At 38.6% G+C, this 144,179-nt stretch overlaps 4 protein-coding genes across 8 annotated transcripts; 3 read left to right on the top strand and 1 right to left on the bottom strand.

The window, feature by feature from the left end:
• Positions 1–4,491: 4,491 nt before the first annotated feature.
• On the top strand, positions 4,492–43,169 carry MUC5AC (mucin 5AC, oligomeric mucus/gel-forming). The gene is made up of 49 exons (XM_039728312.1): positions 4,492–4,613; positions 6,489–6,560; positions 7,471–7,530; positions 8,506–8,767; positions 9,744–9,858; positions 10,307–10,397; positions 10,773–10,885; positions 11,367–11,583; positions 11,923–12,048; positions 13,062–13,179; positions 13,939–14,077; positions 15,395–15,505; positions 15,897–15,966; positions 16,528–16,665; positions 16,750–16,914; positions 17,631–17,725; positions 18,711–18,837; positions 19,375–19,630; positions 20,247–20,296; positions 20,905–21,005; positions 21,132–21,283; positions 21,799–21,937; positions 22,050–22,163; positions 22,450–22,629; positions 23,122–23,361; positions 23,943–24,099; positions 24,740–24,868; positions 25,204–25,345; positions 26,585–26,628; positions 26,723–26,929; positions 27,812–30,769; positions 30,894–31,117; positions 31,964–32,138; positions 32,301–32,551; positions 33,836–34,019; positions 34,385–34,583; positions 35,478–35,656; positions 35,884–35,953; positions 36,258–36,355; positions 36,713–36,744; positions 37,458–37,635; positions 38,303–38,407; positions 38,631–38,665; positions 39,021–39,143; positions 39,247–39,345; positions 39,999–40,127; positions 40,762–40,819; positions 41,428–41,533; positions 42,043–43,169. The coding sequence occupies exons 1-49, from the start codon at positions 4,541–4,543 to the stop codon at positions 42,272–42,274; spliced, it is 9,438 nt and encodes a 3,145-aa protein (XP_039584246.1). The 5' UTR covers positions 4,492–4,540; the 3' UTR covers positions 42,275–43,169.
• Positions 43,170–65,170: 22,001 nt separating this feature from the next.
• On the top strand, positions 65,171–94,247 carry LOC120511382 (mucin-2-like). The gene is made up of 31 exons (XM_039728311.1): positions 65,171–65,274; positions 68,455–68,499; positions 69,544–69,609; positions 70,004–70,265; positions 70,680–70,794; positions 71,412–71,502; positions 72,332–72,441; positions 72,657–72,873; positions 73,808–73,945; positions 74,391–74,508; positions 75,382–75,520; positions 76,555–76,665; positions 77,711–77,780; positions 78,198–78,335; positions 78,420–78,584; positions 79,091–79,185; positions 80,084–80,210; positions 80,935–81,190; positions 81,760–81,812; positions 82,196–82,296; positions 83,067–83,218; positions 83,641–83,779; positions 83,874–83,987; positions 84,505–84,684; positions 85,919–86,158; positions 86,808–86,964; positions 87,124–87,252; positions 87,605–87,731; positions 88,430–88,473; positions 88,567–88,761; positions 89,986–94,247. The coding sequence occupies exons 1-31, from the start codon at positions 65,202–65,204 to the stop codon at positions 94,245–94,247; spliced, it is 8,229 nt and encodes a 2,742-aa protein (XP_039584245.1). The 5' UTR covers positions 65,171–65,201.
• On the top strand, positions 94,236–106,527 carry LOC120511426 (mucin-5B-like). 3 transcript variants are annotated; one of them, XM_039728443.1, is made up of 11 exons: positions 94,236–94,424; positions 94,977–95,117; positions 95,323–95,543; positions 96,001–96,175; positions 97,327–97,370; positions 98,267–98,389; positions 98,489–98,587; positions 98,966–99,088; positions 99,417–99,462; positions 99,874–99,985; positions 101,584–106,527. In XM_039728443.1, the coding sequence occupies exons 1-11, from the start codon at positions 94,283–94,285 to the stop codon at positions 101,843–101,845; spliced, it is 1,488 nt and encodes a 495-aa protein (XP_039584377.1). In that variant the 5' UTR covers positions 94,236–94,282; the 3' UTR covers positions 101,846–106,527. The 3 variants fall into 3 exon arrangements, with proteins under 3 accessions (XP_039584377.1, XP_039584376.1, XP_039584375.1); XM_039728442.1 differs by having other exon boundaries at positions 94,980–95,117; positions 98,267–98,587; XM_039728441.1 differs by having other exon boundaries at positions 98,267–98,587.
• Positions 105,130–129,347, bottom strand: LOC120511427 (toll interacting protein). Of its 3 annotated transcripts, none has more exons than XM_039728445.1 (7): positions 129,132–129,347; positions 122,399–122,548; positions 120,267–120,449; positions 119,061–119,213; positions 118,044–118,134; positions 114,009–114,029; positions 105,130–108,600 (listed from the first exon to the last, which is right to left on the bottom strand). In XM_039728445.1, the coding sequence occupies exons 1-7, from the start codon at positions 129,162–129,164 to the stop codon at positions 108,386–108,388; spliced, it is 846 nt and encodes a 281-aa protein (XP_039584379.1). In that variant the 5' UTR covers positions 129,165–129,347; the 3' UTR covers positions 105,130–108,385. The 3 variants fall into 3 exon arrangements, with proteins under 3 accessions (XP_039584379.1, XP_039584381.1, XP_039584380.1); XM_039728447.1 differs by lacking the exon at positions 129,132–129,347 and adding an exon at positions 128,587–128,704; XM_039728446.1 differs by lacking the exon at positions 114,009–114,029 and having other exon boundaries at positions 108,220–108,600.
• Positions 129,348–144,179: the final 14,832 nt, after the last annotated feature.

The raw sequence follows: 144,179 nt of genomic DNA, 5'->3' as shown, positions 1-144,179 counted from the left end.
TCTTAGGTGCAACTTCATATTGATGCAATGACACTATTTCCTATTATGAATTCCTCTTGGCAGCTGCTAGCAGAGGGATCTCTGCAACACGCACCACTGCACAATGTCAATATGCCCTCCAGTATGTGTGTGTACATCAGTTTTTAGTCTATAATACCAATTGCAAATATTGGCATGCATGGTTGTGGTGTCTGTGTTTACAAACTGTAAAGAGGCTTAAGTGTTTATCCCCTTTATACACAGAGATATCCTGGACATGTTCAGACAACATGGAAACCCTGCTCTGGCCCCCATGTTCGTACTTCTCATGGAACAGGGTGCACATTGCTTTTCCTTTACTAACTCTGCCAGGATCTTTACTAGCTTTCTATAGGGGGAATATCTTAATACAGTACTCTAAGTTGTTCTCTGACAGATTTGCTTCCCAGAGGATAACAGTTAAATAAAATGAAAGATATTATACTCAGTATCTTTTACTTCCTAATCATATCAGTATTAACCAGCCTCTTATGTGGCAGCTAGTCAGTCTCCAGTGCCTGATTTAAAATGTTATGCTTTGCTTGGGTTCTTCTAAATGGCACTTCAAACTTTGAAATTAACAGATCAGAAACAGACCTTAATCAAATTACGTATGACTTGTTTCGAAGTAAAACATAGAGATTGCAATGGAGGTTAGAGCATTATGTATTGCTCCTCTACAATGCACACAATAAAAGACAGAATTAGAACTACTCATGTTAATGAAATGGCTTAAAAGATCAGTTATAATGGGATTTGATTTTCAATTAATGAGTTTTATCTAAGCATTTGGAAGTAAAGGAATTGATCAATGGCTCTGTGTTTGACTACAAAAGAACACACAAGGAGTTGGATCCCTGTTTTAGTCTTTAGCAACAGCTTTGCTTTAGATAGACTATATTGTGTCATACTATGAAATACTAACTGCAGCTGATTGAAATGTAGTTCATCTTCACATAAGTAAGAGAACACCTATAGTGTCAATGAACAACTTTTAAGCTGAAATTGATCAGTTACCTCACTTTTCCATGGCAACTTTAAGATAAAAATAATGCATTTGAATTTGAACAGGTCAAAATTCAGGGACAATGAGAATGGTACTTCAGCTCAATTCCATGCCAAGTCCCAGCATCACTCTGGAGCTTAAACATAGCTTCAGAATTGACCAAATGACAAGCCAGAGAAAAGCCAAGCACGCAGTGCCTTGTTAACTTGCATTTTAGCCCTCACACAGACGAAGTGCTGTAATTCTTGTCTATTACACATGCTTTCCTCCTTCCCTTGAAATGAATACTCCCTACTCCAGTACGGCACCAGGTGGATTAGACAACGTTTTGCATTCCCCTATGAGCTCATCATTCTGTCTTTTTTAACTATAAATGGAGACACTGATTTCAGTCATTACTGCACCCAAAAGTTAACCAACTTTGCTATCACATCTAATTTGCATTCTACAGTGGGTATCTATGAAGATAAGATATGACGGTCTCATTTTATTTTATGAAGAAGGAGACTCAGAAATCATGAGTAAGATGTGTAAATAACATCACCACCATGTAGCATTTGATCATGTAGGGTTAAAAAGAATAGATCTGAAAATGCTAACAACTCTTTTACTGTTCACTCAATATAATATTGCAGATGCTGAGAGTAGGAATACAATCCCGTGAAAAGGAAGAGAAACTAAAGAAATAAATTTCAGGGTTTTCAGATCAAATGCAATGGAAAAATCTTCTATCTTTTCAGTTAAAAAAAAATAAAAGTAGGTACATCAATGAATTCTTCTAATATATTAATATTTCCATTTATGCAGTCAATTGTATGGATTTGATCATAAGGAGATACAAAAATCAGACATGTTACTCCCAACTAATTTTTAAAATATACTCTCATGTATCACCTGTGTATGTCTATTGAGTGAATGAAAGTGAAACACAATTTAAAGAGGAATTATTTCTTTGAATAATACTACTAAATCAATGTATCATAAATATTTGAGATTATTTTTGCAAGTCTCATACATTTTAAAACATTTTATAACAATTTCTGAGAAAAAAATAGCACAAGATAAGCAATTTAATATGTCAAGAGTCGTATGTCATTCAAGTCTCATACATTTTAAAACATTTTATAACAATTTCTGAGAAAAAATAGCACAAGATAAGAAATTTAATATGGCAAGAGTCATATGTCATAGTCAATGAATTAACCACTTAGTAGTGTCAGGAGAGTTGATTCATTGCATATATGAGATTTGAAAATTTCAGTCAAAAATAAACATATAGGAAATCACTTCTGATTGTGCCTTCAAGCTCAATTAAAGGGGTTAAACTGAACTGTAAACCAGTTTCAGCCTAATTGTGATGACCAGACTGGGATGTCTCAGAGATCACAGTGCTTCCCTGAACATGCAGGAAATGTATATGAAACCACAGCATAGCAACTGTTGATATGAATTGATTTTTAGTGGTAAGTAATACAATGATTCATAAAGTATATATTTCTTCTTACTAATATAATCTCTTAATAAGCTTATGTGCGTTACCCATATGAGTTTACCATACTATTTTATCATTACTTTAATTACATACCGTTTAAATCCATTATTTTTTAAATTTTTTTTAGATCTTCATCCTGGAACTTTGATAATAACCATTAGAGACAATGATACTTCCTTAAATTTTCGCTGCATGTATTTCTGTATGTACAAGTATCTTGTAGGCATCTTCTGTTTAATGTTAAATAATGCTAAGTAAATTTTACAGACTTACACATCAATGAGGTTCCAAAGATATAACTCATGGCTGAAATGGAACAATTATTTTCCTCAAAACTTCCAACTCAATTTTCTTATGTCACCTTTATTTAAGTAGTTGTACTCTTACAATGTTCAGGACAACAAGCATATTTCTTGCTTTTGTTCACTGCTTATGTAAAAATTGTGCCTTTTATTTCCTTCTTAGTGTTGAAGTTACTTCTTCAAATCTAACAGAGAGTAGATTTTTATTAGATATTAGGAAGAAATTCCTTTCTGTGAGGTGAGTGAGATGCTGGAACAGTTGCCCAGAGAAGTTGTGGATGCTCCAATCCCTGAAAGTGTCCAGGTTTGATGGGGCTCTGAGCAAGCTGGTCTAGTAGAAAGAGTCCCTGTCCATGGCAGGGGGTTGGAACTGGGTGATCTTGAAGGTCCCTTCCTGAAGGTCCCTTCCAATACAAACCATTCTATGATTCTATGTTCCATGATAATTTTTCATAAAACATAATAGAAAATCATATTTGAGAGAATTTCAAATGGACATTTAGTCTATTCCCTTGCCCCAGAGCACTATCAACAGCACTTAGACCATTCTCATGTAGGTATTTTGCTAACCTAGTGATGGAAATTGGACAGTATTACTAGGCAACCTAAATAAGTATTTCACCACCTTTTCAATGCACCTCTAACATCCCTCCATAATAGCTAAAATTATTCCATTTTGAACATTGTTATGACTCCAAAGAATACGGAGACTACACCAGCACCTTCTTTGCAGGAACTGTTTGAACCCATGTGGGATTATGGGATCTGCTCTCTTAGTGAAAGACTATGTTTCTCTACACCTCAGGGTAAAACACTATAAAAGGTTAATATCCCAAAGTGATAAAGATGTAAACAACTATTTTAACATACCCAAAAAGCATTCTTCACTGCCTCATTGCTCCTAAGATAAGGAATATTACAGAAAATATTATTGCATACCTGTCCTTTAATATCTGTAGATATCACAAGGATTTTTTTTAAATCATAGGTGGAATCCAACTAATTTTTGATGGTGAAATCATGTTAGAAGGAAAACAGCTGAAATAACCCTAAAATTGCCCATATGAGAAGGGGAGTCCCTCAAGGAAAGGGCCATATTACTGACTTGCCAACACAGAAGGATTCTCATTGTATACACCTGTGTTGTACTTGGTCAGTGGGATAACAGCTGACCTTAAGTGGCATTTGATGTTGTCATTTTCACAAGCAAAGTAGCTACATAGGCAGGTGTGAACTCATTTAAAAAAATTTCTATCAGGTGGAACTTTATGGGAGCTTTTGAGAAGCTAATTATCATCACTTGCACTACGAAGAAAAAAAAGAAAAAAAAAAAAAAAAAAAAAGTTAAGTAATTCACCCAAACTTCCTGCTCAAAAGTCACCCAGAAATCTCTTAAATTGTGTTTATCCCACAAGAAACAAAAATTTGGGAAGACTACCCTAAGCAAAAATTCTTCTTGCTCACTTCATGACATTTCATCAAAAATATGGAGACAAGACTCCTCCTAGAGTGTAAATAGCTGAGGGAAAGTCAGAGCATCCTCTATTTACCTCTGCACCTGTAAAAGAAAACGAAAATGTCTGAAGCCCCACCTTTTAAGAGCCTTGTGAAACAATCTGGGAACTGAGCCAAATTCTGCTCTCTCACTATATAAGAGTTGGGAACAGACAGGTATTTCCTCAGAGGCAGGTTGTTCGGTAGGTTCTACCGGCCCTCCAGAAGATGGGTAAAGGTGGTGGGACACGAATACCACTGTGGATATCAATACTAGCCCTGGTCTTCATACAGATCAAAGGTAGGAAGATTCACTTGCTTGGCATTTTTACTGTTTTAAAGAATTTATAACTTGCTTTGGAGTTTGAAGCATTTTTTTCCCTTGGCTTTGTGAAGTTAATGAACCTATTACCTTCATGCAAGATTTTATTTTCTGCTTAAAAATACTTTCTTTCCTAAGAAGAGAAAATTAACTCTTTTGAAACTGTCATCCTATTTTTCTCCAGTTGAAATCTGGAACAGCTGCACTGCTTTGAGTGGAACTTTCTCTGAACTTATATATCTACAAAAATGCCTCAAGATTTGCATTTAGCTTTTAATATCCACTTTAAGGTGGTATAGCATTTCTAAATATACAAACCAAAAGGTGCAAAGGTACCTCTGGAAAGGAATAAATCAGCTAAGGAGTATGTCTGCATGAATTATTAAAGACTCTGTTTATCAGCTGATGATAGAGTATTGAAGAAAGGGAGGATTTTGCTTGAAAATCATCATGCAATAGGTTTTAAAATTTTATTTACTCTTGCTTATGAGGTTCCATAAATGCTTAGCATACAGGGTTGGTTTGCAATGGGCTGAAAATAAAGCGAACTGCTATAAATATTCTGAGGGCACTTAATAGTCACAGATGGATGGAAACCCCTTTTTTTTTTAATTTTATTTTTTTTCACCTGATAATTTCCCTTTAAGTTTAAGGTAAGAATGATCTTAGTTTTAAATGCATTTTGATCTCTAGTGCAGATTCTATTGTATGATTTCATATTTTTCCCGCTCCTAGGTAGTTCCATAGTAACTTATGTTAAGAAGTTGTAGTGTCAAAGAATAGCCTATGACAGGACTAGCTGTAGCATTAGCAAAACATGCAATGGCAGCAGGGATCTGCAGGGCGTGTGGCATGGGACAGAGCAGAGCCACACAGTACATGGAGAGAGAAGCAAAAAACTCTCTGAGGCTGGGCACTGAAGGAGCCCAGAAGCACTGAATGGTTCCTACCTGAGAAAGGGACACATCCTCTAACCCCAGCTCTTTGCCCAGGAGGGCACTTGCAGAGTTCCCCTCAGCTCTGCTTTGAGCCTTAGCCCCTCTAGTGGTCCTAACCACAGACTGCCCTTGTGAGGGGCAGCAGGGGGTGAACCTCCCCTTGCACTTTTCTCTGGCCAGAATAGACTTCACCTCAACCTGCCCTCTGATGAGCTCTCACTAAACAGTGCATTAAAAGCCCTGCTGGATAATGCATGTATTCTAGTTCTGATGCTGCACTGGAATGGAATAAAAAATGGTTTCTTTGCTTTGGGGTGAAATCAACAGGCACAAATGTATCTACTGGAAAGACCTTGCCTTCTGTGCGATGTGGCTTTTGCATTTATTTTCCTTCTGTGGCTTATTACAAAGAATGTCAAAGCCAAAGTTACTCTGTATTTTCTAGTTTCAAGCAAAGATCAGTCTTCTGACTCTAAAGTGAATTCTTTGTGTACAAAAGGGACTTATTTAAAAGCCATCTAGCTAGAAAAAAAAGTTTTACTGATGCTTAAAGCACAGAGTGATCATAAAAACTAAGACATGTAGGTCCTTTATCTGAAAAGCTTCTAAGAGAATCCAGGAGTGTACTGTGACAGAATAAGTACCTGCTCAAATCACCACAGGTATGTTTTTGATGGCTTTCCTGCAGTAATTTATTACCCAAAAAGTTAAAAAAGGAAATGGCTGAAGGAGTGATGTTTGGCCATCATTGCATGTAGCATGGGTCCTGATGCATTTCTGGCCTCCTGTACATAAACATATCTTTGATTTTTCATATACTGAGTCTTTCACGTTTAAACAGATATAATTGAGACATTATGAGGGGATTCAAGAAAATTAGACATTCACATTTCCTTTACTATTCTTCTTGATGCAGTTCAAGCCCAGGGTGGTGAACAACCAACAAAGTCAGAGTATGTTTCTCCATCTCTCCTGCAGCGACAAAAATGTAGGTACTTTTATGCTGATCTCTTTCTAAGGTTTTGTTCCAAATAGAGATGCTAAATAGTACGATTATGAGAATATTTGGATTCCTAGCTACACACATACAATAAAAGAGAAGCCCTCTGTACAATATATCCAGTTCTCAGACAATCTCTGACTGCTCTAAGCTTGGGAATTTCCTCTGAGATCTGGCCCAGTGGATCTGCTCTACTGATATGATACAGTTATCTAATCTTTGACTTCACGAAAGGTACATAACTTATATCTAAAAGTGTATTTTCAGAAGAGGTGTGTGTTTACATACATATCACCAAGGTACTTGATAGTAGGTAATAAAAGGCACATTTTTTTACACTGTGTCAAGATGACTGCATCACTCACAAGAGAATAAGAAAGCTGTAACTACCTTAAACATTAGAATAATTATGTACTACAAGATCATGCATGACACATAACTGGACAGTGCAAAATAAGGGTGGCAGGATCCAAAGCTGACTGGTGTATAAGTGATGACAGGCTGAAATAATTGATCATTAAATCTGCCCTGCAAAATATGTCCACAGGTTATTTTAAAATACCTGTTGTAATCCATGTTACAATACAGTGCTCTGAGGATCATATTGCTGCTTTTGAGTTCAGAGTATCAGGGTCAGCATCAGATGGGAGTCTTGAACAAGTGATGAAAGAAAGAACTACAGTCTGTGCAATTTAGCTGTTAGTGAAATTTATAGAAAGACAGAATACAAAGCATTATGTAAAAACCACTAATAAGACCTTGTGGAAAGTTTCCACTAGAGTATAACTGCTAGTAGGACATATTATTCACTAAAAAGATTAGGCAATCTCTACCCATGTTTTAGGACTTCAGAAAAGATTAAACCTGGCCATTTTTTCTCCTTTCTTTTTACTACCAGCTTTCAAATCCCAAGGAGTGACAATCATTCCACCTTTTCAAAACGCACTGAAAGTAAAGGGTAAGTTAAACAAATGTCTTGGCTCAGATATCCGTGCCCTTGTTAATGACAAAGAGCATGGAGTGACTGAAAAAAAAATCAATAAATTGTGTAAGAACCTTTAGCATCATAAACCAAAAAATTAACAGAGGATTAATTTATCAGGTAATACAGATAATCTAAATGTGAATCTATATCTTCTGACTCATTGTTGTATGATGGAGCTGTAAGAAAATTTTTAATGTATATATTTAAACATGCGTATGTATTGTACGTGCTTTTCCATGGTATTATATATATTTCCAGTGAAGAGAGGAAAATACTAGTGTGCTGAAAACTGTTGAGGCACCTTATCCAGGGAATAGGGTACAATTCAAGCAGGCTGGGTGTAAATGTGGAAAGGGATTGGGAAGATAATCAGGGATCTTGGAGAGTATGCTTGCAAGGAAAGGAAGACTGAAAAGAAAGAAGAGATTTCTATAATGCGCTGGGGGAGGAGTAGGGAGGTGGAACCCCTTCAAGGTGAAGTGTAATTTTGGCACAAGAACACCCAGGCATACATGGGACAGGAATAGATTTTGGAAGATGTTCACCAAAGTCCTCCAGCCATTTAGAGGCTGTGGGTATGAGTGGCATTCCCAACTAGGAGTATCAGCTAGTTTTAAACTAGCTTTAAAATGGTTTTATGGTGAAATTTTACATACATACATTTAGGAAAGGATTCATGGGATAGGGAAGTCATCAGAACTGGAGCACTGGATCTAGTGACCCCAGAGGTCTCTTTTGATCCTAAGCCCTATATCCCTATGTAAAACTGATTAAGCACAAAAAGCAACTGAAATAAATAAATAATGACAAATAAATAGCTTGACAAAACAGAAAAAGATGAGCTGTTTGGAAAGAGGATGGTGAAAGAAGCAGGAGGGATAAAACATCTGCAGGGAGCGTATTACAAAAATCTACAGAAAATTCTTATTGCTTGTTTTGAATCCACAGCTGGCAACCCCTCTCACAATGGCCGTGTGTGCAGCACATGGGGTAACTTCCACTTCAAGACCTTTGATGGGGACATCTTTTACTTCCCTGGGGTCTGCAATTACATCTTTGCATCCAACTGCAAGTCTTCCTATGAGGACTTCAACATCCAGATTAGGCGTGCAATGGTGGAAAATGCTACTGTGATCACTCATGTCATCATGAAGCTGGAAGGAGTTGTGATCGAACTGACCCCCAGCTCTGTCCTGCTCGACAACAAACTGTATGTTCCTACCTTGTTCTGGGCTCTTTGAGCAAATATCCCTTTCCCTCATTGCTCATTGCTCCCAAGCAGTGGGAGGGCTCAGGTCCTTCCTGAAGTAGTAACAAAAACAAAGGAGGGCTTGACAGCAAGCTAAGTGTCACTTGTGCAGATTATCCCTGTGGCTATTTGGTTCAGATGAGCTGTATCCAATATACTGTCCCACTGCTACAATAGTCTATGTATGTAAGCAATTAAGTCTATAAGCTGCATTCTTTACACCCTTGAAGTTAGTAGTTTCTATTAATCTTAGCATGGCAGAATCTCTGTGAGGAATATTTGACAGCTTTTGTTCTTGCACTGAGCAGTGTGCAGTAAAGCAGTGACTGCTCTTCACCTTGTACCTGAATTAATTTAAAATTATCTGTTTGCTATCTATGTGGCAATTGTAGCACTGACTTTTGCATAGGGTGTGAAACCTACCCAAAAGGTCAGGTAAATATTTGGGCAGCTATCCCACAGTGAGCTGTCTGCTATGGCAGCTATATACAATGAGCTAGTCTAAAGGTTATCTCAGGTACAGCTTCCTGAATGGCACTCATGTCACAGAAAGCCTGGAGTCTCTCCCTTTATTAGCAAATGCTTCAAGGAGTAAATAGCAATATCCTGAAGGATACTGACTGCAAAACAGAGCCTCCCAGCACTTTTTTGAACAATACAACCACAGACATAAGCTAACACTTTACCCAGAAAAATACCCTTAATGGAGAAAGCCAAAAGGAACACCAGGAGGCTGATCCTTTTGCATGATGAGAGACAATTGGATAGGAAATAGACAAAATATTAAAACCCTGTGTTGTCTGTAGTAGTTCTTTCTCTAATTTCTTCACAGATAACATGTTGAAAATTCTCAAAGAGAATGAGAAAGGATATCATTGTGGACATTCAATGGATATTCTGTCCCTACCTCTGCTGATTTATGATGATCTTTCCCCAGGGTCCAGATGCCCTACAGCCATATGGGAGTCTTTATAGAGAGAAGTAACAACTATTTGAAAGTTTCTGCCAAATTGGGACTGATCTTCCTTTGGAATGGACAAGATGCCCTCCTGGTAAGAAAACCTCCAAAACACAGCAGAAAGTCTGTATTTTGAAAATAGTCTGCTTACACCTTTGCAGTATTATAGCCAGGCAAACATTAGTTACTTCTGGATTTGTGTCCATTTTTAGTCTTCTCTCAATTTCCTGTTTTTTTTCCCCATCAAGCTCAGCTCAGAATCAATAGATGCCAAATTATAATGTTCCTGCCTCACCATAAAATATTCCTGAGATTCCAGACCTGGCAAAGTATTGATGTTCACAACCCAGGGCTAGGATAAGAGCGAGCTTTTCTTGGTCATCACTGACCATTCCAATGGTGCCTACGTTGTTATCACACAGCATAGTCTCTAAAACAAACATATCTCAAATTTTGAGTACACAAGAAGTACTGACATAACCATCAAGACTGCCTTTTCTTCCTGTCTCCTTCCTCCTTTTTTTTTTTTCTTTTTTTTTTAGGTGGAACTAGATAAGAAATATGCAAATCAAACTTGTGGACTTTGTGGGGACTTCAATGGAATTCCAGTCAGCAATGAATTTATTTCAGGGAGTAAGTAATAAAAAGCATTATTAAGTACTGGTGCTTTTTTTTTTTAATTCTTAGAATATACTTTAATATAGGTTGCGGGTGGAAAACTGGGGATACTTCATGTATACCTGTGATGTCAGTTTTGCAATGCCAGGATTTTGAGATGTAATTAGACTGCTTCTATATCACTGTTAGATATTTTAAGACCTGCCACATTAAAATTTCTGGTTGTTTTCAATAGTTAGGATCCAGTTTTTATATATACTGCTCATATTTTCCCTTTCATATTATAGTGATATTATTTGGTAATCACTGTTCATGTCATAGCAGGTAGTGTCACAAAAGAAAATAACTCCATGCAAAATTTAGTAAGTAATTTGAACTGTTTTTTTACAGAGACAAGACTGACCCCCATACAGTTTGGTAATAGGCAGAAGATGGATGGACCCACAGAGCAGTGTGATGATCCTATTCCTCCTACTTCTCCGATGAACTGCTCAAGAGAATTTGTAAGAACCTCTCTCTCAAAATTTGTTTCCTCACTATGAATACCTTCTCTGTCTTTGGAAAAAAACTTTTTAGAAGGGGGAAAAAATAGAGCATGAATATGACTCAGCTATAGGTCTCAAAAGAAAAATATTCTTAATTTCATGTTGTATTCCATGCTAGAATGAATGCCAAAAATTTTCATTCCCCTTCTACAAGAAGACTGCATATTCTCCACAAAGAGAAAATTACTGAGGATGTCTTAATATAAAGAAATTATATAATTCTTGGGAAGTGACCTGAGGTGACAGTAACTAAAGCTATGAAAGCTACAAGAGTTATTCTATGTGGTTTTGGCCTAATGATTTATTTGTCCTTAAATATCAACTTATGGATACTGTTGGAAGGGTTTCTGGACCAGATCAATCTTTGATTTGTTCTTGTTCATGCCTTAATTATTTTCATATGTTCTCAACACTTTATCTTCTCTCTTTTCCTTCCTAGGCCTCCATCTGTGAGACAGTATTAACCAGCAAAGCATTTACAAGTTGTAACGTGCTTGTGAATGTCCAGGACTACATTGAAACTTGCATACAAGACCTGTGCCACTGTGACAGCTCTATGGCTGACTTCTGCATGTGCAACACCTTTGCTGAGTACTCCCGGCAGTGTGCTCATGCAGGTGGACAGCCCCAGAACTGGAGAACCTCAGACCTGTGCCGTGAGTATCAGGAAGGGACCTCCACCTAGGTTTTACACATCTAGTAAACCTCACATGTGTGAGGTTTTTTTCCTGAAGAAGATAGTTTAAAAGTGCATGCAATTATAATGAAACCAGTTTTTACCTGGTCATACACTAGACTTTGGGAATATGGACATTAGGGGATTTTGCCTAGGGAGTTTTCAATATGAATCAGAAAATCTAACATGTTTCAGCCTCTGCTTGGATCAGGATACCCTATCATATCTTGGCAGAAGACAACCTAAACTGAAAAAAAAAAAGCTTTCTCAAACTTCTAAATGAAAAGACAGCTTTATAATACTGTCTTTCTACTTTTAGCCAAATCATGTCCATTCAACATGCAATACCATGAGTGTGGCTCTCCCTGCTCTGACACGTGCAGCAACCCAGAGCGATCTGCACTTTGTGAAGATCACTGTACAGATGGCTGCGTCTGTCCTCCAGGCAAGTTCATTTCCTGCCCTTTTCTCACGCCAACCCCTCTGGAATACTCACCTGTACACATTTAACAACTTTCGTACTCTGGGTCATTCCTATCACATCATCAGTGTTATTATTGTGGAAGTAATAGCTACATTTCTCCCCTGGATGCACTATTTCTATTCAAATTACTAAATATGGCCTTTTAAACAACAAATGTGCTTTATATATTTTTTAAAAAATGTATGTATATAAAATGACTGAACTAAGAACAAGATAATTTGCTCCTAACAACAGCATAGTCTTCTGTTCTCAGCATTCAAATTCCGTTCACAGAAAGTATAAAATGTTTAAGCAGATTTTGCATGCAATCATAACTCCTTTGCTTTTAGCAAAGCTGCATCTGGTTCCACAAATGACCAAATCCTTCTTGTCAAGTGTTGTGTCTAAACAACAAGGAGCTGACAGAGTGCTAGGCAGTGTGTTAGATCTGATGCTTCAGAGAATTACACACAAGAACTGCGTATCAGTACAAGACAGATGTGTTCTTTGTGCATACTTCTGGGTCTAAATTTTTGTTGCTGTTGTGACTGTATATCACAGGAGCTTCACCCCTTGCAGCTGTTCTGCCCATCCCCATGATGTCTCACAGAATTAACCATCACTTGTGTCATAGCACTGACTTGTCTAAGGCAATCCTCTGTCTCTGGGCATAGAAATATTTACTCTACAGATATGTCACTGGGCAGTCTTACAAATGGTTCATATATTTCAGCTCATTACCTAATAGTTTTTATCCTAATTCCATTCTAATGAAATCCATAACAGAAGGGTACTTTCCTAGAGGTCCCTTTTGATCGTGCTAAGATTTTAAATAGACTTCAATGGAATATAGCCCTTCAATGTCTACATAGCTTGCATCCTATTATTTTAAAGTACAGCAGAAATGGGACGTAGTCTCAGGCATCTGCTAGATATGTGTTCAAAGGCAGGTTCTGCAGTGCACAGGATAAATAACACACCCTTTCTTTTCCTAGGAATGGTATTTGATGATGTTAATGGTGCCGGCTGCATTCCCCGCAGAGAATGCCACTGTACCTATGAAGGTGAAACTTATGCTCCTGGTGCCTCCTTCTCATCTAAATGCAGATCATGGTAACATATTTTCTCACTTTTTGGTTTTTTGGGTTTTGGGTGGGGTTTTTTTGTGCGTGAGCTGAATATTTACTGATGTCCCCTTAAAAAACAAATTAGCAACTACTTACCAATTGAAGTTCCATAATTACATTGCTTTAAAGGTTGCTTTCATGTCTGTTTTCCCTTCAAACTTGGAACAAAAATTTGAGTTTTTGAACAGTTGCTTCAATTTCAAGAAATACCAATGAAAGAAGATAATCAAATACCAGAGGTGTTTAAAAATGTGAATTAGTGTTATACCTTCGCAGCATACAGTGTAATGCTAAGGTGCTCATATAAAGATTATGGAGACCATGACATTTGGGGGCATGTTACATTTAGAGTGGGAGATCACATTTGAGAGGCATGTTTAACAAGTATATATTTTTTTATTATCCCTATAATTACTGAAGTATTTCTTCATACGTGTATACAACTGTACCTACCTATTTATTTCTTTTCCAAGAAATACTTAAAATAGTTGACATGGATTACAAGTTCACCCGGACTGAATTCTGTCCAAAGATTGGAAATCAACAACAATATATATAGAAAATTATCACTTTAATATAAATGTGCCTGCCCCATATTTGTCTGAGACTTCAAAACAATACTGGTTTCTTTGGCACTATGATCAGTGTTTCAAAAGGAAAATTAGGGCATCATCTGTCCTTACTGCCTTTTTATTTTGTTTACACTTGCATTACCCAATGTCACTGAATGCCTCCTTCATTTCAGTACCTGTGTTGGAGGTGAATGGTCTTGTGTCACTCAGTCATGCCCTGGGACTTGCAGTATTGAAGGAGGTTCCCACATTTCAACATTTGATGAGAAATACTACTCCTTCTTTGGAGACTGTAGTTATGTCCTAACCAAGGTAAAAATGAGTCACAATCCTTGCTAAGGGAAAATGGTTTTATTGTATATAATGTTTTTTGATGAAAACTTCTGGCAATCACATCAGTTTTCTGAGTCATTGAGGGTTAATGTGGTTATAGGGTTAACACCCCTAAATGGATTTCAGGGGCTTTTCTGTTAACGTTATACTAAATAATATTGTAGTGTTTTTGTGTTCTTTGGTAATGTTTTAGGATTTGCACTGAGTTTTATGTTAGATTTCATAAGCCTAGGTGTATTCATTGTTTATTTTTATTGAATGACTAAGGTAAACTATTTTCATAAGGACTTCATATTAAACAAAATCTTCTTGACATGATCAATCTGAATGTTACTAAGAAAAAGAATCATAAAATCTTAAATTAGCTAGAATGAGATGATTTAGAAATAGATTAACTTAAATCACTGAAACTTTTGGATAAGATTCACAAGCACTGCCTTAATGCACAATGGCAGGATAGGTCAGACTTGCACATTAAACTCCTCCTTTTGGCACCAACACATAAAATTAGATTCTCAGGGTTTCTGGAGGCGGAGGAAAACCCCTAAATTTGTACACAAAAGTTCAAAAAGCCCCAGAATTTACTACTGAATTTCTAGATGGCTATAATTCTGCATCTCAGCTGTCCTCAATTTAGTCTTTAATATGCCAAAAAAGTGATACAACACATTCAGAATTAAAGCCTTCTGAGTCTTTCTCTGTTGTGTTTTGGCCATTAGGAACACTTTGAAGACTGCTCACAGAACACAGTTCTATGAAAATCAGAACTGAGTCAAAATCTGAACCTTTATGTAGTAACTTCCTGAATAATAATTTCATTTTCCATGAGAGAATATTTAAATCCATATTTCCTACCTTTTAAAAGAATGTCCAAATCATCAGAGTCTTGAATAATCTATTCAGTGCAGAAGACATTGGAAGCAATCTTTTCTCTCCCTGATAAACTTCATAACCAGTGGGCAAGAAAGGCACACCTCCTTCTGCTTTAGCATACTAAACAGGTATTACCTACACATTAGGAACTTGTCTTACTAATGCATGAGGAAGTTTTAATTTTCAAATTAATATGTCTAACTCACCCCTGAAAGCCAGCAGCAATGCGGTGTGCCGACTGCATGAATGCCGACTTACTTGGTGATTCCAGACATACGTGTTAGACCATAAGAGGAAGAAAAAATGAAATAAACAATATTTTTTAAAGACTAAATTTACTAAGAATTGCATTTGAATTTTTTGGAGATAACTATTTCAAGATAGCAAATCCTTTTAACAATACCTTTGGTTTTTTTCTTCAAGCTCTGTGACAGCAATGAATTCACAGTGTTGGGGGATATCCACAAGTGTGGCCTGACTGACACTGAGACATGCCTCAAGGGAGTCGCCATCAGCCTAAATGGGGGACAAACGGTGAGCAGCAAATGCACACACTGACATCCTGCAGAGATGTTCTCTAAGGTTAACAGACAAGGCAAATGACACCTAACAGCACAGACAAGAAATTTGCACTGCCTTTTTGTTTTACCAAATTTGAACATTATTAAAAGAAAAATTAAGAATAAAGTACATTAGAAGAGAAGATCTTAGTAGCTTTCTGTTACTTAGATAACTTCTGGTTTTTGCTTTCTTTGACAGTCAGTGGAACACAGTAATAAAGATTAAGGAAATAGTACAGGCATCACAACCTCATCATAGTCTCCCTCTATTATTTTTCCCTTTATCTTGAGTAGTATTGGATAGGAAACATTTGGAAAGTATTTAATTTATCTGCTTGATAATAATTATCTTTTCTTGTGGACAGAACATTGTGATCCAGCCTTCTGGGAGTGTATTTGTGAATATGATCTACACACAGTTACCATTCTCAGCAGGTAAGTTCCTTTGAAAAACTTGTATTTCTCATTTTTATCTTAAAATGTTATTACACGAGTTAAACTAAAGATAAATTCTACCTCTGGTTACACTGCAGAAAACCCAGAGCACTGCCATAGTGCTCCCATTTTTATGTAATAGGATTTGCCTATTCAACATTAATAACTTCAGCAAGATCATGGTTTATATTTAGCAATATGTAATTAGTTCAAGCAAATTGTATTATTGAACACTTTCAGATCCAAACATTGTCATAGAGAGGAAAGAAAAATTCTGACATGCATCTGGACTACCAAAAGCATGTGTTCTTCCCTCATTTTAAAACACCTGACAGAAAGTGGAGGTTTTGTATATATTTGTTGCTTAGATGTTTAGGTTGGACTGTTTTGGTGCAGGATTGGAAATCCTGTAAGGATCATTTTCCCCCCAGTTCTTCAGAAGCTAGGATCATATCAAACACAGCTGTAGAATTCCTCTACAATATTGTTCCTATAACGAACAATTATTTTCAACTACTCATCTCGAATGAAATTATAACTATTTTGTTCTTATATCCCTAGCAAATGTCACCATCTTCAGGCCTTCATCTTTCTTCATAATTCTGCAAACAACTTTTGGTCTGCAGCTACAGGTTCAACTTGTGCCTTTAATGCAAGTTTTTATAGACTTGGACCCATCACATAAAGGGCAGACCTGTGGTGAGTGACCTTGTCCTAACAACTGCCTTCACCAGCACCTGTCATCCTCTAGGAGACTTGCACAGACCATCTGCTTCCTTCTAGGTCTCTGTGGAAACTTCAATGATGTACAGACAGATGATTTCAAAACCACCAGTGGCGTGATAGAGGGCACTTCAGCTGCCTTTGGCAATACTTGGAAAACTCGGGCTGATTGTCCTGATGCCAAAAATACCTTTGAGGACCCCTGTACTGTCAGCATACAAAATGGTAAGCTCAGCAATCTTTTCTATTCTCCTTTAAGATGCAAAGACGGAATAAGCTGATCAACCACCAAGCATTTAGCCAAAATAACAGAACTATTTGCACATGCAGACAACTTTCCTCAGTTGACACTAGAAATCTTCAATTAATAAATAATAACTAGTAAAATATTTGGGATCTTCAGATATATTCCTTTGGATGAAGACAGCAAGTCAACTTAATTAAGGGAAACTGGAATCATACAGGGATTCATTCCTAGAAAGGACTGATTGTCACAGCTATGCCCAGCCCCTCTGAAGGTTGTAGCCCTTCCACTCTCAAGCTGAGAACCAAACTTACAGTTCAGAGACTAAAATAATTCAAGCTGCATTTCAGCCAACAAAATATATAATTCTTGAGTATTCACAAGCTACTCTTATGTCTTCTGAGATGAACTAACATAGTTTTAATTTACAGTGTGAACCTTTCTTTTTAAAATTCAGCTAGGGGTATCTTTAGTCTATTCCATGACAATTATAATGAATTAGAGAACATTCAGTTTATGAAGAGTTCGTACTCCTGCCTAGAGGAAGTGAAAGCCTGTGTACCTCAGCAAATGCAGAGCTTAATTATATTGTAATGTTAAGCTTCTGCAATTTCCCTGGAGGTGGTATAGTTATGTTGAGACAAGAGTTTTGCAAATGCACTGCCACAGAAATCCTTACCATGTTTTCAATTCACAGACCAGTATGCTCAGCACTGGTGTGGACAGCTCTCTGATACTACAGGACCTTTTGCTGAATGTCACTCAACAGTGAATCCAGAAATTTACCAAAAGGTATTTGGCTCTAACTCTATCCATCCAATACAGGAAAAAAATCTTCAGATTTCTGATACTAACACCTCAGAGAATAACTTGCCAGTTGTGAGGAGATGCATTCATGATAGTTCTTTACAAGCTAAGGGTTCATTCTTATCTACACAATATGAAATTTGCTCCTTTGTGAAACTACCTTTCTTTCTATTCCCTGGAGGATAAACATGTGTTTTCCTCCTGCATCTATTTTTAGGCACAAACTTAAAGACTAAGTTAGGAGTTTGGATTTGCTGTCAAAAGATAAAAATTGTCCCTTCTGAGAGATCTAATGAAAGCTTTAGCCAGAATCTTAGCTGACACTTTAACTCCTCTGAACTGCTCTCAGAAGGTTTTTGCATACAAGCAAGGATAAGGCAAGCAATGTGCATAAAAAACGAACAATGAGAATTAGACAAGATGTGAACGAAAATGTTCCAGGAATTTTAGGTGAGGAAACCCTGTACCAGAGTCCCTGGGTACTTTAATTAACCTTCCTGTTATTGGAAATTTGTAAGATTATGCTCAATAAATATCATCTGGAATTAACAATACTGTATTATCCCTGCCCAGCATAGCAACACATCAAATAACTTGTATTCTTTGTTCCTCTGCTGCAGAGAGCCCAGGCTCTTAAGAAAAAGCTCCAAAAGCTGGGTGTCATCAAATAATCTCCATTTATTCTAAATATATATGGCACAGTGGCAACAAATTTGGAGTAGTTGTAAAACTGCCAATGTGAAAAAATAAAAAGAAAAATAGTGAACCTTTAATTACTCTTTTTTTTCCATAAATAATTTCTTTTGAAAGAGCTCAGTGAAAATCAGGCATATACACTTATTCATGTGTAGTCCACTTATATATGTGGATTACACTCACTTTAATTTCTAATGAACATAACACACTTAAACAACTGCAGAGTTCCGTGGTTTTGACATGACATTCTGGTGATCACATCTTCTGTTCCTAGACCTGTATGTTTGACACGTGTAACTGTGAGAAAAGTGAGGACTGCATGTGTGCTGCCCTTTCCAGCTATGTCAGAGCCTGTGCTGCTAAAGGAGTTGTTCTCACTGGATGGAGGAGCAAAGCCTGCAGTAAGTTTTACATCCCTTTGCCTTTTGAAAATGATCAGCCAGAAGGCCCCACACAGCAACTCTCAGGGATTTCACAGTAAATTGTGTCAAACTGTGTTTAAGTATAGTATTGACTTTCAAGAAGCTGAGTAGGAAAGGAATGCCATAAAAGACAAACAGCAAACAAGGAGAAATATTAAAAATAGGCCTTGTTAGATTACTTGCTCAGAACCATCAGAAAAAACCTGAAGAGTAATACCCTTAAAACAGGAATAAAGTAAGTAGGGTGTTTCTCAACTTTGACAATAAGTATAAAAACAGCATAGAGGAAGAAACCTACTGTGTCCTAATATAATTGAACTTTGTTCTTTTTTAAAAAACATTTGACACATTTATAAGAGAAAATTTTGCTCTGTTACTACAAAAAATTACGCTAATGGGCATAAAGCATATGTACATACAATGCCATGTTTGTCATACATACTTTATCTCAAATACTTTATACCTATATTGATTCTTGAATGAACAACAAATGTAACTGACCTTCTTACTCTCAAGCAAAATACACCACCTTGTGTCCGAAGTCCTTGAAGTACACCTACAATGTTGATTCCTGTCAACCCACCTGCCGCTCTCTGAGTGAGCCTGATGTCACATGCAGCATCAAGTTTGTCCCAGTTGATGGCTGTACCTGCGTAAATGGAACCTACATGGATGACAGTGGCAAATGTGTGCCTGCTTCTAGCTGTCCTTGTTATTACAAAGGAACACCTTTGTCTTCTGGAGAAGTTGTTCATGATAATGGTGTTGTCTGGTAAGAGATTGGTAAAAAAAAAAAAAGGGAAGAGATTGATTTGATTTCCTAACATTTATATAGTTTCATAACTGCCTATAACCAAACTAATTTCTATAGCAAAAAATTTCAATTAAAAAATCACAGCCTCTTAAATTCTTAGGGCTACCCATGTTTGGAAGATTGTACATAAACTACTACAGAAATTCAACAAACAGTCCTGTTGTGGGTCAGTCTTTGCTAACAGCCAAACTCCCACCCTGTCCTTTTCTCTCTGCCTCCCTTCCTCCCTTGCCTCCACACATATTTTTCTAATCCATGACTGTAAAAGGCTTGTTCCATGGTGAAAGATGCCTGATAATCCTGTTAAAGATTATTCCCATTATGATGAGAATCTGAATTATTCTGAAGGACAGCTTTAAACCGGGCATATAGACAGAGAAAACATTATATAGAATCAACTTGTGTTTTGTTCTACTCTAATATAGAATATTAATATTTTTTAAATGTGCACACTATTTGATGAAGGATGCATTTTATTTTATCACACAGTAATTTTTCATTATTTCAAGTTCATTGGGAAATAGGCTGAAACTTAACAAGATGTTTAAAAATATCCATTCCCTTCTTTTTATAGCACTTGTGCCTATGGAAAGCTGAGCTGCATTGGAGAGAAGCCTGAACCAGGTAATATATCACTTAAGGTTTTCTTTAATTCTTCCTTTCCGTCTTCACTCTTTATTTCTTTCTTCTGTTGTCATAATGATGCTAATTGTACAAGTCTGAAATCAACCAAGAAAATGAATTGAGGTCTTCTGTAACGTAGAGGACATTCTCAAAATATAAAGAAACACTGTCTTACCTTTCAGGTGGCTGAAACAATTTAGAACCCCCTGGGTTACCCAGGGTAAAAGGATACTTGGTCACCTCACTCAATGTGAGAGGAAAACTATTCACATTTTAATTAAAATACAAAAGCAAAAAACCCCCGAAGCAACAAAAAAAAAAAAAAAAAGCCCGAGCAAGTATACAAGGATATTTGTTATCCTGCTTTGTTCTGCTTTTCTGAAAGGAAGTGCTTCATGAAGCTAAATAAAAATTAATTTTATAGAGTAGTCCAAGCATAATCACAAAAAACCACTATGTCAAAACAATATTTGGTTTCTCTCTCTTGCTACATGCATCACATTAAGGTACACACAATTCAAAAGGAGTATTTCATTTTTTTCTTGGAAACACAAAGATATAAATGCATGGTTGGTCTCATGTTTCTCATGGCTTTTACTCTCTTTCAGTCTGTGTTCCTCCCATGGTTTATGTCGACTGTGGCAATGTCACTGCAAATGTGGTAGGAGCAGGATGCCAGAAGAGTTGTCAGACTCTAGATATGGAGTGTGTAAGTAGACTCTTTATACCGAGCTGAAAGCATATTAATCAAGCTATCTCTTACAATCACCAGCTGCAGCTGGACTCTTCCACCAGTGGAATGTTTCAAGACATGTTTTCTTTATGGTCCTTACAGTACAAAACTCACTGTGTCTCTGGCTGCGTATGTCCTCATGATCAAGTGTTGGATGGCAAAGGTGGCTGTATTGCTCCAGAAGACTGTCCATGTATTCACAATGGGAATTCCTACAGTCCAGGAGAATCAATCAGAGTTGGCTGTAACAACTGGTAAGAGCATATTGAAAAATAATATTTTGGAAATAAAAAAATAGAACAGCTTAAGATCTAAGCAAATAACATCATTTCACTCTAGCAGTATCAAAATTTCTAGGAAGGAATCCTGCATAAAACAATCCACTTAGTACCAAAAAAGCAAGCTCTGTCTATTTTTCTCAATGGCACAGCCCAGAAACTGCAAGTTGTCAGAAAAACACCGTGGTTTTGATGTTGTCATGTTCATTCAAGTCAAAAAAATCTTTCTTCCAAGGAAATCCTTCCACTTTAATAGATCCAAGAGGATCTGGAAATGTGAATGTCTTCTGATGCAGTTGATTCATTACACTAAGTAACACAGTCTTTGAATAAATTCCAATAGTTCTCGAGCTATATTGCATTTTTTCAGAATAAGCAAGCCTTATTTTTTCATTAGACTCTTAACACACATTAAAATACAGAAATGTACCTATATTTATATTGTGTATTTGTCTAGTTTTTACATTTGGAGTGCTTTTTGTCTTGTTTAGCACATGTAGAAACAGAAAATGGCAATGCTCTGAGGATCCCTGCCTGGAAACATGTTCTGTTTATGGAGATGGGCATTATACCACCTTTGATGGCAAACGCTTTGATTTTGAAGGAGACTGTGAATATGTTCTGGTCCAGGTAACAGAGTCCTGCCTAGATTTTTTCTCTAAATGCTCTAAAATGCTCTCTTGCATTTTAATGATGAATATGTAATATATAGTAAACAGTGAATATCATTCTCCTGTTTCAGAACTACTGTGGTCAACAAGCTATGAACCAGGGAACCTTCAGAGTCATCACTGAGAACATTCCATGTGGCACTACAGGAACTACCTGCTCTAAGTCCATTAAAGTTTTCCTGGGTGTAAGTATTTTCTTTAAGTTGTGCCAAAAGGATGGAACAAGCTGTCCCAGATATACTGCATATAAGAAGTGGCCTCCAACATAATGAAAATGGCACTGGACTTGTTTTTTGCTCTCTGCTCTAGAAAGCAAAGGAGGGAAATCTACAAAGAAACTTCTTAAGCTGAGGTTGTTGAATAGGATCCTCTTGATGATAATATTATTATTTCAAGAAGTTACTGTCAATATACAACTACAAAATAGTGACTTTTTAAATTGGCCTCTAACTTTTTCTTCTCCTTTCTTAGAACTATGAGCTGGTACTCAGTGATGGACACTCTGATGTCATCCAGAGGACACCTGGAGGGAAAATGCCATTCCAAATCCGTTCCATGGGCATCTACCTGGTGGTTGATACTACTGTTGGTCTGATACTCATGTGGGACAAGAAAACCAGTATATTCATCAAACTTAGTCCCAGCTTTCAGGTATACTTTAAAAGTGAAAACATGAATAAAATGAATTCTATAACATAGTCATATTATCTCTCAAAGAAAGAGGGTGGAAATTTAGGCTGTAAACCAGAAGAGCAGAAATCACATATTATCCTTGTTGTGTTGATTTAAATTGTGTACTATTCATTATCCTTAAATTACATTATTCAGCAATGGCATAACAGTAACTTTATCAGTAGCTTTCTTCATGAAAACCCCTCACTGAAGAGGCATATTTAGGATCAGGTAAAACTAAATAGCTCAATACTTAGAACAAAACCCATCAGTCTACTTCTTTCTAACAACTAGCTAGAGACATCTCTTCCTGAAAAGTATTTTATGAAAATGTCCAACACGGTTACTAAATAGGCATTAATAATCTTATATAAGATGGTTATATGAGAGTCATCCTGAGGTCTGTTACTCACAGATACTAAGAAATTGCTCCTTACTGATCTGTCATTTTGTTTGTTTACCCTAATGCAGGGCCATATCTGCGGACTTTGTGGAAACTATGATGGCAATGGAAATAATGACTTCACGACTCGCAGTCAGTCTGTGGTAGGAAATGTGCTGGAGTTTGCCAATAGCTGGAAAGTATCTTCTAGTTGCCCAAATGCCAATCGTACGCAGGATCCATGCACTGCAAACCCATACAGGAAAGCCTGGGCACAGAAGCAATGCAGCATCATCACCAGTGAAGTGTTTGCAAAGTGTCACTCACAGGTATGACAAAAATTAAATTCTTGACAAAATTATTGCATCCATTTTTATGTGGAATAGATTAAAAAATACTCTAAAATACATTTTGTCATGCTTGACAAAGTGAAGTTAGACCAAGTTCCTGTATAGAAAGACAGCACAGAAATACTTTCACTTTCATTTTCCCAGCTTTTCTCTTCAGCAAGTACACTAAAGAAATTTATTGTTTTGGTTGGTTATCTTGTTTGTTTTAACTGAAGGAGCAACAGTAGATAAATCTCAAGATTTGTTTATTTGCTAAGGGCATAATTTTCTACTAATATAAATATCAGCCACCTGATATGTATGACTCTCTACCAGCTTATAGTAATTACCAGTATTTTACAAATGTCTTCGACACCAAACAGTTCTTAATATTGCAGCTTACTAGCAATAGCTTTATTCTACATTTTCCTCTTGATTTTTCAAAGCATTCTCTTTATTTCTTCCTTTCTTAGCTTTCTCTCATACAGACCTATGAGTTTCAGATATCTTATTCAGCTATTTTACGACATTGCAAAGAGGACAAGGGCATGAAAACTTGATTTATTTTTTTTTTTTATCAGGTTGAACCAAATGAATATTACCAAGCATGTGTGGATGATGCTTGTGCCTGTGACACTGGAGGAGACTGTGAATGTTTCTGCACAGCAGTAGCTGCCTACGCTCAAGCATGTAATGAGCTAGACATCTGCATATCATGGAGAACCCCATCCATTTGTCGTGAGTTTCAACCCACTACTTTGTTAAGGGGTTCAGAGGGAAAGAAAACAGAAGGGGGGGGGGGGGGAGAGGGGGGGGGGGGGGGAAGGAAACAAAGTAGAACAAGAAAGGAAGGATAAAATTGTATTTCTAAGAGGTGCAGCTGTATGCTTAAAAAACCAACAAAACCAAAAAAAAATCCCCAAAAAACTAAAAAACCCCAATGAAGCAGTTAGATTGTCTTCTAGTGATCCACCTATCTTAGTAAAATGAAACCACAGGTAATAATTTTACAAGCAGTGTGATTAGTGTCTAATTAACTTGACAATCATGATACACTACTGGTGAAATATGATATTTCATTACACTGCCACATGTCTACATAAGGTTCCTTGTCAATAAAAATTAGTGCATGCTAGCTAAGATCAGTGATTCAGTCAACTGATTTTTCATATTTAATGTGTAACTATTCTATGATGAATATATTTATTGGTGTTAAAAGATTTTAGAAATATAACAATTGTGTTGCATTAGCAATAAGATGACATGTTGTTCACCACCTATGAGATTATGCTGATCCCATTGGATTTTTACCTAGAAAAATGGCAACAGTATAGAGCTAAAACATCACAGATATTTTTTCTGGCATTTCTTCTTCTAGCTCTCTTCTGTGATTACTATAACCCACAAGGGGAATGTGAATGGCACTACAAGCCATGTGGAGCACCTTGTATGAAGACCTGCAATAATCCAAGTGGGAAATGCCTTCATGAAATGAGGGGTTTGGAAGGTAAACATAATTATGTGTATCTCATTCTACTTGAAAGGTTAAAATGCAGTATGGTGAACAAAATTTGTATTACTCAGTGGATGATGTGTTTGCCCTAGAAATTATAAGAAGAGATTTTCTAATTAGTATTGTATTCCTTAATGGATTATCTACTTGTTTGGAATGAAGATGAGGACAAAATACTCCAAAGCGTAATATGCAATCAAAAGAATAGCAGTAAGAGGATCTGACATTCCACTTACCATGTGGGACATTTTGGGAAAAGCAGATATGAGTGTAGACTTATTTAGACTTGTGAAAGGCCTGCTGTCAACTTGACTCTCTTTTTATTGCAGGTTGCTATCCACAATGTCCAAAGAATAAGCCCTATTTTGATGAGGAAACCATGACCTGTGTTTCTTATTGTGGTTGTTATGAAGATGGAAAAAATTACAAACCAGGAATGGAGATGCCTTCAAAGCAGAACTGTGAATCATGGTAGGATTAGAAAAGAATGTTTAAAATTGTGGAACAAAATTCATCACACATTAAATTTGTTAATTACCAACAGCAACTAGGCCAGTCAGAGGCTGATGAACAATGTCTAATTTTCTTCCCTTCCCAGGAAATTAAATGATACCATAGTGAAACATTTTGTCATCGAGAGATGAATTTACTACTTATTTTATATATCTATTAAAGTTCTTCAAAGTTATTATCACTATTAAATGAAGTGAAAACAAGCTAAAATAATTGTAGTTAGGGAATAGTCTGAGAATTCTTAAAAATATATACCTAAACTCATCATGTGATATTTGTTAGAAGTGAGCAGCTAACTCATCTACATTTTTTTGAGCTTGTTTCTGTTACTGCACTGGTACTTGCATAGTGGCAACAATCAGCACGTATTCTCTCACATTACCGGTGACAAATGCTGCTAAGCCTTCTGTAAGGCTTAAGTACAGAGTTAGCAGATCCAATTGTGAAGCAGTTGTCTTAAGATACCTTTCAAGTAGCTACACTCCAATGTGGTAGAGCAGTGCAATCTGAATAGCAAAAATCCTAACCAAAGCCCACTGGAGCTCAAGCAACGTCCCTGGCAGGTTTTGCACTTCATAGATGCCTTGGACTATATCATCTAGGTCATTAACAGCACTAAACCTAATCCATTAAATACATATCTAAATTTCAGTTTATTCAGTGTATTGATGTTCTTAGGCCCTGTAAATAAATACATCAAGATTCAGTTCTTCACAGATAAATTGCCCTTAAAACCAGAATTCTTCTTGCATATTTTGGAAGCCTTATGGAAATGCACTGTGTAGATTGCCTCAACATCCATGGTAGTAATCCTTTGTATATATCCTTTTAAATGCAAATTATACATTTACTGTGGTTTTCCCCTCCAAAAAAATAGACTTATTGGGGAGATAAGAATGTTTCAAATCATCCATCTCATGTCTTTTGTTCTGTTCCCAAAAGCACTGGTAGAGAATGCTGCATGTTCTATATGTTGGCACAAAGAAGAGCTACCTTTCTTGCCAGAGAACTTGTAGCCTGAATATAAATACCTAGCCTGAATTTGTATAGCAGAACTGACTATCTAACTCACACAAGATAGGGTCATTTTACATTAAAACACACAATGAATAGCAAAGAATTGATGGAAGAAAAATTATAACAAAAAAAAAGTCATGAACCAGTATGTCCACATTAATCTGTTTTTCTCTTTTTCAGCGAATGTACAATTCATGGCAAAAAATGCAGATATGATGAACATGGTATGTTGATGAAGTCATTTTGATGTGAATAAGATGCATTTAGGGTACTCTTTGTATCAGGTAGTAAGGAATAACATCCTGTTTTAATCTACAGAATGTGTCTGCATTTATGAGGGGCAGAAGTACAACTACAAGGATGTGGTCTACAACACTACAGATGGCACAGGATGGTGTATTGTTGCAACCTGCGGTCCCAATGGAACACTTGAAAGGTTTATGCATGAATGTCTAACCTCAACATCACCCACAACAGCAACGACATTTCATTTCAGCTCTACACCACCTACCACTACTTCCACAGGTACTTCCTTTGTAGCCACTAAGATTATAGTCTCTTGTTTAGTGAGAAAAATATATTTTACAGTACTAAGTGGATTGCTCAGATATTGGCATTGAGATATTAAAATTTTGGTTCTTAGAATTCCTGTACAGCATTTTTCAGGTTGGGAATCTCAAGTTACTCTGGGCATATGTTGCTATATGAAATCAGTATTCAGTATAAAATACCTAAGTTCTGAAATTACAGAAAATATCAGCATTGCTAGAATTCAGTAGCTATTTTCCATCTATTTCATAATGAGAGTTGACCTGCAAAAGCTCTCCAACCAATAAATGGTTTCTTCAGGTCAGAGTTAAGATACAAAATGTAGGAATGTTTGAAATGGAGGAATAAGGACTGCTCTGCACTGAGTGAGGAGCCAAGATTTGGAAGAAAAAAGTAGCAATGAATCTTGATGCATACTATGAAAGTTACTCTTTCCACTGATTTCAATACATTCCAGAGAGACTAGTACATCCTGAAAACAAGATAGAACCAAGGCAAATACACTGAACCAAATGCAAAGCAAGTGAGACTTGGGGTTTTTCCAGAGTATATAAATTAGACCTGAGCCTTATTTCAGCACCTTGTAACACATAATTTGTATTCTCTTGGGAAGTGACAGTTCCAAGCATGTCACTACATTAAATTGCTGTGTGATTAATTTTCTGTTCTACAATATACTAAAATAAAGTGATGCACTGCAGGAGCATAATGCAAGACAAATGATATTAGGAAAATTGTTAGCCCATTTAAAACAAAAAAAAAAAACTTTACAAAATTTTATATCTAACAAAAAAATAGTATCTGCAGGAATTCATTCTTAATTTCATGGTCTCTTCCTTTCCCATTTCTCCTTCACAGTGTCACCAACTACATCAGTATGTGTTCATGAAATCTGTAAGTGGTCTGAATGGTATGATGGGAGTCTACAAACGCCTGGCTATGACGGGGGAGATTTTGAAACTTTTGATGATTTACGAGCAAAAGGTTATGAAGTTTGTCAAGCTCCAAAGGCTGTTGAATGCAGAGCAGAAAAATTCCCTGATATACCACTGAAAGACCTTGGCCAAAAAGTAGAATGCAGTACAACAAAAGGGCTTCTATGTTACAACAAGGATCAAATTTCAACAATGTGCAACAACTATGAAATCAGAATCCTCTGCTGTGTTTTTGTACCATGCTCTACCACAACGCCTTTCAGCACATCAACCCCAGTCACAACTCCACCTCTGACAGAAACATCTACAGAAACAACATATTCAGTTACTACTGAAAGTACAACATTGATACCTTCACCTACTGAAGAAACAACTAGAACAACAACACCTGTAAGCACGCCTCCTTCAACAATTCATCTTTGTTTCAAAGAAAAATGTTACTGGTCAAGATGGTATGATGTCAGTTATCCAGGGTCAGGTTATAATGATGGAGATTTTGATACGATAGAAAACATTGAAAATAATGGATACAAAGTCTGCAACTATAGAAAGGAAGTGGAATGTAGAGCAGTTCGGTTCCCTAATACACCATATCCTCTACTAGAGCAACACATAACATGCAACACAGAAGAAGGGTTAAAATGCTACAATAAAGATCAACTGCCACCTATCTGCTATAATTATGAATTAAGATTTAAATGCTGTATGAATATAACAGTGCCATGTGAAACAACACCTGAAATTCAGACCACAACAACACAACCAATTATTATTCCATCAGTTACAATGCCCACACAAGAACCAACGACACTAAGTTTGCAAACAAAACACAAGACAACAACTGAATACACAGTTGAACCGAAAACAGAATACATACACACCAGAATAACATCAAAACCAACGCCACAAACCCAAAAAGAAACTACTACTACCGAAGTGACAACCAGCACAACAACAAAAACTACAACAACGTCCTCCACCACCCCCTGTGAACCCGAAGTCTGCACCTGGAGCGAATGGTTCGACGTCGACTTCCCCTCCTCGGGGCCCAACCAGGGAGACTTTGAAACCTACCAGCACATCCGCGCTGCCGGCAAGAGAATCTGCCGGAAGCCAAAGCAGATCGAGTGCCAGGCAGAGGACTACCCCGACGTGGCCATCCAACACGTGGGACAGGTCGTGCAGTGCGACGTCCACTTTGGACTGGTGTGCAAGAACGAGGACCAGACGGGCAAATTCAAGATGTGCCTCAACTACAAGATCCGCGTGCTCTGCTGCACCCCCAACCTCAACTGCTCAATCCCCGTGATAACAACCAGCCCCACCACCAGCACCCCGACCACATTGGTCCCATCCCCCACCACCACCACAGTCACCACCTCTACCTCCACGCCCTACACCTCCACCACCACCAGTCCCACCTCCACAGAAATCAGCACTTCCACCAGCACCACCATCCCCACGCCGACGACGTCTACAACAACGTCCTCCACCACCCCCTGTGAACCCGAAGTCTGCACCTGGAGCGAATGGTTCGACGTCGACTTCCCCTCCTCGGGGCCCAACCAGGGAGACTTTGAAACCTACCAGCACATCCGTGCTGCCGGCAAGAGAATCTGCCGGCAGCCAAAACAGATCGAGAGCCAGGCCGAGGACTACCCCGACGTGGCCATCCAACACGGGGGACACGTCGTGCAGTGCGCCGTCCACTTTGGACTGGTGGGCAAGAACGAGGACCAGACGGGCAAATTCAAGATGTGCCTCAACTACAAGATCCGTGTGCTCTGCTGCCCCCCCACCCTCAACTGCTCAATCCCCGTGATAACAACCAGCCCCCCCGCCAGCACCCCGACCACATCGGTCCCGTCCTCCACCACCACCAGTCCCACCTCCACAGAAATCAGCACTTCCACCAGCACCAGCATCCCCACGCCGACGACGTCTACAACAACGTCCCCCACCACCCCCTGTGAACCCGAAGTCTGCACCTGGAGCGAATGGTTCGACGTCGACTTCCCCTCCTCGGGGCCCAACCAGGGAGACTTTGAAACCTACCAGCACATCCGTGCTGCCGGCAAGAGAATCTGCCGGCAGCCAAAACAGATCGAGAGCCAGGCCGAGGACTACCCCGACGTGGCCATCCAACACGGGGGACACGTCGTGCAGTGCGCCGTCCACTTTGGACTGGTGTGCGAGAACGAGGACCAGACAGGCAAATTCAAGATGGCCCTCAACTACAAGATCCGTGTGCTCTGCTGCCCCCCCACCCTCAACTGCTCAATCCCCGTGATAACAACCAGCCCCCCCGCCAGCACCCCGACCACATCGGTCCCGTCCTCCACCACCACCAGTCCCACCTCCACAGAAATCAGCACTTCCACCAGCACCAGCATCCCCACGCCGACGACGTCTACAACAACGTCCCCCACCACCCCCTGTGAACCCGAAGTCTGCACCTGGAGCGAATGGTTCGACGTCGACTTCCCCTCCTCGGGGCCCAACCAGGGAGACTTTGAAACCTACCAGCACATCCGTGCTGCCGGCAAGAGAATCTGCCGGCAGCCAAAACAGATCGAGAGCCAGGCCGAGGACTACCCCGACGTGGCCATCCAACACGGGGGACACGTCGTGCAGTGCGCCGTCCACTTTGGACTGGTGTGCGAGAACGAGGACCAGACAGGCAAATTCAAGATGCGCCTCAACTACAAGACCCGCGTGCTCTGCTGCATCCCCAACCTCAACTGCCCCTTCTCCACTCTCTCGACTGCCACCAGCACTTCCACCAGTACTACCCTAAGTGGACCGTTCTTTACAACAACTGCTCCTATTATTTCCACTACCCCATGTTTCTGCAAGATTGGTGATTCTATTTTTTCACCTGGTTAGTGTGCCGTATTTTGGGCCCTTTTTATTTGTTTTCCTTTTGTTTTTCTATGGGATTTTTTGCTGATTTCTTTTTCTTTATTATCCTTTCTTTTCTTTGTTTGTCTTTCTTTGTTTTGCAGGTGACTTGATTTACAACAGAGTTGATAGTGAAGGCTGTCGTTTTTATGCCATCTGTAGCCCGACATGTAATATTGAACGACACAGTGTACATTGTCCTGTCACTACTTTGCCAGCTACCACATCCTCCGAGTGGTCTACAGTAACAACACCAGTTCCTCTGCCTTCTACCTCTACACGTCCTCCTTTTCATGGTTGTGTTTCCACTATTTACCCTCCTTTACAAGTATGTAATTTCAGTGCTATTTTTTGACTGTTAAAATAATATAGTTTATTGGGTCTTTCCTGATTGGCAAAGTTTGGAGTCTTTAAACCTTATATATGCTGATTGTCTTAATTATTTTGCTGATGATGGGCAATGTAAATATTTGATTTTTCCTTTTTCTGAATTTCTGTTTTTTTATACTGCTAAAGAAAGTGACAAAATTATTTTCTTGTTACTTTATTTTTAGTAAAACTCTTTGGTGCATTGCATATGTAAGGTATCTTCTCACTGACATAATAGAAGGTGTTTTCTCAGGTATCTTATTTTTTCACTAAAGGGAAATATTTAAGATCCAGTAAAGGCTTGTATCTGTTTCTATTCTGCTCCCCTTTTATGTATACTCCTTTCATCTTTTTTTATTCTTATGTTCTCTGGTGACCTTGAAGAATGCTATACACAGAATAGAGGAAAGCAGTTCCTGTAACCCAATACATGTCCCAAGATCCAGAAGAGTTCCTCGTGCAGAAGAAACAAGTGTAGTTAAGCTTTCCACCTCCTTTTAGCATTAAAAATGCTAATCCTGTACAATATCGATAACTTTTTTTCTCTCAGTGTAAATTTTCGTTTTAATCTTTTTTTAGTTTCAGAAAAGTAAGTGTGGTTTATTCACCATAACGTGGTCAGAATTTTTAATACCTCTAGTTGCCATTAAAAATCATAAATACCACAAGATGAAGAGAAGTAACACATACTTTCTTTTCCAACACTACCATTACTGGAAACGTCATAGCAGAAATCTAAAAAGAGGAGCAAAATTTATATCTGTTTACAGAGTTTTGTGAAAAAAGTTTTTTCTTCATTTTGCAGCCTGGAGAAAGATTCAAATTATCCAACTGTACAGAAGTCGTCTGCAATGGAGACAACAATATAGATGTAGTACCAACTTACTGCCCACCTGTAAAGGAAATTACCTGTGCAAACAAATATCCACCAATGCTGGTACCTGATGAAAATGGATGCTGTTACCGATATGAGTGTCAATGTAAGCATCAATAGATTCAGGAATAACATTAAAAAAAAAAAGCTAAGCTTTACACAGATTGTATGGGCATTTTCATTTCTTAGGGTTGCAGGATCTTCAGTTTTAAAAATTTTCTTCTACCTAAATTCTCATCTTAATCTTCCAAATATTTTCTCTGTACAGGTGTGTGTAGTGGATGGGGTGATCCTCATTACATTACTTTTGATGGAACCTATTATACCTTCCTTGAAAACTGCACTTACGTCCTGGTGAAGCAGATTGTCCCCAGATATGACAACTTCCGTGTTTACATCGACAATTATTACTGTGATGCAAAAGATGGACTCTCCTGCCCTAAATCCATTATTATTTTCTACAAATCTGCAGAAGTGGTGCTGACTCGTCAACTCATGAATGGTGTGATGACCAATGTGGTAAATATTTTTTTTCTATTTTTGCAAGAAAGAAATAGTGTCTATGAGCCTTATGGATGCTATTTGGAGATACAGTCTATTAGAATATTACATCATGGAGGTGATCAGGGCAGAGAGTATCACTAGGGGGGAAAAAAAGGATTGCACTGGATGCCAAGAACAAAATTCATATTTCATGAAAACTGGTACATTGTGCCATACAGTTATGTAAACAAGCACACTTTGAAGAAACACAAGTGCAAATTGCAAGCAGGAGTCTTCTCCTGGGGGGAAAATGGAAATGTATCCTGTATCCTCTAGATGTCTGCTTTCTCTCCATATGGAACTTCAGCACCAAACAGCCCTGACACAATTCCCCCTTCGATTTCCTACAGTGAAGAGAGGTAAAGCTGAAGAAAAAGGGTGTAACTTAGACTGTCACCTCACCTTCATGATCCAAAGCAGTGTTGGCAAACCAATGAAAATGAAAAGATAGTCCCACTCTTACACTGGAGAATCTATTAGTTGATCAGAGAATCTATAGAAAGAGAGAAAATTTTGTCTGAATAGGCACTCTTGCCTTACAGTGCCATGGCAAATTCTCAGTCAGAAACACACGCTGGTTTCCTGTGAAAGAAGACAGTAACTGACAATTTTAACTCATGCTTTAGCCTGATTCAGTGAGAAGAGAGTTGCAGAATAACTTCTGACAAAAAACTATGAGGCAAAAAAGTTTACCTTTATTAACTCCTATAAGATACTGGGCTACAAATTGAAAAGTTTAACAAATAAATATGATCACAACTACATAAAACTGGCACTAAGGGCATCTGACTTCATTTTGTATTCAGACAACTCTTCCAATGTCAATTAATATGAAATATAGAGATGGTGTGATTATCTGGCAAAGTTATTACATAATAATGGCAAGGATATTTCTGTAGCTAAAGAAAACTACCACACATTTTCATATGAAAAATATTTCTTAGGCACATAATCATGAGGGATACAATGAAATACTTGGATTTATATCATAGAATACTGTGTATTAACATACAATCATCACAAACACAGTATGTAGAGGCCACTTAGATTATTATCACATTTTAGCAACGTAGCAATACAAGCCAAGATATCAATGCAAATATATGTTGTCATTAGGATGCCAATGGGCACTGGATGGGATGAACAACAATATGGAGATTATGAAGATTAGAAAATATATTATTTAAAACAATCAGGCAGAAGCACTGCTTATTCTGATGTGGTGTTTTGTTTTGTTTTGGTTTTTTTTAACCCATTCAGATGTACTTCAACAAAAAGATTGTTGAACCAGGCTTCAAAAAAGATGGCATTTCTTTCTCCACTCTTGGCATCAATATGATTGTTGAAATAGAAGAAATTGGTGCTGTCATCACCTTTAGTGGTCTGATTTTCTCTGTCAAGCTCCCATACAGCAAATTTGGCAACAACACCGAAGGACAATGTGGTAAGAAGGCTGCACAGATTGGAGGGGGTCCTCTTTCCCTACCCCTACCTTGGTTATGCTCACCCACTCGGGCTATGCAGTCTTACAATTGACAGAGATTTTTAAACAACAGTAAATGGAAATGAGTACAGTTTTGCTCTTCAGTTTCTGTAGGATGTCAAAAGCTCAATATTTCTTTGGGGCTGGGGTTTTACATCTGTTTGTTTTTCCATAACCTGAAGTTCATATAACAAGAGAAAGTTCTCCCTATGAAGAAAGGCAAAATATGCATTTCATGAACACATCAGACCTAAACATATCAGCCCAGGAATGTATTGTGCATCTCTGATGTGGCTCAGGAGACTTACCCAGCTTGTCTCTTCCAGGAACATGTACAAACAATAAAGCAGATGAATGCCGCTTACCAAGTGGTAAGATCATTTCCTCCTGTCCCCAAATGGCTCATCACTGGATTGTTGATAACAACAAGTCATGCCATGGAGTACCAATACCACCAGCTATAACCACACCTCCACCAAAGCCGCAATGTCAAACACCTCCGCTCTGCAAACTTATCTTGAGCGAGTAAGAAAACAAATTCATTTTTTTCTAGACACAACTGTCTCAGTATCTTACAAGAAGAATAACAGCTATAGCTTCAGCATGTGATAATAACTGAAAATGTCAGCTTAATGACAATATATATATATATAGTAAAAGGCCTTTGCAAAAGAAACAGGTCTGCCTTAATGATTGGCATGCCAAAGATAACAGCAAGGAGAGGTAAAGTCAGAAAATCAGGGATGCAGCAAGAATTAAAATCAACACTCCATGGATGCAATACTTCCAGAGTTTGTTCATTAAGTATTAAGCAAAGACTGAACTCTAAATTTGAAGTGGGTCTTCAGTACAAATCATAGAGAAGCCAGTTACCAAACAGGTGAAGGGAGAAAATGCAAACAGCTGAGAAATGTCCTTCTGTCTTTGTACATTTTACCTAAAATATGCCATTCCAAAAGCACAAAGGCTTGTTTCCTGAACTATGTCCTATACCTGTGTAGGCTGACAAGATTACTTATAAAAGCCCTCTTATACATGCTTTCTGTAGCATCTAGTAAGTTTGGAGCTATTTTATCTGTCAATTTTCTATTGCTAATTTTTTCATTCCTTTTTTCTCAATCTAGTGCAGTTGCCTTTTACACTATATTTCTGGAGTCAAGCCACTAAAAAGTTGTGTACACATACAGAAATAGTATGACCATTAGCATCTTTAGAAAAAAAAAAGGCACTCCAGATTTCTTAATCTCTCCTGAATCTATCTCCCATCTTACTGGCCATTCCTAGGGTCTTGTTTCTCATAATACCTTCCTTTCTGAAGCAGAGTCACATGCTATTAACTGGAAAGTGTTGTCTGACAGGAACAGACTTTGTATAATGGCTCATTAATATAGAAGGGGTTGCTTTCTTTACTGTCTGCAGGGTTTTTGCAGAATGTCATACTGTGATACCACCAGAACCATTTTTCAAAGGCTGTGTTTTTGATGGATGTCGCATAGATGATGAATTCATGCAGTGTTCCAGTTTGGAGATATATGCTACGGAGTGTGCTGCTAGAGGTGTCTGCATTGACTGGAGAGGAATGACCAACAATACATGTTGTAAGTATTGCAGGACTCAAAATGTGTGTGATAAATGGTAGAAATTAGTGTTTTATTCACTAATCACGTCATATCTGAAACTTTGTTACTGTCTACAAAAACCCAGTGGGGTTCTTTCTCACAGAAGCTGCAGATTAAGAAGGCAAAGCTGTAGTAATTTTTTTCTGAAAAAAATGCATCTGCTATCAATTTTTAATCTTTTTTTTTTTTGGTCTTTTTCCATACAGCATTCAGCTGCCCATCAAGCATGGTATACAAGCCGTGTGGGCCCATTAATCCAGTTACCTGTGACCAAAGGTATGGAAAAACAAAAATAGCACACCCTGAAGCACCTGCTTATATTTTTCTTATCTATCTACTTTCCTCAGAAATTTATTTCACAATGAAATATGTTGTGAGTTTCACTAACTTATTCAAGATATTGATAATATAAACAAATATTATTTATAAATACCAATCAGCTCTAGGAACAGATGCTTCCTGTTGCCCTTCAGAAAGTGTACATTTTTTGTCTCTCTTGCATCTGACATGACACACTGCTCTGCCCTCTGCCTCACCACAAAAGTGTTGTGTTCAAGCACATACACTCTTCCCATTCCAGCTATGATCGTCCTGGCTATGGAGTAACTGAAGGCTGTTTCTGTCCTGAAGGAATGACACTCCTGCATGCAGAGAGCAACATCTGTGTCTCTGAATGCTGTAAGTCATCTGTAGCTAATCTGGGGAATAAGTAGAGATAGGGATTGTTAGTCAGGAGGCCTGAGTTCTATGGTCATCTTCTACATGGCCAGATCATTGCACATCAGCTTCCCTGAGTGTCCCCAGTTATAAATTGAGTAATAGTCAATATTTCCCTTTTTCCCCATCATCATTCCTTATGTGAGACCCACTAGATGATAGAATTCTACAGTTCAGCAAAATTAGTCTGCATGTTCATTTTCTTGTTAGCTATATCTTCGCAATAATTTATTTGAAACTGCATGTATGTACTCCTTTGTCAGTTTCCAGTGGTGTAAATATCCATTCGTTTCTCTCTTTTTTTCTTTTTCTTTCTAGTCTGTAGAGAACCAAATGGAATGTCCAGATGGGTGAGTATTGCAATGAGTGTGGCTTAATGAGCACAGATAAGTGAAACAAGATAATATTTAGTGTTCCACTAAACCAAACCTTTGTCACAAATGACTGTTCACTTTCAGTCTTAAAAATAATGAGTACTAGAGCACCCCTAAGTAATTTAACAATAAGTGATAAAATATTCTTTCAATAACCTCACATACAGGGCAAAAAAAAACTTTAAAAAAAGAGTGAGAAAGAGAGATGGTAGTAGTGGAAGTTAGGCATTATGCTTATCTTATTTCCACAAATTTAGCTTGCTAAAATTACTAAAAATTAAGGGAGAGTTTACCTGTTGCTTATCATATTCACACCTTGCATTCTTAGTTCCTCAGCTGCACAGAAATCAGCAACCTAATGAGAAAATGAACATGTCATATGATCATTTCTTATTCAAAAATGGATGTGAGGCTCAATCACTTCTCCTTTAGAACTCCTGTAACCCTCATACTAATATTATTAACAAATAGAAAGTAATAGCTTTGTAAACTCAGAACCTTTAGTGGCCTACAATGTCTTCCCCAAATAAGCAGTTTGAGGGTCTCCTATAAAATCTAAAATATGAAAAAATTATATAATCAGTTATCACTGTATACACGAATACGTCAGCTAGAAGCAAATAAAATTAAATATAAAATTAAACAAAAATAATTTTTTCCTTTCCTTTGTGTTTTTCTTTTTTATTTAGCCAGGAGAAAAATGGACAAAAGACTGCCGGGAATGTGTCTGTGACAAAAATACTCTTAAGGTGAAGTGTACAAAGCACGAATGTTCTCTGACACAGCAAGTATTTTGTGAAGAACCAGGTTACATGCCTGTTCAGATACCAATACCAGAAGATCCATGCTGTACTAGGACTGAGTGCTGTGAGTACTGTCTTTGATCTTTATCATGGGCAATATGCTATATTAATTTTAGGAAACTACAGCAATCATTTCACATTTTTTAGTATTTTGCATTGATGCCTCACCCTGCTTTTTAGAGCCTTCTTGCAGAGCATACAGTAAATGCCTGAAGATAACAAATGTAAAGATTAAAGGATTTTATATAGTTAGGCATAGAAAAGTAACTGAAAATCTTCTATAATTTAACATTGAAAGCATTTAATACTGCCACTATCTGAAACAATATTCAAAAACCATTTTAAAAAATTTCAATTTCAAAGACAAGTATTAGGAAAATTAACTTAAAAAAATAGTCCTGGCTATTTAAAAATTGTTCAGGAAAGTTCCAGAACCAGTTATCAGACCAGAGAGTCATCAGATTTCCCCACCGGTACAAATTTCTCTTTGAAATTATCTCTTTCCAGCAATTACTACTCTGTTGTTCTCAATGTTTTGTTTCACAAAGATTACGGGAAAGCCTGATCACGTTGAAAATACCTTGGCACATAGAATGGATTATTCATTAAACTATCTTGTGTAAACACCATATCTACCCCATGGGAAGACTTCAGAAGTTCATGTAAAACAAAATTGCTTTAATTCAGAAACTTTGAGCAAATTATTTTCTATATTCTCTTACATGAAACAGACTGCAACACAAGCCTCTGCACTGACATCACACCCCAGTGCTTAGAGGGACAGGAAATAATCACTATAATGCCACCTGGAAACTGCTGTCCTATCTTTGAATGCAGTAAGTATTGTGCATCCTCCTCATGTGCTATTTTTTCTGAATAACAAAAACCTTATAAGAGAGATGTAAGTTATCTGTGGTATCATATTGGGTCTTGTCATGAATGAGTATTTTAAGGCCACTGCCACAGGCTTAAGAAATGGGCCTACAAAGCTATGAAACAGAAGTTTTTTCATGCATTTCTGGCTCCTAAAACTTACACCTCCTTCTTCCTTCTTTACAGGACAGGGCTGTATAGTCAACGAAACCTATTATGCAGTAAGTACACAGAGTTACTCACTATAAAAACATACCCTCACATAGTTTGCAGTGCAGTGTTTTTGAGACACACATCATAGTCCATATTTTGTAGGAAGGCCTGAGATAAAACATTATTAATTATTCCACTGAGGTTAACACCCTCTGTTACAAACAAAATCATGTTCTGCTCTCCTTTCTACATTAGCAGAATTTGATTCCAAAATTGATATTACCAAACCAGAAACTCTGCTTAAATAAAACAACCAAAATTGTATTTATGGATAGCTTAGCCTATACATAGTTCATGTATATGTGTATGCACAGAACAACTTGTTTTAACTGACTAATAATGGGTTTTTCCAACTTGCCCTAGCCTGGAGCTGCCATTCCATCAGGCCCCTGTGAAGAATGTACCTGCTCTGCATCCTCTCCCTCAAGGCCTGACCACCTTAGGGTCACATGCCAGCCTATTATCTGTGACACATACTGCCCACTGGTGAGTGCTGCTAGAAACACTTACTCCCCTCAGCTCAAATAACCACCAGTTCAGGTCAGTGACCCAACTTAATGCCATTGTCTCTCTATTTCTTTCAAAACAGGGCTACAAATACACCGTGGAACCCGGACAGTGCTGTGGCACGTGCAAGGCAGCAGCTTGTGTAGTGACTGTGGGAGACAACATTACACATGTGCTCCATGTAATTACCTCTGGTTTACCTCACTTTTGGGAAACTCTGCTAGTCTTTCCATTCTTTCCTCTCCTTGTATTTGCCACAGTTATTTCCTCCATCTTTTCTCATATTAGACAAATGCTTACTCAGGCAGGGGCTGGACAATCTCCACTCAGACTAAACAATACCTTACACCATAAAACACCAGCTCTAAGGCTTCTGGAAGCAACTGTGCTATGATACTGAACAACAGCTTTCAGAAATCAACATAGGAATATACATAGGTGAAAGCAAAGGGCTTTTGTTTGCCTCCAGTTCTGAAATTGTAGCACCCATTTTGCTCACAGGATAATTTTATCTGTGGAGGCATTTTGACACATCCATAAATTCTAATGACAAAACTACTGAAATGCAAATCTTTCTTTCCAAATGAGTCCATGTACTTACCCTATTCACACAAAAAGCACCTCTACATCCATATAAAAATAGTCTCTTCAACTGGTTAATGAAAAACACTTAATAGCGGTATGATAATATGGCAAATAATTATCAGCTGGAATTCAAGGAAGTTGTTCAGAATAATCACACTACTATACGCAGCAAAAATAAGACATTGGGGGGCTTTTGTTTCATTTTGATATAGGAAGATTTTAATTTGAATTCACTTTGACTACTTTCAGGAAGGAGAACACTGGAATCCACCTGATGATAACTGCACTGTTTACACATGTGAAAAACATGCTGACCAGTTCATTCAAGTCATCAAAGAGGCAAGCTGTCCTGCCTTTAACTATGATGAGTGTGATCCAGTAAGTACTGTTCTACCCATTCTCATTTTTGGAAAGGTTGCAGTGCCTAACACCAGTGATAGAAGGATCATAGTGTCCAATGAAAATAACTAGCAGAAGCACCATGCAGGAAGTAGCTCTCCTTTTATCCTCTCTGAACCTGGTCCCAGTCAAATTTTATCTCAGAAAAGCAACTCAAAATAAAAATGAGTGTCACAAAAATCCTGACTGAGGATCAGACATTAGCGAAAAGCATGATATTTTGGATTCATTAAAGTGTCAAGTGACTTAGAAGCAAAAATCAGCCTCTGCCAAGTCACTTATTTCATTCATTGTGTTACCCTGTCTGTTATAATCCCTTACCTTTACTGACTTTGGTCACAATATTTTGACTTACGTGTGCTAGGAGCTTTATTGCTTGCTGAAATTATACTACTAAACGGAGGGTTTTCCTCCATTTCAACTTTCAAATCGCTATTTTAATATTAATAAGAGTTATGTGCCCTTAATATTTAGCCTTGCTTGAAATTAGATTCCGTGGCAATACAAAAATATACACAGTCTCTGGTGCCAGAGAAAATCAGGAAGCAGGGAAAGTCTGCTTTAGCATGCAGATATGAAACCCGAGTTATCTTTTTGTGTTTTCCAACTTCAGGATGATATCAGGTTATCTGATGATGGCTGCTGTTTAGTGTGCCGAAGAGTACCAAAACGTAAGTAATAACAATTTTGTTAAAAGTATTGATTATATGTGCCTGGCTAGGTATATTAGCCCATTTTGCACAATGGGTGCATAGACAGAAGAGGTGAACTGACCACTGACCGTGGTTCACTGGGTTCACTGCTTCACTGGGGTGAGAAAGGAAACAGGTGGAAAAGAAAGGAACAGGACATTTCTACTGTGCATTTTAGGTCCTAGTGAAACAGATGATGAACTCTCCCATCCCCTTCTGTTAAATGCTGGCTTTTTTTGTGGGAGGGTGAGGACTATGACTACTCTCCAATTTCCATAGATACATTCTCTTTAAGGAGGAAAGTGAAACCAATTCTGAGAGATGGGTGCACATTGAGCAGTTGCCACAGTATTGCTCTTAATTTCTGCATTCTGAATCAAGTTGCCTAAGAAAAAGGGAAATGATAACACAAACAGCAAGTCTTCATTTGGCCCTCAGCAATTAAAAGAAAAATACATTGTGCCTTAGTTTTCTATTTCAGCCCTGTCCACCTTAGTTTTCAGTTACAAACTGTTTATCATATACAGCCATCTATTCATATGCATACGTATTTTAACCTGTTTTCCTTTGCTTTGTGATGACCTCAGTTTGCATGAAGTACAATATGACTACTGTCATCAACTACAATGGCTGTGTATCTCCTGCACCTGTTGAGATCACATACTGTGAAGGCAGCTGTGATGCTTACTCACGGTAAGTGGCATAAAAGATAATTGTGGCCTCTTGTCTTCTACTCTTTACACCAGTTAAATCAAGCAAATCACAAGTGTTTTTCTGATGTGTCCAACATCCACTCCATCATCAACTGTTTCCATTCTGCTAATTAACATGACATTGTGTGAGCTTGATTTCCTTGAGATTCAGTGTTCAACAGCCTGTTCAGCATCATAGTGAATAGACCCAAATTTTAATTTTGCCCATTTAAAACTGAGGTTATTTGTTTCTCATTATTATCTCACTGGACTGGCTTGCTGTGTGATCTGGAATAAATGTTGACTTTTTCTGTGCCTTAATGAAGACTTAGTCATAAAATTTTACAATGAGGAGCAATTTATCTGTTTTTCACCACAATACTGTAAGAATGCTAATATTGAGCAATAGTCCCACATGCAAGTGCATGACTTCTGGTTTTGTAATGGATGGCAGGGGCAGTGTTATTTCTCACATAAATTTTGAATCTTTCTCATTGGTTTTTCCATCAGATATTCTCAAACGACAAACACAATGGTGCACAAATGCTCGTGTTGTCAGGAAATCCAGACCAGCAAGAGGAAGGTGACACTGATGTGCAGTGATGGAACCTCCCTTGATCACTCCTACACCTACGTGGAGAAATGCAGCTGTGTGGGTGCTGAGTGCATTACCCAAGGCAACACCCAACAGGAGACACAGCAGACAAAAACCTCTCAGGAGCAAGCAAATGTCAAAAATTAGAACTAGAGAGAAGTCCTCAAACAAGGGCTGAGCATAAGACTAAATAAAGAAACTTCAAAAAATACAAAAGTGTCAAGAGCAGCTAAAATTTTGGATGAACAGATGATGTTTTCTGCATAAACCCTCAGTATGTCTGTCTACAGAATTTCAGCTTTTGTTATCAATGTATCTCCCATTGGTTTTTACATCTTTTCTTTTACACCTTGAGAGGTGTAAATTCATCTTGACATTTTCTGTTCATTTGTCTTCAGTGACATGCTGGACTTTTAATAACATTTTCATTCCAGTTCACCAGGAAAAATCAAAAGGCAAATCCAGAAAACAAGTCAAACCCAGGGAAAACTGTACCCCTCTGCTTCTATATGTTTCTTGTTTTTTGTTGAGGAAAACTTAGAGAGCAGAAAGCCATATATTTTCAAAATGATAAACTTCAATATTTTGAACAATTTATAACAGACATATTTCCCTACAGGTTTTTGTAAGGAAAAGGAAAAATCCTATTGTAAGAAGCTGCTGCACACTACTTTTTGTTTACATAACACCATCAGCATAGTAGCTGTATGAAAATATGGATTTTTAATTTTGTTTTGTGGTTAAATGTTTACAGAAGAAATATATATATATTTGCCAACAGAGGCATATGAAGGAATTTTTTTAAACAAAAGTATAATAATAATAATAATAATAATTGTAAATTCTTTCCTAGGAAGCTTTAAAAAGTTGGAACACTACTATTTATTACCTTTTTTTTTTTTTGAAAACTGATTTATTAGGTAATTTTCTTTCAGAATTAATGTTATCCCGTTTCTTATTCTCAGTCATGTTGTCTGGGTATGGTATATTTTCTTTTGGTTTTGAATATTATTTTATTTTTGTTCCTTAAGACACGAAAAAAGCAATTATGATTAATAAATTTTGAGCATTTTACAGCATGTCTGCTTTGACTTTTCAGTGAATCCCTTGCAGGAGAGTTGCTGGGTCCATAAAACATAGTTCCAGGTCAAAAGTCAATGTGGTACCTAACACCCTATAGAGCTTTGACACTGCTTTCAATGAAAAACACTCAAACCCAAACATTTGGAAGTGTTCCAAGCACATCACCTCAGCTGCTATAATTTAGTGAACTCTCAGAAATCAAGCACCCCTCTGAGTCTGCGCATGTTTTGTAGCCCTGAAAGTTCTTCACCTGGCTGCCATAAACTAGCCAGAGTGTTTCAAACCAGTCTGTCTCATGGTTCAGAGACCACTGCAACATAAATAAGTCTCTGAAATTGCACTGTTGTAAATCTATGTGGCTGTTGTGAGAGGAACGCTCTCGTATTTACAAACAATTTGCTGGGTGAAGGTTGGGTGTTCAGGTCTTTGAAATGGGTCCCAGAGTCTCTCCTGCCTTTGGGCAGTGGGTTTGTGGCAGAGCCCAGGCAGTTCTGCTCCTGGAACAGACAAGGGTCTGCACAGCCCGAGTTCCTGAATTCTAGGGTAAAATGGGAGGTTCAAGGTGGGATATGTGGTAGTGGTTCTGGAAGGCTGAACCTTCCTGGTGCCTCAGCCAGTGGGGAAAGGGAGAGGGGAACATGCAGCTGGGAGCTGAGGATGAAGGAGGGTGACCCCTCTGAAACCTCCAGGGAGAAAACGCCACAGGTGTGTGTTGTGGTAGACTCTCTCCCTTTATTCAAATAAAATTGCAGGACTCCTTGGTCTCCTTTTTGGGCATAAACTTCTGGAATTTGTGGAATTTTTCTTACACTACTTAGCTTTAGTAACAGGGCACTTTGAACCAGCCACCACAGCTCTGACTGTACATTGTATAGTGCCAGGCAACATCCTAGGAATAACTGCTCTAGGATTTGTAAGGGCAACAGTAAAAAGCTGAAGTTGTTTTACTAAACTTTTCTCCTACCCTACAGTTTGGATGGCTCAGCAGAGGGTGTAACAGGGTGCCCTGCAGCAGTTCGGCTGCTCTCACACCTGTTTTTCTTTTACAGGACAGTAACCACCCCTGTAGCTCCCCCTTCAGAGGCGGGCACTGAGTTTTCCGTGGGAAACACTAACACCACCAGTCTTCCTGCTGGCAGAAATCCCGAGCTCCGTCCCAGCTTCCTGTTGACAGTTTTTCCACGCCTTGGGCTCTTTTTGCTGCCCAGCCAGGCCCCCAGGTGGCACACTGCTCTGCTCCTCCCTTCCCAACTAGCCCGCCCGGCTTCCCAATGCAGAACTGCTGCCGAATTCACGACTAGTTCCGTGTGTCACAGAGTTTCTGGACTTGCAGGCTAGGAAATGATTCTTCTCCTGTTCGTTCTACAGAAGGGAAATAAAGTCTATTATAGAGAATCAATTATTATGCACTTTGTTGGTCTACAACAGCTCCTTGCTCACCACTGAGCTACTGAAATGGCAGAATTTCCTGCGTGTTGCTTCAAGATCCTTAGTTGTTTTCCCATACAAAGCCTGTATTTCAGCATCCCAGAAGGTATCCTGTTTCATGGAGATCCCTGTGTGTAATAAGTCTGTACCACCAGCCATTTCACACACTGAAAGAGAAAAAAATAATACAATGAGGAAGAAGAGAAGGGGAGACATGTGGCACATGGAAAGACAGGTGATAATGGCAGGGACAGCAGAGTTTGGTGGCATAAGAAAGAAAGAAAAAACAGAAGCAAGAGCACTGACAGACCAGTCCTGGCATGGGGAGACAGGAAGCAAGGGAACATGAGCCAAGATAAATCATGGAGGCACACCAAGGCTGTGGCTGAGGAAGTACTGGAGACCCTGCCTTGGAGAAGGAAGGATTTCTATCACAGATGCAGTCCCAGTGCTGGGAAAGAGCAAATGGGAACCCTCAGTTCAAAAGGAGGACAGGGAACAACATGTTTTGGGCATTAAAGACAAAATGAAAGATCTTGAAAGAAGACATGCAGTACATATAAACCACAGCACTGCAATGGATGTAGTAGAGCAGACTTACATTCTTCCTAAATTTTCCTTTACACAGGACCTATCTTTGCTCTGAGTTGGCACAGGCACATATTGGGTAATAGCTCCAAAGTAAACCTTCCTAAAAGCTAGGATAAACTATGCCACTTATCTTTGTCAAAAGAATTACCACTTTTTAAAACCATAGATAAATAATAGAGTCAATAAATGATTGGGTGGGAGAAAATGATTGGCTTGGCAGGTCTTTTCTGACAGGTCAGAATACCTGCAGGTCACCCTGAGCCGTGCTGGTGTCGATGGTTGATGTTTGTTACACCTCTGGCAACACCAGAGGGCTCTGGGCTCACAGCTTACAGACGTGGATGAGCAGGTTTGCTGTCAGAAGAGTTTCTTTCCAGGCACTTCAAAGTGAGCCACATAACTATTCCTTGCTTTCAGATCCTGAGGATGAGTTTTGCCCTTAACATACTCTGAACCGACAAGCATCCATTCCACATAACGTAACAAGATTTGTTCATACATCACTTAATTTTTTTTTTCTTATCTGATCATCGATGGAACACAAATAAGTTGCAGCAGAGAAATCATTCACTTAGAGGTTATTCCAGCTGAGAAACCCCACCAGTATTCAAAGTTTTAGTGTCTAAACTCAATATTGAATTAATGGGCATTCATACCTTCACTCTCAACTCAGGTCTCTTGTTTTGTGGCTCAAGTTTTTCATGACCAGCTTACTGTTATTCCTTGTTCCCACTATTAAAACTCTGGAGTGTAAATAATAAATTACTAGTAATCACTTTTCAATTATAGATTGTAATTATCAGCAACATATAAACTATAACCTGAAATTATATGTCTATTCAAATTCCAGCTTTGAATGCACTTCCAGTAATTCATTTGCCTCTTAAAGCAAGACAGTGTTTAAACCACATCATTTTCTGAAAACATCTATTGAAAGACTTCAGGTTGTTTGTGGCATAGCTCAGGAGCTGGGCTGATAACAGAGAACTGAAGAATGGAAGCCATACAAAAAGCAAGCCACTCTCTGGCAACTAGCCAGATTAAGACAGAGTTTTATAATAGAAAAGGAGACTAGTTCTATTCAAACATTACTAATGTAATAATAAAACAATTATAAATGCACAGGAAGTACATTTTTGCAGAGGATGCAGTGTCATGACTGTCCAATTTTCCTTTGCTCCTTACAGCTTAAAAAATTATCTTCCTTCTTGATCCTCTGATTTCTTTTAGCATTCATTATAACTCCTATTTATAACTAAAATTTGATTATGAGTAACCAGCAAATGTTTCCACTATTAAAACAATTGGGTTTGGGTTTTCTTAAATCGACAGAAACTTATTCTGCCTGCCTCTAACTGCCCTCCTCCTGTTATGACCATGCATAGAAAAATAAAATCCCACTTTTGCCTCCTTCTGATTTAAGAAAGCAAAGGCTGTCCAGGCAGTCAAAAATGGAACTCTTAAATAGAGTAATTGTGGATATGTCATACACTTAGTCTCACAAAATGAAAATGTGTAAAGTCTTAGTAGTCAGTCCTGAAACTAAACCATTGTTTCTGTATTCCAGTCTAGCTACAAGGATTCACTGGGATTCACTGAAAAAAAAAAAGCAGAAAAACTAAGAGCCAGAAATACTTGAGAGGAGCATGATTCCAAGGCAAATTTGAAATTGGCTTTTGTTTCAGACAATGTCAGATGTGAACTCTGCAGCTGTTCCCTCACTCAGTGAGAAGTCAGTCAAAAACTCTCATTCCAGTTTAACTGACCTCTGGAGAGGTGGGAGGCCAAAACTGAGCTTTCTGTATCACTCAATGCCACAGCTACTGAAGCACATGGCTGCCAACTGCAACACAGCCATAACAGGAAAATCTGCAGAAAAGACATGATAAACACCTTCATGAAATGACCTCCTGCCACAACAGAACTGAATTTCTTATTCACATTAATTGCTGGTTGCTCTGTATTCTGGAGAATGAGATTATTCTACCAGATGTAGTTTTATCACTTGCTCTATCAATGCTTTTGTGCTTTATGACCTCATTCTAATGGTAATTAAGGTCCATTATTCAGATACCTGCTATTTTACAGGAAATTAGTATTGCAATTGCACTAAATTTGGTCAGCTGAAGATAATGCAAAATATTACCTCACATACTTCATGGAGAGTAGTTTTACAGCATTCATAATAAAGAAGTTGTCACAGTACACTTGATCTAATTTTTACATTTAGCAAGGAAGCTATGGGAACAATGTTTTCCATCCCTCAGTAGTACTGTACAGGATTTTACTGAACAGTATTCCAATAAACAGTATTTCAATCCCAGCTGAGATTCCATTGTAAGTAAATTTTTAACCTAAATTATTTTAGATTTCCAATATTATTTGGGTTTTTACAAAATGAAATAAAGTTTGTTAGTCACTGTGTGCTGGTTTTGGCTGGAGTAGAATTGATTTTTTTCATAGTAACCAGTATGGGCTGTGTTCCTCTGTGACACAACTGCACTATAAAATAGATTTTAATCATCAGTTGCTTATTTGGCACAAGGAAGGCTTCAGCTGATTAAAAGATTGTGTGATCTTCTCTGCCACTTCTTATCTCTCCAGGCTCAGAGTAAACTGCAGAGAAAGGGCAAAGAACACTTTGAGTCCACTCAGCTCCTGCAAACTTCACAAAGCTCATGAGCTCTTTGGCCTCAGTACCAAAGAAGCACTTTCCAGAACCAAAGAAGCACTCTTGAAGCAGAATTTCACATGGAACAGCCACAAGCCCATCAAGGGCAGCCTGCACTCCAAGACACATGGGAAAAACTTGTCAGCATTACACTGAGGTAACTACACTGGACATGATTCTAGCAGGATCTCAATTTACCTCACAGGAGAATATAAATATGCACAGTGACTAATCTCTGAGACTTTCAGGAAACCACAAAAATGCTTAGACACCCTATTTTACACTTCATCCACCCAACTGAAAAGATCCCTGTGCATCCCAGATCCCTCAGGAAGGACACCTCACTTTCTCTTCCTCAGGAAGCACACCTGAGGAAAATACAATGGTTAAAAATTACCAGAGACACAGAGAATCTATTCTAGCTTGGTTCATTCATTCTGGTATGATCATGCTGGTGTTATTACATTATTTCTCCAGTACATGTGATGAGATCACCAGGGCTTCATCTGCTGGAAATGACACACAAAGCATGAGAATCACAATCCTTTTGCATTTGTGATAGTGAAGATAAAGAGGCAGCCATTTTTCTAAAGGCAGGTTTATTTATTTCTCTTAGTTGTCAATTCATTTTAGGCTAAGTGAGAATAATCTGACCTGTTGATGTGGCCAAGCTAAGGATTCAGAAATAATATGCCCATAATAAGTCATCCACCGGTAAATTGCTTAAATTCTGGCAACTATGGTTTTTAAAACCTTATATCAAAGATATAATTAATGTAATACATTACTAATTATCTCTCATACACAATTCAGTCACAAATACCATTAAATAATAAATAATCTAACTACATTGTGCCCCATGCAGGTCTTTGAAAGCTCCTTTTACAAGGACTCAGTGTAATCAATATGGGATAAAACAAATTTATCTGAATGTGCCACAACCAGTTCATCCATGGTGTAAGAGTTTTTGGGAGGGAAGAAAGAGAACAACCACTCTTCTGAGAGCTTTTCCATGGCTATGACAAACTGTTGTAGATGCTGCAAAACATTGGCAGTACAGGAGCTGTGAGAGGCCAGGAAGAAGGAGGTCATGTCCTTCCCAGGGCCTGACCCAAAACTCCCCAAGCTCCAGGAGTGTCCTCCTGAGAAATGCTGAGGAGAACATAAGGAGGAGACCCCTTTCACCATGGGAATACAAAATAATAATAATGATAATGAAAATTATGATGATAATGATAATAATAATAATAACTATACATAAGGAGGAGGACCCCTTTCACCACGGGACTTTCAGGTGCAGCCTATTAACCCTTCAGGGCCCTGCTGGATGTGGGCACCAATAGCAGGAGAAGCCTTGCTCCTGGCAAAGCCCCTAAGGATGGTGTCCACCCCAATAGGAGGTGTTGTCTGACTCCCAGAGAAAGGAGTTGCCAAGTGTGATTTCTGTCAGTGCACCCTCGTGCAGAGGGGGACTGTCACCACCCTGTGCCACACACACGGGGCACCAATGGATGCAATTCCATTGGATGGCAACTCACCAGCATCCCCACTCCTCCAGGGGAAGGACAGCAAGGACAGCTACTTCCTTGTAGCTAGACCTGTAGCATGGTGCTCCTGCCTCTTTGGGAAACCCCTTCTGAGAGGACTTGGCAGCTCTGCTGCATTTCTGCTACTGGGACAGCAACCAAGATTGTGTCTGAAAGGGCTGGGACTTTGGTTTTACCTTTCTTTTAATAGACCCTTCCTTCTTTTTTCCAGACGGGAATTTGGATTACAACAAGCCCATCCCCTACTGCAAACAGGCACTTGCAAGTGAAATCACAAGTTTTCCACCTCAAAATAATTTAGTGGAGCACAGGTTAATCTGCCTCGGTGAGGTAACCTGTTGACTCCTGCCCAAGATTATATGTAAAGGGTTGAAAAGTGCTGCTGGGCAAACTGGTCCCCAACACCCCTGAGGCCCCAGGAGGGGTGCCCTGGCCCTGCTGCAGCCCTGGGGTCAGCCCCTGCAGACAGGGCACAGCAATGCCCTTGCTCCATCCCATTTCCCCTGTGGCAAAGCACACTCCACACAGTATTTATACAGCTGGGATACACACAGTATTTATACACAGTGAACAAAGCAAGCTGCTCCACCGTTCTCCATACAGTCAAGTCTCTAACGTCACTGGGATTTGGTATGGATTTATCTTACAAGGTTAAAAGAGAAGAAAGAGAAAAATGTATCTGGCTCATTTTTGAAAGTGTGTCCTTTTTCCAGCCCTTTTATTTTTATCAGCAGGTTTTGCTGATATACCCTGGTTGCCTGGCTGCATTGGTACTGAGCTTTACAGCCCCTTGTGTCCTGGCAGATGCTCTCTTGGTCTCTGCTGGGAGCACATCCCTGCTCTGCTTGCAGGATCTTCAGGCAAACCTGAGGATTCTGTTAGTTTAGATGATGGGCTGAGTCAGGACCATACAGGGAAGGCTCAAAGCTGTACGTATTCCTCCCCACAGTGCCAAACTGTTCTGGCACTGCTGAGAATCTGATGTGTCATACCAATGAACTCAGGCATCCTGACTGCAAAAGTAACGACTGTCAAGATCAAACATGTCACTTACAAGGAAACAACAAAACATACAAGGACAGCCTGTTTTCCACCTTACTGAAAGAACAATTCTATCCCTGCTTGCATTCCTTGAGGCTACGTCTGTCTTGTTATTTATTCTTTGTTTCATTCTTAATGTCCATTGTATCATGTATCTTAATGCATATTTGTACTTGTGATTATATTGCCTTGCTTCTGTTAAATGATACAGGCTACTGACTTTAATTCTGATTATTGACATACACCTTTTTAAAGTTGTGAAATACATATTTTAAACTTTTTTTTAAAATCAGTGTATGTTTTTGTTTTAAATTAAATTCATAAGCTTTCACTTTTCTCAAGAAATTTTGTTATTAGTCTACAGGAAATACAAAGAGCTGCTTTCAGAATTACATAGGAAATTTCATAGCTGTACATTTGATTCATTGAGCAGTAGCATAGAAGATCATCAGTCTATCTTGTCAACCATAAGCTTCTATAAAACACAATAGCAAACAGAGCGTTTTGCTTAAGGCAAGAAGTTATTTTGTTCCTTTTTCCCAAAAGGTTCTGTGTCATCTAGGATGTGACTCAGATACTTCAGCTGTGTTAGGCAATCTGCATTGGTATGTATATAAGCTCTCACACAGAGTACTTTCTGCAGTTTGTGGCCAAGGGTCCCCAAAGGGAAAGGATCTACAGGGAAAGGGCAGATTTGTTGTCTACTGTTGTTTTTATTTCAAAGAGGTTTTTTCCTCTTATTATCAGTGGAGCTACTTGTACCCTTACTGCTCTGAAGTCTGTCCAGCCCTCTCTCTTCAAATCAAAGTCAGATGTAATACAAGGTTTATAGGCAGTGGAAATGTTTTATTGGCTCAGCTGGCATAATTAGAAAAATTAGGCGAGCTTTTTGGCACAGCAGACCTCCAGTCAGCTTAGAGAGTTATTTCTTAGGTATGTCTACCTCAGGAAGTGGTGCAATCCAGCCAAATCCTACTCTCCCAGACCCTTCAGCTGAAGCCAGAAGACTAGATTTGCACAGCCAGGACAAAATTTGGATCACAATCAGCTCCAAAAAACAAACCCATTAGCATCATTGATACTTGAAGAAAAATCCTGCATTATTTTAGAAATATGTTTGAAGTCTGGCTTTCTCCCAGGACTTCTGTTCCACCATAAACACTCTAGACAATCAGTATTACTACTTTGAGACATATATGTTGCTATTTTTTTGCTTCCTGTAGTTTTGCATGTACTTTTCACTACACCGCATGTATGGCTGATATGCCAACAACCATGTTAAACTCTAAACAAGCACCTGTAAGCAGCAAGGGGCCTGGGTCTCCAGGGATTGTTCACAGCAGAAAAGATTGGTCCCTCTGCTGTTTACATGGGTGTGTTTGGGGCTGTGATGGTTGCTTGTTGGCAGGAGTTTTCAGGGTCCTCCACTTCTATCCAAGCATGTAATGTCATTAGCTGCTGATGGTGGACAAAGTTCTTCTAACTGGAAAAACTGCTTTGCCCATGAGTTCTGCAAAGGTTGAGAGTAGTTGTCATTTTATCTCAGATAATAAATCTCCTATTCATTTTGACAAAGGCTTGGGTGTTTAACAGCGTCACACAAACTGAATCTATACAGAGCAAACAGTCAGACAGAGACTGCCATTGTGGATAAGTTGTATTACCTTCAGCCTGGTGCCTAAAAATGTCCTTGAAGCATGGTCTTGACTCTGCCCCAACACAATGCACATGCTGACAGATCAGAGCCTTGTAAAATAATTGTTGGTAGATAAAGTAAATCCTCATCAAAAATGTACTCTCTGATGAAAAGATCAATAGAAGTAATCAAGTAATCTGTTTGGGAGCCATGTGAAAGCTGTAGAAACAGAACAAGGCTTGGGAGTTTTAGCTGAAGTATTTCTGCAAAAATAATGCAACAGCATAAGTAACGTTTCTTTAGAGGAAGGAATGAGTAAAAAGGAAATGGCAATCCTCGTCTGTTTACTCTCTCTGCCTCTTTGTTTTTCTTTTTTTTCTCCCTCCCTTATCTGGTGTATTTTTTTGTAGTTTTCTGATTGCATTTCATTAAGAACATTTCCATTTCATGGCTGTTGAGTACTGGTTCTTAGGTGTCGACTCAGCAACATTCTTGAGAATTTATAAAATTCTAAACTCATGAATATCTGTGTTGAAACAACTGGGATTACTGATGTCTGTAAAGTCAGATTCTATTTAAAACCCAATTCCATTCCACATACTTTTTCAGAAAGGTAATTTAAGGGCATAGGCTTTTCAGAACAAACTAACTGCATGCTTTGGCATTAGCTTTACCCTGACAGCTAAGACCTCCGCTCACATGGACCAGGATTTTCCTGTGCTAGGCACTGTAATGTCCTATGCTCTGAATCAATTCTTTGAAATATGCACCTGCATGCTTTGCCAAACTAGATTAGAGTTTAATTTTGTTTACGTCTCTCTGCATTGTCCTATTTTTTATTTATTCAGATATTTATTAAGCCATGGTGGTTCTTGCAGAAGAAGAGCATAGAATTACTCTCTGCTGTACTGTACAAACAAGAAACGTGAGAATTCTTAGAGATAAAAGGTAACATAAAGACACGGAAGAGAGGAGAGAGGGAACAGTAATAAGCATCTAATGTTACCTGTGCTGTTTATGAAGCTTAAAGGAAACAGACAACTTCTTGAAATCAGGATTTTGCTAGTTATTTCTGTAGTGTGTTCGCTGCTCTGCTAGTTTTCAGTTTTCAGTAGTCACAGTTTTCATGGAATGAACAGTAGTCACCAAACAGAGGGAGGGATCAAAGTTGACTAGTGACAGAGATTTTTCTTAACCTCCAGCAAGCAATGTCATGTAAAGGAGACTCTGAGACACAAGGATGTCCGTGCACCACCTCCAAGACAAATAAAATTCAGAAGCATGACGTCCTTTTCATGGCTCGCCCAGAACAGCACAGAAAGGAATTCTTTATACCAAGTTGTTTAACACTTTTAGTCGCATAGGCCAGTCAGTATCTTTAATTGTGTTTGATTTACATTGTCTCCAGGATCTGGAGGTCCAAATAGTGACATATCCCATTCATTTTTTCATTTGCTACCTTTTCATTTGCTACCTTTCATTTGCTATCTCAGCTTCCTTACTCATCCACATGTGCCCACTTCCCTCTGACACCTTTCTACTTTCTGCCTCCTCATTCATTCCAGCTATTCTCCATGTATGATCCACAAGGCCTACATTCTTCTTCTCCCCTCTCTCCCAGGCAGTGCTGCACTTTTCATCTCTCCTTTGCTTCTCTGAGAAGAAGCTGACACACTCATAATTCCGTAACATCAGCAGCAAGGGCCAAAACAAAAAGGTGCAGTGAAAACTCATGTGCTAGCAACAGCTGAGCTGCAAGAGGAAGTCACAAGGAGCATGAAATTGGCCAGTCTGAAGGAGCTTTTAAAGCAAGTTGAAGGTCTTCCAAGTTCCATTCTGTTTGCTTTTTCTCTACTGACTGCAGCTATGATCCATATGCCCCTCTTAACAAACAAAACAATAACAACAACAACAATAAAACCAACAACAAGAAATCAATCCATGGAGACAGTGGTCTCAAAGGAATCACATCAAGCTCCCCTGAGCACAGGTTTGTGCAGTATTCAAGGGTGTTCATCAGAATTATCACTTTGTGCCTGCTCAGCTCTTTCCTTCATATTCTGTGGCCATAGCCACAGATGGGGTATTGGTTTGGATGGACATTTTCTCTCATGTACTTGTGGACATGCTTATGCTAAATAGTCAGGGTAGAAGGAGTCTCATCTGGCTAAAACCAACATCAACTTACTTGCTGTTCTTGTGTTACGCTAGTGTTGGGGTAAAAAAAAAAACCTTCAAACTTATTAGCAAAGCAAACATGTTTATCAGAAAGGTTTGATTCTGTTTCCCAGTGTCTAGTTTACTTTCCTGCTGAATTACAGAAAGGTCAAGAGTTTGATTTGGCATCCATTAAATGCTTTACTGCACAATAGAAATACCAGGATCTCTCTGAGCTAAGTGTAACACCCTAGGATGGCATCAGCAGTCATGTTAACAACTTGATTTCTGGTCAGTTCTAATGGAAAAATGTTTGGCTTTTCAAGTGCAGTTGACAAGGCATGATTTTCACACATAAGCAGGTCCCCACCAAATTCCATGGTGATGCTTTGTTGATTTTTTTAAATGTTGATTTGTTAAATGATATATCCAGCAATTTATCCTCTTTCTACATTCTCACTGAAGTATTTCCACCTCCTTCTTCATAAAAGCCTTGACAGAAGTGGATCAAAAGTCTATAAAGGGTCAACGTAAGAAATTACATTTTTAGAAAAGAAATTTCAAGGAATTAAAATTTTGAAAAAGTCATACCATTTGGAAAGAGGGTCTTTGCATGGAAAATGTTGTGTAATCTCATCTGGCAGTGCTATGAAGTAAAGATATAAGAAACACTCAGGAGCAATTAAAAAATTGAGTCAGTTGTGTTCAAGCCAATGTATAACTGCTTGTTCAAGATATTAGCTCATAGCAGTAGATATGCAGTCAGTGATTATACACTGCCTTGTGCACTGCCTTGGGATAGGAAGCACTTTGCTCACTTAGTAAGGCAGCATGGGAAAGGATACAATCATTATCAAAGTATGCATTATTAAAGGATTAATAAAATTTATATGAGCTCCCATAGAAGTCTCATCATTGATTTCAGTGGGAGGTGAATAATGTTCTATGAAAATTAAATTCTTATCCAGGTCTGAAAAATAGAGGATAGAAGAGAGCTAGGAGGTTAATCACTAAAATATAACTGCAAATTTTTATGTTTTAGCAAATTAGCATAATTTAAGAAAAATATAAATTTGCATAGAACTTTGTAATGACTTTCATTGTTTGGATTTCTGGACTGCAGAAAAAAATACCCAAAGACACTTCTTCTCCCAAGGCATTCTTCATTAAATCAATTCAGATAATCTTCCTGCCTGTAAACCCATGGGAATAACTTTCCCACATTAACTTTCAAGGGCCTTTGAATAAAAAATAGTCTGAGGAAAATTATTTTTAAAATAAATTTTGATGTAGAACTGACTAATTCACATGCATAAATATAGTAATGTTCCTTTCACTTTATGAGCAAATATTAGCTATAATAGTGACTAATTAGTGGGTACACCCAAAAGAACAACCATGAGAGTTTCTTGACATTCTATTCAATTCTCCTTGGTTTCAAAATATAACATGCCAAAGGTTTTGCTCCATTCAGAACTTTCATGTGGATTTGATCCACAAATACCCTAGTAAATAATTCTAGAGCCAGATGTCTTTTTGGGTACAGCTAATGTCTCTTATGTACAGAATGAGCTCATTCAGTTCTTTCATGACTGGTCAAACTGGAAATTCTTTCCCAAAGTCTTACTTGTCTTTGATCTTAATATGTACAGGATTTTGTTAGGAACTAAGTAGCACTAAATGCAAAAACCCACTGGATTGTCCAGGTGTGTGTACAGCAAGGTCTGTGGCTGAGACCACCTTACCCCTTGCAATTAAGGTGGGTTTATTTTAATCCAGCACTATGTTCTATTACGTACAAGAGTCCCAAGAGGTGAAACACTTCTCTTCTATGAGTGAGCAAGAGAGCATTAGTTACCTTGCTCAGATTAGGACAGCATCAAAGCTACTTTAATTTGCTCCTAGTGTCAAGGTATAACGAAGTCACTGCAGGCAGAAGAGCCCATTCCTACCCTCAGCACACCAGGATATGGGGGAAAGGGTTTGCATTTAAAATTATCCATTTTCAATAATTAGGTTTTTTACTCAAGGAGCAACCAGCATTGATTTTCTGTCAGAATAGGATAGAAATGTAGAATTTGTTAGTTTCTTCTTGAGACATTTATAATAAAAATATTTAGCCAGGGATAGAGATGGAAATAACACAGAGAAATTTTGCATTCTATATGATGAAGCTGATAGAAAATCCAAGGACTCCTGACTCTCAGCAGACTGCCATATCCACCTCCGTGAGAAACAAAAGTCCTACCAGATTCCTGCTAGAGATCACACCATTACTTTGAATCTGAATTAGAGCAAATTTATTTTGATACTTTTTCTGTTAACATTTCTTGCATTATACATCAAGATGCTTACTGTAAATTGTGTCCTATCCACATCCAGACTCAGACTTTAACAGAAATGCCCAGTTTTTGTTTCTTAAATGTTTCAAATGAGTTGGAAGTGGTTTGAAACAGTTCAACTGCTTTACCTACCCCATCAAGAGATGAGTTGTAAAGGATGACAAGTTGCTTAAATCACTTCATCTTAATGCAAGGCACAGGGTATATTAATTAAAATTTTATGCTCTACATAGACACTGAGCTACACTATCTCATTGCAGCTATGGGTGGTATACAATATGGGTATGGGACAGCCTAAGAAAAATGAAATTAAAATATTTGTATAATCCTTTTTCCATTATGATAGAAATTTCAAGCACTTCTATATGCAATGCAGTTTAATAAGCTACCTTGATATTACTCATGATTTAGATGATCAAAAGAATAGAGTTAAGAGGTTTAAATACTTATTTCAGCTACTATAAACTGACTGCCTGAGATCCATCGACATTCTGCTTTGACTGGCCCCTAAATACCATATGCAGAATAGCAATTAATTTAAGCCAAGTGTGAGTTGTTTTGCATGTTCTTTCTGTTTGTAAAAAACAAAACTTAAAATTGCAACTCACCTCAGCAGTAAAATAATAACAACAATCAATACAGATGTATTGCTCTGGAAACCACTTATTGCAACTAAAATTAGTCAAGCAGTGCGGTCAAAGAAACACCAAGATTCTTACTTTGAATTGTATCCTGTCCATGTTTAAACACAAACATAGGCAGAAATAACCAGATTGTGTTTACTAAGTACTTTAAATGAGTTGTAAGTGGTTTGAAAATCAGTTCAACTGCTTTATTTACCCCAGCAGTGGCAGGCAGCAGTCTGCTGTCCCGTAATTCCTGCTTGGTCTTAAAATAAAGGGTGATGCCATGATCTGTGGAAAGCAGAAGCTTGCTTACCCCTGTTCCTGCTCTGCCCCTCTCATTGTGTTTTCTGGCTGCAGAGCACCCTCAGAGAGCAGGTGCTGTACTCAGCCCCAGGCCAGGCTCTCTTCCCAGTGTCTGGTACTCACCAGGGTTTGACAGATGAAATGAGAAATGGAGAGCATTTTACCAGTCACAGCCACAAGGGTCACAGTCCCTCTCCTTCATGGAAGTGGCAGCTCTTGTGATGTCCTATGTACATGGCAATGCCTAGGGATTTGGAAAATCCTACTTTTAGGAAGCATTTTAGGGAAAATGACTATATGTAGGAAAAGGAATTAAACTAGAACACTGATTCCCTGTTCCTGAGCAGGCAGAAGCACATTTAGCAATCTCGTGGTGGCTATTAACAACTAAAGAGGATCTCTGAAATTTAAATAGGAATGAGTTAGGAAAACAAAGATGGAAACAGAATTAGTAGTAAAAGGCTGGTACTGCAGCATTAGATGTGTTAGAAGATGAGTACTTGTATGACCTAGAAGCTCCCTCCAATAAATTTCAAGCCACAAATATGTCTTCTATAAAACATACTATTTTAATGTACCCAAGAATTTGGAGGAATAATAAATCATAAACCACTTTTTTTTTTTTTTCCCCCAAAACTATAGAAAAATAATTAAATTCACAGTGGATAATCTTGTACAAAAGGGTGATGACATTTTGAAGCCAGGACATCCACTGACAAGGAGGGACAGAATCATAAGCTTGGCTACTCAGACAGAAGGTCAGCTGAGCCTCTAAACTCAGTTTGCAGATAAGAGTTAAATTAGAGCCTGCACCTGTAATCTTCAGACTGAATTAAAAATTGCCTGCCAATATGGGCACAATGTTAGTCTATTAAGCTTTGAGGATATGTGCAGCACGATGAGTGTGCTCAGATTTGAAGTTTTACAAAGAACATGTGCAGAAGTGACTCATCAAGTGTCACTGAGAAAGCCTCACAAGGAAAAGTACACCAAAATATGTTCAACAGCAGATTCTGAAATAGGCAAAGAAATAAATATACAAACTCAAGACTGGTTTGGGAAACTAAAAAGTCATTAAAATGAGGGGGTATATGCAGTTATTGGGACAGAAGAAATAACTATGACAAGCTTGTGAAGAAGAAAAACAAAAGAAAAAATTGAACTGTATTGAAGTCTCCCACCAAGGATTCAAAAGGTCAGATTTGGCTCATATATGTTATGAGTATACAACAGAATAAGCACTTTATGAAAAAAAAATCTTTATTTCTTTATGAAACAAAGAAAAGACAAGGCAAACCCACAATAGTGCCAAACAGATAACAAAATGCCAAACAGATAAGAAAGCATTGGTGGTGATTCTAGTCCAGAAAGGTGAACTCAGCACTATGCACAAGAGGAAAACAAAGCTGAAATCCTGCCAGATGAACCAAATGAGAGCTATAAACATCATCCTAACACTGTGAGAACCAAACAAATACTGAAGGTGAAAAACCCAGCAGGTTTAACGCAATGGATATACCTGATATACAATGGAAAAGTTGTGCTTTCAGCTGAATTAAGTGCCCTGATGTGCTGGCTTGTATGCCACGTGCCAAGAGACTCCTCAGCACAGGCTTCCCACAGGGCCACAGCCTTCTTTGGACATCTACCTGCCCTGGTGTGGGGTCCGTGGGCTGCAGGTGGATTTCTGCTCCTCCATGGACCTCCATGGGCTAGAGGGGCACACTCTGGGCTGCACCATGGCCTGCAGGGGAATCTCTGCTCCAGCACTTTCTCCCCCTCCTTCTGCAGTGACCTTGGTGCCTGCAGAGCTGTTTCACATATTCTCACTCCTCTGGCTGCAATGCTTCTGTGGAGTAATTTATTTCCACTTCCTAAATACATTGTCCCAGAGTCATTTCCAGCATCATGGAATAGCTCAGTTTTGGCCAGCAGTGCTGGCTGGAGCTGGCTGGCATTGGCTCTATGGAATGTGGGGAATCAGCCCTATAGTCCCCCTGCTGTGAAAACCTTGCCACACCAAACCAATACAACAGTGAATTTAAGGACATTCAACATGGTAAAAGTGATTCACCACATCTCTGGGCAGAGAATGCATCAAAATAGCTCTGAGGAGAAGGATTGGGGTGTTGGCAGATGAGAAGCTTGATGTTCCAGATGTCAAACCAATGGCATCCTAGGCTGTATCAAAAGCAGTCTGGCCAGCAGCTCGAGGGAGGGGATTCATCTGGAGCACTGCATCCAGCTCTGGAGCATAAGAAGAACTTGGACCTGTTGGAATGAGTCAAAAGAAGGGCTACAAAGATGATCAGGGAGCTGGAGCACCTCTCCTGTCAGGAAAGACTGAGAGGGTTTTTCAGCCTGAAAAACAGAAGGTGCTGGAGAGACCTTAGAGAAGCCTTTCAGTCTCTAAAATGTGCCTACAAGAAAGCTGGAGAGGGACTTGTACTAGGGCAGAAAGAGACAGGAGAACGGGAAATGGCTTCAAAGTGAAAGGGGGCAGGTTTAGATTAGATATTGGGAAGAAATTCTTTACCATGAGGGTGGTGAAACACTGGGACTGGTTGCTGAGAGAATCTGTGGATGTGCATCCCTGTAAGTGTTCAGGCCAGGTTGGATGGGGCTTTGAGCAACGTGGCCTAGTGGAAGGTGTTCCACAGCACGAGGTTAGAACTAGACAAGCTATAATACAAACCCACACACTTAAGGTGTCACTCTGTAATTAAGGTACATGGGCTAATACTGCTGAAAAATTATTTCTAACCTTCACTGCTCTTAGCTCTCACCTTTTTTTTCCCATTTAGACAATCTTAGAAAGTTTTCTTCCACTTTCCACAGTACCTTGCATAATCAGTTCTAAAATTACTATAGCAAAGTAAAAAGTGATAACAGTATATAACACAGAGCTCATCTGCCATGCACTGCTAGAGTTTAACTCTCTCTCCACATGATTTTCAGCCTTGTTTTCTCTGGAGAAACCTCTATGATGTGGGCCATGTTATACTAAAAAAACCCAGACTGTATAATTTATTCTAAGAACCAGGGAAAGGAGCCCGTGGCCAGCGAGCATCCAGCATTTTCTTCCACAGTGGCAGTGCACATATTTATTGTGGGGAAGTTAACAGAGCGTTGAAAGAAAGGGTGGAGAGTGAATCCCTGGGAAGGGCTGGAAAGTAAAACCCTGGGGAGTAACCTGTAGACTGATGGAAGGAAAGAATGACTGAGGCTATCAGAGACAGGTGAGAAAACTTCAGCAGGACAAGCTGAGGACAGCAACTAAACCTCTACAGAGCTTGGGGAAAGGGTGTGCCGGATCCTCTGCTTAAGTTAATACCAGCTTCGTTGACGTTAATTGCAGGCTGTCATTATGTTACGTTACTTTCCACTCCACAATGGGCTCTTCTCTGAGCAATCCAATTCTTTCATTTTGCCAGTTGACATGGCAAGCAATGGCTTCACAGATCTGAGGCACAATGCCTGGGCACAAACCCAAGCCAGACACAAAACCCGCTGTCCCAGCTGCCTCTGATTTATCTCACTTGTGAGGAGGTACAAGTTCTTATCTCTACAGGAGCTGTAATGTGAACACAAAAGGCTTGATTTGTGTTCAGATGATCTGGGTTTTTCCTAAGAGCCTTACTACTACCACTACCTAAATTCTGAATGCTTACCTTTGCCACCCTCATGTTATATGATCTACTTTCAGGTTGTAATTATGGTATTTATAGTATATATGATACTGAAGTTTTATCTGGCATTTGCAATTTTAGATTAAACCAGTACAGTCAATGTCACAAGTTTTGCTCCTACTTCTGTGCGAGAAAGCAAGAAAAAAAGGTAAAATTGGAGATGTTATATCCATCCTCAGAATTATTTGATTGATTTTTACAAGAGGTACTTTTAGTGATTAATCCATTGGTACAGATTTTTGAAACGAGACCAAAATGAGAGAAGAGTATTTGTCAGCCATATCCTTGGCTGTTGCAGTCAACTTCCAATGACTTCCAATAATTTTCCAATAACTGGTGTCTGTCATCTCTACAGATCTATCCTGAAATAATTGCCATAGAATTAATACTGAGATGTCAAGACAAGCTTTTGGTTTTTACACATGTTAAAACTGAGAAAAACAGAAAAAAATGCACTAAATAAATAAATAATGCCTTTGACATTTCCTTGAAAATTTCCTCTTGGAAATGAAAGTACTTTGTTTTAGTGCCAGCCAAAACCAAAAACTGTGGTCCCTTGGCATATTCCTGATACAAGTTAACAGAAAAACAGCTGCTAATTTTCTGTTATTAAAGCACTTCAAAACTTGGTTCTGGAGTTTCTTTCCCCCATACAACAGAAGGTGAGAGCTTGCTCCTATGTAAACTCTTTTCACTGTTATCTGGGAAACTGAGAAGTCCTTGAACAACTGTTTTTTAATCTCTGTGAAACACTTGAAGCAGTTCTTGTAACCAATGAACATGTTTGCTTAAATCCTTGTAATTTTTGTGATACTTTCATCTACAGATGTAATTCCCCTAGCAACTGTTAAAAAACAAAAAAAAACCAACTTATAGCTTTCAAAATTTCATAAGCCACCTAACAGAGTGACCTGAATTTGGGTTGGACTCAATGATATTGAAGGTCTCTTCCAACCTAGTCACGATGTGAATTCTGTGAATTTCTTCTGCACCTGTTAATGTTATTAACAATTTCATCCACTCCTTGGGGTGAAGAGGGAGGAAGAGAGAGGCTGTAAGGTTGAATAAGCTGAATACTGGAACATGTCTGACCATCCCTAGAGATCAAAAATCTCAGACTCAGACTGAGCAGTAGCAATCAAACCAACTCCAGAACATAGAAAGGTTTGAGCAAAATTCCTGGAGAATATCTTTTGAAGAACACCTTTGAGTAGAACTGGGACAGCCTTCTGAACAACAACTGTGCACTGCTAAATGCTTTGTGGAATAACATATTGAAGTCTGACATGCATTGCTTTGGTCAAAAAGAGTTATTAGAGCTAAAATTAAAAACTATCTTAGAAAAAGAGAGGAAGTGTTTGATATTAGCATTCTGCCTAGCAACAGTTCCGTTAAAAGAGACAGGGCAAAAGAGAAAGCAGCCCTGACACCACTGACACTCCTAATCATCCTAGGTATGGACATCTTCATCACCTTTACCAGATGAGTATGAAAAGCATTGATTGCCCCTCAGAAAGCTCATCCCTTTATCAGTATTGCCTTGCTCTTACACAGCCAGTGGAAAACAAGAAACTCTCTCCGCATGTTTCAAAGCAGCACAGGAAGATCCTGACTTTCTGTTAATTCCCTCGTGCAGAGGTGGGTGTAACTGAGAAGGGAGGCAAGCTCTGCTCCTCCTAACCATCACAAACAGCCTACTGCTAAAGGCACATGCACGATGGTTGCTGAAAGCCAAGTTTGTTGGGTGGCTTGTCTAATTGTGTAAGTGAGACTAGAGTATATTTGTTTAATACAGCTAGCTGGTCACGTAAACAAGAAACCATTTGCTTTCTTTATGTACAGATGAATTTATATTCATTATGAGTACTGGCACAGAATAAAACAATGTTCTATGGGCAGGAAATGCAGTATTTTCTTTTCTCCTGGTTTGCTGAAGCATAAAGATACAGATTTAGAGTGTGTAAACAGCTTACTAGTGATTAGGAAGATGTAACTTTATTAAACATCCTGGACGTTTTGAGAGAGAACATGTTTTATACTAGAGCAGGCCAAAATGTTGCCATAGCACGCTTCCACTGATTTCAATCCAGAAATCAAATCCAGATAACACTCCATAAAAAACCCTATTTTTAATTCATTTATAGCACTAACTATGTGAGGCTCTGATCTCTTTAGGGCTAAACAGAAGTGGAAATAGGGGTTCAACTGGAAGAAATGGAAAGAGAATTACATCATTCATTTCAGTAACTCCTGAATGGAATATTGCATTATACACCCCTATTCTTTTACGGAAATATTTTAAAATGTATAATTGCAGGGTAGGATTTTGGTAAGAACCCAAGGTTCTTACGTTATGGCTGTGATCCCATTTTACATTAGAACACCTTCCCGAAGTTGTGTTCTTCCCCTGCTTCAGCAGAAATGATAAACACAAGCAGACATTGTTGAACTGCATCTTACAGACATGTAGAAGGTAAAACGGTCCCATTTTACCCAAAGAAATTCCTTTCTGCCTCTCCACATATCCTAGTTTTTGTGGTTTTTTTATCTTTACTCCTGAGGCTCCCCCACCCCAATTTATATCTCCCAGATCCTTCTGGCTAAATCCCCCACTGAGCAGCATCCTTCGTTCCATTCTTTATGATGGAGATTTTTTTAATCCATCAGCTACCTGCACTCTGGAAAACTGTGAGGAGGCTAAAGCTGAGGTGAATTGAGGAAAAATGATGTATATACCAAGTGCTGGACTGGAAATTGTTTTTGCCAAACCTAGCAGTTTGACAGAATTGTTTCAGTAACTTTGAATAGTTTTGTCCATCTTTTACTATTAAAGTAAGATCCATTGACCTAGGAAATAGACAGAAATCTGCCTGGAGTAACTCATCCAACCTCCAATGCCAAGCTAAAAAAGATAAAGTGACAAGAAGTAGAAATACTGTCTGCACTTATTGTAGTATGCATTTGTTCCTGCTTTTGAAATGATTGCCCAGTAAAACTGCAAAAAGGCAATGCTCAGGGAAAAAAAAAGGTGTGTTAAACCTTTACTGGCAAGCCTTATACCCTTGATTCATTGCCTGTTTCACTAATTTGTAGTTCTCATAGCTCTGTGGATGTGAACGGAATTAAACAAGAATGATTCTGAAACAATGTAATCATGATCACAGACTATAATCAATCTTTTTAGTCCTAGAAAGCTGCCACGAGACTGGCTGGCTGGCTGGCTCCTGATGTTTTCTATGAGAAGACAAAACCAGAGAACTGAAAAGTAGATTTTAAGGTTTAAGGCCACCTCTAACAAATGCAGGATAGGTGTGAGTGAGTCTTTCTCATCTGGGTGCCTGATGCCTGTGAGTGCCACACACGGGGGTTTCCATGGCACACACTCAGAGTGGCCACATGAGACTGCAGCACCCTTCAAGGTTATTATTCTGTTCTTTTTACAAGAAGATTAGCTGCCCCAATAAGCATAGAGGGACTTCTCGATGCTGGGTCCCCACATATTAAATATTCCACAAATTTCAGAAATCAGTGGGGTTTTTTTGCCAAGAAGTTTCCTGGCATCAATTGTATTACTGAAAAACTTGGAACAGATACTTGCCATCCATCTGCATAACTGTAAAGCAACACCAAATTAAATTTGTTCCAGGACCTGTTATTTGTGGAGGAGGAGTTGCATTTTATTTGCAATCACTTCTTTAGTGGATAGAATCTTAAAATGTACATACGTAAATGTATTTACTCCTCCCAAAATGCAAATAGTGGCCAGTTCTGAGGAAGGAAGAGCATCCTCTGTTTACCTGTTCAATAGCTAAAATCCCCCAAACCTCACCTTTCTACACTCTCTGAATCAATCTGGGACTGAAGCCAAAGTCACCTGCTATATAAGAGCGACAAAGCACAGGTGAACTGCAGTCCTGATCAAGTTTAGACCCAACATCCTTGTGCCAAACTCCACTCAAGATGGGGTTTGGCAGGGGGATATTGCTACCAGAATGGGCTTTCCTGTTAGCAGTTTGCTGTATCCATCAAATAGGTAAGAAATTTTCTTTTTTTAATTGGGAAAAGAAACAATACTCTGTTTAGACCTAGTAATATATTTTAAACATCTATACTAATTGATTCATATAAGAGATGGCTGACAAAATTTCTTTATATATTTTCATTTTAAATGTCTATCTATTAACTGGACCAATTTAATATTGCCTCAAACTTCTGTATATAACTACATATGGAAAGTAGCCTTGAAGATCAAATCCAAAAAAACCTCTTATTCATGTCTTAAAATGTCAGATTTTTAGTGTCCCATATGCCTTAAAAAAGCATTTTATTCCTGTTGCATTTTGTATTATAATTCCTTATGAATGTTATGGTTCTTATGAAATATAAACCACTGCATTTTCCAGTAGCTAGATCAGACCACTGGTCAATCTTTTTCAATATTTTGTCACCTACCAGGGGCTAACACCAGGTTTTTCAACATTTTTTGCAACTTCTTTTGCAAAAGAAACCAGGAGGGAATATTCATATGGCAGGGATTTTCAGTAACTAATTGTGCAGTAACTAATTTATAATACCCTATGCAAAATACTTATATAAATTACAGATATTGAGTATGAGCAGGACAGGGACACAACAATCTGTTATTTTGGATGGGTTTTTTTACCTGTCAGTATTATAGTCATCAGTGCTGGTCTTGGCAGTTTTTATTATTATGAGGAGCCCTGTTAAGTTGATGGGACCAATTAAATTTGAGCTACTTGCAGGAGGTACAAGCTTGGAAGTCAGTCCTGTTCATGTACAGTAATTTCTGGCCTGTCAGCTGACATTTTAAGATCTGCAGATTGCCTAGGTAAATTTATCTTGCATATCATTTTCAAAATATTGAGAAGTGCAAATATAATTTAAGGCTGCTTTATAGTTTGTGAAATAAACACTAAATCACTGGCCAGCTGATCTATATTGTGCTTGAAAACACACCGATCTCATAGAGTACAAACTTCTGTTTGGAGTTACGCAGTGTCGGTCAGAAGTGTTTTCAGCCCTTCATGGAACAAGAAAGTTATTTCTCCTGTGCAGTGCTAATCTGATAACCTGCTTTGACAAATGAGTGGTGATTAGACAGTGCCCAGCAAGCACCTCTTTATTTGAAACACACCTTGTGGGAAATATTTTCCGATATCCGGACTAAAGAATAATGGTCCCATCCCATGCCATCTCCTCAAACATTGTGTAACTGCCTTTATATTTTGTGTCAAATATTAACTTTTATAAACTGGTGACAACAATAATTACCAGATGGACATAGACTTTCCAGGATGCATCCAAAAATTCGTAATCATTAGGTTAGTTTCCACATTATCAAAGAGTAAATTTCTTACAAACGAGAGAAACTTATTTTTATCACAGTAAACAACGTGGCATTGTGTAATTGCTAAACAAACCACTGCAGGTAGAATTTCCTTGGGAATGATGTATTTGCTAAGTAAACAAAGGCTCCTGCTGTTTCCTTGAGAAAAATTAACAGAACAAAATACATATATAGATCTATTTTGCTGTGTTACAAAGGTTCCTGCACTAGAATAAACAAACCTTCTGTGATTCTATGCCTGCCGAGATTCCTATGGATATGTTATGTGAAAGCAAACTTCAGCCTATTATGTAGAGTTAAAGAGGTATTTCTCTTACCTGATCTGTATCAATTTTTTCACCAATTATATTTTCATAAATTATAATCAGTATAAATTATAATGATGTGAAAACATTTACTTAATATTATTATCTATGATACTCAAAGATGGGCAGGAAATGGAAAATGGTTGAACTCTGTCCCACGTTAGTTCTTTGCAAATCACTAGCAGTCTAGCACAAAGTAAAATGAGAAAAGAATTAAAAGCTTTGAGCTGAAAGAAACTGCATACACTGCAGCAACTTCTAGCTATGGAGGGGTTGCCCAGAACCCTCTGCTGCAATGCCAGTAATCTCTTGGGGCTCTCTTTGTGAACTCTTCTCACCTATTGTATAAGGAAAAGGGGGTCTAACTTAGGGAAAACTCCATAGGCAGTTCTGCTTTGACTGAGAAATTCACTAGACACCTACAGTGCTCATTCACATAATCCAGGTAAGGATTCAGATATTAGTCATTTCATCACTTTAATCCTGTGAGGATTTAGACTTGGCAGGTTAAAGGTACCTATTAGTCAATCTGCTACAAGCACAGTTATCACATCCTCAGTGCATTCAGTCCTTCACAAAATAAAGTGGCAACCCTTCAATTTTTACAGGAAATGCCTGATATATTTACTTATAAAATACAAGATCTTAGAATGTCAACCCAGGAGGTCAGGGTCAGTCTTTTTCTAGGAATCAAAGCATTCCAGAGAATATTTGTCAGCTCTCAAAGGTCTTTGCTTCAGGTGTTGTAGCAAGAACCCTTGGTCAAATAGCTTTGTAGCACGATGCTTAAAGTTTTCTGCAGAGGCGAGTTTGAATGGTCTTTGAGTGAGTAGATGGGTAGAACAGGAAACCTGGTTCATGAGATTACTTCTGGGTTACTGCTCAGGCTGTGGCCCTTGTACTGTCCCTCAGAGGTTCCTGCTTGTACCCAGCTGTAGAGCAAACCTAGATCCATATTGGACGCTTCCCATCTGCTCCCTGAGAAAAGGCCCTATGCTTAGGCACTAAAGAAACTCATAAATATCTGCAGCCATTATTGGATGAAGCTTGAAGCCCCTTAATTCTTTTAACCACTTCCATGCTTTTTCTTGTAACCTGGCTTCTACACAACAATTTTAATAAATGACTCACCTGCATTTTGTGAATTCCTCCTGTATTGTCTCACATATTACTGAGATCTAGTGCAGCAGTGAAATAAGGGGTGTTATCCCATTATAAGAATATCTTTCAGTGAGTTTTGAGAGAAACAAAGAAAGCAGATATGTGTTATTTGGATTACAATATGTTGTAAAGCATATTACAAAATACATTTGTTATTTGGGTTAGAAGATTTGAGTATTTGTAATAGAATGTCTCTTTCTATAATAACATTTTAGCTTTCTTGAGGAGCCTGTTTCATTTTCTCTGATAAGATAAAGGAGACTCTCCCCTGTGTTTTACAGGGTTGTATCTGGGTCCTTTGATCTTAGCTAAATGCTTTGCTTTAAAAGTTCAGGTACAGAATATTATTCTTAATATGCTTTTCACAATTTTTTCACAGGAGGTCAAACTGGAAGTCAGTTGTCTGGGAGTCTTCTACAGAATGGTACATTTATTTATACTGTATATTTGTATTTATTTGCTACATCCATACTGAATAATAAAAATGCCTTAAAAAAACCCCCTGCTTAGCATATTGCCAGTTGTGCCAGATGAAAAGAAATGTTTATTAATATCTCTCTCTAAGATGAACAATATATTTACTAGACACCAGTTGTTTTATTTGCTACATCCATACTGAATAATAAAAATGCCTTAAAAAAACCCCTGCTTAGCATATTGCCAGTGGTGCCAGATGAAAAGAAATGTTTATTAACATCTCTCTCTAAGATGAGCAATATATTTACTAGACACCAGTTGCTAAATTCACACACACATATTACACAGTATGGCTATATTTGTATAATAATAGTTAACTAAGAAAACAGATGTGTTTGTAGAGGCTGTATGCATATCTGCATGAACATGTACATGTAAAACCAAAGTGATGCTTGGTTCCTTTTAAAAAAAGGAAGTGAGACCACTTGGGCCTGCTGTGAAATCAGTGGCTGATGCTGAAACCAAGAAGGCAACCCATCCTCGCTGACTTTTACCATGTAATGATTTGTGTCTGTCCTGTACAACCAATGTGGGGCCATTTGGAAGAGTTTTCAGCCCCTTAATAGAAAAATATAAAACAGAGAAAAGGTGATAATTAAGGTTTTTATTCCCTCCTTAGAAAGAAGAGGTGTAATGAGAAGGCAGCTTTGCTTTTGTAGTAGTAAGAGGCTAATTTAGTACAGCTTAGCCCTTTGTATTGTTCTATGTCTCTGAAGAATTCTAATATTCTAATAAAGCACAATTTCATAAAAAGGTCAAGGTTAATGTGTAGCAAATGCAGAACATCACAGCTGAAAGCAATTTTCTTATGACTTAAGTATTCTGAGTTCAAATTTTACTGTCTAATTTTAACCTGTGTAAAATAAAACAGGCTTAACATTGTTTCCTTGGGTCTGGCATATTAACTCTCTAGTCCTTCCTGTGTGTATCCTACATGCAAATTTAGGTATTGTAATGCTAATTTTTGATTTCTTTCTTATTTCTTTTCTAGCTTCAATCAAAATCTCAGATAACTTCAACGTCTTCTCACCACTGCTAACAAATCTAGCAATAACACGTAAGTAAAGGAAACTAAGGTATTCAGTAAGTGTTCAGTTTTAATGGGTATAGACAGGAGACTTTAATATAGGTGGGGAAAGGTACTGATAAAGGAAGCCATGGATAATTCAGAAGAGAAACATGGTGATTAGAAATAAACTGTTGTCTTAGCTGAAGTGAAGGTGACTAATTGAGCTCTAGCTGAACATAACTGTAACCATTTGCAGGGTATGTGTAAGAGATATGAGTGATGAATGCATACACAGCTGTATAGTGGTTAGATAGAAAACAGCAAATGGAGCTAGGCAGGCAAAAAACACTTAGTGAGAAAATGAAGCTTTGGACAAGTTGATTTTCCCCAAGTGGAGTCTGGGGATTCAAAGTAATTTTTAACAGCCAGTCTTAATTCACAGCTGCTAATCCTGCTCACAATGGCCGTGTGTGCAGCACATGGGGCAACTTCCACTTCAAGACCTTCGACGGGGACATATTCACCTTCCCTGGGCTCTGTAATTACGTTTTTGCCTCCCACTGCAACGCTCCCTATGAGGATTTCAACATCCAGATTAGGCGTGAAGTGGTGGCAAACACTCCAACAATCAACCACATCACCATGAAAATCGAAGGTGTTGTTGCTGAACTAACAAAAGATGCTGTCATGGTCGATGGCAACAGGTAAGTTCACTCATAACACTTCTTAGTTATCCACAGGCTTTTTGTCCCCAATCTTTGCCAAGTATTTTGGTGTCTTTGCGGGGAGGGAGAACAATTATGTATTCTTTAATAGATCTGACAATTTTACCAACATAAATAATGAATAAAATGCTATTAATTCATGTCATAGAAAATAAATCCTTCCGTTAAGGATTGCCTCAAAAATAAAATTTGGATTAAATGTTCTGAGAAGCTGAATCCAAATTTACTTCCATATTTGATAACGCTGGACCATCTTATTCTGTAATTGCTTTTCTTTCCCAAAAATACACTATTTTTGCATTCCTACAGATGGTGGACACCACAAGACTTTCCCTTCTTCTTATCAAACATTTGGGTCAGAAGCTAACTAGCATTCTTTCTGCCTTTTCCCAGAGTTCAGCTGCCATATAGTCAATCTGGTATTACGATAGAGAAGAGCAGCATTTATGTGAAAGTTGGCAGCAAAATCGGTGTTGTGTTATTGTGGAATGAAAAGGACAGCATTCTGGTAAGAACTGCTCCTGGACCTGTTTACCCCTTCAGAGAACAGAGCTAATCTTTGATTAGGCCTGGCTCTACCTGTTATGGGGATTGCTATTGCCTTATTATCTCACACTGTTGAGCAATTCTTTCTTAGTAAAGAGAGACTTGCATCCAGGTAGTCCTAAAGAAAATTACATGGATTTATACCTAGTGGATGGCAAGCATTTGCTTAAAACAGGATGAAAAAATCACTTTCATTGTATCATTAGCTATTGGTATTATTATAGAGCCTAATTACCCCTTCAAATATATTTTTTAGCAGAATTTCACTCTCCTATGCCTTCATTTTTTTTCTGTGGATTTGATTTTCTTTCTGAAGAATCAATATACAGTGGCTAAGGATAGTATAGGTAGTACAGTGAAATTTGAAGTGTGTGTCAATAGTATCAATAGCTTGGACTCTGCAGTCAAATCTAAGCTGTCTTTATTCTATCATGCATGCTTGAATTAAATTGCTAAGTAAAATTCCACAGATCTGACAAGATATACTGAGAGACAGCAGATGCAACTGTTTTCTCTGGTCTTGAATATACTTTAGAATATTTATACTAACTTCTGTCAACTTGCTATTCATCATTTTAGCTGGAATTGAATGAGAAATATGCCAATCAGACATGTGGACTTTGTGGTGACTTCAATGGCTTTCCCATATACAATGAGTTCATTTCAAACAGTAAGTGTTTTAAATTTAAAAAAAAAAGGTTTATAGGATCTCAAACAGGCTGACATCATCAGCATTCCTCTTTCCCATCCTGTCAAATGGTTTACCCATAAGATATGATTCAATCTCCATTTAAAAATATGTAGTAGAGAGATCAGATTATGTAAATTAATGCTTTGAGTGTAAATATGGTACTGATGCTAACAAATGATTGCATCTCTTTCTTGCCACTGTTGTAAACCATGCTGGTAAAACTAATCAGGTAACTCCATAAAAATGAGCAGATTTTCACTAATAAGACAATTAAATATAGAATATATTCAATAAAACAAAAGGCAATTATATTTTCTAGACAGTACATTTCTAGTTTCATTTTTGTCTCAAAATCCGTATATCCACATTTTCCTGTTGATTTGTATAGTCTTTGTAAGATCTTATCTTTTTAACTATTCCCAGCTTGAACATTTTCCTAAACCTTGTCTTACAACAATCTCCGTTCTCCAAATTCCCATTTAGATTTTTTTTTTCCTCTGCCCTGAATGGGCTCAATATGATCTGAAAACAGTTTGTTATTTTTCTGGGAAAAATCTTAGTGTAATAAAATCTAGATGTAATAGGCTGAGAATTGTTTTCCAATGTTTGCTTTTTCCAGGGTGCTGTACAAGGTAAGTTGAGGTAGTGATGTAGTGCTTCTTTTGGAAGAGGCGATGATCACATTTAGCTTAAGGGAGCTGACTGTCTTGGCCAGCCTTGGCCCAAATTCTTGAGAGAAAAAAAAGATAACAGGCAATTGTTTTGAACAAAAACCTCTGATCTTCATTATTAAACTTCTTTTCTACAGATATTAAGATGACAGCCTTGCAGTTTGGGAATATGCAGAAAATGGATGGGCCAACAGAACACTGTGAAGACTCCACTTCTATCCCGACATATAACTGCTCTGATAATCTTGTAAGGATCTTTTGACTTTCCTTTTGTTTTTCTTTCAAATTTATCCATTCCCTTCTACAACTTCATACAGGCCAATAGCAAAAGCTCTCAGGCAACAACAACTTAAAGAGAGCTATAAAATTATGTTACATAATAATTACAAAAAAATAACAATACCAACCCCCCAACTTCTTTCTATTTACTGAGATTTGTCTACTTTTTTTTTTCCTCCAAAGGATGACATTTGTGAGAAAACATTGACCAGCTCTGCGTTTGCAGACTGTAATGACCTAGTTGATGTTGAAGACTACATCAAGATTTGCCAAAATGACTTGTGCCGCTCTGCAGAATCTGAAAACAGCACATGCATCTGTGACACCTTCGCTGAGTACTCCCGGCAGTGTGCTCATGCTGGTGGGCAGCCCCTGGACTGGAGAACTTCAAAACTGTGCCGTGAGTATCACTGGAGACAGCCCTGCTTCATGCTCAGTAACTAACAAACAAGCTCTCAAATAATGCTGAGGATGCAGGAGGAGTTACAGCCTGTTCACGACTGAATCCTTTAGAAAATTCTGATGTATAAGTTCCAGCATGAAGACTTCAGCAAAAGAGCTAAGGATTTTAATGCAAACTGAATTAAACACTACCAAAACACTATCATGGGTACTCTAATGAGAACCAAAGTGTAATTTAATGAACCGGTACAGTAAAGGAAGCAAATAAAGGAAAAACAAGAAGGAAGATTGAGGCATGCTTACTTGCTTGCTTGTATTCCTGATTCTTTTCCTCGTGATGGCGCTAGCACTTGGTGTTCTCAGTTAACTGATTGGATCTTCACAGGTGTATGTCTAACTAATCACCTATTTATCTCCTCTTGCTTGATAGTGATGAGTTTGTATTGATTTAGACATATACTTGATTATGGGGTAGCTGTTGATAGTGTCACCAGCATTTGCTCCAAAACAAAAGCCCATGAGGTGCTATTTGTCCTTCTGATGGTATCTCAAAATGCAAATATACTAAAGCTTTAGGAACTTAAGTCTTCCGTTTCACTAGCAGTACAGGTGTTCATAGGGAAGGGAGCCTGTAGAAACAGACCTTGCTGGCTTTCTGAGGTTGTTACCTTGCTGTCCCCAGAAATCAGTCATTGAGCCAGTTCAGCACCAGAGTCATAGAATGCACATCTCAACTGTAAAATAGGGATTTAGGTGGTTAAAGTTGCAATTTTTGAGAGCTAGTGGTCAATTGCAGTTTGATGTGTTTTTTTTTTATGTTGTTTGTTTGGTTTTTTTATCTAGTTTACAAACTTAAATGGATATAAATATTTACATGTATAGAGAACTAGAAATGCTTTTGACTAAAAAAAATCTCTTCCTTTAAATTTCAGCCAAGAAGTGTCCTTACAACATGCAGTACCAGGAGTGCAACTCCCCCTGTACTGATACATGCACGAATCCTGAACGATCTCTGTTTTGTGAAGAACACTGTATTGATGGCTGTTTCTGCCCCCCAGGCAAGTCCTTAAGTACTCACATCTCTGATCTCAAGGAACAAGAGCTTACCTGTAGGTTCTATGGGATTTAAGCCTCGTGTAGTTGTATTTTTCACAGCTGCAAGTGACAAGTGTTTGTCAAGTGTCAGCTGAGAAAAGATGTGTGAATTAATTGCCAACACATGTGCAATATTCAGAAAGCAGGAAACAAGAACAGCAACGAGATCAAGACTAATCTTTCAACCAGCCACCTATGCTACAAGTCCCTCTTTCAGAGCAGGTGGAATTTAAGAATACAAAGGTTGAATCCTTCCCTCAGCAGTCTGACACAGTCCTGCTGTCCTCAGCATTGCTGTGTCCACTCACAACAATTGCAGATCTCTTGTTAAGAAAATATTTAGGATTCATAACAAATAAAATGGTGTATAGGAAATGTGTCTTTAATTGATCAAGGTTTTGTCTTTTTTTTTTAATTTAGGGACTGTATTTGATGACATCAACAACTCTGGCTGCATTCCCCAGCAGGAGTGCTCCTGTATTTACAATGGCAAAACCTATGCTACGGGAGCTTCTTTTTCAGAGCCATGCCAGACCTGGTAACCTATGTTACTTTTTTAACTCACTATTTCCTCTCATATATTCGATGGGTTTAATAGTTTATTATATGCAATTGCATCACTGGTAATTGATGTGTGTATTTAACTGACTGCTACATTTCCAAAGCACCCCTAAAGAACATTATTTGTTTTATTTAGCAACAGCCATCACTAGCTTTGCACTCTATCTCATGGTGATCAAAGCAAGGATTTACAATGTTTAGATTTCTCATCAATCAATTAAAATGCTTCCTCTTTGTTTATTTTGTTCAAACATTTGGAATTCTCTGAGGGGAATGAAGTTATAGTCATTAATGTATTTGCAAATATTTATTTTCTCTGGAGAAAGCAAGGGATGACACAATACAAGCTCGATTTCACAATTATTAATCCTGTACCTGTGCTCTACCACATCAGCTTTGAAAATAGACACAGTCTGCATCAGGAGCAGATGTGGAGTTACCTTTTTTATTAGTCCATGATACATTTGTATTACAAAAAAAAAAAAACCAAAAACAAAAAAACCCCCAAAAAAACCCAACAAAACAACAAAACCACCCAGAAGATATTTTAACTTGTCGTTGTACTTTATGTTACCTGAAAAAAGCCACACAATTATTTATCCAAATCTGTTTTGGAGAGTTCACCTATCCAAAGAAGGAAACCAATTAGATAAGAAATGAGAATGGTTACCAGAGAAATTGATTTTAATACGTTGCATCACAAGTTCGCCGCACTTGGAAACTCTTAAACCTGTGTGTCAAACCACAGCTTGAAGGGAAAAGCAATAGCAAAGCAGCTGCACCTAACAGCACTGTACGTCCTCTTGTTCTGGACCACTCTTACTGATTTTACCTAACTCTATTCTTCCAGCACCTGTAATGGAGGCCAGTGGAGCTGCCAAGACAAGTCATGCCCAGGAACGTGCTCTGTCGTGGGAGGCTCCCACATTTCCACATATGATAAGAAGCACTATGATCACCACGGAGACTGCATCTACGTCCTCTCTAAGGTGGGACTCAGAGGGTACTTCTAGGTCATAAAGCCTTATAGATTTATAGAAAGAAAACACTTACTAAACTTAACACTTCGGAATACAGACATCAAATTCCCTGCAACTTAGCCAGATGTTTGCTAGCTGCCATTTCACTGACAATCATCAGGTAATTATTAGGATGTCATGTAACCGTGTGTGCTGCTCACTGGAAAATTTCCAGTTCTGTGAGAGAGTAATTGAAGAGCACTGTCTTTTTAAGAATTTGCCTAGTGTGCAACCTTCAGTACAGCTAATCTAGCTCTCTTACTGGGTTGCATAATTTTTGCCATGTTACTCCAAGGTATTTGGACAAATGGTACAACTCTAAAAATTACAGTAACTGTTCTTAAAAATAAAGATTACAAACCAGCCTTTTTTTTTATTTTTGTGGAGTTTAAATACAGAAAAACACTTCAAGTTAATTGCATTCCACTTAGCTTTTAAATGTTTTTGTTTTAAATGTTTTTAAACATTTAAAAATAACTCAAAATAAACAGGAAATTTGGAAATTAATTATAATTAAAATATTTAATTACAGATGTGTAGGTGAAATATTTTGATCTTTTTGGGGCTTTTTCTGTTTGTTGTTTGCTTTCCTTTTTCCCCATCTGCACCATTCAGTATATGGAAATAAAATGTTGTATGTTACTGTTCACCTAAAACATATTTTATCAGAAATTTTTGTCTAGCATTGATACCAGCTACAGAGAGTTACAATAGAATTGAATCAAACATTGGAAGTTGTCATGGATAAAACCACCAAATATGAATATGGATCTCCATCTTGACATCCATATGGATACAATCAATAAAATCCTGATTCTACATTTCTTGTTCCTAATAATTCAAACAGGGAAAAATTGAATCTTCAGCCAAAGAAGCTCTGGAATTTGCTACAGTCTGTATCTTCTCCAGAAAAATAAATACTTCTTCAGAACTGAGAGAAAATTTTATAGGGAAAACTTCTGTAATTAGTCTTCTGTGAAATAACCTGACTTTTTTTTTTTCAGGACTGTAAAGATGAAAAATTTACCATCCTGGCAGAACTACGCAAGTGTGGCCTGACCGACACCGAGACCTGCCTGAAGTCAGTGACCCTCAACATGAATAAAGGACAAACTGTAAGCATGCAAAATAAGCACAATAAAAATGCAGGGAGGGAAGAAACTAGGGCTTAATCAGTGAGGCAGCTGCATTTCTCTGTCAGGTTTTCAGCATATGTATGATGAGTAGATGATATTTTTAATCAAGTGAAAAGAAGTGGATTTTGTTAGGAAAATCAGATCAGCCATAAATTTGGCTTTGTGGATTTCATTAAGAAACACATTGTACTCACAAAGCAGAAAAAAGCTATTTTCTCTGCCAATTAGATGAGAAAAGACCATGAGCTTCAAGGTTAGTAATTATGATTACAACAGTTTGTGAGGTAATTAATCACTAAGATGTGTTCAAAGAAAACAAGATAATGTAATCCCCTAAAAAGCTGAAAAAGTCCCTTTAAAAGTAATTCTTTTCTGGCAGGGAAAATTAGTAAAGTGTACGAAGTAGAAATAAATGGGAAGTGAAATCACAAAGATCTACCTTTTTATTGAATATTGGTTTAATTAATATCACTGGGGTCCTCTTCATTATTACTCTTTAGGCTATAGTTATTTTTCACACATGGTTGGCAGCCCAGAAGGCCAGCCTGGGCTCCCCATCATAAGAAGAACATGGACCTGTGGGAACAGGTCCAGAGGAGGCCACAAAGACTAACACAGGGCTGGAGCACTTTTCCTGTCAGGAAAGGCTGAGAGAGTTGGGGTTGTTCAGCCTGGAGAAGGGAAAGCTCTGGAGAGACTTTTAGTCCTTAAAATGAGCCTACAACCTAGGGCACAAGGTCATGTGACAAAGGGGAATAGCTTCAAACTGAAAGGGGCATGTTTAGATTAGATATTGGGAAGAAATTCCTTACCATGAGGGTGGTGAAACACTGGGACTAGTTGCTGAGAGATTCTGTGGGTGTGCCATCCCTGTAAGTGTTCAGGCCAGGTTGGATGGGGCTTTGAGCAACCTGGCCTAGTGGAAGGTGTCCCACAGCAGGGGGTTTGGAATTGGATGACCTTTAACAGTCCCTCCCAAGCCAAACCATTAGAGGATTCACATTTTGCTCCTCTTCCTTGTCAGATCGTGGAGGTCAAACCTGATGGCGGTGTGTTTGTGAACTCCATCTACACCCAGCTGCCCATGTCAGCAGGTAGTTTTTCCCTCTAACAGTAAATTACACGAATGCTTTTGAAGTAAAGTGGGATGTTTGGTGTCATGCTGGACAAACACAGGCAAGGGTTCAAACAGTAGCAAACAGAATTTACAGTCTCCTGATTTGATTACTCTCAGATTTACTTCCTTCTCACTGCATAAAAGTGAAGGCAGAAGACATCTCTTTACCTCTTTTACATCTTTTTTTGTTACTACCCCTGTGCTCACACTTGCTTAGAAATAAATTTTATTTTTGTTTCAATAACTAAGGATTCCATGTGATATCTCTGACCTCCAGATCTTTATTTCACTTCTGAATTTGCAAAAAATACAATAGAAATTAAAAAAGAACAGTATTGTGTTTTCAGCATTTGGCCTTGTTCAGAAAGTGACCATTTTGTTTCTCATTGTGTAGCTAATGTCACCATGTTCAGACCTTCCTCATTCTTCATGATCATGGACACAAGCTTTGGGGTCCAGGTTGAGGTGCAGTTCACACCCGTGATGCAAGTGTTTGTGCGTCTGGATGCTTCTTTCAAAAACCACACTTGTGGTGAGTGAATGAAATAAAGGACTCCTTGATCAATGTCTTTTTTTGTAGTCAGAGCAGTGTAAACTTTTCACTCCTTTTCAACAGGTCTCTGTGGAAATTTCAATAACATCCAAACTGATGACTTCAAGGTCATAAGTGGAATAATTGAAGGAACAGCATCAGCATTTGCTAACACATGGAAAACTCAGGCTTCATGCCCTAATATCCAGCAGAGTTTTGAGAATCCTTGTGCACTCAGCATTGATAATGGTGAGTGCTTCTTAGAATTTCTTCTGGCTTGTTTTTTTCTTTTTGCTAATCTCTAAGGAAAACACATCTGTTGGAAAGCAAAGATAAAAAAATAAAAACTTAAATATTTGATAAAAACTTACATCTGAAATCAGAAACAAATATTCAAAATGAACGCACTGAAGATAACCAACAATGTAAAAAAAGAGTGACAGAAGCATAAGTGAAGCAAACTGCAAGGTCAGTGAAAATAGAGTAGATGTCCAAGCTGACAGCTTGGTGTCAGAGACGTGGATTACAGGAGCATCTTTGGAAACCTTTAATTCATCTCCTTCAGCAAGTCCTCTGCTTTGGTTTTAGGAACCACGACCCACAAGCTGAGTGGGAAAAAAAAAAGAAAAAAGACAGGAGAAGAAGAGATTTAATGGAAATGCCAGAACTGTCTGCTTAGGCCAGGGCAAGCATGGGTTTGTGACTGATGAAGTACAAAGAGTAATATGCATTTTTATTGTGTCTTCATTTCACAGAAAAATACGCTCAGCATTGGTGTGGACTGCTCACTGACAGCACAGGACCTTTTGCTGCTTGTCACTATGCAGTGAATCCTGCTGTTTACCACACGGTACTTTGCCCGACTGCTTTTCCCTTTGGAAACAATAGAAATAGGAGCTGTTCCAGACGTGTCTTAGGCAATGCCTGTATCCCCGTTGCTGTACTGCAGTACTTCCTTCTTTCAGCATGTGTTTCTCTTTGTGTTGCAACATTGCTTTATTTTGGTTGTCAGTCTTGGCTTCGAGATCCTGACTTGTTTGCCGATGAAAAGGCGGCTATTTACTCCCGGGTGGTTTTACACATAAGCCAGATAGTGTATTTAAAGGCTTGTCAAATGCTTGTTTGCATATCAGTCAATTGTTACCTTATCAGCCTGGCATCTCATTAATAACTGCTTGGAACAGAAAGCCCATTACCTAATTACCATCACTCTACTATCAACGTGTTGCAAACCACTCTTCTCACTAGGAGTCACCCAGGTGTTGACGCTGGTGAAATGGGGCGTCTGGACTGCACGTTGTGAAAGAGCCATTAATAACTGCTTGGAACAGAAAGCCCATTACCATTGTGAAAGAGATTTGGGTGCTGTTGTGCAGCATATCCACTAAAAAGGTTCAGAGGACCAAGAAGCTGCAAAATGTATAACAGACTTTAAGACCACTATTTCCTAATTATAACTGTAGTAATTGACTGGATTTTCATTACCTGCATTTTCCCCTGCCAGGAACCTTAGACAAAGACTAGAAAGTGATAAAGCTGTGTTACTGTTGTCTATGAGTGAGCATATCTGAAGAAAGATTAAGGAATTAGACTTGAAAGATAAAGTTCACTATTTTTTAAAGATTACTGTTGTCTATGAGTGAGCATATCTGAAGAAAGATTAAGGAATTAGACTTTAAAGTTCACTGTTTTTTTAAAGACTGACAATATTACCAGTGCTGGGACCTTATTTTTCTCTCCATTCTTAGAACTGCATGTTTGACACATGTAACTGTGAAAACAGTGAGGACTGTCTGTGTGCAGCTCTCTCTGCCTATATGAGAGCTTGTGCTGAAAAAGGAATCCAGCTGCAGGGATGGAGGACTGATGTCTGCAGTAAGTGCTCTCCATATTTCCTAAGAACACACATCAGTAAAAAATGCTGCTCAGAGATTATTTTCTACTCATTTCTAGACAAATCAGTAAGTGATGAGGAAGGGATTTTGTTAAGTGCACTCCTGGAAGTAATTCTCTGCTGTCCCCTTAAAATCAATCCATTGCTGGCAAGAGTGAATATGAATAGAAGGGAGATGTGGTTTGATTATGAAAGGGGCTGTTTTTATGGAAGTGCCTCCACCTGTTTCTGTGCAACTTAGAGTTTCACTGCAGCTTTACAAGAATCACACGTTATTGCAGAGATAATGTGTTGTATTAGAATAACAGCACTAGTAATACCAACCAGAACACTTGCAAATTCATGTCTTTGATGCTGGGTTCTGCGCACCCAGTATGTCTGTTTTCAGCATAGCAGATGACATTCAGGAAGATATCTTGTCTCATTCCTCAAGAAGTTTAGGCATCTTGGCAATGAATGGCAGCACCAAATGGAGGTTTCCTTATGAACTTCCATTTGAAAAAATCTTCTTTGCATGCATCATTTACTCCACATGTACAATAGCTTTTTAGATCAAACTCTGAAATTATTCAGAAATACATGAAATATGCAACATAAGCAGAGGTGTATTGTTTACATGTTATTTCTACTGCCTATGATTTTTCTTTTTCCACATGAGAATTTACCATCTGAAATTAACAATCTATTTTATTTTCCACTCTCAAGCAAAATACACCACCTCATGTCCCAAATCCCTGAGCTACAGCTATACCATCTCTTCCTGCCAACCCACCTGCCGCTCTCTGAGTGAGCCTGATGTCACATGCAGCATCAAGTTTGTCCCAGTTGATGGCTGTACCTGCGTAAATGGAACCTACATGGATGACAGTGGCAAATGTGTGCCTGCTAATGAATGCCCCTGCTACTACAAAGGGTCTCCTGTACCATTTGGAGAAGTGGTCCATGAAAGTGGGCGTGTATGGTAAGTAATCTTTTTTAAAACATTCAAACAATGTGTGTTTTCTCATTGAAGTCTGGGAACTGGTTGAGTCACTATCCCTGCAAGAATTTAAACGCCGTAGAGATATGGCAGTTAGGGACATAGTGTAGTGGTGGACTTGGCAGTGCTGGGTTAATGGTTGGACTCGAGGATCTTAAGGGTCTTTTCCATCCTAAAGTTTTCTATGATTCCGTAATATTTCTAGATTGATAGGGCAGTTGTACTTTGGTGCATTTTTCATTTAATTCCATAATCTTTCAAGTAGAAAATTACAGCAACAGAAACAAGAGGAGATCTTATGAGAATGTAAGTAATAAGCAATGACATATTTGCATTACAACCTATGAATTTTCCTGCTAAGCAACAATGGATATCATATGAAATCAGCACATTTAGTGGTATTGAGACAAATTCTTTCCTGAGACTGCAAAACAGGTTTTTGCAATTCCTTTGAAAATTCTGAAACTTGACAATCAATCAATCTCAATCTCAATCTCAATACTGGGTTTGAGAGGAGATAATAAAATAGATTGTTTTTCCCTCTCTTACAGCACTTGTGTCCAGGGAAGACTGAATTGCATTGGAGCACCAAATCCTACTTCAGGTAAAAATAGTCTTCCACTTACTTTTTTCTCTTTACCATATCTTGCACAGAATAGTTCACAGAATTGATTCTTCTTAATGGATTCTTAATAGAAGCATTTCTCAGTCATAGTGCTACAGTTATCATAAAAGGCAGGAGTGAACTGGATTAATCGTAAAACCTCTTTTTACATAAAGACTTTTTATTCTGTTATATTTTGTGGGGGGTTTTTGGTTGGTTTTTTTGGGGGGGGAATCCACTACTCTGTAGTGAATCTAATCAGCAGGTTGAATAGGGACAACAATCTCTCCTAACTGAAATAGGGAATTTCCAAAGAACTTATAGGTGGTTTAAATGGCTACAGCTGTGGAATAAACCCTGTACCACTTCTTTCCTTCCTCTAGTCTGTGAATCTCCCATGGTCTACTTTGACTGTCAAAACAACACAGCAGGAACAACTGGAGCAGAATGTCAAAAAAGTTGCCAGACTCTGGATATGCAGTGTGTAAGTATTTCATGGCCCAGTGAAATGGTACTTCCAGGTTTTGTCTGTGCTCTTGCTGCTGAAGTAATTATCTATTGCATCTACTCCAAACCTACAACACAGATACATTATTCTTGTAGCAGAAGCCCTAAAATGATGTTATGAAGCATTAACAATGGAACCCTTGGATCAAAATATAATAATAAATATCCAAATTAATTCTTAAGATTAGTGTCTACCTTTCTTCAGCTACTGGAGGTAACAGTAACTACTAGTGAAAAATCTAGAGCTCTACTGCTTATTTGCCTTCTTTAGGAAAGGCTAAAAGCTGGCTAGGAGAAATTATTCTTTCTCATACCATGCTGCATCTAATCATGTTACTCCACTAGAGTTCTTGGTAGCCATATGCTATTCCATAAGTACCATATGAGATAAATAGATTTCAATACAACTCAGCTAAACTGGAAAAAATATTACTTGTCTTTCTTTTAAAAGTCCATTCAGTCACAAAGCACCCACTACAAAGTGTAAGAGCCAATGTGTTTGAAATTTCACAGGTTCCAGCAGGACAATCAGGATTAGTATACATAAAACGTTTCTCTTTGACAAATTTATATTTTATTAAATCTATGGCTAATAACTTTTTTGTTCTGTTACCCTTTAATTACTTTATAGTTCGCTCCTATTGGGCAGCAATGAGACCATATAAGGGACCTTTAATGAGAATTATTCTTCCTTTTTCTAATTGATCATTTCACTCTAAAATTATGTTTTTCTTTTATCTTTTCCAGTATAGCTCACAATGTACATCTGGCTGCATATGCCCAGATGGGCTTGTGTTAGATGGGAAGGGTGGTTGTATTCCTGAAGAGGAATGTCCATGTATTCACAATGAAGCCATGTACCAGCCTGGGGAAAAGATCAACTTCGACTGTAACACCTGGTAAGTATATCTGCAGAAGCAGCATTCCTGGTTCCATCATTTGCCTTCCTGAAGACCTTTTATAGTAAAAGATTTGGATTGCAAACCTAATCAGTTGATGGATTTTAGATCTTTTCGTTTTGGATTACACAGTATGAGAAGGTTACCTTCTGATATCTGTCAGATGGCCAAAGCACAGAATGGGAGGAAACCTTTAGGAGTACAGGGTTCATTAAGTACCTAGTTTTGCAGTTAAGGTATTCAGGTAGCAGAACAGAATTTTCTTTAATGCTTTACATGAAAAATGTAAAAGAGTGTTTTATTTCCAGAAAAAATATAGCATTTGGCAGGGATGGGTTGTCAAACAAATATTGATTGTTCAGATATGTCTACACAAAAGAGTAAGCTGTTTTATTATTAAAATATTTAATTTTTTTTTCTAGTGTATGCAAGAATAGGAAGTGGGAATGCACCAAAGATCAATGTCTGGGCACTTGTGCTGTTTATGGAGATGGTCATTATAATACCTTTGATGACAAAAGATTCAGCTTCAATGGAAATTGTGAATACACACTAGTCCAGGTACTGATAGCTAGCAGTAGCAAATTAGAGGTAATCTTGATCCTATCTGTAAAAATAATACATTTTTAAATTATTATTGTTATTCTCTATTCAGGATCACTGTGGGAAAAGTGGAGCAGTCAATGGGACCTTCAGGGTTGCCACTGAAAATGTTCCTTGTGGCAACACTGGGACAACTTGCTCAAAGTCTATCAAAGTCTTCTTAGAGGTAAGAAGGTTTTGCATATACAGCAGTTTTGTTTTGTACCTGCTAAGGCTTAGGAGAAGCCTGGATTTCTACTGCTTCAAAGAATTTGGAAAATATTTTAAAAGGCAATTCAATTATTAAATTAGGTTTACATTGGATTCAAGTGAAATATTTGATAGATCTTCCTACCTTTCTATGTTTTCAAATTCCCACACTATCTTAGATCATCCTTGGGAAAAGTAAAGGTCTAAAGGCAGAAATTTAGCCTATTGTGTCAGAAGATTCTTTTATTGTATACAATGTAGTTCCTCCATGAGTGTCAAAAGACACTTTTTTTAACCTACGCCATTCAAAATATCTGTTACCACACTTCCAGGAACCTGAAATTTGAATTATATTGCTTTCATTTATTGCATTCAGATTATTTGTTTTCATGATATAAACTATTCATAGTACTCTTAAAAGCAGAAAAGCATGTTTGAAGAGCACAGCTGCAGCTACTGAGCTCATTTCTCCTTACCTTTTCCTCCTGTTTCAGAGCTATGAGCTGATCCTTAGTGAAGAGAGCGTCAGTGTCATAAAGAGAGGAGAGAATGACGAGGTGCCATACACAGTCCGCTATATGGGGATGTACCTGGTCATTGAGACCAAAAATGGACTGATCCTCATGTGGGACAAGAAAACCAGCATCTTCATCAAGCTCAGCCCTGGTTTCAAGGTATGGAACTAGCAGTTCAATGGCAATTTACTGTCCATGTTTGACTGGATGTGAATCTTGTTGAGACCCTGCCAGGTTCCCAGACAATGATGTCTCTAGCATTCCTGCCGTTCATCCCACATTGCTTTCCATTCCTCTGGTACCTCAGGAAGCCTTGTCATCATTCTGAGCTTGGAAGGCAGCTTACAGTGCCTATTTGGCCTGACAGAACTTGAGTTGGCAAAACACAATTTTGGACTTGACTTTTTTGAAATTACAAACGGAACCTTGTTACAGGTTATCAGACTTATTAAAATTACATAACTACCTGTGTATAAATCAACTGAATAGGCTTGATCTTGAAAATAATCCATCATTTCCAGTTCTCATTGACACACAAATTATCACACTTCAAGAACAAGGGGTGTATAATGAGTAAAAGCCTCTCTTATGCCACCAAGTATTTGTCAAGCATATAACTACACAGATGATAAGGAAAATTAATTCAAATTTTCATATTCCTTCTCTTACCTTATGATATATAGTCACAAAAAACTGTAGTAAATACAGAATTTTCTATCTTACTGCATACCACAATGACATTTAAATTAGGTATTTAAAATAGGCATAATTTAGAACCAACTTTTTTCAGTACCATAGGTTCTTTCCCTGCATCACTCACCAGCATTTTGTAAAAACAGTAGTAGTATGGAAAGTGTGCACCTTAGTTTCACAGAAAAAGCATGTATTGCAGCCTCTCACAGTTGTACAGATCCATACATTCAGAATGAGGGATATTTCTGGATACACAAGGAAAATGTAATTTCTTTATATATGTGTGAGCAGACTTAATGGTAAAGACTCAATTAATAGATTAGGTGGCTGAACAGGTAATACTTAATAGTTGGAAGGTTGTTTTTATATGTATAGCTATTGTATAAAACAAGGCTTAAATTGAAAGCTTAATCAGCTGTGAGTCCTTACTTCCTTGTTAAAAATGTACCTCAAAGACAGAAGGTTTATGATGAAAAAGATGGTTTTATTGTTCCTATTTTAAAGAAAAAAAGTTAAGAACAGTATCCTTCTAGCCTTAGTGGTCATATTCTGTTCCTTTATCCCAGAGTATGAAGATGTTTAGGACTGATAGAATGGAATGCCACCATTCTAAGAGATAGACTTTAAGTATTCTTTTAGTCTCAGATTTTGTTTCAAGTTTTCTCACATCCATTATTCTTTTATTTACATCCTTTTGCAGGGCCAGGTCTGTGGTCTTTGTGGAAATTATGATGGTAACAGCATCAATGACTTTACTACAAGGAGTCAATCTGTAGTAGAGAATGTCCTCGAGTTTGGAAACAGCTGGAAAGTATCCTCTACATGCCCTGATGCTTCCAGTGTCAAGGACCCATGTTCTACCAACCCTTATCGGAAATCCTGGTCAGAGAAGCAGTGTAGCATCATCAACAGCAATGTCTTTGCTGCCTGTCACTCCCAGGTATTACCAGGGCAGACATTTACTCTGGGAAAACTAAGTCTGTGGGTTGTTGAAGGTGCTGTTCTCATAGGTTTTAAGATGCATGCCTTGTTTATTAATATGTTTCACTTCAAATTGTGCCAGGAAAACTCCAGTCTGAATCACCCTCAATGGAATAGATTTATAGTTCCTACTTGTAAGAAATAAAAAGACATTTTAAAAAGAAAAATAACTACAAAATAATAATAATTTCGTAATTATATTAATTTCCTTGCAGCCTGACTTGAATGAAAATTCTCATATACCAGGTAGAGAAGGCAAGCTCAATGAAATAATAATATAGGAATGAAGTGTCAGCATAGCCTTTACCTGACACTAAATACATAACAAATGTTGTCAGGTAACTGCAGTTGCCTAATATTTTCTTTTTAAATTAATCTAATCTGACACCAGGATACAAGTCCAAGTTTCTAAAAATCTGGCAATACATGATTTGGATGTATCATTTGGCATCACTTCAGCTGTCTTACAGTGTCTATCAAAAGAAAAAGAAATTACCAATGTAGGCCTTTCCTCTGGGATACTACAATTGTAAGAAAACTACTCTAGCAAAGGTAAGAAATCACTTAGAAGGCAGGATGCATAGTATTATATTTCTGTTTAATAACAGGTTGAACCAGCAAAATATTACCAAGCATGTGTGACAGATGCTTGTGCCTGTGACACTGGAGGAGACTGTGATTGCTTTTGTACAGCAGTAGCTGCCTATGCTCAAGCATGCAGTGAAGTTGGTGTATGCGTAGCCTGGAGAAGCCCAACAATTTGTCGTAAGTTTTGTGTCATAAACACTCCCTAAAGTGTAGATAAGTGTACAGTATCTTACATATGTGCATTAATATCTCCCTGTGTCAATTTTTCATGCTTAAGCTGTTTGCTCTTTTTTTTTTTCTTTCCCTGAATATGTTCAACTTTCTGTTTCTCCTTAGCACTGTTCTGTGATTACTACAATCAGCAAGGAGAATGCGAATGGCACTATAAACCTTGTGGTGCTTCCTGTATGAAGACCTGTAAGAACCCAAGTGGAAAATGCCTCAATGACCTGCCAGGTTTAGAAGGTAAAAATAGCTGCAAGTACCTCCTAGAGGGTACATATTGCCATATTTTAAATTGTCTTTGATGAAGCATATTCCCTCCAACAGCTGCATTTGCACAATTGAATTTTCTCTAATACCATTACATGCACATGAATGGAGGCAGAGTATGGAAACTGCAGTAAGAAGATCTCTAGGACTAAGCCCATCTCTATGGATGGGCTCTGCTGATGCTAGTAACTCTGCATTCTTCCTGGAGCTATTGCAAAACATAAAGTAAAAACATGATGACTATTAAAAACAAGACCTGCAAATGCATTTGGTGCAAAGAAAACCTTTGCTGGCTGTATCTCATTCTTACCTATTCCACCTTCAGGCTGCTATCCTAACTGCCCACCAGACAAGCCATATTTTCATGAGGATCAGATGAAGTGTGTTAGTCTCTGTGACTGTTATGATGATGAAGATGGAAAGATATATAAGCGGGATGAATGTAATATATGGTAAGACTTAACACACCAACCTCATCATATACAAAGGAAAAAAGATCAAAACTCCAGGGGGAAGTTGTGTGTTCCTGTTACATGCAGGATCAGCTCATGCTACCTGTGATGAAATAATGCCGTACGATCTAATGCTAGTTTTCCTACTACATTAATAAGAAGGTTTTATGTGATTTTATGTTTTAATTAATTTGTTCCCGATTATATTGTAAATCCTCAGCATTAAGATACATCAAGAACAAGAAGTCCTTTATGACTAGGCTATATTTATTTCACATTCCTGTGGCAGGAAAAATGTTATGCCATGAGTAAAGATATTTATTAGTGACCTGCTTCCAAGGATTTTGTAACATACTTGCTTCATTTGAGCATTTAGATTTACACTTTTAGCCTTCTATTGTGCTACAAAAACATTGCAAATGCAAGGAAAGTGTTTTGAAGGAAAAAAGGAAAGTCTTCCTTGAGACTTCTACCTGTAACTTTGCATAATACTTCACTTCACTTCTATTTGTAAGTTCGGGTTTAACATAAAGGAAGATTTTGGAAAATAATGGCCAAAAAGGAGCCAAAATGAACAGAATACTCTAGGAATAAACATAAAGTCCCTTGCCTTTTGATGCCAGTATCTGTCAGAAAGATGTCTGATAATGTTACATCACAATCACAAAATATATGGGGTTTTATGCTTTCTGTTTCAGTGAGTGCACATCAGAAGGTTTACAGTGCAAGTTCGATGATAAAGGTAAGATAGCTAAGAAATATTATTTAGAAAAAGAAGGATTGGATGCTATCTTTTCATAGAGGCATGAACTGACAATAAACTTCTGAATTACAGCCTGCAACTGCATTTATGAAGGGAATAGCTATAAATATGGTGAACTCATCTACAACACCACAGATGGAACTGGATGGTGTTTCAGTGCAACATGCGATGTCAACGGAACGATAAGCAGAAACATCTTTAAATGTGGCATTTTTACAACAACCCCATTTACATTTTCCACAAGTCAGCCCACGACTACTGCTTCAGGTATGCATGAATAATCTCTAAAATAACTCACAAATCTCTGTAAGTAAAAATTACCTGAAAGACAGAACCTTTTCATCACTTAACAGTATATAATTTTACTTGAAACTATTGACTTCTGCTGGATCTGCCAGTTCACCTGGCAGCTTTAGTTGAAAAAAAATAGTTAAGGATGTAGAAATTAATACAGCATTTCTTAGAAACTCAGTCTCCTCTGTTTTACCATGGTGATCCCAGGGGGAAAATTAATAGAGTTTATTAATCACTACATCCTGGAGAATCTTCTCATTTCCTTGCAAAAAACCCCAGCAGTTCTAGACCAGCTTCTGAAAACATAGACAGTTGCTGCCATTTCTTAAATTAGTGAGCAGATGAGAAATTTAGTTTGAGGGAATGTTTAAACTATTTATAACCATTCTCTGGAACCTTTCATAATTGTGTTTAATACCCAAATCAAGTTTCCTTCTACTTCTGGAGTACACTGCTATATTATTCCTGCAGTTAATTAATTACAATAACCAAATTCTGAGTAATTGTGAGAAACATATCCACAAAATTATACTACAGCAAGAACTAAATATTCAAATTTAAGTCTGTTAAATAACGTTCATATTGAGAAAGTAGTATCTGTTCCACATGATTATCTTCATAATGCCAGGAATATGAAGTCTTATTAAAATACATGGAAAATACCTGTTAGATTATATATTTCATATATAGTATATGTGTAGTCTCTATTATAAAGTACTACATATGAAATACATATATATTAAGTATATATTTTATATTTATAAATATGTTACATGTAGTAATATTGAACTAAGTCATTAATTGGTCAAAATATTTTAAAATCTGCATGGTTACGCAATTAAGTGTAAATAAATACAGAGATAATGCCAAGGAGAATAAAACCTCCTCTACTTATACCAAAGCAATTGTGTGATCTATTATCTACGCAGTGACATACTGTGCAAAGGATATCAGATTACCTATATTTAGCTACAGATGTCAAAGAAACTACCTCTACAATAATAAGACAGGCAAAAAGTCAAAACCTACTTTAGAAATTAAATTTGAGACTGCCAAAGCAAGTTCATTAAAATTAAAATACTATCTAATATTAAAAAATTATTTACAATAAAAAAGGAATGGAAGATAAATCATTTCTTCCTGGAACTCTCTTTAATAAGAACAGACAAGACTTAGGTTTCCTTCTTTAAATTACAGAAACGACAACTGCAACACCAATGACAACTGTATGTGTGAAAAATGTCTGTGTGTGGTCAGAATGGTATGATACCACTCAGCCTGAAAACAAAGAGGACAGTGGAGATTATGAAACTTATCAAAATCTCAAGGATAAAGGATACAGTGTGTGTACAAACCCAAGCGATGTTCAATGCAGAGCCAAAGAACACCCAGATACTGAAATCACCAACCTTAACCAAACTGTAGAGTGTAGTCAAAGCAGAGGATTAATATGCAATAACCATGACCAAGAATCTAAGCAGTGCTATAATTATGAAATCAGAATATTATGCTGCAGATACATACCATGTTCAGAAGCACAAACTACAACAACCACAACCACAAGAGAATTCACAACTACTACTGTAGAATCAACACCATTTACAGTACAGACAACAATAATACCAACAACACAAAAACAAGAAAGTGAAGTAACTACAACACCAATGAGAGACCGAGAAAGAACGACGACTCAGACCGAAACGTCAGTAAAAACAACACCACCACAATTTTCAACAACAGAGTACCAAATCACAACTACTACAGCAGAAACCTCCACTGTGACAACCCAGGTTTCAACATCTCCCACTACACCCTCCGAAGTTAAAATCAGAACCACCACAGGCACCACAGCTGGCCGTACCACAAGAGCTTCTGCCACCTCTGCGCCAGGAGAAACCTCCACTGCGGCAACCCAGTCTACAACATCTCCTACAACACCGACTGAAGTTAAAATCAGAACCACCACAGGCACCACAGCTGGCCGTACCACAAGAGCTTCTGCCACCTCTGCGCCAGGAGAAACCTCCACTGCGGCAACCCAGTCTACAACATCTCCTACAACACCGACTGAAGTTAAAATCAGAACCACCACAGGCACCACAGCTGGCCGTACCACAAGAGCTTCTGCCACCTCTGCGCCAGGAGAAACCTCCACTGCGGCAACCCAGTCTACAACATCTCCTACAACACCGACTGAAGTTAAAATCAGAACCACCACAGGCACCACAGCTGGCCGTACCACAAGAGCTTCTGCCACCTCTGCGCCAGGAGAAACCTCCACTGCGGCAACCCAGTCTACAACATCTCCTACAACACCGACTGAAGTTAAAATCAGAACCACCACAGGCACCACAGCTGGCCGTACCACAAGAGCTTCTGCCACCTCTGCGCCAGGAGAAACCTCCACTGCGGCAACCCAGTCTACAACATCTCCTACAACACCGACTGAAGTTAAAATCAGAACCACCACAGGCACCACAGCTGGCCGTACCACAAGAGCTTCTGCCACCTCTGCGCCAGGAGAAACCTCCACTGCGGCAACCCAGTCTACAACATCTCCTACAACACCGACTGAAGTTAAAATCAGAACCACCACAGGCACCACAGCTGGCCGTACCACAAGAGCTTCTGCCACCTCTGCGCCAGGAGAAACCTCCACTGCGGCAACCCAGTCTACAACATCTCCTACAACACCGACTGAAGTTAAAATCAGAACCACCACAGGCACCACAGCTGGCCGTACCACAAGAGCTTCTGCCACCTCTGCGCCAGGAGAAACCTCCACTGCGGCAACCCAGTCTACAACATCTCCTACAACACCGACTGAAGTTAAAATCAGAACCACCACAGGCACCACAGCTGGCCGTACCACAAGAGCTTCTGCCACCTCTGCGCCAGGAGAAACCTCCACTGCGGCAACCCAGTCTACAACATCTCCTACAACACCGACTGAAGTTAAAATCAGAACCACCACAGGCACCACAGCTGGCCGTACCACAAGAGCTTCTGCCACCTCTGCGCCAGGAGAAACCTCCACTGCGGCAACCCAGTCTACAACATCTCCTACAACACCGACTGAAGTTAAAATCAGAACCACCACAGGCACCACAGCTGGCCGTACCACAAGAGCTTCTGCCACCTCTGCGCCAGGAGAAACCTCCACTGCGGCAACCCAGTCTACAACATCTCCTACAACACCGACTGAAGTTAAAATCAGAACCACCACAGGCACCACAGCTGGCCGTACCACAAGAGCTTCTGCCACCTCTGCGCCAGGAGAAACCTCCACTGCGGCAACCCAGTCTACAACATCTCCTACAACACCGACTGAAGTTAAAATCAGAACCACCACAGGCACCACAGCTGGCCGTACCACAAGAGCTTCTGCCACCTCTGCGCCAGGAGAAACCTCCACTGCGGCAACCCAGTCTACAACATCTCCTACAACACCGACTGAAGTTAAAATCAGAACCACCACAGGCACCACAGCTGGCCCCAGCACTGCGGTCTCACCCAGAGAAGGCACAACCATCATCACTACCACCACCAGTACCTCTCCGCCTCAGACCGAAGGCACAACCACCATCACCCCCCCCACAACAACAACTCCAGGCACCACCACTATCCGCATCTCCAATAGCACTGACAACTGCGTGGTGGAGCGCTGTGCCTGGACACAGTGGTTTAATGTAGACTCCCCTACTCCAGGCAGCGAAAATGGAGATTTAGAGACATTTGAAAACATCCGAGCTGCTGGCTATGAGTTGTGTGAGAAGCCTCAAGACATCAAGTGCCGAGCTAAAGACTACTCTGACACAATTGTGAAAATAATGGAACAGAAATTTGACTGCAGTCTTGACAGAGGGCTAGTGTGCAGAAATAAGGATCAGACTATTAAGTACCCCACCTGCTTCGACTACGAGGTCTCAGTGCTGTGCTGTGACCGAAAACCCTGCCAGACAACAGTGCCAACCCCAGGAACCACTGTAAGCACCACGACAACATACTTCCCAGCAGAAACGACCACAGTAACAACAAAACCTACAGCAACACCAACTGCTGCCACCACACTTCCACTGCAAGAAATAACAACCACTCTAGGAACAACAAGGACCCTCTCAACAGAAGGAACCACCATCGTCACCCCAAAATACACAGAGCCTATGAAAATACAAACCACCACAGGCAGCACAGCGGTCCCAAGCACCAAGGCTTCAGCCACAGAGGGCACAACCATCATCACTACCACCACCAGCACCTCTCCGCCTCAGACTGAAGGTACAACCACCATCACCCCACCCACAACAACAACTCCAGGCACCACCACTATCCGCATCTCCAATAGCACTGACAACTGCGTGGTGGAGCGCTGTGCCTGGACACAGTGGTTTAATGTAGACTCCCCTACTCCAGGCAGCGAAAATGGAGATTTAGAGACATTTGAAAACATCCGAGCTGCTGGCTATGAGTTGTGTGAGAAGCCTCAAGACATCAAGTGCCGAGCTAAAGACTACTCTGACACAATTGTGAAAATAATGGAACAGAAATTTGACTGCAGTCTTGACAGAGGGCTAGTGTGCAGAAATAAGGATCAGACTATTAAGTACCCCACCTGCTTCGACTACGAGGTCTCAGTGCTGTGCTGTGACCGAAAACCCTGCCAGACAACAGTGCCAACCCCAGGAACCACTGTAAGCACCACGACAACATACTTCCCAGCAGAAACGACCACAGTAACAACAAAACCTACAGCAACACCAACTGCTGCCACCACACTTCCACTGCAAGAAATAACAACCACTCTAGGAACAACAAGGACCCTCTCAACAGAAGGAACCACCATCGTCACCCCAAAATACACAGAGCCTATGAAAATACAAACCACCACAGGCAGCACAGCGGTCCCAAGCACCAAGGCTTCAGCCACAGAGGGCACAACCATCATCACTACCACCACCAGCACCTCTCCAGCTCAGACTGAAGGTACAACCATCATCATCCCGACAACAGCAAGAGTGTCAACACCAGCCACCAGCACTGCCAGCACCTCCAGGACTGCCGAGAGAAGTACCACAAGAGCTTCTGCCACCTCTGCACCAGGAGAAACCTCCACAGCAGCAACCCAGTCTACAACATCTCCCACAACACCCTCTGAAGTTAAAATAAGAACCACCACAGTTCCTATCCCTGCCACCAGGACTGCCAGCACCTCCAGGATTACCACAGCAGTAAGCACCACGAGAACCTCTGCCACCTCTACTCCAGGAGAAACCTCCACTGTGGCAACCCAGTCTACAACATCTCCCACTACACCCTCTGAAGTTAAAATAAGAACAACAACAGTACCTATGCCTGGCAGCACCTCCAGGACTACCGAGAGAAGTACCACAAGAGTTTCTGCAACATCTGCTCCAGGAGAAACCTCCACTGTGTCAACCCAGACCCTGATGTTAAAATAAGAACCACCACAGGCACCACGGCTGGCCCCAGCAGCATGGCCTCAGCTAGTGAGGGCACAACCATCATCACTACCACCACTAGCACTGTCTCCACTTCACCTGAAATAACATTAATAACCACTTCTGGCCCCTCAGCTGTGTTCACTACCACTCTTCCTCAGTCTGGAAGTACTCCAGGTAAAGTCTTATAAGTTCTTTTGTCCTACTGTAGAAAATACCACTCTGACAGTTTTCTTGAACACCACTGTCAGCCCATGTATGTCCTTGTATACTTTTTATAATTTTACAAGCATCATTTTCTTTAGACCAACATTCATATGTGTGTTGTGTTGCTTCTTTTCCTAAACCAGTCTGTGATTATATTAACCTATGACCATTTATATTTGTTAAAACACATGAACAGATTTTAAATCAATCTCTGCCTTTTTTGCTAGTATTTATGTTTGTCAGCTTAGTTAACTTCCTAGTATTAATACTTACTTAAAAAGTTGAAACTTTTCACAACTTTAGAGGTAAATCTCCTCAGATTTGCCAAAGGATATTATTGATGTTATTCAATGTGCAATGAAAAAATTTCCATAATCTCCCGTTATGAATAGGTGAAATATTTGAATACAAGGAACATGTTCACTTGGTTTGCCAGAATGTTGAATAGACTTCTTGAAGATGTTAAAATTATTAGATCAAAATCCTGTACCCGCAAACTAAATTATTACTTGTATTCAACAGCAGCTTTAACTGGTACATCACAATCAAGTCATGTTACAACAAGCACTCCTGCAACTGTCAGTTCTTCCACCAGCACATCTGTTACATCCAGCAAAATACCTCCATGCTTTTGTCATGTGTTTGAAACTTTATTTTCTCCTGGTAAGTGTCTTATTTTACAATTATAAAAAATTTCATAAGCAATATGAACTCCTAAGACTCTATTCAATTAAATATAACAACTCAAAATCATCTAAACACAGAACATTTTATACATGAATACACTTAATATTTTTACAATATTTTTTTGGTTTTTCTCCCTACGTGTTTTCATTCTTGTAATTTCTCTTCCAATTTTCATCTGCAGGGGAAGTGGTATACAACAGAACAGATAGAGCTGGCTGTAATTTTTATGCACTTTGCAGCAAAGAATGTGAGATTGAGCCCTTCTATGGGCCATGTCCTGTGACAACTCCTGCTCCTTCAGTCGCCCCCTCAACTACATCACAAGCTGCCTCACCAACCACAGCAACAACCACCACAACTTCAGTGGAAAGAAACTGCACTGATGTCTATCCTGCACGAAAGGTGGTTCCCCTCCCTACTTTCTAATACACCACTGTTGCAAAACCAGACTAATTTCTGTCCTTTAACAGCCAATTTAAATCAACCTCTATGTAGCTCAATAGCAAAGTTGGTCATGTAACAAGTGACCTGAGACCTCACAATTATTTAACCTGGCATTACCAGACTTTGAAGTAATCTCTTGGTGGAAAAGCTCACTAAGACCATGGCAAAGACTTTTGGTTTTAATAAAAGACATTTAAATTTCATAGACGTAAGTAGACTAGCTGTGAAATGTAAAATACCATTCTTTTTATGCAAAAGAAAATTCTGTGGTTATTCTTAGTATACCTGTTCTTAAATGATGTGCTAAAACAACTCAAATCTGAATTTTCTACTAATTTTGAGAGTATATCTTAGGTTAAAACTAAACAACTAGGATGAAGGAGCATTTAAGAATAAATAATTTACATATTTTCAGCCTGGAGAGGAGTGGATAGATGAATGCCAGAAGTGTGTCTGTGACTCCCTCACTGCTACTGTGCAATGCCAGCCACTCCCATGCCAAACAGCTCAGCAAACAATTTGTGACCTAGGATTTGTTCCCATGGCTGTACTACCACAAAAAGACCCATGTTGTCCTGCATTTGAATGCCGTAAGTATTAAAAATACATGTATAAATAGCACTCCAGTAAATTACATTTGCATTTCCATTAATACCTAAGGAAGTTCTAATGTATCACAATAACAGCAAAATATTTCTTAAATTTTTCTGTCTCAGTGAACACACAATGATTTTTGACTAAATATGCATTGAAGCTTTGTTTAAAAAAATAATGTTATTTTCATTTAACTTTGATGAGAGAATGGGTGGGAGAGCAGAATAATATTTTGAACATTCACTGGTCTATGTAGCTCAACTATCTTTGTACCTGTAATTATAAATGTTATCAATGCATCTTTTTCATGTTATTAATGGAACATTGGAGCACATTAACATCAGCCTAAATGCAACTAAACTAAGATGCATAAATACCAGAATAAGCCACAAAAAAGCTTAACAGTGAACTATAAGACCAAGTAACAGGAAGCAATAGTACAAAGTAAATTGTAATCAGTAACTGAATGCACAGTGTATGAAAAGTAATAATTATACTTACACTCTTGCCAGATCCTCATGAAAATAAAAAAATCCTACAGTTATATCAGTTTATTTATAAATACACATTTTTATGTACATATATTTTATGTACGTATACTTGTGCAATAGACTAAAAAGAAAAAAGTACCCATAAATTAAGCCTGAAAAAGGAAAGTCAAAACAAAGGAACAGGCAAGTTTAAAGCATTACTGTGAAAGACATAGATGGGTTCTGCCATGTTGTCAGATTTACGTTAGGTAGGAATATCTTTTTCCACAGGGTCAATCTTCTATACAAGCCATGTTTTGAAAGGTCATAAAGAATCAATAACTGAAGCATCTTTGTTTATCACTTGGAGGCTGAGGGTTCCCAGAGGAAACAACTAATTTAATTTGAATTGAACCAGATATTGAAAGGGCAGAAAAGGGATTTTTCAGGCATAGCTTGAGTTTCAAGCCATTTCTCTCCACCTCTGCCAGCTGATTTTAATGATGAAACTTTACTTAAACATTCAGCTACACTACATATGAAGTCTAAGTGCATAGGGGGATTGAATTCAATTTTTCAGTACTCTCTGCATTACTAACAAAACCTGATAACATCTTGACCTCTCAGGAAGACACAATTTGAGTTATTCTGAATTTATTTTTTGTTTTGTTTTTTAGAACCAATACCTGATGTCTGTGTGATTAATGGAACATTGTACACGGTAAGAATGATATAGCAGTATATTGCTGGAAGTGAAAACTACATCCTTTCTACCAAAATAAGTCTTTGAGAAAGTTCTTTACCCAGTACATGCATTTGGGGGTTTTTCTCTGTTGCCCTTAACTGGACATTGTTTGGGTATTTTAAAGTCAAAATCAAATTTGTCACAGAAGTCTTCCTCATCTAATAGTATAAAAGCAGAATGTACCATTTTTAGTGATGTACTTCTTTTTAAGCTTCCTCTCCCTTCTGTAATTAATGACTTTGCCAGACAATCTGATGAATAGCCCAAATTCAATTGCTCTTTGAAATAAGCCCAGAACACCTTAAAAAATCCCAAAGTTAACATTTTTTTATTTAATTGATACCTAAACCCTTTTGCTAAAATTGGTGCTTAGGTCATTAACTTGTAATTTAAATATTAGCACTGGAATCTTTGGGGATACATTTCAGAAAGACTAAAATTCATATGCAAATTTAGATGTCTGCTTATGTATCTGCATATGTAAAGGCCTAATTTAATCCCTGCTTTTAAATTAAAATTGTTTTACAACCACTGAACGTAACTTATAGAGGAAAAAATATTCTTAAATGAAGCATTAAAAAGCCGGTAAAAAAATTAGCCAGTACAAACCAATGTTAATTTAATTAATTTACTGCTCCCTTTTACATTGCTTCATTTAGTTTCCTCTTAATGTGAGCTTTCCTGCAAGGCATAAAGCCAAAAAAATCTACATTCATAGAGAATTTGAGAACTGTCATACTTGACTTTCAGCAACCTTAGTGGTTCTCAGCAATGCTTTCAACTCTGCCTTTATATTATATTGAAACTGTTGGCATTTGAATGTTTTTTTCGTTTTTTTTTTTTCTTTTTTTTTTTTCTTCCCTGTCTTGCAGGTTGGAAAGTCAGTAGTAATTGATTCATGTAAGAAGTGCACCTGCAGTTCTGAGAAGGATCCAGAGACTAATGCAAACATTATGCATTGTGAAACAGTTCAGTGTGAGACATCGTGCCCGCTGGTGAGTTCAGGTTCTCTAGGCTGCCCAGTCAGCTACAGCAAGACTAGAATTCTCCATCCCCAATTCAACATACTTTCTCCTTCATGTCTTTCTGGGCAGGGTTACCAGTACATGACTGAGGAAGGAGAGTGCTGTGGGAAGTGTATTGAAGTAGCTTGCAAAGTCAAACTCAGAAACAACACTGTTCATGTGCTCAATGTAAGTATTCCTTTCATTTTCAGATCTATCTGTTAGCCCATACAAGGTAGAACAGCTAAGTGTCAACTCATGTCCCTCACTGGTAAAAATAAAATACTGAAATTACTCTGAAAAAACAATGTATCAGCTTTCTGAGTTGAACATTATTTAGAATCAAATTCTTGATTTTTATGACTAATGGTTTCTAACTTATGGTATAAGTGCTCAGAGCCAGGATTTAAACTTTCAAGCTAGCTACAGTTTGTAGAATTTAATTTTTGTCACTTGAAAGAAGTTCAGGAGCATCTGAGAATTTTTGAGGAGTGAGAACTTAATCAACTCAGATGTACTTGATGATAATTAAAAAAACCAACTTCTGCTTTTCTTATAAAATCTTAGGTTAACGAGATCCTGCCACTTGATCAGTGCAGCCACTACAAATGTGAAAAAATTGAAGATCAGTTTGTTGCAGTCCAAACTAAAAGAGTATGCCCTGAGTACGACCCTGCAGAGTGTGATCCTGTAAGTTTTTATCAGTCTTTCATTGACTCAATTCAGTTTAAATGAACAAGGAGGGACAAGGAAGAATACAACAAATCACTTCCACTGAGGTTGCAGGAATGTCTTCAGAATGAAACTAGGCTTGTTCTATGATTGATAATAAGAAAAGCGTTGTATTTTCTTATGAGGCTACAAATATTGTCCTCCTATGGTGAGGACAGTATTGTTGCATTCAGGGTTCATCCCAGAGAAGCCTTCTGCCCAGTATGTGTAGTGCTAACTAATATTCTTATATTTTACTCATGATTTTCATCCATGTACTAATACAAATCCTTCTTCTTTTACAAAGGATGAAACAGAGATTACATCTGATGGCTGCTGCAAAATATGTAAACGTAAGTAATGCTGTGTTTATGTGTTCTGCCTGAAGAGCACTATACTCAACCTGTAACTATCTTTGAGTGAATGAAAGGATTCTTCACTCACCCTGTTTTCACATAGTCTATTTAAGAAGATCCTGTGTTTCAATGTTTATTCAAAAGAAAAATGCATTTTTTTCCCTAATACTGAATAGTACAAATCAAACCAGCAATACTCAGGCCTCTACATTATCTTCCAAATGCACTTTACAGCCAAAATCAAAGAGTAATCTGACAACTCCATATACATTACACAGTACCTATCCCATCATTTACTGCAGATTCTCAGTAATCAGACATCAAGCACTTTGAAACTGGTTTACAATTCCTTTAGTTCAGAACTAAAGAACTGAAGTATATTTTCTCTCCTCCCCTTTTTTTATGAAGCTAAAACGTGCAAGCCTTACACCAAGGAAACTGTGATCAGCCATGCTGACTGTGAGTCTTCTGAACCTGTTCAGCTGTCATATTGTGAAGGAAGTTGTCCTGGCTCCTCAATGTAAGTTCTAAAAATTCATTTAACATCTCTGTGGCTTCCTTTATCTGGTCTGTCAAGTTAATTTATCACCCAGGGGTACTGAGGGAGCTGGAGAAGGTGCTCACAAAGCCAGTTTCTGTAATTTGTCAGCAGTCTGGTTAACTATGGAGCTCCCAGGGAAGTTCAGGCCTGTCTGCCTGACCTTGGTGCCAGGGAAGGACATGAAACAAATTATCTTGAGTGTGATCACTGAGTACATGCAGGGTAAAAAGGGGATCAGGCCCAGCCAGGATAGGTATGGGAAGGCAGCTGCTGCTTGACCAACCTGATCTCCTTCTAGGACAGGGTGACCCACTTAGGGGATGAGGAAAAGGCTGTGGATATTGTCTACAAAGACTTCTATAAAGTTTTTGACAGCACTTCCCACAGCATTTCCCTGGAGAAGCTGGGAACTCACAGCTTGGACAGGTGAACTGTTTACTGCCTAAAAACCTGTTCACTGCCTGGATGGCCAGGCCCAGAGGGTGGTGGTCAGTGGTTACCTCCAGCAGAGGGATGGTCACCAGTGGTGTTTCCTGGGGCTCAGTGTTGCAGCCAGTCCTGTTGCATATCTTTATCAATAATTGTGTGAGGTTCAGTGCTGTGTCCTGCCCTTGGGTCACAACAACCCCAGCCAGTGCTACAGGCTGGGGCAGAGGGACTGGGAAGCTGCCCAGTGGAAAAGGAGCCGGTGGTGCTGCTGACAGCAGCTGGACATGAGCCAGTGTGTGCCCAGGTGGCCAAGATGACCAAGAACATCCCGGCCTGGATCAGCAACAGTGTGGCCAGCAGGACCAGGGCAATGTACTCAGCCATAGTGAGGCCACACCTTGAGTCCTGTGTGCAGCTCTGGGCCTCTCACTGAAAGAAAGACATGGAGGTGCTGAAGGATGTTCAGAGAAGGGCAACAGAGCTGGAGAAGGGTCTGGAGCACAAGTCTTGAAGAGCAGCTGAGGGAGTTGGAGGTGTTCAACCTGGAGAAAAGGAGGCTTGGGGAAAATGTTCACACTCTACAACTGCCTGAAAGGAGGGTGTAGTGAGGTGGGGGTCGATCTCTTCTCCCAGGTAACAAGTGAAAGGATGAGACTAAATGGCTTCAAGTTGTACCAGGAAGGGTTTAGATTGGATATTAGGAAATATTTCTTCTGAAAGGGTTGTCAAGCACTGGAACAGGTTGCCCAGGGAAGCAGTTCAGTCACCATCCCTTCAAGTATTTAAAAGACATGCAGGTGTGGCACTTAAGAGACACAGTTTAGTGGTGGACTGGGTAGTGCTGGGTTAATGCTTAGACTTGATCATCTGAAAGGTCTGTTCCAACTATGCAATTCTATGACTGCAGAACAGCAACAAAGTTAATGTGTTCATGTGATTCCACTGTACTGAACTGGATTCAATGGAAGCAAGAACAGTTTCATTATTGAAAACAATGAAAATCACATTCATAAGTGTGTGTGATAAGGAGGAAAAGAGGATGTTAAAAAACTCCAAAACCAAACCAAACACTTGCAAAACAAAAATCACAGAGGGGGTTTTCTGTGTCTTTTTAACAAGATGCATTTTTTTCCCCCGGTGGAACACAGGTACTCTCTTGAAGCAAACCAGATGGAACACAACTGTGGTTGCTGCCAGGAACTCAGCACCCAAACAAGAGAGGTGACCCTGACTTGCCAAAATGGAACCAGCATAAATTATACCTATCTCTACGTGGAAAACTGCCAGTGTGTGAACGCTTGCTCTTCAGAAACCACTGCAGCACCTGACTCCCAGTTCCAACAATCTAGAAAATATGGCTCCCAACTGCAACAGGCTGTGTCACTTGGTTCCGAATGGCAACTCAGCTGAGGATATGATCACTAGAAAAAGAAAGCAGAGACCGTAGAGAAGCTGGAATCAGGTCTTCCCAAAAATAACTTGTGCTCCTTCTTTAACATTCTTTTTTCATGTCTTACTTGTAAAAATAATTAAAAAAAAAGTCAATTAAATTGCAGTGTTTGGGTTTTTTTTTAATGTTACGGTATTGAAGAGTAAAAACAGATGAATGCAAAATACCTCATGTAACTTACAGAAATATGCAAGCACATGCTTCATCACAAAACCTGTATTTGAGGCAGAAAAGAATTAAGGAGTCTAAAAAATAAAGCAAGAAAACATTGCATCTACATTGCCCTTCTTGATCCTAGTGAAAGCATTATTGTATATCCTTTTTATAGACATAATAGTCCTAACACATCTCAAAAACAGGGACAAAGCTGTTTTATTTGATCAATAAAACTTTCAGTACTTTTCAGTTCTGGTGACTGTTCAATACCCATCTTCATTACCTAAATGACACAGAGTCCAATGAATGGCATCAGGAAGTATTCTGACTTAGAGGGGTACATTCTATAGCCCTCTTCCTGAACTAGGTAAAATTCCCTCAGCCATGTCCAAATAGCTCTTCCCACTGGCATAAAAGGCATAAAGATAAAAAAAAACCTCCTTATTTGCTCATTTCCAAGTCCTTTAGTTTGTTCCTCATGCTGCATGTACTGCATGTATTTCAAACGTGCTCCAGCATACTCATACATCACGGAGCACTGTGAAGGATCTTGCTACCCCTCCATTGGTCCAACACTGCTGTGTAGCCACCAGGTTTATGTCCAGCAAGCCTGGGTTTAGCCCTTTTTCCCCTTCAATCCACTTTAATGCTCTTTCAGCAAGCACTGTACCCTCGCAAAGATCCTTCTCTCTGTCTGAGACAGGTGCACCCAGCTATTGCCACCAAATATCGATCTGCTGGTTCTTGTTTCCTCCCTCACCATTCCCTGCAACTGGAAGGATAAAGGAGAACACTACTCATGCTCCTGATCCCATAGTAACCAGGTGTCCCAAGGCCCTGAAACCTCTTCTGATTGTCCTTGGCCTTCTCCTTGGCCTTCATATTGCAAATTTCATAACCGCCTACATGAGAAAGCAATAATGGGTAATAATTCAAGGGCTGTATCAGAGCTGAAAGTTTCCTCATGTCATCTGTAACCCAGGTCCCAGGATAGCAGATGACTTCCCTGTGAAGTGGGGCTTGCCAGGAAATTGGACCTTCTGTTCCCCTCACTGGAACTACGCCAACACCTTATCTTTCTTTCTTTCTGGAAGCAGTTTCAACACAGTGCACAGGGAAACTTCACCTTAGTAAGTCTTCCTATAGAGGTGAACCATCGTCCTCATCTTTTGGTTTCCACTTGCAGAGCCTTGTACCTATTAAACAAGGGCACCTGGGAAGGTGGGGTAGTCACAGAGGAGTGTCCTAGCCATACCAGGCTGGAATTTGTAACCATTACCCCCAGTACATACTCTTTTATAACTACTTAAAGAATAATTTTACAAATAGCTTTAAGCATTTTAAATCAACTTGATACTCCACATTAAACTGATGACTATTACAGAGGTAACAAATTTAAACCAGAAAAACATTGTCCTGTGAGTGCTAAGTTCCTGGTAATCCACAGAGAAACATGGACCCCACAGACATGGAAAGTGTAATTCACTGGAGTTATTTTATAATTGGAGATAATTTTAAAATAAATTGAATCATCCTTCATTCTCTTTCAATGGTAAATACATTAAACTTATAAAAATGGTCTATTTTTCATACACTGAGATGTTTTAAAAACATGTTCTAACTCTTCGAATACTTCAAACAGTAGTACTTTTATAATTCTCTCATCCATGAAAATACATATGTAGCTCAGATAATTTTCAATCTACTTGCTTCCATAAATTCACTTTTCCAGTCTATATGCAAATTCTCCTTCAAAAGTTATAGTATAACCCAAGTATATCTTACAAAATTAATTATGCTTTTTGGCAAGACAGTAAAGAAAATACTTCTAAAATATACTGCTGCATAAAAATTTATTAACTCGGTTTTCTGACTAAGCTTCCTTAGGATCTAGAAGAGAAAGCTCAAGTCTTCAGTAGGCTACAACTAAAAACTGCAAAGAAGATTGCTAATATGGGTTTTCATTTTTCCTTCTTATTCTAAGAAAACACATATATACATTTCTCCTAGAGACCTTGCTCACACTGATGTTCTGAAATGTTTTAATATTCAAAATATACTGATTTCTCTTTATACCCCCACTCATCATCAATGATTAACACTGAAATGAAAAAGCTAATAAAAATACAACATGCTAAATAGATGCTTCAGCAGCACAAGAACACCAGCATCTATTTATACTAATTTTCACTCTTCCTATCTCTCACAGCAAAATGGAGAAATGTGAAAGCAAACTGTAACCTTTGAAGATAAATTGGGATAGAAACTGATACTCAAGGGCTAGAAAAAAGCACAATTTTAACACAGTTTTATTTCACAGCAGGTACTCAATACTTTAAGGAAATAAATAAAAGAAAAACCAGCTGTGAAAGATTCCTCTCAACTATCATTTGTTAGAAAAACCAAAACTCTTGATTAGGAGACAAAGCACACTGTGACTGGACAGTAAATCCCAAAATGTTAGCTTGATAACAGTAATATTCAGACTGGTTAATAATCACAATCATCACTGCACATGGTGATGCTGTTAAGTCAGAGAGGGCCCCAGATACCTTTACCATCACAGTACTAGGAAGAGATGCTATGCAAACCAAATATTTCAAAATCATTTATCATACATTAGCAGATAAAGCCAGCTCTTTTTGTAGCTGGAACAGCACACATGATCAATTTCATAACTCTTCACTTGGACACCACTCCCATCCAGAGTCCTCAATCCTTCACACTGCAGCATTCCCTCCACACCCACATGCCATTGTTCCCTCCTCCCCTGCTCTCCAATGCTGTCCTTCAAACAACAGTAGTTGCAGCATCAGTACTGCCTTCTGTCCTCCAGACCTGCAACACCAGCATATTTCCTTGAGAAAGCAGCCCCTAGAAGAGTTAGAAAGAGGCACCTACCTGTAGAGGAATTCTCAAAGTGCTTTTGAGCATTTACAGTTACTGTTCCCATCAGATGGTCCCATTAAGAAGCAGTGTAGTTTGCCAACCAATGTTCGACAGTGAATAGAAGACAGTAACCAATACTTGAATTTTAGATCAGTCAAAGACTCACACTGTGGTGCTCTCCAATAGAGACATAATACACTTTCATTCAGATGGTACATTTATTAAATTAGAATGAAAAAGTTAATGTACTTTAGAGTGCAAGAAACATATTTGGACACTGGACCTCAGTACAGAGAAACAATGTCTTCAGAATAATTACAGCAACACAACATCCTCTGTAGGGTATTACATATCAACCAAACAGGCAATAACGTTTATAAGGGGGGAATAAACCCATTCAGTACCATCAGCAGATGCAAAGAGCAGTAGAGAAGTTGCAAGGATCTAGCTAGACAAAAAAATGTTCCTACCTTTAGCAAGTTGAGGCTCTTGGCAGGACTCAAACTATACTGAGAGCACTAACTTTTAGCAGATGCCTGTCTTACACAGCTGGCTTTAGCTCCAAGCTGCTGAAGCTGTTGAGCAGAGGAGCAGCATCAAACACAGTATTACCCCATTAGCATTTTCTCAAAAGCTACAATCATGACTGACAATTTGTTTGTTTTAAATAGAAAACCAGACTTTCAGTTCCAATACCTTAATTTTACAGACCCTAAAGTAAACACTTCCTGTCTTTTTTTATCTCTCTCTGACTCAAACCTAACAACAAACAGCTCAACTGGAAGGATATGTATGCTGAAAAGCTGAGTAGGTGATCACTTTGTTCTTTTTAACAAGAGAAAGTAGCACATATTGATGTAAGAGTTTAATCTCTAATGCTTAATTAAATAAAGACAAAAAAATCCACAGAACAATATTTAAGTATAGTGTACGATAATGAAATCCATCTACTGGCCATACTGCTCCTACATATCCTATTTTCAACTCATATTTGTACCCTGTTTTGAATAACATTTGCCTAGGAAAAGAAATACACACTAAAAATATATCTAAGAACAGGAATCTCCCTCAGAGGGCCAGAGTCAGTTTATGAATAAACCTGGCTAGCTTAACTTTTGCACTTACCCCTCCTGGCAGTTAGGACTGAAAGGTGGTTTTGTTCTGCACTTGAAATGGAGCTGTAATAGGATGCAGTACAATTTACCAGCCATTAAGTTGAACCATGACCACTTGCTTTTATGAAAAGCTGTGTATGAATCCCACCATTTTAATATAAAAATTTAAATTATGTACATTTTCCCTGAATTGTTCCGTCCCTAGCAATTCATGCTACCTATGTAAAAGTTAGAGCACAGGACTCTTCCTGGAGGTATCTAAGCATTAAATCCTCACCAACATTCATCCTTTTGGGTCATCATGTCACAAAACACTCTGCTTTTATAAAGACCAAATGCCTCTACACCTGATCAATCACAAAATTTACCATGACTGTAGGGAAGGGGCAAGACTAGTTTATTGAAGAATACCCATTTAACTTTAGAAAACAAAAGTAAGGCAATTCTACAACTACAGCACACAGAACTATAGCCTTGAATTTCATTATTCAAAATCCAACTGGAGGATGTTCAAAGACACTTATGCTTTTAATGGGAAATTTAAGATGTTAAGGGATTCATAACATAACTTAAAACTGTACATTATGAAAAGACGGCTTTAAAAGGTCAGAAACTGAGATGACTTTTGGTGTTGTATTTTAAGTTTCAGTATTACTTTTAATTATTAAAAAAATAAATATTCATGTTCTACTGCCAGTGCTACCTAAAGACTACTTGAATGTAGGTTGTGGGGGATAAAATCAGCTTTCCATCAGATAATAAAGAAAATATTTTAAGCATAGTACATAAAATAAAGTTTGGTGAAGAAGACAATATGGGTCATCATTCCCTATTCCAAAGCTGGCTTTAATGTTCTCATGAATCACTCAAGAGCCTAGATTTCAAGCATACATTCATTTCAACTTTGAAAATATAAAGGTCTATGGCTATTGTAGAAAGTATTTGAAATCAAACATTAAAGAGACAAACAGCAACATTGCACATCACTGGAAAAATAAATTGGTGCAGACTATTTAAAGTGCATTACTTTACAAGAACAGACATCACAGAAATTCATCCGACAGGTGTAACTGGTGCATAACTGTATGATTCTGCAGCTCCAAAATCAACTCTTACTTGAAAAAATTACTCTAACAATAAATACAAACACCTCCTCTGAGGATCAGACTGTAACTCAGATATGTTAAATTGTCTCTCACACAGAATTTTATTTCCATCTGCATCAAATAATAATAAACTGACTACAGCAGCTGTAGTCTAAAAAGTCACTGAGCAATTCATAATGCCATTCTAAGACCCTGAAGCTACTTTTCATGCTTATTTCTCATTACAGGAAAAATACAATCATTTTCCCACTAATGTAAAGCAATAACTTTGCTGGAACATAGGTATAAATAATGAAGCTTAATAACCAGATCATAAATTCCTCCTTTTTTTAATGTTAGACAACATCTCAAATAATTTTTACGGCTTCAGTCATTTTCCAGGTATAAGTATCTGTACTTCTGCACTTAACCTTTGAAATAGCCATGTGAATGCAGAAGTAATAGTTAGAGTGCAATTAACTGTAGGAGTACATTAGGGCTTAGTCCTGTTCTCTGCTACAGCAATACATACTGTAAAAGTTAAAAGTTACCTCCTAAGATTTTACATATACATAACAATACTATGTGGGAGGACAAAGCCCCAAACGCACACCAGGTAATATATTGCTTTAGTGCCCAATGAGTAGATTGAATAAGATGCCCATTACAAATACCAACAGTACAACCTAAGAAATTTAGCTTATTAAATTAAAAATCTTCCATCTAAAATGTGTGAATATATCAGTAATAACTAAACACCACAGGATAAGAAAGGGTCTCTCCTTTAATTTTTGGGAAAAAATAGGCTGCTTGCTGAAACCTAAATACTTTTAACAAATCAGTTGTATTTAACAGCAAACCTTCCATGGAAAGTTTTTTTTTTTTTCCAATCTAACAAACACTAGTAAATCTTGTACTGCATAGAGTTACTTTGTAAGAGCAAGTTTATGAAAAGGGGGAGAGAAAGAAACAAAGCAGCATTATTCCCAATCCCATCAGAATATAGCCACACAGGGCACAGCTGATAGTAAAGATGCTTCACTGCTCTATGGTAGGACATAAGCTAAACTGAGTACGTACAGACTGAGAAAGAAAGAGAAGAAGATCCAACTGTCCAAGGAGAAAAGGGGTACAATCTGTCACACACGATGCACTAACAGAAAGCTGTTGGGAAATTCTTCCTCTAGCTAAATCCCTGGCTTGGCAAGTAAAAATAAGTGGCATCGAGGACAGGGACTATACAGGAAGTGGGCATCTATGATTCTTCAGCCATCTGAAGTAAGGAGTTGATAGCTGCATCCTTGTTCCCCCTCTGAGCTTCTAGCACTGAGCGGATTACTTCCCTGTCCATGTTGGGAAACATGTCCTGGATAGCTTTCAGGTCCTCTTCATTATACAGGTGCTGAGGGTTGACCGCAGGAGGTGGAATTGCCACTGGGACCATGCCTGGATTACAGACTGCAGGCATCCCTACAGGTTAAAAACAGAAGAAAGAAAGCCACAAAACATACATGAGTAGGGGGAAAAAATAATTTACAAACCCACAACAAAAAACCCCAGTGATTTTGAAGACAAAAGCAGCTCATGACTTGTCCCCAGCCCACCAACTTCAGCATTTATTTATTTTAACATGCACTCCAGAGGAGGAAGAAGATTGCAGAGGTTATACCTACACTGTTGCAACTGGAAAATATTATTCTGGAACAGGCTCTCACCCCAAGGTTATATTCCAGAAGTTATAAACTACAGCATGGCAACAGGTACTGTTCAAAATTAGGTACAACTTGCATTAAACAAGTTCACACATAATTCACTAATCAGACACTAAGCTCATCACAGAAAGGTGTGGTTGGTTTTTCCCACCTCATATTTTAGTTCCCAGTGTATTTATGTTGTGATGAAAAAATAGTTTTACATCAGCAATATACACAGCTGATATTTAGAAAGACAATGAATGTAATCTTCGGCGTATTCAAAGGAAAGCAAAGAAGACTGGACCACACAAATAAGGCTTAAGTTCCATCCAGCCTTCAAAGTCACTACGTGGCAAAAGAGCAACACCTCTAGGGGCACACACTGCTTTGTTCATCTCTTTTCCAAAGGACAAAATTCATCTGACCTGTCATTTTTCATTAACTTCTTGTACATCCATGTAAAATAAAGCACTGGCAGTTTACAGTTTCAGAAAATGAGTATTCCTATTCCTGTTAAAAGAAATTAGTAGACAAAATCCCTTTTTCATCACGTAAGAGCATCTATCACTATGACCATTGCTGAAAACTCTACCTTTTGTTTAGTATAAAACTGAAAACAGATGATAGTAGATATCTACATTTTTTTCTTATCACTTCTGAAAATTGTGTATTTCACTTGTTCTCTATGTAGTTTCAGATCCTTGATTATCTTAGTCTCACTCCTTTATGTGCTAGCTTCTGCAGTTCTCCTGCAGAATTTCTAAGGTAGGGCAAGGAGAAGTACCTGCAGCTAGACAGAACAAAGTTCTAGTATTGGTTCTCTATTTGCTTTCAAGCATTTTATGCTCTGTTTCAAAGACTATTCACCTGATACTTTTGTAAAGTAGCCTACAATAATTCGAAGACCTTCCTGTACTGTAATGACCAAATTGAGAAATTGTCACCAAAGAAGTATTAGTTAAGATTACTTAAGATTAGTTAAGATTATCCTTTGCACATACTTTAACACCAGATTTAATAAATAATTTTATTTCCCTTTTATTACAATCAGATCCTTCTGCAACCTGTGGCAGTCAGAGAGGCTTAGAAAACTGCTAAGGGTTCTTGTATGACAAATTGCCTTAGTCTACTCACTTAATTTTTTAAGGAATCTGATGCACCTCACCAAAGAGGTGCATCAGATTCAACTCCTTTCATTAGATGAATAATCATCTATTTTTATTTGTTCATCAACTTTTTAAAATGGATATTAAACCACAAGATTACCTTTATTGTATCAGAATATCATATGATAGAAAGAATGCTTAGAAAATAGCACTTTACAAAGTGAAGGTGATATACACAGACCACACTGTTCTTTCTTATACACTCAAATTCCTGTGAATTTTAACATACAGGCTTTTCCTACACAACCATGTTACTTCCTCCTAAAGTTTACCTAGTTACCTGTTTGCTTCAAAGGAGCTCATTCTAGTCTTCCTGGGTTTTAATCATTCTATACAATAGAGAAAATGGCTACTTCAAAAATGTTTTTAACTGAAACCTTACTTTGCTATCCTCCAGTCCTCAGAAAGCAAAACTTCCTTCACCTGTTATGGTCTCACATTCCAACTAGGTTTTCCTGAGCTGCCTTACATACTTATATCTTTATCATTATTTAATTACATACATGATTCTAGGTTTTCTGCTTCTTTAAAATAAATAATTTCTGTTTCTTTTACGCATTTGATCTTCAAAAGCCTTGTTACTCAATCTCATAACCAGTTTAGATTTAACATATAATTTAAGACTTTCACATTCCCATATATGGGAGATCTACCAATTTTTGTCAGAAACATACTTTACTGCTTTACTTCTCACTTTTTAAGATTCTCTGAGTGTTGGTTTTGGGTTTTTTTAATTTGGTGCACATTTTCTTTGAATATCTAACTTCCTTTATAGTTTTTAGTTCATCTGTTTGCTTACTATATATGACCTTAATTACATCTCTGTAAGTTAAACAAAGGATGAACTATTTGCATCATCACCATTATACATCTTGAGAACCAGCTTTCGTATATTACCCAGGAATAGATCAAAGCTGCTTCTCTTCTACTGAATTCTGACTAGCTGCTCAAAACTCGTAACAACAAAGCGTATGTATAACTAAGATAATTTTCAAGAGTGCCTCTTTGCAGCCTCATCTCTCTTAACATGACTGAAGTACCTATGTGATTGAAAATACTGCAATTATATTATACTACTTCTACTCAGACCTAACATCCTAAAAAAAAAAGAGCAGTTTCAATACTTACCTTGTCTCTTCAAGATTTCCTTCACTCTAACTATTTAGTCAGAAATGTCTATACTCACTTTAATGCATAAAAATGTTTTAGCATCCCAGTGACTTGTTTCTTCTGTCAGCATAAAAATGCTATATTATAACTTACACTCAAGGTTGGATGAGCTAAACATCAACTTTGGCTGACCAGGTACTCTCAATGAATATAGTTTGACTGCAAGCACTGCACCCAGGATTTCACCTGATATACTCTTATCTATTTCTTTCCTCAACTTGGACTCCTGTCCTATCTGAAGAGATTAATTACTGATTTGTAAACACCTCCCTATTTATCTATATGTTCCAATTTTGATTTTAAAATTCCCCTTTTAATAATTCTAAATTTTATTAGAAGAAAAAAAAAAAGGAACCTAGAAGCTTTAAGTCTAACACACAGGCTGCATCTACTCAAAAAGGTTTATACTGAGTTATAATCTCATAAAGCTTTTACCTGCACACTGGAACCATATTTCTGCCCAGCCATCTGCATCACATCTCTACCACAGGTATCTGTCACCTTTTCTGCACACCCTAAACCCTGGCTCCACAGCTTTTTATGGCCATTGAACCATGGTCCCTGGAATTCTGTCTGGCACTATGTGTTTCAACACACAGCCCATCAGACATCCTGGAGGCAAACCATTGTGCAGTCCTCACCAGCACTGCAAATACACGCAATCACACAGCATCATTTTGCACTGCCTCTTCTAGAGCTTCAACAAACCTCAACTCATTCCTCACGCTGTCTACAAACAATGTGGGCACTTAAAAGGGACATAGGAAGATGTGTGGCCTCAAAAAACATAAAGTCGCAAAGCACCTGAAAGAATTGAGCAATAGAAGTTATGTTTTACTTCTAACAAACTTCCCAAGACTTTTTACTAAGTCATCAACACCCTAACATTAACCAATATTCAGCCTAAACAGTGTATGAACTATCAATACAGGAGGTCAGTTTAAAGTATTAAGTAAAATTAAACATTAGGCTCTTTTCTCGAGTCCCACAGCATCCTACAGCTTACCAATACTCTTTCAGTATCTTATCAGTGCCAAAATAAAATCAAGACTAGAAGAGAGTTTTTCTTGCTGCTTTCATAAAAAATACGTAATTATGAAGTCAGACATATGGACAGGCAGTACTCAAAAAGCATTTCCAATATAAATAATCAATTTAAGACACAAGAAATTTCTTGTCCATACTGATTCTCACCAAGAATTTTCAAAATCCATTTTCTCAACCCTTTTAATTTTAGCTTATGCTGTCTACAACTAGACTGCACACAAATGGAGTTAATATCACAGATTTTTAATAAATACCACCATGATAAATGCTCACTTTTAATGAAATTCAATATTCAAGCTATACAAATACCAATTTAAGAGTACTTTGGGTTTTTCCGCACTCAGGCTAAAAGCATCCATAATCTCTGATTTACAAAAGAGAAAGCAAAACTTAAGCATAAATTTAAAGAATTATGCACTGAAATTTAGCAAATAGATACATATATGCAGTCATTAGAGAAAGTTATAATAAGCTTCCAAATTATCAATGTTCAATAAAAAGCTGCTTTAAGCTAAAAAACTTCGTATCACTGACAGGTGAAAACTGGAACTAAACAATGTAAGAATCCACTACCAGTGGAATTGTGAACTCCTGTGTTACTCTCAGATATTAGGTACATGTTATAAATCAGAAGAATGGAGCATTTTTCCAATTCAGTGAAATGGCAATGGCAAACATGCTGGCATAAGCAGTGACATTCCAATACATGAAACAATAGCAAGTCAGTTGCTACAAGCAGCAATGAAAGCATCAAAGCAGAATTAACAGGGTAAGCTTTTTCCAGCTGCACACAAGGCATTACACACTTGATATTTGCTCTAGGAAAAATCTCACTACTAAAATATGCATACCATCTCACTTTTTAAAATGTTGCTTCTTTGCAAACTACTGGAAAAATTAAGTGTATGAAACAGCAGAAAAATGCTAAAGTTTCACTGTTCTGAATAAACCAAATATATTGTGACAACCACAACAGTTTTTATCTACAGCATCTTTCTGAAATTCAGGGCATCAAGAAATTATATCATATCTCACAAGAAGTAATTCTAAAATTTTCTGAATGTATTTGATTGAAGACCAATGCTTTTATCAGAGATAGTGGTGTCACAGCAACTTTGCACAATTCAAAATCAGAAGTGTCACAGTAAAGGAAGTCTAAAATGAAGGAAAATTGATTTCCTGTAACATGATTTGCCTTTAGAGTTCTAGTCAGGTACTTAACTTGACATGGATGTAAAACAGAAATGCATGAAAAATATGCACTGATGAAAAAAGTATCACTTCTTAAAAGGAAAGCTTATTTAAAGATTCATTAATGAAATTAAGACTAAGACAATTAGCGGTTGTCTTCTCAGTGTCATTGCAAAATTCAGTTTTTTGCTTTCAAGTTTACCAAAAGTCGTGATATTACTGCTTCTCCACTGATGTTGCAGTAGGCCAAACAACTGCAAGAATTATGTTTCTCTTCTAGAAAACCAATACTATCACCTAGTATAGCTCACTGACATACAACAGCTTCAGAAGAATATCGTAACATCACATTATATCCATCAACATTGTCAGCAGCAATCAGTTTAACCATTATAGCTCAAAGATGAGCAGATGCCTTTAAAGACTTTCCAACAGGTTACAGAGGCTTTAATAATTTGCAGAAGAGGCATTAAATTGTTCTACTTGTGACAACCAAGTGGCAATACCTTGTTGTACAGTCTGCTGTAACAAATAAAGCTGTTTAGGTGAGTTCATGCAAAGACTCTTGAGTCAATGAGGATGGGAGTGAGAAAAGAGCTTGGAAACTTACCCAGAGCAAAGTACTCAAGCCCTAAAGACAGGTGAAAATGAAGGGACAAGGGGAAAGGAATAAGACATGGGAAAGAAATATTAATCTATTTTTAAAAGGATATTAATTATTTACCTTCCAAAGGTGAAAGTTGGATAAAATGAGGCAGTTGGGTAAAACCTAAGCTACCTAACACTAAAAAACTAAATGCTATTAGGATCCAGTCTCTCAGCTAATTTGCTTCAGCACCATGTATAAGTTCCCTAAATGTGTTGTTTATGCAGAAGTAACAATCAGGGGAAATGTTACCAAAATTAGTAAGCCACCAGGTGTTTGCAGCAAGGATTATATTTTATAGACCACAAAGGACAACATACATCCATAGTTTTCTGAATAAACACGAGTAACATCACAAGCTAACCCATGATCCTCCATAAGGACACCTAAAGGAACAATGTACATACAAACACAACCTTGCCTCAATGAAAAGTGATATTCCTGACTCTGACAAGGACTCAGAGACACACAGGTTTCTAATATATTTTTAACGTGGGAGTTTATAAAATAAGTAAAAGCAAGTTTCCTATTTATCCCATGAATGTTTAGCAAATAAGAAACAACAGCTTGCTTATTGAACTAACATTTTTTAGCTCGCTGTCTCTGGTACTTTTCACTAAAAGAAGACACTGCAAGTACCAGTGTGTCAAAATAATCAACAGTAAATGCAGAAGTAACAATCAGGGGAAATGTTACCAAAATTAGTAAGCCACCAGGTGTTTGCAGCAAGGATTATATTTTACAGACCACAAAGGACAACATACATCCATAGTTTTCTGAACAAACACACACCAGTAACATCACAAGCTAACCTATGATCAGCTTGCTTATTGAACTAACACTTTTTAGCTCGCTGTCTCTGGTACTTTGCACTAAAAGAAGACACTGCAAGTACCAGTATGTCAAAATAATCAACAGTTTAAATTAAGTAATCTTTAGAAAAAGAAACAGGAAGAGGTGGTAGATAAACTCAACTTCTATAACAACAACAGGGTTCACAAGTTCTAATTTTTGCATACCCAATCCATAGATACACCACTTCTGGCAGCTATAGCTTCTAAGCAACAGCTGTTGTCAGAAGTTTTCAATTTAAAAAATTTTGCAATTAATTGCTATGGTGCAAGAATATACCATGGCCACTTCTGTTCTTAACAGAGCTCCACCTACCACCAGATGAGGAAATCAGCATTACTTGTGGTCATCTGCTTACCACAGTGACTACCTGCTTGTTTCTACTGTTTACCTCAGCTTGTATGACAGAGTGTAAAAGTAATTAGCTGCTTCAGCATTTATCAGAAGGCTAGTTAATTAGAAAGTTAGTTTTGAACACAAGTCTTCTGATACAGAAAAACAGCTTGGCCTTTGTGATACACCTAAATTTGACTTAATCATCTCTCTTTAAAGCACAGTTATTTTGGACAGTTAACAAGTAACTGTTAAAACTGTCTGGATAGGCATTTTAGTCCACCCACTCCATTTCCATCATAAATAAGGCTTTGATTCTGACAGTCTGCTACAGCAGAATCCCCTTCACCTCAAATATAATAAACTATTCAATGATGCTCTTCAACTCTTTAGAAGGAAAAGCACAACTTGTTTATTGACTACATTAATTTACCTGCTCAGGTAAAAAACGTGAACTACAAATATGCAAAGCAGGAACATACTGATGTCTATTACCCTTCCTGAAGCAGTCTCAAAAGGAAGAGAGCAAACACTGTACAGTGTTACAAAGGAAATGTGCAAACGGAATGGACCCAGAAGACACAAACAGTTCAGTTGCCCAAGGAAGGCCAGCATCTTCCATGCACCTTTCTGAAAGAGTTTACAGAATTCAGAAGGAGCACCTAGTTCAATACACAGAAAGTATTTCAAAAAACTCTAAGATGTCTTCTAAGATGCACTATTGTTTCCTTTTAAAATTTGAAATTACTTTTATTAAGCCATTAAATGTATGAAACAGCAAAAGTATTATGCAGCCAAGTCACTTTCCAATTCCAAACCTAAACATCCATCTAATTATTATGAGTGGGTCATTGATTAGTATTTAAGTCAAAGCTTTAGAACTCACAGTGCTTTGGCAAATTTTGATGGTGTCCACAGAAATTCTAAAACAGCAAACACAAAGCACAGTAATATTTAAAGAGAGTAAAAAATACCAAATGCATGTCAGAGGTGGCTTGTAAAAAGTCTGGCATTTATGAAGTCAAGGAAATACATTCAAGCTTTCCCAGAACAAAAGAGGAGTTCAAATCCAGGGGTGGAACTTGCAATGCTTTAAAAATACAAGTCACAGATGCAGGAAGAATTTTGAATACAGAATAGTATTATAGCAGCAATTAAAACAAACATGCTGGATCTTGGTAGAAGGACAATGCTCCACCATATAGGCCCCAAATTCTTAGCTGCTAAAAGGTAAGACATTACTATCACTTGCAAATTATTAGTTATTTCTTCACTTGTCAAAATAGAAAATATTCTCAAGATAAATAATTTACAGAACATCATGATTTGAATGTCCAGTATTCAAATAGCAAGTTTGAAGGTATTCAGTAAGTTTTATCTGTTCAGTTCTACATCTAATTTCAATTATACAGGAAACTAGTCTCTGCTGCATTTCTTCTGTTTATACTCTGGCACAGAAATTTTGTAATACGAATATTCGTATTTTGATCTATTCAAGAAATTTGCTAGCACTTTCTATCAGATCTTTTAACTCTAAACAAGATGACTGTGTTTGAAGTTCACTACAGAAGGTCTGGTTTACACAAGAGAACCACGCTTCGGAACGTGCACTCCAGTTCAAAGCACTTCACCGGCAAGACTTAAAATCTGACAATTAAGCTAGAGAGATAAAAAACACCTAAAATGAAGCAAACTGCATGTTTTCATCAGGGAATAAAGCATGCAGCCCAACTTTTCCCTATTTTGCTCTAACTTAACTCTGTAAAAGTCAAACAGGAGGTATTCGTAAACATACCCAGTCTTGTGTTGATGAGGTTTGTTTTTACAGTGAATGAAATTTTAAATTCAATCATCTGCTAGTCTTACAGAAGAAAAATAAAATGTATGTATCTGCTGTGTCATCCCTTAGCACTTTAATTATGTCCTACACACATCATCATTAATTCATAAACTTGCAGGCAAAGAAGTTAAAAATATGTGAATTTATCTCTTACTTTCCCTGAAAAGTACACATACTACTGAATAGATAGCCATAGAATAAAGTGGGGGTTTTAAGAGCTGTAAGTGACACACAAACTCAACTGAACTGATCAGTTCCCTAAGCAGGACAAATTCAAACTTATTTACATACTTTATACTTTTCATCTTTGACAGAAAAATTACAAAACATAAGTTAACACATCTTTTTCTACAACTCCAATATTCTCACTGAATCAAGCAAAAGCACTGACAGTACCTGCTGTAGTTATGTAAATACATCAAAAAGAGCTATCTCAGAGCTCCCTAACATTTTTCATTCACTGAGCTGTGAATACTTCACATACTGTGTAGTGAGTTCCCTTCCAAGAAAGCATCTTCAAAGACCACAGAAAAATTAATCCTGTTGTGGGCTACAGGAGCTGCAGCTCCAACAGCACAATTCATCTGAGGTACTTTCTCAAGTGCAAACAGCTTCAGACATGGATTGCCACCATTTAAGTAAGCACAACTTAAAGTGCAGCCTGCTAGACAACTATTCGGAGACCTGATCGAAGTATAAAATAAATACTCAAAAAGAGAAGCCTTCATAACTTGACAGACATTTTAATCCATTGAATCAAACTCATGCAGCTCTATTAAACAGGATACAAGATTGAAGGCAGACCTGTACTTAATTTGTTCCCTCTTCTCATAAAAACATATAATGGGGAAAGTGGTTAAAGAAAAATCATTTATAGCTTCCTTGACATTCTGAAAAAAACAGGAGTAATTTGGTATTTATTTCTGCAAACCTTCATCTGGAAGGTTCACAGTCTTCAAGTAGAGAAAACATACCTGTTATAGGCACATATCCAACTCCTTGCTGATACACAGTGGGCATCAGGACCACTGGCTGGGGCTGCATCATCATGGCAGCTGGTAAAGACTTGACAGAAAAAGCACAGATTAGAACAACTCAGGAAGTAGCCAAAAAATGCCAGCAATTAAAAGTGTTTGCAAACAAATCATCACATTGCAAATCCACATGCAACAGTACAATATGACTATGCTGAGTGCAAATCTATATTAAGCAAATCTCTGGCAAACTAACTGAACTACCATCTTTCAAATGGCAATTAATTTGCCCACGAATCAATAAACGCACATCATGTCAAACTCACCTTTCACAAGAGTGATGAAATGTTGTTATCAAAATGCATTATTTTAAAATACAGGTTCAATCAGCTTTCATGCCTTAGTCTTGTGAAATGTATATACAATATATTCATCATAAATATTAGACAAAATCTGATTTTTATTCTTATTTATTTTTAAAAGCAGTACACTGCTCCTTGAAGCAAATTTTAGTTTAAATAAATTATTTTTTAGGCAAAACAGTCCGTTAAACAAAATATCACATTAACTCCATTCCCTTTTACTACCACAATAACTCCAGTTATATTTCAGTTCAGTTTGATCCTTGAAAATATTTAATATTATGAACAGCACTTTAACAGGGAGGTAGTTTTCAGGGTTAATTATACTCTTTTCTCCCCAGGATAATGAAACAACTGTTCATATCTGGGGCAGAATGTGAATTTCAAAGAGCAGGGAATATCTGTTCCTAGCTGTACACTGAACAGCAGCTTGGAACTTCTGATGACAAGATAAATACCCATTTGCCACCTCACCACAAAGTATTTACTGTCTTTACGAATATTTTGGACTGCTATTCCCAGAGTTAGGTATAATTATTTTAAATGACAACACACACAAACACCAGTATGGTACAACAGATCTACTTCAGTCTAAAATATCTCCGTCCCACTACTTAAGAAGCTTCTCTCCCTTCCCACCCCAAACTTGGCTTACCGTGTATGACATAACCAGATTAATCATTCCTTCCTTGTCATCACCTTGCCTTCCACTCAAACTATACCATTCATCCTCCACATTTCCTTGCTTCAGGGACTCAGGAATTGTAATGTGTGTCCAAGCAATGCGGTCATCCATTGAAAAGGCTCTCTGAAATATAATTTGAAAAATATTACCAAATTAATTGTGCTGCAAGAAACCCCAAACTTAAAATTATCCTTGACTAACACTTCCGTTTTATGCTATTAACCTTGTTAATTTTATTCCCTTTGATATTACTGAAGTGTCAATAAATATTTTGGCCATCTCCTTTTCAACAAGGCTGAAGGATACTTTAAGTGGGATTATTGATTGATTGCAGATATTTAATAGCAAGAAACTGAAGACCTGAAGCAGAACACTCTAGAAATACAGCATCCTAATATCGTCATAGCTGGTGTGAATCTTAAGACATCACATCAGAGGCCATTACATGAACATCTTCTGTTTACTATGATAGCCTGTGAACTTCAGCAGACAGAAGTACTGATCTGCCTCCCTGAAGCAGCAACGCAACAGACACTTGAACTAATCAGCCAAGCCCTCAAAGCAGCATCCAAAAGCCTCGCCTGTGTAATGACCACAGCTGCTGCACTGTCATGCTTTACTACACACAATGAGAGAGGCAGCAAAAAAACAGGCAAACCATGACTTTAGCCTTAGATGTAGCCTCTTAAGTCTTAGTTTCTCCTAATAAATAGTAGTGACTACCATACTCTGTAGCTGATAGTTTTATTCTCAGGAATTCCAAGCTTTGGAAAGCTTTCAAGCTCTTCCTAGGTTACAATAACACCAAAGAATTTTCAAGTAAAACAGCATTGTACAACAGGCTATTTTTAATAGGGACAGTGAAGGACACAAAGCTGCAGGGCATTCTGGTAGCCAAGAGGAGCTTAAATAGCACTCAAACATGTTTTACTTCTCTTCCTTTGCAGGCAAGCATGCTAATGCCCCTTTATCAGCTACCAAAGAAAAGTAACAATTCTGATACTCTTGGGGAAGAGCAAAGCCTTGTGAATTGCTGCTTTTGGAATTCTGAAAAATATTTATTATCTCCCAGAGAAAAAGTCTGTGCTAATTCATTCCTTTTTTGCAAGGTTTCACACAAACCTCAGTCCAAACTGGAGATGGGGAGGGGTAGAAAAATTATATAGCAGTTCTGACCTCATCAAATATCTCCAGATAAAAGGAGTCCACACCCGGGGGGACAGTGCATTGAATAACTTTGTTCCAGCGGGGGTTCTTGGCTCCGTTATGTGCCGTTGGAGTTTCATACACAGCGTATCCCAGCCGTATTCGGCAGTACGGATCCATGCGCGTCATGCCGTAATTCTTTGCCAGTTTGGCCTGAAAAGAAAAGAAACCCAGGAAGTGTATAATACTGGCATTAACTTGAGAAGTTAATTATTATTAGTTCATAGTAAGAACCAAATATTGAACAAAGGACTAGATTAAATTCTGTGACAGACAGAAAAGAGTTAAAAAAACAAAAACAGCATTCAGATTAAAACATAAACCAGTAACACCATTAAGTGTCTGGGAGACCTTGAAAAAGGAACATCTTTTTAGCCTATTTGTTGTAGAAAATGTACATCTTCACTGTAGCTAAAATAAATTACTTCATACCAAACCACAAAATACATGATTACAAGTAACAAGTTCAATTTTTCCCTGGGTATCTGATCTCCAACATACAATCACAAATGCAATGTCATAGGTAGCCTGTCCTCTTTCACTTAAGTTCTTTTAAAGGACGAATTACAGAAATCCAGTACCTTCAAGAATATCACAAAATTGAAAAGCACAACCTGCAAAAGCAGTTCAATTGAGGTAAACTAGTCACAGTAGATCATACATTTCAAAGTGATTACACACTTCTTTTAGCATGTACACTTAAGAGTAGTTAATTCAGTGGACAAGTTAAGGCCTAACATCACTATAAAAACAGATGCTGTATAGAATCAGAAGAGATCCAACATTCTTTTGCTGTAACATCAGAAGACTAGAACAAAACAAGGTGATGACAGCTCTGAACACAACACTGAGTACTGCTGCACAGATGTGCTCAAGCAGAAGTTAGGCTTTTTGCACGTGCTGTTTCTTTGACCTATACTAAAGAGCCCATGGTTCTTTTTATAGTAAGACAAGTGACAAAACATGGTGCCCCAGGGCACCTCCCACCTAGAAGATATTTACAGAACTTGCAAGAGTTGAGGCTGTGCACTGTGTAACATTCATCACAAAGGCTGCACTTCAAGCTTGGAAAGCCCTTTTCTCCTCCAGGAAACATGCTGGTTCATCAATTCATACATTAGAGCTGGTGAGAAAGGTCTCAAACTGTTTATTGTAAATGTGGACTTAAAAATAAAAGAAGAAACTAAGCACTATCTATACTCCTGATTTGTGGGATTAGACAGTTTATCAAACTTTCATCAAAAACAAGGCAATAATCAGCTGTGCTTAAGACAAACTCACCACCACCCCTAAATATCTGCAAGGAAAAAAAAAGCAGCAAATTACCCCCCGAGAAATGTTTTCTGATCTTCTGTCAGTTTATTAGTAACAGAACTAAGGCCTCATGTTTGATATACTTTATCAACACATTTAAATACAGTATGCTTCAACCAGACTTTCATCTTCTATAGATTAACTGTATCATGGCAAGCCCTGTATCCAGAATGCGACATGTCTCAATCTGCAGCCATGATTCCATAGCATTCCTGCATAAATTCCTAGACAAATAGAGAAGAGTATCTCTTGTCTGTTGTACTGCCATTCAGAAGGACCTTGATAGGCTAAGAAAAGTGTACAGACAGGAATCTCAAAGTTCAAAAAAGGAAAAACAATGAACACAATAAGACTTTGGACCAACTAGCTGGAGAACAGTTTTGAGGAGAAGGATGTGGAACAATACATAAGGGAACTGTAATTCCCTATAATATCCTCAAAATTACTAATGTCTTCCAATATTAAGTACAGGAACTACAGGAAGCTTCTGAACAGAAGTTTTCAGAGAAACCAGTTCACTGCAAAAACCCTCATGAGTTTATTTGATTATGTGCTATAATAGCAAGGTTTACAGGAAATTGCTGCATCAGGCAGTGATGAAACATGAAACTGGACAAAATGCTGATGTACAGAAAAATGAAGCACCAAAACCTTTAAGAATTACTACCCATTTACATGTAACTTAGTAACTCAAATTCCAACACAAAATTTTTTTGTGTCCACCAATTAAAAAAATTGCATTAATTATTTAAAATGACTTAATTGTACAAGGATGGCATAATTTATACCTGTACTACAGTAATACTGAGTCTTCCTACTGTACCCATTGCTCCTCCATACTGTAGCTGCTGAGCTGCCTGGGCATCCAGCTGGATTTGCTGCTGCTGCTGGGTTGGGGTAATGCGAAGAAAATCTTGAGGAAGCTCACCAACAAATACCTTTAAAAAGAAAGAGGATAAAAAAGAAGACTTGAAAATTTTATTATAGGAAAGAGATGAATATAAGTCAAAGTGTAACAAATTAAGGAGAATTTAGTCTTGTTTTGACAGCATGAACAAAGAACTAATTAAATGACAAAACTGCCAACTCATGTAGCAAATGTTCTCCTTTTCAGAAACAATAATTTCCAACATAAGCCTCTTAAAAAAAAAGTAGGACAGAGAGCAAATGCTGCTCTGCAACTAAACATTTAAGTAGTCCATACAAAAGTCACAACCACTGAGTTTTATAACACATTCATATATGATATCTGATGGCATCCAGTTCTTTCAATTATTCATCACCCACGTTGTGTCCAATTGTTTCTATTCCAAGACACAGCACAGTGCTTTCATCTGAAAGGTCACTTCCACAGTCACCTTTAAGACAGACTGTAAAACAGGATTTCCTATGGCCCAAATCCTGCAATGTAATGAAGATGTCCTAATGCTTTTCTAGTGTTAAACACAGCCAGCCTGCAACTAACCTTGGTGACAAAACTGCACCCCATTGAAAACAACAATGTGGGAGTTAAAAATCTACTCTATCATGACAATGAGTCAGGACAAAAAGTAGTAGTAGGGAACTTCTGTTACATGAGTCAATATGAATCAGCACTCCCCACGGATTTTCTGTTACCTTTACAGTATAAAGGAAAGTTTCTACCCATCATTTGTCAATTCAACAACTCAGGTTGTTTCTAGGTTTTAAACACTCAGTGAACATTATGAATTCAAATACATGTAGAGAGATTTTAATTTAAAATAACAAAGGGTGTAATAAAATTTTAAAAGGGAAAAAAGTGTCATAGAAAATTTCTAATTAAGCTGTATTCATTTCTGCTGTCTATAGAATGGATGACATATTTAATACAGAACTGTCTACCTGATGAAGACAAAAGACAACACAATTTCTCATGTTGCAATCCTTAACAAGATTACTCAATCATGCATCTGGCAGATGCATGCCTACAGAACATAATTTAAGAAGCAAACAGGCCTTGAGGACATAGCTTTTCAAGACTGCACAGCATTTGCATGTCAACATTGCATCTTGGAGACAGAAATTGCAGCTCTTGCCAAATCACACGTATGACTATTTTGTATGATTATCTGAGAGCCTCAGGATCCTGGCAACAGTAGGTGACACATGCCAGAAAGGAAGTCCAGCTGAAAAGTTCACGAGGAAGCACTGAATGCCTGCTGCTAGGCTACTGGGAAGCAGAGTAAAAAGGAATCAGTTTTCCTTACAAGCATCTTAAAATTTTATAATTAAAAACCTAAGCAGCTGAAGTTTTAAGAAGTGGAAAGAAAAAACAGGCTAGAAGTTAATACTAAAGGAAAGTTTATTTAAGTTTGGTTGGCAATGAGACATGGTATTTTAACAGCCTTCTCACTGGAATACATATCACTTTAAAATAAAACAATCTATTTAGGCAAGATCTGAAATGGCCCCAGAATTAGCAAGGAAATGGAATTTACAACACAGCAGGTCCCCCTCCAGCCCTGGTCCTTAGGAAGTTTCTAATCAGGTATTATCAGCACCTCAAGGAATAGACATCACAAATATTTCTTAGTGAGAAATGATGGCTGCATCCCTGAAATCCCATTTCCATATTATGCAAGCTCCTTCTGTCAAACTCCCAGAAAACAGGATAGCCTCTTTTGTCTCCATCTTCACCTGGATATTGGAAAGCTGAAGTCATTCACAACACAAGTCTAATAATAGCTTTTACTTTTGAAATTCTATTTCATAAAAGTTAACCAATATCTGTTCTAAAATAAAATAAACAAACTGGTCTCTGTACTGAAGTCCAAAGGGGAAAAAGTCCATGAAGGAGACCAAAGTTTTCTTACAGCAGCTAGGTTATTCAGTTACCTCACACAAAGCCACACTCTTATCCTAGAACGGCAGAGCTGACATACATAGAAACTAAAACTATCTAGTGTTAACTAAGTTAGCTAAAGATCTGAGTGGTAAACCCCTCCAAAAGGGAAGAGTGGGGAAGAGGAGATGCACTCATATATTCAGTTCTGACTAAGATTTGGTTCACAGATGCCCACTGAAGGAAATACATTACTCATAATTACACTAATTATCAGCTGATACCATATTGATGGAGACAAATCAGTACCATGCAATCTTCTTATCTGTAAAGAAAACAGGTCAATTTACATCTTCCTCAAAGCATTTAAAAGCAGGTACATAATTGCTGCCTCCCAACCTGAATTCAAAATGCAAAGTTACGTAACCATAATTCAGTCACAGTTTTTATTTTAAAAGCAAGGAAAACATACATGATAAGTTTGTGTCACTGATCCTACTCCACAACCAGTTTGAAACAAAAGCACTTCCCTCTAATGGCACTTCAGAAAGAATGTGAAATGCAAGCGTGTTCTGTCACCAGCTGCAGAACAAAAAATTATTTCCATTTAGCAACAGGACAGAGATGGAACTACAATTCAGAAGACAAATTAAAAATAAGCCTGCCTTATAATCACTTTCTAATAAACTTTACTGACAGCATTGCATCTTAAAAACATGGATTATCTAGAAATAGAATAACAATGCCCCTCCCACCTGCTACAATCACCTAAGAGGTAGTTTAGTGGCTCTTCACAGTAGAATGCTGCAGGTATAAAAACTGCATCTCATGGTGTGATATTCTACAGCTATTTGATGTAACTGAGGATGGGGATGTCTCAGTCTCACCTTACTGCTTCTTATGCAACAAGAAATGGTGCCAGAGAGTTGTAAAATGGGTCAGTGTAAAAGCCTGATCAAATAAACAAGGGTTGGAGGTGAAGGGAATGGGAGCTAAGTTGTCAGAAACTTCAACTCATGGATTGTGCAAGTACTGGCACCTGTGTAAGGGAAAGGGACACAGAGCCAAACACAATCACAAATGCCTCATGTTACAGAAACATTTCCCCAGACACAATACACTCAGAGAACCATAATTAACGTTTCCACACTAGCAATTACCATGGAAGTCTAACATGAAATGTCTTCAACACATCAAAGAGCTTCAAACCCAACTATTCAAAAATTTCTGAGCATTCTCCTTTAAATGATTTTACTGTTTTTAAGAAAGAAAAAGCGAATTACAGAATTTTGAACTATTACTCTATGCTTTGCACACTGAAGAAAAAATTGGTATGAGAAAGGAAGCATCCAGACGTCCTGAAAGAGCTGATATTTGTTCAAGGCTGCTCTTTAACATCTTTGAAAGGCCGTGGAGATTAGAGGAACTCCTCTATATCAGGAGAAAGACAAATCTCATACCCAGCATCCCAAAGGGCAAGAAGGATTACCTGAGGAAGCACAGGCAGGTCAGCTTCCCCATAGTCACTGAGAAATTCATGGAGCAAGTGTTTCTGGAAGACATTCCTTGACACATGAAGGGAAACAAGCCAAACATGGGTTAGGAAAAGCCTTGGTAAAGCTGATGAGCCATCTGCCTTCTCCAAAACAAGAATATATGACTAAGGAAAGCACAGAAGGTATCAAAGCAGGATCATTACAATCTGAATGGGTGGACTACTGGATGGATGAAAAGCTGACTGAAGTACTGAGCTCAGAAGCTGAAGTTCAGTGGTTAATGACACTGGAGGTTGGTTAAAACTGAAGCAGTTCAGAGGTCTGTACAGAAACTAACTTATGTGTCTAATATTTTTCCTCAGCAACAAAACATGAAGACAAAGGGCATCCTTATCAGTTTTGAGGATGACACTAAATTTTGGGAGAAATGACTAGCATACTTGAGGACAGGACCAACTAGAGAGATGAAGAATTCACTGATAGGAATTGCATGTGATTCAACAAGGGCAAAGACCTGTACTTTGACCAGAAAAATCCGTGGCACCGGTACAGATGGGAGAACAACTGTCAGGACTGCCTGTACCTCTACAGTGCAAAACCTGGATGAGCAGAGGACACTTGCTGCAATGAATCATAGCAGAAAACTGCACTGGATCAACAAGAACCCAGCCAGCGAGCTGAAGAAACAATTGCTGGACCACACCTGGAACACTGTGACCGTTTAGGGCCCACAGTACATGAAAAACTATGAACTTCAGGGAGACCAGCAAAGATCCACCAAGAAGGCCCATAAAAAGGGCTGGAGCACTTGTGAGGCCAGGCTGAGGATTTGTTTAGAACAGAAGAAAGTTAGAATGCACCTTGTAGCAGCTTTCTAGTATCTGCGAAGAGGTCATTGAGAAAACAGACTCAGGTTGTCTTCTGAGATGCAACACAAAGAGAAAGGAGACCTCAATTAAACTGAAATGGGGCAGATTTCACCTGGAAAAAAAGAAGGGGGTAAAAAATACCTGCAAAGTATGACAGGAACTATGGTATACAAGCATGAGTTAAAAATAAAAGACAGAATGAAAGTCCATATGACGTCTGTGTCTATGCCTGGAGAAGTGAAGGCTCCACTGGGGAGATCACAGAGCACCTTCCAGTCCCTGAAGGAGCCTACAAGAAAGCTGGAAAGGGACTTTTGACAAGAGCCTGTTAAAGTTTTGAAGAGTCTCAAGAAAAAAACTCATCAGAGTCACTGTTCATCAAGAGTAGAGACCATCAGGGAAATTAGGAGCAGAAGTCTGTGCAGCCCCATGCTGGTACTTAATCTAATCTGGAAGGACCTGATGTATTTGCCAGAATGGTGGATAATCATGGAGAACAACCATGAAGAATAATTTTGGATATGACTGGCTAGATAAGGAATCACAATCATAAAGTTTTGGTGGCTCAGTCTTAATCTAAAGTGTGGTCAAATTGTTTATTAATACTCCTACTTGTAAAAGATATCACTTAGCAGTCCTTACATATTCAGCTATAGTTTAGATTAAAAAAGCTGTTTTGCTCATACAAGATTACAAAAGTGAAAATACGCTAATTCCATAACATCCTGTAAAGGGTCAGAGATATTTATATTCTAGCAGAGTATTTGAAGTAACAGACAGGATGAATTCTGTCTCATCTAAAAAACTAAACAGCAATAAGAAATTTTAATTATCCACCAAGTAACCAGTGTCACAAATTAGAAAGCGCAGGAATAAGACTGGCAACACCCCACTTTAGTTTCTTACCCACATGAAACAACCTTGAATATTTTCCTGCTTGTTCAAACAGAAAGACTGAACTGTTCTCTCCAGCAGTAAAGAAAAAAGTGGTTCCCAATCCTTTAGCACCATTTAGTGGCTATTCATTTGTAATGCAGTCGTATATAGAAACTAGCAGAATTTTATCTTCCTCTCTGAAAAGAATCAAGAAAGGCTGGAATGTACCATATCAACACCCCCAGCCGTGAATGCCTGCTTAGTATTGCATAATTTATTCATTCATTTGAAAACATTCAAATCTCTAAAGTGGGTAAGGAAGAAAAGCATGTACAACAATGTCAGCAACACATTAAAAAAAAAATCCAAAACTTGAAGCCCAGAAGGCCAAAGCTGCATGAGATAAATTATCACATGCCTTTTGCCAGGCTTCAGTCAAGTTGAGGAAAACAGAAGATTCCCAATGGATTATACAGGATTACCTGGGAAATTCTAGAACAAGACATCTAGAAGAGTAACATTCAAGAAGGACCCGGCAGTTATGATAAATAAAACAAATAAGGCACTCTAAAGAATTAGATTGATGACCCTATCATATTACTGTCATAAGAGAAGTGACAGCAGTGCAGTTTTTCAAGATTAGCAGTAATTCACCTCACTGCTCTTTCTACAAGGCTGCTTTTTTTTAAGTAGCAGTTTCTACAAAATAAAATACAGCAGTGTAAAGTTACTGCTTTTCAGAAACCCCTCATTTCACCACAAGCAGTATCATACTGTCAGTGACCACCAGATCCTTTCAGACAGGAACAACAGCACATCTGTCGAAAAGCTGATGCTGTAACACCTCATATGCAGAACATCCCGCTGTGAGGTATGATTATCCCTGGGCGAAACCAGACACTAACATATTCCCAATAAACTGTCAGCACCACCTCCCAGAAGGCTGGTAAATTGGTTTTACGACGGCTCAGCTCCCGTCCAACACGCACGCCTCCATCCCGCGCTGGATGCGCCGCTCCAGCTTTCAGGCGGCAGCTCCAGGGACAGCGGCCCGACCGTGCCCCGCCGAGCAGCGAGCCGCGTCTGCTTCCAAGGGAAAAAAGCCCTTTAGCTCCGGCTCAGTGTAAGCATCTCCCTCCTTGGAAAGGCCTTCGGACAAAGAACGGGCAGCAGAGCCGCCGCAAGGACTGCGCGCAGTTAGGAGGGACTTTCCCCTCCCCTTTCCCAAAGCCTCTTCGCAGGCGGGGAACCGGGAGACAAGGCAGACTTCCCTCCCCCGCATCCCAGCAGCCTGCAGGAGATGAGAGGGCTTTTCCTCTGTCCCCTCGGGCGCGGCCGGAGCTGGGGCAGGGTGAGACGCGCAGCCCCCCCAGGCCGGCCGGGCCCACCGGGGTCTCCAGGCCGGGCCTCGCCCGCCCAGCGCGGCGAGCGGTAACAGCAGATACCCCCGAGCGGGCGCCGCTCCCGCAGCACTCACCGGGCCCCGCTGGGTGGTGACGGTGGTCGCCATGGCGCCTGGCCGGGGCCGGGGCCGCGGCCGAGACCCTTCCTCCTCCTCCTCCTCCTCCCGCCCCGCCAGGCCGCCGACGCCGCTGCCGAGCGCCGGCCCCGCTCCCGCCGCCCGTCACTCAGCGCGAGCGCCGCGTCACCTGACGCGCCCGGCCCTCTTGTGCCAGCGGCGCCGCTCCCGCGCGGCCGGGGCGCCCCGCCGGCAGTGCCGGTGCGCGGGGCCGCGGGCAGCTCCTCACCCCCACTGCCAGCCGGGGGAACCGTGTGGGACAGGGAACGACTCACTGCCTGGCCCGGCCTGGCCCCAGTGGCTTCCCAGAGCTTGCTCGTTCCCTTTCCGGGAGAACAAAAGCAGCTTTAATATTCATCCAAGTGCTGCTTCGGGAGATAAAATCTGATTATTTCAAAGCCTATTTAAATAACATAACTGTTTCCCGTTGTTAGGGCTGTTTCCTGTTGTCAGGATCTGCTGTACAATTTTAGCCCTTAATTAAAATTCTAGCGTGGATTTTGGCAGCTGGAAATAGAACAGTGCAATTAGGAATGCTCCAAATATAGCACCAGCGCTTTTTTTTAATTTTTCCTTTTTTCCCCCTTCACTCTCCACTAACATTTACTTGCAGTGAGAACAGCCTCATCTTTTTCACTTCATAGAATCATAGAATGTTGTGGGTTTGAAATGAGCCTTAAAGATCATCCGGTTCCAGCCCTCCTGGCATAGCTGGGACACCTTCCACTATCCCGGGTTCCTCAGAGCTCCATCCAGCCTGGCCTTGAGTACTGCCAGGGATGGGGCATCCACAGCTTCGGTGGGCAACCTGTGCCACTGCCTCACCATCCCTACGGTAAAGAATTTCTTACTGATATGTAGGGTACATTTCCACTCTTCCAATTTGTGCCCGTTACTCCTTGTCCTGTCAGTACAGTTCCTTACAAGGAGTCCCTCTCCAGCTTCCCTGCAGGCCCCCTTCAGATACCAGAATGCTGCTGTTAGGTCTCCTCACATTTTCTTCGCAGGCTGAACAGCCTCCACTTTCTCAGCATGTCTTTGTAGGGCAGATGTTTCAGTCCCCTTGCACTTTCATGACCCTTCTTTTGACTTGCTCCAACAGTTCCATGTGCTTCTTATGCTGGGGACACCAGAGGTGTGTGCAGTACTCCAGGTGGGGTTTCACAAGAGTGGAGTAAAGGCTGAGAATCAATTCCCCACCCTGCTGGTCACGTTCCTTTTGATGTGGCCCAGGACATGGCTGGCTTTGCACACGCTGCTGGCTCATGTTCAGTTTCTCTTCAACCATCACCCCCAAGTCTTCCTCTGCAAGTACAAAGTCTTGACATGATTACGACATTACAGTCTTGACATCTTGAAGGCAGGATGGAAGGAAAAGAGTGTTAACAAGCTTCGTTGGTATTCTTACACTTATAACCCCACAAGCTCTACAAAATTAGTTTGGGGTGAGTCATGAGCAGTTACAGTTTTACTCACCACGGATTTCATTCCAAGACCTCATCCAGTCACAATAATTTCAAAGAGATCAGACAGAAGACATTTTTGCCTCTATGAAATTTGTATCAACAGAAAAAAAAATAGTAATATTATTAATTAATACTAGCTCAGAAATTCTTGAGATTTGTTTTCCCCGTCCAGGGATACGCAGTGACTAAATTGAGCATTGTCCCTTCCTGACGCTGCTGCCACGTGTTAACTTCATTTTTTATTTTCCTGTTTTATTATTACTCTCAGGAAACCCGCATAGAATATAGTAACTTAACTTTATTCACCATTTTAAGCATTTTTTGGAAGGACTTGTTGAAGGAGCTTCCCGCGGCCCTTGGCTCGGTGGCCGGGGAGCGGCGCGGCGCCGGCGGCACCGCCACCTGGCGGACATCTCCGGAGCGACAGGCGGGCTGCGGCCGGGGCCGGCGGCGCGGGGCCCCCGCGGGCACCGCAGGCAGGCAGGCCAGCACCGGCGTCTGCTGCCGGCGTGCTCCTTGCAGCGGGAATGTAAGCCGTGGGAAAGGTGAGAGAACAAAAAGTCATAAAACCCTCTCGTTTGCAACATATGGGCGTCGTTAAGAAAAGGTTGAAAGGTAATCAAGGAAGCTGTAATGACAATAAATTGCGTTTATCTTGTAATAAACATTTAGACATCAGTTTCTCCTGTATCGTTCTTTCATTCTCATTTCGAGTCTCTTCTCTGTTGTTCCCAGTTCTTCATCTACCCTTCAGATTTGTGATAGGCCCATTTGCCTCTTTTTATGAATTTTTAATAGCTTAGTATCTCTGAAGACATTAGGTAAAAATTGATTAAAACCAGACAGCTGGTTGTAGATGTATGGAGGCAAACAAATACGCATTCACGAAGTGGGATTGCTTGAAAGTTATCAAATAGACATTTCTCCCTAGGCTGGCTCACAAATGTGAAAGTGTAGATAGCACCTAAGCTTTTCTTCATAAAATCAGAAACCATTGTCTCAAGGTGGTAGAGGAGAAGAGTAATGCACATGATGCTGCCCTCACTGAGGAACACTTGCAGCAGAATTCCTGCCAAATTAATTCGGAGCTTGTTCAGAAACTCAGAAGGGACACTTCAAAGGCTGAGGAGAGTCTAATGCTATGGGGAAAGTGAGGGAACACAAAGCTCAGGTGCATAATGTCCAACTTTCATTATGTGTTTATGTAGCACTCAGCATTGGGGTCTGACTCTGAAACCTGTCAGATTGCACTTCAGACATGTAAATGGCAGCAATTACTGTGGTGAGAGAACTACAGTTGTACCTTTGTGAAAATAGTGCACTCTTCAGAAGGTCAGGCCTCCCAGTGTTTTGGGTAAGGTACCTATTTGAACCCTTCAGTTAGGAAGTAAACTTCAAACTCCTCGTTACTTCCTCTCTTCCCCAGGGAAAGCTCACAAGTGAGTTGAGTGGTTACAGTTTATGCCATTTTGAGTATCTAGCTTGATACTGGGGGAGTTTCCACAGTAATTTAAGCCCATTGGCTTATTGTGGCTTCCAAAAACAGTGAAGTCACAAGAAGGTTTTAAAATATACTTTTAGCTGTGCAAAAGCTGCTGCATAAAAGCAGAGTAATAAATCAGAGTTGAGATTTGTCTGTTTCAGACATATTCACCTGCCCTGCAGAGGATCTCACAGTGAACTGGTAAGGCAGGGTTTGGGTTAAATTTTGCAGGTATTATGAACATACAAGAATACTGTGGGATGGTCTGCATTACTTCCACTACTGCCTTGGATCTTGGGCAGTATCAGCCCTTTTTTGCCATGTCCCTATTGGACTTCAGATGCCACACAAAGGGACACTTCTGTTGCATGGGAAAAAACATCTTTTGTGAAATGCAGAGCCCAATTCCACCATCATTTCATACACAGTCTTGCCAAACTGTCTTGAAGTTAATCGTGGGCAGGGATGGCAGTGGAGAAGGCCAAAGGGATCCACTGCTTTGTGTATCCAACCCATATCAGACTGCAAATGCAGAAAAAGGAAAGGGATGTCTCAGGTTTACAGCTACAGAAAGTCCCTTGGAGTCCTGGTGTGCTGAGCACAGTATTTTGGGAGGTATGCAGACTTAGATGGGGGCTGGACACAGCACCAAACACAGAACTCGAGAATGCAATGCTAATCCTTTGTTCGTGGTGCCAGATCAAGCTTGGTAATGTACAACTGAGCTGAAACAGGAACATGGAAATCCCAGATGGTGTTTGGACTGGCTGTAACAAACAATAATTTCCACTTCAATGGTATACAAGGTATTCACAGTGCATTGCAAACTTTAATTAATCCTCACAGTGCAGTTGGGATGCAGAAGAATTGCGTCCCCCATTATGGAGGAAAGATACCTCCAGCATGAAACACGGCAACACTGGAGCAGCACACAACAACATTAGCCTGGAATTTCAGTCAGGATAGTGCAGGATCTATCCTGCACTGAGACTTGAAGAGAATAAATTGAAGAGAGAAACAAATACAGACTGAAGATCAAAATCAGCACTGCCTCCCTCCCGACACCGCACCACGAAGCAGAGCTGTTAAACAGCAGGCAGCTTACCACCCTGACAAGCACTGCAGGATTTCATACTCCAGTCTTAGGGCTGCTGATTGAGCCAGACGAGTATTGGCAAAAGCGTTCTTGGAGCAATTGTGGGGGATTCTAGCAGCAAAGCCGAGAGCACTGCCGGGCAGCTAATAAGTGGCTATTCTTCAGTCACGCTGCACTCAAAATAGCTTTCCAGCAGAGGAAAAGCAAATTCTATTGGCTTCAACACCTGGTTGAGCAACTTAATAAGGACAAAATTGAAAGTTAGAGCTGAATCATTATTTATTTTATAACTACATCTTCATCATACAGTTCATTCCAAAATGGGAGTTATTTCATTTCAAATCAGGTTTGTGCTAGGTTTTTCCGTAGGTTCATTCAGTACAGAGGTGAGGAGGAGGTTCTTTGAAAACAATTTCAGACACCAGCTGCTTCAGAGGAGGAGAGTAATCTACAATCATAAGACAACTTTCTCCTTTTTCTCCAGTTCTGCCATGCTTTTCCCAAATTGTATTTTTTAAATGTACTTTTAATGCACCAGGGAAATTGTAGCAGTGCAAAACTGTATTTAGTGTTATTTTGGTAACACATCCATTTCCAGACAGCACTTCAAAAGATATGAGCAAACAGTTAGAAGAGCAAAATATCACTGTCCTGTGCACAGCAGACACAGAAAACCACTTGTTCCTCCTATTGAAATTACCTTTTATATACTTGAAAGCTGCTATTGTTTTACCTCTTGGATTTCTTCTCTCTGAAGTTCAGCTGTTCAGAGGAATGTCAAAGGAATGTCAGATTAGACCTATCCTAATTCCTTCAGCCTTTTCTAACAAGTATACCTTTCTGAAGCCTGGTAATTATTGTTGTATTCCTCTGGGTTTTTTTCCCAGTAGGATCATTCCTTCCATGAAGTGTCCAAAATTGGCCGTGTCTCATCCCAGCTCAGATGTCCAGCTTCAAGGAGAGCTGAAGAATTGCTAAATGTTTTGCAGATGATAACATGAACTATAATTTGCAATAAGGGTTTGCATTTTTTGCAGCACAATAACATTGTAAACATCCAAATGTCTTTCTGACATCCAATTATTTAACTTGTTCCTCCTCATCTTATGTTTCTTCAGTTCATAATTCTTGTCTAGGTGTGATGACTTGTTTGTTTTTATTGAGTTTCATCCTCAACTGTTCTTGTTATGCAGTGTATACCTGTTATGTTTCATTGGCAAAAATACCTTCCCACAGTAATTGTGAAGAAATCAATGTGTTTGTTGGTTTGTTTAAAAACAAGCTACTCTCTTATCCAGAGATAAGTCTAGCAAATGAAATTTTCACATCTTTTTTATTTAATCAGATTATCCTTTTAAAATCTAGATTATTTTTCAAATAAGAGGATTTCCTGCTGCCTCATTAAAAAAAAGTACAGACGTCAGAAGTCATTATTTGAAAAAAAATACTAAAGCCACGTACATTTTGGCATTCTAGTCTCACTATAGGAGGACTCGCACCATTCCCAGTTATGATATCCTTATTTGTACCTAGTACCATGCCAGGCTGTGAATAGTAGTAGTGCAGTACAATTTCTATGTATTTATTTATCCTTTTCCTTACAATTTATCTATTTCCTTATTTTGTTCTCCTCTCAGAAAATAAAAGAAATACATAGAAAAATGAAGGGATTGGTTTTGTCCACCAAATTTCTCCTTGCCAAAATATAAATTAAGACATAACAGGGGAGATACAATGAAAAAGAAGAGGAAATGATGGAAGGAAAAGTGACAACTTCCTTCAAATGGTAAGGATGTTGTTTTAGAGTAATTGTAACAAGCCAAATTTTTTTCAGATACCTTCCAAATCATAGCAAATTTTGTTCATATATTTCCCATTTGATCTAATATTTTTTATAGGTACAAATTTCTTTATTCTTAAGTAGTGAATTTCTGGGCAGGAATTCTTTCATTCCCACTCCATCCCCAGGCAAGCAAACCTTGTTTTACTGCTTACATGAGTTTATAGAAACTAAGAAATATTATTATAGAAATCTTTACTCATATTTCCAGCAAAGCATAGTTTTTCTCCTTTGTAATTTAGCTGCTTTGTTGATTCTCCATGATCACATAATATACATGCAGATCAATGTGCTTTCTCCTCTTTTCAACTGATATTTTTTACAGAAGAGGCACCAATTTTCTGTATGTAAAAAGATTTCTGCATGTTAAATGGCATACTTTCTCCTAGTGGGTATTTCAGTTTTATGGATACTAGTTTTTATAATTAACAGTGAATATTATGACGACTCCACAATAACAGTGGATTTTAGTAGTCATATTTAGTAGGTTCTTTCCCTGCTTGGCTCTTCCCCTATGTCTTTATATTTGGTGCCTAACTGCCTGCAAGGAAATCATTATTTTCTGTTAGATGTTTAATCACAAACCTTGCAAGGAAATCTGCTGTTTTCCAAACAATGCAGAACTAACTTTGTTACCACATTGACGTGATAGAAACATTTCCCAGCCCTAAAGTCCCATCTTCTTAAAAGTCTGTAACCTGTATTCCCTTTGGAAAAGATTATTTTCAAATAATTCAATAGTCTAACTTACTATTTCCGTCTTTCCTTCAGAGTATTTCTTGCTGAACGTGACAGGTTGTGGAGGACAGGGCAAGCTGCACAGAAATACTCTCAGTGCCTGCAGTGAAGTATTTATATGTACTGGCTCTGGTTTCTGTGTGGTCAGATCCTCAGCCTCCTCTGAAGTCAGCACAGATGTACAGAGAGGGTGTGGAGCTCTGTCCAGGGAGGAACAGCAGTTTTGCTTCTCTGCAGAGCTGCCTTAGCTCAGGCTCAGGGAAGTCAATAGGAGCTGCAGGAGTGCAGCACCTCTGAAAATGCAGCACATTCAGCAGCTTTTTACCTTGTTTCTTTCCAACAACTTCAAAGCTGTTATAGTACTAGAGAGAGTGCTGAGGTAAAGCAATTAGATACTGAGTCAGCTTGAGCATTCTCAAACATGAGCACTGGACGAGTCGACATCTGTAGCTAAATATTTCAAGCATTTCCCAACTCCTTCTTCTGTTCACTGATTATTAGGTGTCACCATATAACGTGTCACCTTAGTGTTCAGTCATATAAGTATGTGACTGAAGATGAAATTAATTTCTTCCTGCAAGGGAGACTTCTAATGAGGTATTTGTCTTTTTGTTTAAAGCTAATTGCTTTAAACACAAGAGAAATAGGCATCTTCTTAGACTTGTTGAAGATCTAAGTTCAGTTTCTATAGGCTCTATGATCTCAGTAAATGGTTTGATCTCTCCAAGCTACCTCTCCCCTCCCAAATAAGGCAACACTAATGCACCTGTTGAGTGTCACATTTCTGCATGCTCAAGGGCACAGTCATCTGTGACCATGGACAGTGTTTAGGACAAAAGGTCCTTTTGGTCAAGTTCTTCAGCACTTACTGCGACATGTAATATGCATACTGCATATACAATGAATTGCTGCTCTAAGTGTGGTTTTAACCAAAGTTCTAATAAACTGTAAAGGAGGCAAAAGTTTGTAAGACACACAGATATAACAGATCAGTATAACACATATGCTCATGTACCTGTTTCAAGTCACTTTTTGCTTGGCTTCCCTTCTGCTGCTTATAGCATCGTGTAGCACTTCCTGGCACATATTGGTTCCTTCAACACGAAGGTGGTGTCACCTGACTGTAATTATAGACATTTCCCCTGCAGGAATCCAGCCCTACAGCTATATTCAGAACACAAAAAAATGTGTGAATTAAAAATACAACTTTGCTTTTCTATGTGATAACCAAGCACATAATTTCCTTTCCTTTAGTTTTTTTTTCCTAAAATAAAGATAGGGAAGACAGAAACATCATAGTATTATCTGAGCCTTTATACATCATTCATAAAGACTGCCAATTGGAGAAAGAACTGCATATGTAGAAAGTGCTGCATATGTGATTTTTCTTCATTCTTGTTCTTTATCCATGATTTACCAGAAAAAAACTTATTTTACTCTGACCTATAAGTACTGCATTTGAAATAGTTTATCAAAATCAGAGAAAGATTTGTTTTCTTTCCCTGCAGAATTCACCAAACATTTACACATTATCTGAAGTAACAATTTCATGTTGTATAGTACATTTTCAAGCCCTAATACTTCTCTTGGCTCCTACAGAAGCCTCTGAAATTTTATGTAAGCCACCCTCAGGTTTCATGTGTATTATGGACACAGGACAGCAGATGAAGCTAGTTGGGAAGATCTGTTGAAAAATGAGGGTGACAAAGCCAGCTACCCCACTGCAGAGTAATCTTCTGTGACTCTTCTCAGGGTGTGTTTCTGGAACCCCTGCTTTGAGATAATTTTTTCTTTTTAAGTTTGATCCTACTGAACCTTTGTTTTTCTTGTAGCTTTCCCTGTGGCACCAGGCAGCAAGAATTAGGTACCATGAGTCTGGTGTTGCACAGGTGTAACTGTCAATGAGTGCCTGGTAGTACAGTTCAGAGTACCTTGGCACAAATGCCTCTGTACAGGCAGTTCATATCTCAGTATTCCTATTATCTGATAACAATAGTACTTAAAGTCTCTATTTACATTGGGTTCTAATTGTACCAGACATTTTCTCTGATTATACCATTTTTATGTGCACGTGAACTATTCTGACTGATGTTGTTGATCCAGCGTAAGAGATTTCTACCCTCAGCCTTGGCCACAACTTTTTGCCCCCTCCATTCTGTTCTTTCAACATTTACTTATCATTCCCTCCTCCAGTTCTGTAATATTTTACTAGTTTAATGCAAACAAACAAAAAAATGCTCTCAACTATGAAAATAAACATGCCATTTAATATTACTGCCTCATTATACAGTTGGGGAACCAAGATATGGGGAGAAAAGTGACTTGCCAGAGGAAAAGGAGGAAGGATGCAGAAAGAAAATTTAGCTCCTCTGAGTCACAGTTCAGCATCTTAAATTCTTTGTTCTGACTTCATCTTACCTCTGAGTGTTGCCCAATCTTTTATGCTCAAACTTTCCTCATCTAAACTGTATCTCTTCTGATTTCAAAGGGTGGCTTGTCACACAGGACAGGCACGGAAGAGATTAAGGGGTTGTTCTAGGATTTTCATCTCCAGAATTTTTCTCCACTGCCACTGCTACAATCTACAGTGAAAATGATGCACTGGAATCACAACTTTCCCTTCACCATCTCAGAATTTTTTCCCTCTATCCTGTTTGTTCTGTGAACTGTTTGTTTGCCAGCTTCTGCCTGGCAAGCATTGTCTACCTGCTTTGTGCATAAATGTCAGGAATAACTCAAAGGTTCAGCATGATTGCCAGTTGGCCAGCTGCTATATTGGTCTTTAGGATTTAACTTCTCATCCACAGAAATGACATGTATTTATTTATTTGTGTTTAAAAACTTCTACTGGCTATTGTCTCTAGATGCACAAACAAAAGTTTTTAGCCAATGGAAATATGCACTGCCTGAATAAATGTTCACTAATGAAAGCCCTTCTTGACCAGCCTAAACTAACATACTGTCCCACATCTTTAAGTTCCTCCACGCTCTTTCTCAAATTCTGGAGAAAATATATATTCTGCAATCTGCAGTATGATCTGTAAGTGGAAAAACTTAGAAGCTGACAATCTAGTAGGGAATTGGATTCCAGGATTCTGGATGAAGCACTGCACATTGCCCACTTTCAGTCAGATGAGCACAAACTGCATTTTTTTTGCCTCTTTTGCCTGAAGCAATGAGTTCTCTTTTGGGTTTTTACTACATGCAGCTATCTACTATAAAATATATTCACACATAACAATCTAATTGAAAAAAAACCCAAACCTATGCTCAGAACCTAAAGTTAACTTGATTTCCAAAACCAGCCTACGTGAACTCATGTTTTAATGCACAAAAGGGATGGTGTAATTTCACCCTGGTAGGCAGCTGAGCAACACAGAGCTGCTTATTCTTTGCTGCCCTAGTAAGGGTAGAATCAGAAGGGTAGAAGTGGGAAAACTTGTGTCTTGAGATAAAGGGCATTTATTTTTTTTAAGGGGATAGGGGGAAGAAGTACAGACAACAAAGAGAGGGGACAAAAACCCACGATAAACAAAACAAAGTAAAAAAAGTGATGCAGAAGCAAACATTTGCTCACCGCCGACTGATGCCCTGAGAAACGGCAGTTCATGGCAGCCTCCATCCCTCACTCCCAGTTTTATTCCTGAGCATGGCCTCATGAGGTGTGAGATATCCCTTGCATTGCTTAGGGTCATCTATCCAGCTGTGCCCCTTCCCTATTTCTTGTGCATCCCCAGCCTTGTCACTGGTGAGGAAGTGTGAGAAGCAGAAAAGGCCTTGACACTGTGTAAGCACTGCTTAATGATAATGGAAACATCCCTGTTCTAATTGAAAATCTAAAATGTAACATCACACAAGCTATGTTAAAAAATTGAACTCTATCATAGTCAGAACCTGTGCAAGGGAAAATTACTAAATGTGGACAGCTCTGCAAAGGCTTTATTCCTAAAATGGTAGTAGTTGATTTTAAAGCTGAAGTATGGATAAGGATTTGAACCAGTATTTCAAATATATTGCCACTAAACATAGTAGAATATTGTAACTGATAAAATAGTAACAGGAAAGTCCAAAGCAAACTGTTACTATCAGCAAAACCTTTGAGATATTCCAAATGTAACGGAAGACACTTTGTGTTTTAACCAAAGAGAGAATCTCTGGAAGCTTGGCTTCAGGGTGCTTATGCAATAAGGGGGCAAATGCCCAGGATCTGTTCTTATCACTACTGCCAAAACTGCATCTTTCTCAGCTAAGTCTTATAGTTGTCCTTTCACTTGCAGAATTCAGTTCCTCTGAACTTCCCTGAGCTTGTAAAGTTATTCTAATATGTTCCTTAACTGGCGGGCTCTGAGTTTTTCTTGCTCATACACTTTCAATCCCAGTGTCATTTGCAAGCATTCCAAATGTCTCAAATTTTCAAACCTATTTCTTGCTTCTAATATATTAATCTTTTGCTACATTTCATTATCTTAATACGGAAAAATATGGCAGGAGATTTCCATGATCTCTGCCTTCAGCTGTTCATTGATTTAATCCAAATTTTTACTCTGCAGTTCTAATTGTTTGATTTGTTTTCTTTGTTTTTCAGTGTATCCCTGGCATCATCCACTTCTCTGTGTAGGTCTTCTACTGATGTCCTCAGTTTGCAGTGGCCTGCAGTCACCCAAACTCATCCTTCAAATCTTCACTTCCTTTCAGTGAGTTCCAATTTCCAATATCCAGTTCTGCTACTGTTTCTCTGAGGTGCCATCTTTTATTTTATAAATTTTCATTTTGAAAGACACTTTATTAACCAGAGAGGTTTTTATGTTAGGGGAAGAAAGCCTGGTCAAGGTGGCAGAACACTGCTGTGCTCTAATAGCCTCCACCCTGTCCAAGTATGGATGTCACTATTCCATGGTTCCAAACTGCCTGCTCCTGCTGGGTGGCTGTTGCTTGCAAGATGTTGTAGAAAAAATTATCAGAAGGTGTTTTAAGAAAATTAAGAGCTATGGGGTAAAACAACTTCTTTAGAAATCAGTTGAGAGTTAAACAGTGCACAGAAGTATAGCATTTTTCAGAAGAGGAAAGTGTTTAATGGAGTGGTGAAAGGCACCAGGTAGAACTGATGCTTTTGGTATGTTTACTGAATGAATATTCGGAGAGCTGTTACCAGCAGTGAAGTGACCCCATTTTTAGATGACATAGCATTCTGCATGTTAGAGCAATTCCAGCTGAATTGTACATGAGATTCTTAGATAACAGTAGCCATTTAGGAGACAAACGTGAAAATCATGGTGCATAGATCGATAAAACAGCAATCCCCATAACATTAGCAGCAGAAAGGAGAATTCATACTGCATTAAAAAAAATGGTAGAGTGAACAAAGACCTAGTGGGGTGTTCTTGCAGGAGAGCTCCTCTAGCCCTCTCTCCTTGGCTCTCCCATCCATCTCCTGCAGCTATCTATGGCAATTCTTGTCCTTTGTTTTTCTCCAGCCTGAGTCTGTGGTTTTGTACCTTAGGTTGGCAGTGTATTTCTTCCATGGCACCACTGTGGGTATTTTCAAGGTAAGAAGCAGCCCAGAATCCTATCATGGTGCTTTTCATCACTCTGTGTTAAATACTTACCTCTTTTGAACGTGATATATTTTTGTGCACTGTTTAACTTTCAGCTAATTTCTAATGAAGTAATGTAACCCTAATGTATAATAGCTGTATACAGCACTATCATTGCTATTCTCACACTAGTCCCATCATCACATACTACAATAACAAGACAAGCAGAGCAGGCTGGGTAGGGCTGTCTACCCTATTCTCCAGTGGAGATCTGTGGCACCTTTAGAGCATCCATATGTTGGAATCATAAATTAAGGTTTCCAAGTCCAGCTCATCAATCTTCAGAGTTTCTTCAGCGTGTCTGTCAGCTTTACTAATCAGTGTCCTTTCTGGGGCAGAGTCCAGAGCTTCCATTAGATCAGCACACTCCCACACCAAATCCTCATTGTGGTGTGTTGTGACTCTCCCAGCACTCAAATTCCTGCTTCAGTTTGGTGTGACTTGTAACAGGCTGGGCACATCTCACACCAAATGTGAGTTCTCATTCTGTGTCTGGAGTACATACCTTGTTCATAGAAGCAAAGACAGACCTTCATTCAATGGAGCCTGGGTAGTAGAGGAGGATTTTATTCAGTTGCAATGTATACGTTTTTGTCTGAATGAATGAAGGTGAGCTGTATTAATACAAAGCTGCTTTTTTTCCCCCTGTTTTTTCTTCTTCTTTTTGGCAATGTGTCTCCCCATCTTTTGAAACCAATTAGCAGGTGGATGGCACTGCAGAACCAGCAACTTTCCAAAGGATCTTCCCTGTCTCTGCTGATTCTCCTTCACTACTGTTACATAATCCTCTCCTTCTGGATGAGTTATTCTTCCATTTTCTGCTGTTCTAGCATGAAAGTACAAAGCCCCATACTGCAAATTAGATTTCAGTAGGGATATCAAGTGTATCAAGAATGGCAATTCCAAATGGCCTCAAAAAATACCCTTTTAAAATGTCTCTTGAATGGAAGCATCCACTAATATTGTAGGAAAAACAGGGAGAAAAGGCAACAGGAGCAAGAAAGGTTGTGGTATATTTTGCATTGCAAAGCTGGAGCTTGTTAGCATAGTTTTCAATGTGCAAAGTCTTTATCGTTTCAATAAGACTGGGACATGCTGCAGCTCTGTGTGTGGAGTGATTCACTTCTAGTGAAATAACTGAACAATATCCCTTTAAACCACATTTCTTTAAGAAGCAGGAAGGGTAGGGGAAGAAGGAAGGAGATTTGTGAATGTACCATGAATTTCTAGAGAAGGGAAGCCTTGTTAGGAGACATGAAATTATGGTCCAGCTTTTAACCCATCCAGGGTTTGCTCATCATAGCTAACCTTCACTGCAGCAGCACACCACCAGCTGCATAAAACCCAAGAGAGACCAAGGAGAGTGATAAGCACTGGAAAACCCTGATGATGGGTTTCCACCCTCAGTGGCTTCAGGCTGTCTCTTGAGGACTTCATGTGGCAGTTTCAGAAGTGCAGCCTCTCTGCCTGTGAGGCTGTATATTGATGCAGAAGAGAAAGACAAACTCTTGTAAAAAATAGTGGGGAAATATTACTATGTGAGGAGGAAATGTTCAGCCTTCAAAACTGAAATAAAGTGTTCATTGGACCACTGTGGTTTGTCATAAAACTGAAGAAGAAACATTTACATTCAACATCATTTGATCTACTGGTATTACTATAAAATGAGTCCAAAATTCTAATTTTGTATTTGAAAGGAAGTTGGAAAGACAGAGTTATACCACAGCTAAACTGGACCTGTATTTAAGGATGTATTCAGGAGGTTTGGAGAGGGGATAAATAAAAGGCAGCAAAGAAAAATACCATGTTGAATAACATGGAAATACTCTATAACAGCAGAAATCAGAAAGTTATCATGTATTTTAAACTCATTCCTTATTCAACAGAATGATTGTTTATATCAAAAGGAAGTTGTCAAAGGAAGGAAATGAAAATTTGGCCTCAACTTAATTTCATGCTCCCCTTGCTTTGGACTGATAAGCACCACATTAACTTTGTGCTAATCAAGAGGCTACAAAACATTATAGAGATGGATGATTTCTGCTGATTACAATAAAAAATATATTTTGTCTGCACATTTAGACAATACAGCAATGTATTTCTCCTAAAATAATTAGTTTTACAGTATTTAAAACTTTTCACACACTAAAGTGGGGAGCCTTGAGAAGCCTTTTTTTCTCTTCTCTCTTCAGACCCCTGTCTTTCCTATCCCCCTTTTCAGTGCTTCTCCACTTCCATTCACAAAACAGCAGGAGAGAGAATCAAACAGAAGATCATGTTGTTCTGCTTTCCCTTTTACCATATTCCATACTTGACCCAAGAAATCGGAAGCAGTTAAAAGCTTCTGTTTCAACAGCCCACTCTGTTCAAATTCTTCCTCTCATTTTGTTTGCCTGAAACTGCTTTTTTACCAGCTTGCATTGGGATTGAATGTGTGTGTGTACTTACAGACATTTCTGTGCCCTTGTTCTTTCAGTCAAGTGATATTACAAAATGTCTTTTCATTTCTAATAGGGTTCAATCATTTCTATAATAAACATGTCCTTCAACAAAATTCTCAACCTTAATGCTTCTCAAATGTCTCTAACGATTTCTAATTTACTGACATTTTCCCCAAGCCCCTCATCAATTTAACTATTCAAATTGCTAACACTGTTAACAATTCCTCAGTCTCCAGCAGACCCACTGCAGACCTTGAAATCCCTCTGCTGCCTCTGCAGACAAGAACACATCTGGATGTGCATCCATACCATGCCGGATCAGAGTATTTATTAGCCTGGCAGCAGAGT

This window comes from Passer montanus, unplaced genomic scaffold, assembly GCF_014805655.1.
Source record: "Passer montanus isolate IOZ18808 unplaced genomic scaffold, ASM1480565v1 scaffold65, whole genome shotgun sequence".
NCBI classification, from domain to species: Eukaryota; Metazoa; Chordata; class Aves; order Passeriformes; family Passeridae; genus Passer; species Passer montanus.
Note: the sequence above shows the minus strand (reverse complement) of the source record. Positions and strands in the feature narration are given on the sequence as shown.

What these genes read in the sequence shown, in the direction of transcription:
- MUC5AC (XM_039728312.1), top strand. Translation starts at nt 4,541, where the DNA reads ATGGGTAAAGGTGGTGGGACACGAATACCACTGTGGATATCAATACTA. An exon ending in CCAGTTACCTGTGACCAAAG is followed by an intron (nt 35,954 to 36,257) that starts GTATGGAAAAAC and finishes TTCCCATTCCAG; the next exon opens with CTATGATCGTCCTGGCTATG. An exon ending in AGCTGTGATGCTTACTCACG is followed by an intron (nt 41,534 to 42,042) that starts GTAAGTGGCATA and finishes TTTTTCCATCAG; the next exon opens with ATATTCTCAAACGACAAACA.
- LOC120511382 (XM_039728311.1), top strand. Translation starts at nt 65,202, where the DNA reads ATGGGGTTTGGCAGGGGGATATTGCTACCAGAATGGGCTTTCCTGTTA. An exon ending in AGCTCAGCCCTGGTTTCAAG is followed by an intron (nt 84,685 to 85,918) that starts GTATGGAACTAG and finishes ATCCTTTTGCAG; the next exon opens with GGCCAGGTCTGTGGTCTTTG. An exon ending in GTGCAAGTTCGATGATAAAG is followed by an intron (nt 88,474 to 88,566) that starts GTAAGATAGCTA and finishes TCTGAATTACAG; the next exon opens with CCTGCAACTGCATTTATGAA.
- LOC120511426 (XM_039728441.1), top strand. Translation starts at nt 94,283, where the DNA reads ATGGCCTCAGCTAGTGAGGGCACAACCATCATCACTACCACCACTAGC. An exon ending in ACACTGTTCATGTGCTCAAT is followed by an intron (nt 98,588 to 98,965) that starts GTAAGTATTCCT and finishes ATAAAATCTTAG; the next exon opens with GTTAACGAGATCCTGCCACT. An exon ending in CTGCTGCAAAATATGTAAAC is followed by an intron (nt 99,463 to 99,873) that starts GTAAGTAATGCT and finishes TTTTTTATGAAG; the next exon opens with CTAAAACGTGCAAGCCTTAC.
- LOC120511427 (XM_039728445.1), bottom strand. Translation starts at nt 129,164, where the DNA reads ATGGCGACCACCGTCACCACCCAGCGGGGCCCG. An exon ending in ATCTGGAGATATTTGATGAG is followed by an intron (nt 119,214 to 120,266) that starts GTCAGAACTGCT and finishes ATTATATTTCAG; the next exon opens with AGAGCCTTTTCAATGGATGA. An exon ending in GCTTGAGTACTTTGCTCTGG is followed by an intron (nt 108,601 to 114,008) that starts GTAAGTTTCCAA and finishes TTTAACCTGTAG; the next exon opens with GGATGCCTGCAGTCTGTAAT.